The 144179-nt window shown below is 42.8% G+C and overlaps 2 protein-coding genes across 2 annotated transcripts; both read left to right on the top strand.

Moving 5' to 3' along the window:
- The first annotated feature begins 60746 nt into the window (after positions 1-60746).
- fam20cb (FAM20C golgi associated secretory pathway kinase b) lies at positions 60747-130638 on the top strand. The gene is made up of 11 exons (XM_061707832.1): positions 60747-62153; positions 63120-63295; positions 69844-69922; positions 123233-123325; positions 127448-127563; positions 128054-128234; positions 128576-128685; positions 129240-129321; positions 129475-129534; positions 129909-130059; positions 130218-130638. The coding sequence occupies exons 1-11, from the start codon at positions 61624-61626 to the stop codon at positions 130332-130334; spliced, it is 1695 nt and encodes a 564-aa protein (XP_061563816.1). The 5' UTR covers positions 60747-61623; the 3' UTR covers positions 130335-130638.
- A 7665-nt stretch (positions 130639-138303) lies between these two features.
- foxl3 (forkhead box L3) lies at positions 138304-141426 on the top strand. The gene is made up of 3 exons (XM_061708207.1): positions 138304-138522; positions 139237-139405; positions 140226-141426. The coding sequence occupies exons 1-3, from the start codon at positions 138416-138418 to the stop codon at positions 140697-140699; spliced, it is 750 nt and encodes a 249-aa protein (XP_061564191.1). The 5' UTR covers positions 138304-138415; the 3' UTR covers positions 140700-141426.
- Positions 141427-144179: the final 2753 nt, after the last annotated feature.

Raw genomic sequence — 144179 nt, 5'->3', positions numbered from 1 at the left:
ACAAATATTTTAGTGCATTGCACCTGGACAAGTTCATATCTCCACCTTTCGATGTTGTAGACAGGATAGCAGTTCACCTTAAACTGATCCTCTAATTTTGACTATGTACTTATTTTGTTTAATAGAAAAAGTAAAAAAAGGGCAGAGAAATTCAGAAGAGACTGAGTTTGTTTCCATATTTTTTAAGGAATTCTCAAATGTAAGGTTTAGTTATTTAGAGAGCTAAAACCTGTTTTTTTTTTTTTTATGCAGGAACGGAGGTAAGCCCCACAGGACCCCCTCCTTGACCCGAAGCCAAGAGATATTGCTGATGTTTGATCAGAAAATGGGTTCTTATGCCAGAGGGACAGAATTCACAGGTTTTCTGCCCAGTAAAAGGATTGGAATTGAGGTGGGCAAAAGCCATCTTTTAATTTATCTTTAGGTAGTTTTTTTTTTCTATCCCTTTTCTTTGACCACCCTAATGTTTGATATAAATTATCAGACATTGGAAGCTTGTTTTCCTAAATAGATGATTGATAAATGCAAGGGCCCGTTCATCGCTGCTTGCAGATTTAATTTTACCTTCTTTTCTCATCATTTTATTTCATTTTATTTGTTATTTACTGTCTAATTATGTCTTGCCGCTTTTAATGTCGATGTAAAGCACTTTGAACTACCTTGTGTTGAATTGTGCTATATAAATAAACTTGCCTTGCCTTGCCTTGCCTTTTAAATCTTGCTCCAGCCAATCTTTGGTAAAAGCATGAAACCTGTGTCTGACTCTAGCCCTACCCCAACTCTACCACTACCACCATCACCACCGCATGATGACCGAAATCCGTCCGATGGATGCACTCTGCACCGGCTACGCATGAAACCCTTCATTTAGTGGGTTTTCACGTTTTAATTACAGGAGCCATTGTCGCTTGCACTTGGGGTTGAGCAGTCGGAAGACTCCACCATTGAAGTCACTCTTCTTGCTCACTGGCTCTCACGCTGTATCTTTCTAAGCCTGCTTTCCTCTAACCACCTGCTATTTTCAGGAGGCTGAATCACTGAGTCGCTATGAAAATTAACAGGCATTATAGCGTGCAAGCAATTCATTGATCTTTCTACTGTGTCTTTACATGCCTAGGGGAAACCTGAGTAGTATTTTAGATGTGCATGCAGCATGTAAACTGGGTTAAATAAAACATGATTTATAGTTGGGTTTTTGCATAACGTGTTAGCTACATGCTAAACAAGCGGCACTGAGCAGTTTGTTTTTTGACGGGTAGATCAAATTTTCCAACAGAGATGACAAAGATATTCGTCCATCCAGCATGGTCTAAGATACCGTATCAAGCCCAGCCACCGTCCTAGATGTCACTCATGAATGTTCCTGTATGTTTTATATCTGAATTTCCCTTTTGTTGATACAGTTATTTAATGTTTGGATCAGAAAGAAAGTTTATGAAAACGATTTATTACAGTCTTCAGAGGACATCTAGTAATGCCGCAGGAAGTGCCTCTATATATTCATATCTTAACACTTGTTGTGGGAATATTAGCATGTTCACTCGTATTGAGTCTTTGTAAAGTGTCCCAGAGCTTGTGGTCTGGTTCACAGGGCACATATATATCCATGTGTTTAATCTGAATGTGAGTAACATCGTTGACTGTATGCAGTCTACAGTCTGCCTGCAAGTATCGAGTCCAGAGGCTACTGTGTGTTGGCTGAACTTAGAAGTGATTGAAGGTATCGACTAGATCTACTCATGTCCGTTCCATTTTCCCAATCAATCCCACTTTGGATCCTGCATTGGCTTTCTAGATATTTCCACCAGCTAAGAATCAATATTGGGATTGAAAGATTGAAGTCCACTAATCCAATTGACTTTACAGAGATCTATTCAGAGGCCCGGGATTGTTTTCCTTTGCTTTCCTTAATTCAGAGGGGGTAAATGACAGATATGGACAGAAACTATTAGTGTCTTTGGGCTTGATTGTGATCACCGGCCACAGAGCATCTCTACGCTTGGTCTGCATTTGTCATTGAACTCAGACTGTTTATTATTGGAAGCAAGTTGTATCCATTTAGGTGAGTGCTGTTACAAATCTGATGGTTTACCACTGCATTTACTTCGGCCCAGCATCCATTTCTCTGAAATGAACCGTGCATTGAATCCCTGAGACATGTTGACAATCATAGACTGCTTTTCCAAAGTCGGCTTTTGAACCCTCTCTATTCATTTTTATATTCTTTTTATTTTTGTTTTATTGCAGGACATCATGTTGGCAAGAAATGACAGCACCCAACCCTGGTTGATCCAAAAATGGGTATAAGAAGCCGGGCTGGAAGCTGGCTGGAACATGTTAACCTATTCATTCTGATCAAATCTGTCCAAACATCCTTCATTTCAGACGATGCTACTAAAACAGCATTTAAGTGCTACCAGAGATAAATTGAGGACCATCAGAGCTCCGCTGGGACCTCCAGTTGCTCGGCCCGCCGTTTGTGTGCCTAGGCTGTTGGCCGAGACTGGCATGCATCAGGCACAGACACCATGGGTCTCGGCAGATGCTCCTTCTTTCTGCTCTGGCAGCACTCACGTGAGATACCGTTGTCTAGTGGACTGGCAAGAGTCATGAAATGATCTGCTGGACCAGAGGACCCAGCTGCACCTGGAGGGAAAAGCAAATGAGCTAAAGGCTAGTTGGCTCTGGCTACCAGCCTTCAAGCAGGGTGTATTAAACAATTACACAGCAAATATGAGAGACTGCTACATCTATCCTATCCATATTTGCGGCTGATTAGTTTATTGGTGCTAATCGTCCACTAATTATTAGAAGAACATACATTTAAAAAAAAATTTGGTTTCATTAGAATATTGAGAAAACTTTGAATTATGTCATTTTTTTTATATTAGACACATTTCAAGTCCTTGGTGACTTATAACACTCTCATACCAACCAATATCCTGATTTAATCCTCCGCCTTTTAGTGTTCAGGTTGTGTCTTCTCGGGATGAAATGAAATGCAGCAGGAGGCCTGTGAGAAAACCTTTTACTGGTTTAAGATCAGCCACAGGTATTAAGCTGCTCTCAGGGCCCAATAAACCTCCAGGAAAACGCCAAAGCAGGCAGGCGGGAGTGCAAACAAAGACGGATCAGATAAAGGGAAATTATTGAGATACACTGGGGCTTGTAATCTGGGCAAAACAGAAAACTGGGGCTTACTGTTTTTCTTTTTTATGCATGCGTTTAGAGGAAAATTTGTGTTTGAATATGTTGCTCTTTGATGTTGGAATAAAGGACCCAGAAATGCTGATAGTGAATTTATATTTTTTAAATGCGATTTCTCTCCCTTTCTCTTTTTTCTTATTTCTTTCTATCACAACTACATCAAACTCTACACCCCATCTGAATCTTTAATCCTGCCTCTATCCCTCCCTCATACACGTATGTCTCTCACATGCTTGAGAGCTTTTCTTTTTCTTCTTCTTTTCCTTTTTTTGGGGGAGAAAACTGGAAGGAGACCTATCCTCTGCTTTGACATTTTCAGCACATCTAATGCAATCAAGGTCATCCACCTGCTGTGGATATATCGTGTCTGATCACCACAACAGCGCTCTTGTCTTTACCTACAAGGACTGAAGGCTTCTGTTTAACGGAGGACTTTACTGAGGTCAACTCAAATAACAGAATGCAAAAAAGCTGGAAACTGAATCCAGCACAAGATTAGACAACCTTTGAGTTGACCTAGACTGGAAACAACCGCAGCTAAATTACCAGAGTTTGGCTTTAAACCCCTCTTACATTGAATTGCTGTGATTGCTTTTAATCAGTCCAAGGACACATGGCTCTTTAAAATTAGTATTTTTATATGACATATCCTGGGAGCTTTTGTTTTAAGGGGGAGAAAGCTGGACTGGAAAGTGAGTTTCTGCATTTTTCCTTCTTTTAAAGAATAATAATATTTATTCTACAAGTTGTGTGTGATAGGGTTTTAATGGGTGGAGTCTTAAGGGAAATAAGAAAATGTTTTCTGTGAAGCTAAATCAATATGTCTTTTAAATGGCAAAAACACAGACCGCTAAGGTCTTGCACATGCTGTCCATGTCTTAGCAGTCATAGAATCTGATGTATAGCATATTTTATTGGGCTCAAGGTTTGTCATATTTTACCCGTACTGATCATATCCTTTACTGCTTTTACGGCTGCAGATATCATAAAGTAAAATCCTCTAAGCTGCAGTATAAAATGGCAAAAACAATAAAATTATCAATGTGCAAAAAGCAGAGATGAAGCCAAGCATGTGTTGTGGCTCATATCTCTTGGAATGACTGTATAGGGAGGACAATGGGACATCTCTGAATGGCCTGTTCTGGTCCTAATGCATCTGCAGGGTGAGATTTCCTGGGGATGACGAATCTGTTTGCTCTCCAAGACTGAGAAATGGATAAGAGTCAGACCTAATAGCAATTTTACCTGACATTCGATAAGGAAAGGCTGAGGAGAAACAGTTGCCTTTTTTTTTCTTGCCCTCCTGTTCAATAAAGCTCCCATTGAGAGGAGGAAAACAGCAGACTCGCCTTTCCTTTTTTACCCTGAGGGGAAAGTACCTCACATTGAGGCTATCGCTGAAAGGTCAAGCTGCTCTGAATCTCACGGACACTCCATTCAGGACACACACTTCCTGTGTCACACCAGGCCCCGTGCAGCTATCATGTCTGTTTTAATAACGTTTTCACGACACAAAGGGGGAATACGAGCTCCAGTGGTGTAGAGAATGTCAGGACGACGCTCTGACCTTTTGATCACCGTGAATACAGATGGGCATCTAAAACTCTGTTGATGGCAGAAATATAACTTGTGTCTTTCACATTTACGGTGCCCTTTAGCTCTGTTATTGCTCTATGTGCATCTCCCTGAAACACATCCATTTTTATTTGAATGCATATTAAACCCTCTCAATACTAAAATATATAACACAACAGGACACGATATACATCAACTGGTGTTGAGTTATTTTTTCAATTTGTGAATTATGGTTTGTTGACCTTTTCCATCCATTCACTCTCGATATGCTCATATTCCTATTTAGGGTCACAGAGATCTCCTGTAGCCTACTTCAGCTTTCCTCGAGCGAAAGGCAGTGGTACGCCCTATACAGGTCGCCAGTCCATCACAGGGCAAACACACACAAACACACACTCATGTTCACTCGTGTGGGCAATTTACAATCACCATTTATCCTGAAATGCATGTTTTTCCATTGTGATAGGAAGTTCGAGTACTTGGAGAAAACTTATGGAAGCAGAGGAGTAAATGGCATTCAAACCTGGAGCCGGAACCTGGAACCCTCTTGCTGTGAGGCTTGTTGACCTAATGAGACCTTGACATCAACACTCAATCTGTGTTATAGTCACTGTCTTGAGGGCTCACGTCTGCAAATAAGTCTATGTATTTGGAGTTTTAACTATGCCAGGCCATGCCTCCTGAAATATAAGGAGAATTCAATTGTAGATGATTCTTATGGTCTATTGACTTCTACTGTGAACCCATCATGACACCACATTTTATTCTGCCTTCAATTTGAACCAAGGTTTATTTAAGTTTTTAATTTTATATTCAAATGTATAATATTTCTTCTAAACAGCCTCACTTAAGGCGTGGCAAAAATTAAAATTTGTCATGGAAGGGCTTAGACAAATATTGTCTTCTTCTTGACTTTCACACACACAGATGATCCTGAAGAAAGTCACAAAACGGTGTCTATTTATTCTTCATCTCAAATTTTCCATCCTTTTTCTGCTCATGCGGACATGAAAATGATTTCCATGTTGGGGTTTTTAAGGTTCAAAGAGCTGCAGTTTAAACTCTTGGCGGTGGTGGAACTACTTTCGCCATGCACTGCTTTCTGTCACATAAACTCTAAACCGCAGTATAAAATAACAAACTAGAATTTGTGACTTAAGCTGGAATATTGTCTTTGCACTTTTTTTGTATGCTTCATTTTATTTTCACTTTCGCTGTAGTTTTAGGTTTTGGTTAGGTTTAGGTGTAAAATATAAACTTTGGCTTAGACCAAAATAAGCTAAACCACATTATTTTGAAAGTTTTGCTGACACTATATCTCTTAGAGGGGTTTTCTGCTGCTACAGTATACATGGAGCCATCTAAAAAGAAGGTCGGATGGCAATGCTGGCAGCTTTCCACTTGATTTTTTTGGATTGGGGTCAAATTTGTTGCAGCATTCAATGAATCCCCACATCACTGCCTCTCTGGCCCTGTGATTGCTATAACGTGTAAGTCGTTACGTACTGCCCCTAAACAGAGAGGTAAAACAGACTCTTGAATAGATATTGCAGTGTTGGTCAATTCTTTATTGATTATGTAGTGGATATTCAATTGCATTAATGAATGAAAAGTATAATAAAGAGGGGTAGAGGGGATGTTTGAGGACTGATATTTTGAGATAATGTTATGACTAAGAACCACATTATCTCTTTAAAGCTTTATGCATTAAATCTGCTTTACCCATCAAATCCCTTTTACTGCAGTTTTTCGGTTTCACAGTGAGTCTAAAGCCAGTCTTATATCTTCTGCAGAAAAAATGTCACCGTGATTTTTCTTTTTTTGAATTAAAACAGATATTATTATGGGCATGCCAAGTAATGGCATGACCATATTGCAATCGTCCAGAATGGCCCAAAGTGCAATGCTGCTAACAAGCTAAAGTCGCAAAAGTCCCACGTCACACCAGCGGGTGTACAGCATGACCCCGCTCGGATGTGGAAAAAAAACATCCCCAAAAAATAAAACACGCCCGAAAAAATGAGGAAAAACATGAAAATGAAGGCGATATATTAGTATCTAGAAAAGGTTTCCCTTTTTTTATTATGGGCATGCCAAGTAGTGGCATGACCATATTGCAATCGTCCAGAATGGCCCAAAGGGCAATGCTGCTAGCATGCTAAAGTCGCAAAAGTCCCACTGCGCACCAGCGGGTGTACAGCATGACCCCGCACTGATGTGGAAAAAAAAAATCCCCAAAAAGTAAAACACGGCCGAAAAAATGAGGAAAAACATGAAAATGAAGGCGTAAATTAGTACCCAGAAAAGGTTTCCCTTTTCTTATTATTATTATGGGCATGCCAAGTAGTGGCATGACCATATTGCAATCGTCCAGAATGGCCCAAAGGGCAATGCTGCTAGCATGCTAAAGTCGCAAAAGTCCCACTGCGCACCAGCGGGTGTACAGCATGACCCCGCACTGATGTGGAAAAAAAAAATCCCCAAAAAGTAAAACACGGCCGAAAAAATGAAGAAAAACATGAAAATGAAGGCGTAAATTAGTACCCAGAAAAGGTTTCCCTTTTCTTATTATGGGCATGCCAAGTAGTGGCATGACCATATTGCAATCGTCCAGAATGGCCCAAAAGGCAATGTTGCTAGCGTTTCGCTAACATGCTAAAGTCACAAAGGTCCCACTGCGCACCAGCGGGTGTAAAGCATGACCCCGCTCTGTTGTGGGAAAAAAAAATCCCCAAAAAATGAAACACGGCCGAGAAAACCTGAAAAATGAAGGCGTTAAATTAGTATCTAGAAAGGTTTCCCTTTTCTTATTATTATGGGCATGCCAAGTAGTGGCATGACCATATTGCAATCGTCCAGAATGGCCCAAAAGGCAATGTTGCTAGCGTTTCGCTAACATGCTAAAGTCGCAAAGGTCCCACTGCGCACCAGCGGGTGTAAAGCATGACCCCGCTCCGTTGTGGAAAAAAAAAATCCCCAAAAAATGAAACACGGCCGAGAAAACCTGAAAAATGAAGGCGTTAAATTAGTATCTAGAAAGGTTTCCCTTTTCTTATTATTATGGGCATGCCAAGTAGTGGCATGACCATATTGCAATCGTCCAGAATGGCCCAAAGAGCATTGTTGCTAGCATTTTGCTAACAAGCTAAAGTCGCAAAAGTCCCACGTCACACCAGCGGGTGTACAGCATGACCCCGCTCTGATGTGGAAAAAAAAAATCCCCAAAAAATAAAACACGCCCGAAAAAATGAGGAAAAACATGAAAATGAAGGCGATATATTAGTATACAGAAAAGGTTTCCCTTTTCTTATTATTCTTATTCCGCACTCTTTTTTCGTCCGTTAATACGGCCCGAACCGCAACGTGCACCCATGCATGCCATACATCGTTGGATGCGTCTCCATCGTGCCTTGATGGGCATTACTTTTCTCAGTAATAGGGGTTACCGTGGCAACGCTAGTTGCCAAAAAGCAAAAAAAAAGGCGAAAATTCACACGCTTATTGCTCGGCCGAACTTTATCGTAGAGACATCGTTCAAACTTTCAAACACTCGGCCCGATTGTCACTAAAGGACCGTATAACTTCATCATGCTAGTTATTACGGTTTTTGCGATATTTAACTTTCAATTTAAAAAAAAAATCTATTTTATTTTGGACGCTTGTTGCTAGGCAACGGTTTATCGTACAGACATCATTACAACATTGACAAACCCAGGACGTGTTGTACTGACACATATTTTAGTCTCATCATGCTAGCTATTACGGTTTTTGAGATATTCCACTTTTCTCATTTTGATGATAATGGAATTTTGGACGCTTGTTGCGCGGCAACGCGGTATCGTAGAGACTTGGTTCCAACGTTAAAAGACTCAGCTTGATGTGGACTACAACATACTGAGGTCTCACTACGCTGTCGTTTACAGCTTTTGAGATATTGAAACCAAATTGTCCCATTCTATCCTATGGGGCTTGTTACCATGGCGTCAAAAACCTATGCATTTGTATGGGGGAGCATGTGAATAAACAATCTGTTAATGCTGCTCGGACCGCAATGTGAACCCATGCATGGCATATATCGTTGGATGCGTCTCCATCGTGCCTCGATGGGCATTACTTTTTTCAGTCAAAAGTGTTACCGTGGCAATGCTAAATGCCAAAAAGCAAAATAAAAGGCGAAAATTCAGACGCTTATTGCTCGGCCGGACTTTATCGTAGAGACATCGTTCAAACTTTCAAACACTCGGCTTGACTGGCACTAACGGACCCTAGAACCTCATTATGCCAATTTTTAAAGTTTTTGCGATATTGACCTTTCATTTTTTTTTTATTCCGTTTGACTTTCGACGCTTGTTGCTAGGCAACAGATTATCGTAGAGACATCATACAAATTTTCCCTGACTCGGCACGCTGTGACCGTCAACATATTAAAATTTCATGAAGCTGTGATCTAAGGAAAGTTTAATGTAAAATCCATGCCAAATGGCCCCATTCATTCGAATGTTTTTTTTTTACCATGGTGGAAAAAAAAACCTATCCGTTAACCTAGCCTGAACCAGAATGTGCACCCATGCATGGCATATATCTTTGTATGCGTCTCCATTGTGCCTTGATGGGCATTACTTTTCTCAGTCAAAAGCGTTACCGTGGGGACGCTAGACGGCAAAAAGCGCGCCCCATTAATAGCTATTGGGAGCACAGGAATGAATGCAATACAACCGTAAACACCTCAAACTGACATAAAACCACCCCGAACACAAACACTACAGCCCCAAACCAAAGCAGCGAGAGGGGACGAATGGGCAGTAGGGCATGCCCATATCAAAATTTCCTGAAATTCTAGTTATTATTATTCTTATTATTCCGCACTTTTTTTTGTCCGTTAATACGGCCCGAACCGCAACGTGCACCCATGCATGGCATACATCGTTGGATGCGTCTCCATCGTGATTCGATGGGTATTACTTTTCTCAATAATAGGGGTTACCGTGGCAACGCTAGATGCCAAAAAGCAAAAAAAAAGGCGAAAATTCCCGCGCTTATTGCTCGGCCAAACTATATCGTAGAGACATCGTTCAAACTTTGAAACACTCGGCCCGATAGTCTTTAAAGGACCATACAACTTCATCATGCTAGTTATTACGGTTTTTGCGATATTTAACTTTCAATTTAAAAAAAAAATCACTTTTATTTTGGACGCTTGTTGCTAGGCAACGGTTTATCGTACAGACATCATTACAACATTGACCAACCCGGGACGCTTTGTACTGCAACATATTTTAGTCTCGTCATGCTTGCTATTACGGTTTTTGAGATATTCCACATTGTTCATTTTGATGCTAACGGAACTTCGGATGCTTGTTGCGCGGCAACGCGGTATCGCAGAGACTTGGTTCCAACGTTAAAAGACTCAGGTTGATGTGGACTACAACATACTGAGGTCTCATTACGCTGTCGTTTACAGCTTTTGAGATATTAAAGCCAAATTGTCCCATTCTATCCTATGGGGCTTGTTACCATGGCAACAAAAACCAATGCATTTGTATGGGGGACCATGTGAATAAACAATCTGTTAATGCTGCCCGAACCGGAACGTGCACCCATGCATGGCATACATCGTTGGATGCGTCTCCATCGTGCCTCGATGGGCATTACTTTTCTCAGTCAAAAGTGTTACCGTGGCAACGCTAGATGCCATAAAGCAAAAAAAAAAGGCAAAAATTCAGACGCTTATTGCTCGGTCGAACTTTATCGTAGAGACATCGTTCAAACTTTCAAACACTCGGCCCGATTGGCACTAACGGGCCGTACAAGCTCATTATGCCAATTATTAAAATTTTTGCGATATTGACCTTTCATTTTTTTTTTAAATTTCCATTTGACTTTGGACGCTTGTTGCTAGGCGACAGATTATCGTAGAGACATCGTACAAATGTTCCCCGACTCGGCACGCTGTGGCCGTCAACATATTCAAATTTCATGAAGCTGGGATTTAAGGAAATTTTATGTCAAAATCCATGCCAAATGGCCCCATTCATTCGGATGGGATTTTTTTACCACGGTGAAACAAAAACCTATCCATTAATGTAGCCTGAACCGCAACGTGCACCCATGCATGGCATACATCGTTAGATGCGTCTCCATGTTGCCTCGATGGGCGTTACTTTTTTCAGTCAAAAGTGTCACCGTGGGGGGCGCTAGACGCCAAAAAGCGCACACCTTTAATAACTATTGGGAGCACAGGAATGAATGCAATACAACTGTAAACACCTCAAACTGACATAGAACCACCCCGAACACAACCACTACAGCCCTAAACCAAAGCAGCTGGAGGGGTCGAATGGGCCGTAGGGCATGCCCATGTCAAAATTTCGTGAAATTTTCTAGTTATTATTATTATTATTCTTATTCCGCACTTTTTTTCGTCCGTTAATGCGGCCCGAACCGCAACGTGCACCCATGCATGCCATACATCGTTGGATGCATCTCCATCTTGCCTCGATGGGCATTACTTTTCTCCGTAATAGGGGTTACCGTGGCAACGCTAGTTGCCAAAAAGCAAAAAAAAAGGCGAAAATTCCCACGCTTATTGCTCGGCCGAACTTTATCGTAGAGACATCGTTCAAACTTTCAAACACTCGGCCCGATAGTCACTAAAGGACCATAAAACTTCATCATGCTAGTTATTACGGTTTTTGCGATATTTAACTTTCAATTTAAAAAAAAAATCACTTTTATTTTGGACGCTTGTTGCTAGGCAACGGTTTATCGTACAGACATCATTACAACATTGACAAACCCGGGACGCTTTGTACTGCAACATATTTTAGTCTCGTCATGCTTGCTATTATGGTTTTTGAGATATTCTACATTGTTCATTTTGATGCTAACGGAACTTCGGATGCTTGTTGCGCGGCAACGCGGTTTCGTAGAGACTTGGTTCCAACGTTAAAAGACTCAGCTTGATGTGGACTACAACATACTGAGGTCTCATTACGCTGTCGTTTACAGCTTTTGAGATATTGAAGCCAAATTGTCCCATTCTATCCTATGGGGCTTGTTACCATGGCAACAAAAACCAATGCATTTGTATGGGGGACCATGTGAATAAACAATCTGTTAATGCTGCCCGAACCGGAACGTGCACCCATGCATGGCATACATCGTTGGATGCGTCTCCATCGTGCCTTAATGTGCATGACTTTTTTCAGTCAAAAGTGTTACCGTGGCAACGCTAGATGCCAAAAAGCAAAAAAAAAGGCGAAAATTCAGACGCTTATTGCTCGGCCGGACTTTATCGTAGAGACATCGTTCAAACTTTCAAACACTCGGCCTGATTGGCACATACGGATCCTAGAACCTCATTATGCCAATTTTTTAAGTTTTTGCGATATTGACCTTTCTTTTTTTTTTTAAATTTCCGTTTGACTTTGGACGCTTGTTGCTAGGTAACAGGTTATCGTAGAGACATCGTACAAATGTTTCCCGACTCGGCACGCTGTGGACTTCAACATACTCAAATTTCATGAAGCTGGGATTTAAGGAAATTTTATGTCAAAATCCATGCCAAATGGCCCCATTAATTCGGATGGGATTTTGTACCATGGTGAAAAAAAAAACCTATCCGTTAACGTAGCCTGAACCGGAACATGCACCCATGCACGGCGTACATCGTTAGATGCGTCTCCATCTTGCCTCGATGGGCATTACTATTCTCAGTCAAAAGCGTTACCGTGGCAACGCTAGATGCCAAAAAGCGCGCCCCATTAATAACTATTGGGAGCACAGGAATGAATGAAATACAAGCGTAAAAACACCTCAAACTGACATAGAACCCCCCCGAACACAAACACTACAGCCCCAAACCAAAGCAGCGAGAGGGGACGAATGGGCGGTAGGGCATGCCCATATCAAAATTTCCAGAAATTTTCTAGTTATTATTCTTATTATTCCGCACTTTTATTCGTCCATTAATACGGCCCGAACCGCAACGTGCACCCATGCATGGCATACATCGTTGGATGCGTCTCCATCGTGATTCGATGGGCATTACTTTTCTCAGTAATAGGGGTTACCATGGCAACGCTAGTTGCTAAAAAGCAAAAAAAAAGGCGAAAATTCCCGCGCTTATTGCTCGGCCGAACTTTATCGTAGAGACATCGTTCAAACTTTGAAACACTCGGCCCGATAGTCTTTAAAGGACCATACAACTTCATCATTCTAGTTATTACGGTTTTTGCGATATTTAACTTTCAATTTAAAAAAAAAAATCACTTTTATTTTGGACGCTTGTTTCTAGGCAACGGTTTATCGTACAGACATCATTACAACGTTGACCAACCCGGGACGCTTTGTACTGCAACATATTTTAGTCTCGTCATGCTTGCTATTACGGTTTTTGAGATATTCCACATTGTTCATTTTGATGCTAACGGAACTTCGGATGCTTGTTGCGCGGCAACGCGGTATCGCAGAGACTTGGTTCCAACGTTAAAAGACTCAGGTTGATGTGGACTACAACATACTGAGGTCTCATTACGCTGTCGTTTACAGCTTTTGAGATATTAAAGCCAAATTGTCCCATTCTATCCTATGGGGCTTGTTACCATGGCAACAAAAACCAATGCATTTGTATGGGGGACCATGTGAATAAACAATCTGTTAATGCTGCCCGAACCGGAATGTGCACCCATGCATGGCATATATCGTTGGATGCGTCTCCATCGTGCCTCGATGGGCATTACTTTTCTCAGTCAAAAGTGTTACCGTGGCAACGCTAGATGCCATAAAGAAAAAAAAAAGGCAAAAATTCAGACGCTTATTGCTCGGTCGAACTTTATCGTAGAGACATCGTTCAAACTTTCAAACACTCGGCCCGATTGGCACTAACGGGCCGTACAAGCTCATTATGCCAATTATTAAAATTTTTGCGATATTGACCTTTCATTTTTTTTTTAAATTTCCATTTGACTTTGGACGCTTGTTGCTAGGCGACAGATTATCGTAGAGACATCGTACAAATGTTCCCCGACTCGGCACGCTGTGGCCGTCAACATATTCAAATTTCATGAAGCTGGGATTTAAGGAAATTTTATGTCAAAATCCATGCCAAATGGCCCCATTCATTCGGATGGGATTTTTTTACCACGGTGAAACAAAAACCTATCCATTAATGTAGCCTGAACCGCAACGTGCACCCATGCATGGCATACATCGTTAGATGCGTCTCCATGTTGCCTCGATGGGCGTTACTTTTTTCAGTCAAAAGTGTCACCGTGGGGGGCGCTAGACGCCAAAAAGCGCACACCTTTAATAACTATTGGGAGCACAGGAATGAATGCAATACAACTGTAAACACCTCAAACTGACATAGAACCACCCCGAACACAACCACTACAGCCCTAAACCAAAGCAGCTGGAGGGGTCGAATGGGCCGTAGGGCATGCCCATGTCAAAATTTCGTGAAATTTTCTAGTTATGGGCATGCCAAGTAGTGGCATGACCATATTGCAATCGTCCAGAATGGCCCAAAGGGCAATGCTGCTAGCATGCTAAAGTCGCAAAAGTCCCACTGCGCACCAGCGGGTGTACAGCATGACCCCGCACTGATGTGGAAAAAAAAAATCCCCAAAAAGTAAAACACGGCCGAAAAAATGAGGAAAAACATGAAAATGAAGGCGTAAATTAGTACCCAGAAAAGGTTTCCCTTTTCTTATTTTTATTATTATGGGCATGCCAAGTAGTGGCATGACCATATTGCAATCGTCCAGAATGGCCCAAAGGGCAATGCTGCTAGCATGCTAAAGTCGCAAAAGTCCCACTGCGCACCAGCGGGTGTACAGCATGACCCCGCACTGATGTGGAAAAAAAAAATCCCCAAAAAGTAAAACACGGCCGAAAAAATGAAGAAAAACATGAAAATGAAGGCGTAAATTAGTACCCAGAAAAGGTTTCCCTTTTCTTATTATGGGCATGCCAAGTAGTGGCATGACCATATTGCAATCGTCCAGAATGGCCCAAAAGGCAATGTTGCTAGCGTTTCGCTAACATGCTAAAGTCGCAAAGGTCCCACTGCGCACCAGCGGGTGTAAAGCATGACCCCGCTCCGTTGTGGAAAAAAAAAATCCCCAAAAAATGAAACACGGCCGAGAAAACCTGAAAAATGAAGGCGTTAAATTAGTATCTAGAAAGGTTTCCCTTTTCTTATTATTATTATGGGCATGCCAAGTAGTGGCATGACCATATTGCAATCGTCCAGAATGGCCCAAAAGGCAATGTTGCTAGCGTTTCGCTAACATGCTAAAGTCGCAAAGGTCCCACTGCGCACCAGCGGGTGTAAAGCATGACCCCGCTCTGTTGTGGGAAAAAAAAATCCCCAAAAAATGAAACACGGCCGAGAAAACCTGAAAAATGAAGGCGTTAAATTAGTATCTAGAAAGGTTTCCCTTTTCTTATTATTATTATTATGGGCATGCCAAGTAGTGGCATGACCATATTGCAATCGTCCAGAATGGCCCAAAGGGCAATGCTGCTAGCATGCTAAAGTCGCAAAAGTCCCACTGCGCACCAGCGGGTGTACAGCATGACCCCGCACTGATGTGGAAAAAAAAAATCCCCAAAAAGTAAAACACGGCCGAAAAAATGAAGAAAAACATGAAAATGAAGGCGTAAATTAGTACCCAGAAAAGGTTTCCCTTTTCTTATTATTATTATTCTTATTATTCCGCACTTTTTTTCGTCCATTAATACGGCCCGAACCGCAACGTGCACCCATGCATGGCATACATCGTTGGATGCGTCTCCATCGTGATTCGATGGGCATTACTTTTCTCAGTAATAGGGGTTACCATGGCAACGCTAGTTGCTAAAAAGCAAAAAAAAAGGCGAAAATTCCCGCGCTTATTGCTCGGCCGAACTTTATCGTAGAGACATCGTTCAAACTTTGAAACACTCGGCCCGATAGTCTTTAAAGGACCATACAACTTCATCATTCTAGTTATTACGGTTTTTGCGATATTTAACTTTCAATTTAAAAAAAAAATCACTTTTATTTTGGACGCTTGTTTCTAGGCAACGGTTTATCGTACAGACATCATTACAACGTTGACCAACCCGGGACGCTTTGTACTGCAACATATTTTAGTCTCGTCATGCTTGCTATTACGGTTTTTGAGATATTCCACATTGTTCATTTTGATGCTAACGGAACTTCGGATGCTTGTTGCGCGGCAACGCGGTATCGCAGAGACTTGGTTCCAACGTTAAAAGACTCAGGTTGATGTGGACTACAACATACTGAGGTCTCATTACGCTGTCGTTTACAGCTTTTGAGATATTAAAGCCAAATTGTCCCATCCTATCCTATGGGGCTTGTTACCATGGCAACAAAAACCAATGCATTTGTATGGGGGACCATGTGAATAAACAATCTGTTAATGCTGCCCGAACCGGAATGTGCACCCATGCATGGCATATATCGTTGGATGCGTCTCCATCGTGCCTCGATGGGCATTACTTTTCTCAGTCAAAAGTGTTACCGTGGCAACGCTAGATGCCATAAAGCAAAAAAAAAAGGCAAAAATTCAGACGCTTATTGCTCGGTCGAACTTTATCGTAGAGACATCGTTCAAACTTTCAAACACTCGGCCCGATTGGCACTAACGGGCCGTACAAGCTCATTATGCCAATTATTAAAATTTTTGCGATATTGACCTTTCATTTTTTTTTTAAATTTCCATTTGACTTTGGACGCTTGTTGCTAGGCGACAGATTATCGTAGAGACATCGTACAAATGTTCCCCGACTCGGCACGCTGTGGCCGTCAACATATTCAAATTTCATGAAGCTGGGATTTAAGGAAATTTTATGTCAAAATCCATGCCAAATGGCCCCATTCATTCGGATGGGATTTTTTTACCACGGTGAAACAAAAACCTATCCATTAATGTAGCCTGAACCGCAACGTGCACCCATGCATGGCATACATCGTTAGATGCGTCTCCATGTTGCCTCGATGGGCGTTACTTTTTTCAGTCAAAAGTGTCACCGTGGGGGGCGCTAGACGCCAAAAAGCGCACACCTTTAATAACTATTGGGAGCACAGGAATGAATGCAATACAACTGTAAACACCTCAAACTGACATAGAACCACCCCGAACACAACCACTACAGCCCTAAACCAAAGCAGCTGGAGGGGTCGAATGGGCCGTAGGGCATGCCCATGTCAAAATTTCGTGAAATTTTCTAGTTATTATTATTATTATTCTTATTCCGCACTTTTTTTCGTCCGTTAATGCGGCCCGAACCGCAACGTGCACCCATGCATGCCATACATCGTTGGATGCGTCTCCATTTTGCCTCGATGGGCATTACTTTTCTCCGTAATAGGGGTTACCGTGGCAACGCTAGTTGCCAAAAAGCAAAAAAAAAGGCGAAAATTCCCACGCTTATTGCTCGGCCGAACTTTATCTTAGAGACATCGTTCAAACTTTCAAACACTCGGCCCGATAGTCACTAAAGGACCATAAAACTTCATCATGCTAGTTATTACGGTTTTTGCGATATTTAACTTTCAATTTAAAAAAAAAATCACTTTTATTTTGGACGCTTGTTGCTAGGCAACGGTTTATCGTACAGACATCATTACAACATTGACAAACCCGGGACGCTTTGTACTGCAACATATTTTAGTCTCGTCATGCTTGCTATTATGGTTTTTGAGATATTCCACATTGTTCATTTTGACGCTAACAGAACTTCGGATGCTTGTTGCGCGGCAACGCGGTTTCGTAGAGACTTGGTTCCAACGTTAAAAGACTCAGCTTCATGTGGACTACAACATACTGAGGTCTCATTACGCTGTCCTTTACAGCTTTTGAGATATTAAAGCCAAATTGTCCCATTCTATCCTATGGGGCTTGTTACCATGGCAACAAAAACCAATGCATTTGTATGGGGGACCATGTGAATAAACAATCTGTTAATGCTGCCCGAACTGGAACGTGCACCCATGCATGGCATACATCGTTGGATGCGTCTCCATCGTGCCTCGATGGGCATTACTTTTCTCAGTCAAAAGTGTTACCGTGGCAACGCTAGATGCCAAAAAGCAAAAAAAAAGGCAAAAATTCAGACGCTTATTGCTCGGTCGCACTTTATCGTAGAGACATCGTTCAAACTTTCAAACACTCGGCCCAATTGTCCCTAACGCTACGTACAACCTCATTATGCTAATTATTACAGTTTTTTGAGATATTGGCCTTTCATATTTTTCTTTATTTCCGTTTGACTTTGGACGCTTGTTGCTAGGCAACAGATTATCGTAGAGACATCCTACAAATGTTCCCCGACTCGGCACGCTGTGGACTTCAACATATTCAAATTTCATGAAGCTGTTATTTAAGGAAATTTTATGTCAAAATCCATGCCAAATGGCCCCATTCATTCGGATGGGTTTTTTTTACCACGGTGAAACAAAAACCTATCCGTTAACATAGCCTGAACCGCAACGTGCACCCATGCATGGCATACATCGTTAGATGCGTCTCCATGTTGCCTCGATGGGCATTACTTTTTTCAGTCAAAAGTGTCACCGTGGGGGGCGCTAGACGCCAAAAAGCGCGCCCCATTTTTAACTATTGGGAGCACAGGAATGAATGCAATACAACCGTAAACACCTCAAACTGACATAGAACCACCCCGAACACAACCACTACAGCCCCAAACCAAAGCAGCGAGAGGGGTCGAATGGGCGGTAGGGCATGCCCATATCAAAATTTCCAGAAATTTTCTAGTTTTTATTATTATTATTATGGGCATGCCAAGTAATGGCATGACCATATTGCAATCGTCCAGAATGGCCCAAAGGGCAATGTTGCTAGCATTTTGCTAACAAGCTAAAGTCGCAAAAGTCCCACGTCACACCAGCGGGTGTACAGCATGACCCCGCACTGATGTGGAAAAAAAAATGCCCAAAAAATAAAACACGCCCGAAAAAATGAGGAAAAACATGAAAATGAAGGCGATATATTGGTATACAGAAAAGTTTCCCTTTTCTTATTATTCTTATTATTCCGCACTTTTTTTCGTCCGTTAATACGGCCCGAACCGCAACGTGCACCCATGCATGGCATACATCGTTGGATGCGTCTCCATCGTGATTCGATGGGTATTACTTTTCTCAGTAATAGGGGTTACCGTGGCAACGCTAGTTGCCAAAAAGCAAAAAAAAAGGCGAAAATTCCCGCGCTTATTGCTCGGCCAAACTTTATCGTAGAGACATCGTTCAAACTTTGAAACACTCGGCCCGATAGTCTTTAAAGGACCATACAACTTCATCATGCTAGTTATTACAGTTTTTGCGATATTTAACTTTCAATTTAAAAAAAAAATCACTTTTATTTTGGACGCTTGTTGCTAGGCAACGGTTTATCGTACAGACATCATTACAACATTGACCAACCCGGGACGCTTTGTACTGCAACATATTTTAGTCTCGTCATGCTTGCTATTACGGTTTTTGAGATATTCCACATTGTTCATTTTGATGCTAACGGAACTTTGGATGCTTGTTGCGCGGCAACGCGGTATCGCAGAGACTTGGTTCCAACGTTAAAAGACTCAGCTTCATGTGGACTACAACATACTGAGGTCTCATTACGCTGTCGTTTACAGCTTTTGAGATATTAAAGCCAAATTGTCCCATTCTATCCTATGGGGCTTGTTACCATGGCAACAAAAACCAATGCATTTGTATGGGGGACCATGTGAATAAACAATCTGTTAATACTGCTCGGACCGCAATGTGCACCCATGCATGGCATACATCGTTGGATGCGTCTCCATCGTGCCTCGATGGGCATTACTTTTCTCAGTCAAAGGTGTTACCATGGCAACGCTAGATGCCAAAAAGCAAAAAAAAAGGCGAAAATTCGGACGCTTATTGCTCGGCCGAACTTTATCGTAGAGACATCGTTCAAACTTTCAAACACTCGGCCCGATTGGCACTAACGGATTCTACAACCTCATTATGCTAATTACTACAGTTTTCGCGATATTGACCTTTCATTTTTTTTTTTAATTTCTGTTTGAATTTGGACGCTTGTTGCTAGGCAACAGGTTATCGTAGAGACATCGTACAAATGTCCCCTGACTCGGCACGCTGTGGACTTCAACATACTCAAATTTCATGAAGCTGGGATTTAAGGAAATTTTATGTCAAAATCCAGGCCAAATGGCCCCATTCATTCGGATGGGGTTTTGTACCATGGTGAAAAAAAAAACCTATCCGTTAACGTAGCCTGAACCAGAACATGCACCCATGCACGGCATACATCGTTAGATGCGTCTCCATCTTGCCTCGATGGGCATTACTATTCTCAGTCAAAAGCGTTACCGTGGCAACGCTAGATGCCAAAAAGCGCGCCCCATTAATAACTATTGGGAGCACAGGAATGAATGAAATACAAGCGTAAAAACACCTCAAACTGACATAGAACCCCCCCGAACACAAACACTACAGCCCCAAACCAAAGCGGCGAGAGGGGACGAATGGGCGGCAGGGCATGCCCATATCAAAATTTCTAGAAATTTTCTAGTTATTATTCTTATTATTCCGCACTTTTTTTCGTCCATTAATACGGCCCGAACCGCAATGTGCACCCATGCATGGCATACATCGTTGGATGCGTCTCCATCGTGATTCGATGGGCATTACTTTTCTCAGTAATAGGGGTTACCATGGCAACGCTAGTTGCTAAAAAGCAAAAAAAAAGGCGAAAATTCCCGCGCTTATTGCTCGGCCGAACTTTATCGTAGAGACATCGTTCAAACTTTGAAACACTCGGCCCGATAGTCTTTAAAGGACCTTAGAACTTCATCATTCTAGTTATTACGGTTTTTGCGATATTTAACTTTCAATTTAAAAAAAAAATCACTTTTATTTTGGACGCTTGTTGCTAGGCAACGGTTTATCGTACAGACATCATTACAACATTGACCAACCCGGGACGCTTTGTACTGCAACATATTTTAGTCTCGTCATGCTTGCTATTACGGTTTTTGAGATATTCCACATTGTTCATTTTGATGCTAACGGAACTGCGGATGCTTGTTGCGCGGCAACGCGGTATCGCAGAGACTTGGTTCCAACGTTAAAAGACTCAGGTTGATGTGGACTACAACATACTGAGGTCTCATTACGCTGTCGTTTACAGCTTTTGAGATATTAAAGCCAAATTGTCCCATTCTATCCTATGGGGCTTGTTACCATGGCAACAAAAACCAATGCATTTGTATGGGGGACCATGTGAATAAACAATCTGTTAATGCTGCCCAAACCGGAATGTGCACCCATGCATGGCATATATCGTTGGATGCGTCTCCATCGTGCCTCGATGGGCATTACTTTTCTCAGTCAAAAGTGTTACCGTGGCAACGCTAGATGCCATAAAGCAAAAAAAAAGGCAAAAATTCAGACGCTTATTGCTCGGTCGAACTTTATCGTAGAGACATCGTTCAAACTTTCAAACACTCGGCCCGATTGGCACTAACGGGCCGTACAAGCTCATTATGCCAATTATTAAAATTTTTGCGATATTGACCTTTCATTTTTTTTTTAAATTTCCATTTGACTTTGGACGCTTGTTGCTAGGCGACAGATTATCGTAGAGACATCGTACAAATGTTCCCCGACTCGGCACGCTGTGGCCGTCAACATATTCAAATTTCATGAAGCTGGGATTTAAGGAAATTTTATGTCAAAATCCATGCCAAATGGCCCCATTCATTCGGATGGGATTTTTTTACCACGGTGAAACAAAAACCTATCCATTAATGTAGCCTGAACCGCAACGTGCACCCATGCATGGCATACATCGTTAGATGCGTCTCCATGTTGCCTCGATGGGCATTACTTTTTTCAGTCAAAAGTGTCACCGTGGGGGGCGCTAGACGCCAAAAAGCGCACACCTTTAATAACTATTGGGAGCACAGGAATGAATGCAATACAACTGTAAACACCTCAAACTGACATAGAACCACCCCGAACACAACCACTACAGCCCTAAACCAAAGCAGCTGGAGGGGTCGAATGGGCCGTAGGGCATGCCCATGTCAAAATTTCGTGAAATTTTCTAGTTATTATTAGTGCCACGGCTGCGCCACGTGGCACGCCTCCTCCATTGAGCTGCGCAAGCTCAATGGAGGAGGAGTGCCTCGTGCGCAGCACGAGGCACTCATACTATTGCTCAGGCTTATTTATTATATATTCTTCCGTAAAAACTTTGTCCGGCTACTCCTCCTACAGCTTTGAGAAAACGCGAAAAGTAAAAACGTAGAAACGTGCGCCTTAATCGGGAATCGATGGGTATGACTTTTATTAGCGATTGGCGTGCACGTTTTTGCGCAACGTGCACAAACGTGCGCTTTTTGCCCCATCCGGAACGCATTGCGTGAACTTTGGGGCCTCACCACTCGCACACCGTTACTCGAAAAATTATGAACCGATTTAGAAAGTTGTAGGCCCTGAATTTAACTACAGTCCTGTGGATTTTCAGAACGATGGCACGAATAGTTTTTGCACGAAGTGCAAAAACATTTCCAAATTTCCAAACTAATGGGGAGCTCATTTTCCCTATGTATTCCTATGGCGCCATTCAAAGCGGATGGGAAAATGTTGAGAAAAAAGACAAAATTCACCTTTTTTCTGAGTCACGTATCTTTCTCATACTTGCACGTAGAAACGTCATTCAAACTTCAAAACGGAGGAAAACTTCTCTTCTCTCTCCAAACCCGAAACAGTTTTTTCCTAAAATGTACACTTTTCAAGATATGAGCCCTCAAGCGAGGACTGGAAATCACTTTTTTTCAAATCTAGAGCACGGGAGTCAGTTTGCTAGAGTGTAGTTACACTGAAAAAAAAACATGATTTCTTATTTGTAACTCGAGGTCACGGCCAAACCGTAAAAGGTAGACAGATAATTTTTGGTCAGAATATAGACATAGGTGTTGTGATTTATAAAATGTGACTTTGACAGGCGTGGTGTGCACAAAATTTTAACGGGGGAGCCAACAGACACGCCAGTTCCTGTCTCTCTCTTCATTGACTCCCATGTTAAATGAAGTTTTCTTAAAAAAAATCTCATTTTTGTTTTCGAATTGCCGTTACTAACACATTTTAAGGAATATCTGTATGAAAATAACATTTAGATAATCTGGTAGGTTCTCTGTTTCTCAAAATGTTTTCGTTTTTCTGCTAAGAGCTACGGTTTGAGCGCAAAGTGGAGTGATTTCAGGTTTGTCACAACCAAAAATCCAGCTGAGTCATTCCCGCTCCCTCTGTATCAGGTTCTTGTTGCCCCTAGCAACCAGAGCTCAGCTGTTGACTGATTAGACTGACCCAGAACTGGTCACATGACTCACTCAGTACAGAATTCATAGTATAACCTGGAAAATGGAGAAATCTGAACCCTGACCTTTTAACCTTAGATGAACACACACACACACACACACACACACACACACACACACACACACACACACACACACGATAGGTGTTATTATGGGATGTCAGGTGTTTTTATAGGATGTTAGTGTTATTATGGGATGGCAGGTGTTATTATAGGATGTTAGTGTTATTATGGGATGGCAGGTGTTTTTATAGGATGTTAGTGTTATTATGGGATGGCAGGTGTTTTTATAGGATGTTAGTGTTATTATGGGATGTTAGTGTTATTATGGGATGGTAGGTGTTTATTATGGGATGGTAGTGTTATTGGTGTTAGCGGTCCCGTTAGCGGTTCTGTTAGCGGTCCTTTTAGCGATCCCGTTAGCGGTCCCGTTAGCGGTCCAGTTAGCGATCCCGTTAGCGGTCCAGTTAGCGACCCCGTTAGCGGTCCCGTTAGCAATCCTGTTAGCGGTCCCGTTAGCGGTTGTTAGCGATCCCGTTAGCGATCCCGTTAGCGGCTTGGTTAGCGATCCCGTTAGCGGCTCGGTTAGCGGTCCCGTTAGCGGTTCAGTTAGCGATTCCGTTAGCGATCCCGTTAGCGGTCCCGTTAGCGGTCCAGTTAGCGATCCCGTTAGCGGTCCAGTTAGCGACCCCGTTAGCGGTCCCGTTAGCGGTTCCGCTAGCGGTTGTTAGCGATCCCGTTAGCGGTCCCGTTAGCGGTTCAGTTAGCGATTCCGTTAGCGATCCCGTTAGCGGTCCCGTTAGCGGTCCAGTTAGCGATCCCGTTAGCGGTCCAGTTAGCGACCCCGTTAGCGGTCCAGTTAGCGACCCCGTTGGCGGTTCCGCTAGCGGTTGTTAGCGATCCCGTTAGCGGTCCCGTTAGCGGTTCCGTTAGCGGTTCTGTTAGCGGTCCTGTTAGCGGTCCTGTTAGCGGTTCCGTTAGCGGTTGTTAGCGGTCCCGTTAGCGATCCCATTAGCGGCTCGGTTAGCAATCCCGTTAGCGGCTCGGTTAGCGGTCCCGTTAGCGGTTCAGTTAGCGATTCCGTTAGCGATCCCGTTAGCGGTACCGTTAGCAGTCCAGTTAGCGATCCCGTTAGCGGTCCAGTTAGCGACCCCGTTAGCGGTCCCGTTAGCAATCCCATTAGCGGTCCCGTTAGCGGTTCCGCTAGCGGTTGTTAGCGATCCCGTTAGCGGTTCTGTTAGCGGTTCTGTTAGCGGTCCCGTTAGCGGTTCTGTTAGCGGTTGTTAGCGGTCCCGTTAGCGATCCCATTAGCGGCTCGGTTAGCGGTCCCGTTAGCGATCCCGTTAGCGATCCCGTTAGCGATCCCGTTAGCGGTCCCGTTAGCGGTCCCGTTAGCGATCCCGTTAGCGGTCCCGTTAGCGGTTCCGTTAGCGGTCCCGTTAGCGGTCCCGTTAGCGGTTCCGTTAGCGGTTGTTAGCGGCTCGGTTAGCGATCCCGTTAGCGGTCCCGTTAGCGATCCCGTTAGCGGTTCAGTTAGCGGTTCTATATTTTCTGTAATAACTTTTGAATGGTTTGACATAGAGAGTCATGGGTGGTGTCATTGGAATCTGTATCGAGTCCTTGACCTTCATGGGTGCAAATAAGCCCCGCGATCATCCGGCAGTAGTCCGTGGCACTTCAAAATTTCCCGGGAATTTTGTCTAGTTATTCTTATTATTCCGCACTTTTTTTCGTCCGTTAATACGGCCCGAACCGCAACGTGCACCCATGCATGGCATACATCGTTGGATGCGTCTCCATCGTGATTCGATGGGTATTACTTTTCTCAGTAATAGGGGTTACCGTGGCAACGCTAGTTGCTAAAAAGCAAAAAAAAAGGCGAAAATTCCCGCGCTTATTGCTCGGCCGAACTTTATCGTAGAGACATCGTTCAAACTTTGAAACACTCGGCCCGATAGTCTTTAAAGGACCATACAACTTCATCATTCTAGTTATTACGGTTTTTGCGATATTTAACTTTCAATTTAAAAAAAAAATCACTTTTATTTTGGACGCTTGTTGCTAGGCAACGGTTTATCGTACAGACATCATTACAACATTGACCAACCCGGGACGCTTTGTACTGCAACATATTTTAGTCTCGTCATGCTTGCTATTACGGTTTTTGAGATATTTTATTATTATTATTCTTATTCCGCACTTTTTTTCGTCCGTTAATGCGGCCCGAACCGCAACGTGCACCCATGCATGGCATACATCGTTGGATGCGTCTCCATCATGCCTCGATGGGCATTACTTTTCTCCGTAATAGGGGTTACCGTGGCAACGCTAGTTGCCAAAAAGCAAAAAAAAAGGCAAAAATTCCCGCGCTTATTGCTCGGCCGAACTTTATCGTAGAGACATCGTTCAAACTTTCAAACACTCGGCCCGATAGTCACTAAAGGACCATCAAACTTCATCATTCTACTTATTACGGTTTTTGCGATATTTAACTTTCAATTTAAAAAAAAAATCAATTTTATTTTGGACGCTTGTTGCTAGGCAACGGTTTATCGTACAGACATCATTACAACATTGACAAACCCGGGACGCTTTGTACTGCAACATATTTTAGTCTCGTCATGCTTGCTATTACGGTTTTTGAGATATTCCACATTGTTCATTTTGATGCTAACGGAACTTCGGATGCTTATTGCGCGGCAACGCAGTATCGCAGAGACTTTGTTCCAACGTTAAAAGACTCAGGGTGATGTGGACTACAACATACTGAGGTCTCATTACGCTCTCGTTTACAGCTTTTGAGATATTAAAGCCAAATTGTCCCATTCTATCCTATGGGGCTTGTTACCATGGCAACAAAAACCTATGCATTTGTATGGGAGAGCATGTGAATAAACAATCTGTTAATACTGCTCGGACCGCAATGTGCACCCATGCATGGCATACATCGTTGGATGCGTCTCCATCGTGCCTCGATGGGCATTACTTTTTTCAGTCAAAAGTGTTACCGTGGCAACGCTAGATGCCAAAAAGCCAAAAAAAAGGCAAAAATTCAGACGCTTATTGCTCGGCCGGACTTTATCCTAGAGACATAGTTCAAACTTTCAAACACTCGGCCCGATTGGCACTAACGGAGCCTAGAACCTCATTATGCCATTTTTTTAAGTTTTTGCGATATTGACCTTTCATTTTTTTTTAAATTTCCGTTTGACTTTGGACGCTTGTTGCTAGGCAACAGATTATCGTAGAGACATCATACAAATGTTCCCTGACTCGGCACGCTGTGACCTTCAACGTATTAAAATTTCATGAAGCTGTGATTTAAGGAAAGTTTTATGTAAAATCCATGCCAAATGGCCCCATTCATTCGGATGGGTTTGTTTAAACCATGGTGGAAAAAAAACCTATCCGTTAACTTAGCCTGAACCGGAACGTGCACCCATGCATGGAATACATCGTTGGATGCGTCTCCATCGTGCCTCGATGGGCATTACTTTTCTCAGTCAAAAGCGTTACCGTGGGGACGCTAGACGGCAAAAAGCGCGCCCCATTAATAGCTATTGGGAGCACAGGAATGAATGAAATACAACCATAAACACCTCAAACTGACATAAAACCACCCCGAACACAAACACTACAGCCCCAAACCAGAGCAGCGAGAAGGCTCGAATGGGCAGTAGGGCATGCCCATATCAAAATTTCCAGAAATTTTCTAGTTATTATTCTTATTATTCCGCACTTTTATTCGTCCATTAATACGGCCCGAACCGCAACGTGCACCCATGCATGGCATACATCGTTGGATGCGTCTCCATCGTGATTCGATGGGCATTACTTTTCTCAGTAATAGGGGTTACCATGGCAACGCTAGTTGCTAAAAAGCAAAAAAAAAGGCGAAAATTCCCGCGCTTATTGCTCGGCCGAACTTTATCGTAGAGACATCGTTCAAACTTTGAAACACTCGGCCCGATAGTCTTTAAAGGACCATACAACTTCATCATTCTAGTTATTACGGTTTTTGCGATATTTAACTTTCAATTTAAAAAAAAAATCACTTTTATTTTGGACGCTTGTTTCTAGGCAACGGTTTATCGTACAGACATCATTACAACGTTGACCAACCCGGGACGCTTTGTACTGCAACATATTTTAGTCTCGTCATGCTTGCTATTACGGTTTTTGAGATATTCCACATTGTTCATTTTGATGCTAACGGAACTTCGGATGCTTGTTGCGCGGCAACGCGGTATCGCAGAGACTTGGTTCCAACGTTAAAAGACTCAGGTTGATGTGGACTACAACATACTGAGGTCTCATTACGCTGTCGTTTACAGCTTTTGAGATATTAAAGCCAAATTGTCCCATTCTATCCTATGGGGCTTGTTACCATGGCAACAAAAACCAATGCATTTGTATGGGGGACCATGTGAATAAACAATCTGTTAATGCTGCCCGAACCGGAATGTGCACCCATGCATGGCATACATCGTTGGATGCGTCTCCATCGTGCCTCGATGGGCATTACTTTTCTCAGTCAAAGGTGTTACCATGGCAACGCTAGATGCCAAAAAGCAAAAAAAAAGGCGAAAATTCGGACGCTTATTGCTCGGCCGAACTTTATCGTAGAGACATCGTTCAAACTTTCAAACACTCGGCCCGATTGGCACTAACGGATTCTACAACCTCATTATGCTAATTACTACAGTTTTCGCGATATTGACCTTTCATTTTTTTTTTAAATTTCTGTTTGAATTTGGACGCTTGTTGCTAGGCAACAGGTTATCGTAGAGACATCGTACAAATGTCCCCTGACTCGGCACGCTGTGGACTTCAACATACTCAAATTTCATGAAGCTGGGATTTAAGGAAATTTTATGTCAAAATCCAGGCCAAATGGCCCCATTCATTCGGATGGGGTTTTGTACCATGGTGAAAAAAAAAACCTATCCGTTAACGTAGCCTGAACCGGAACATGCACCCATGCACGGCATACATCGTTAGATGCGTCTCCATCTTGCCTCGATGGGCATTACTATTCTCAGTCAAAAGCGTTACCGTGGCAACGCTAGATGCCAAAAAGCGCGCCCCATTAATAACTATTGGGAGCACAGGAATGAATGAAATACAAGCGTAAAAACACCTCAAACTGACATAGAACCCCCCCGAACACAAACACTACAGCCCCAAACCAAAGCGGCGAGAGGGGACGAATGGGCGGCAGGGCATGCCCATATCAAAATTTCTAGAAATTTTCTAGTTATTATTCTTATTATTCCGCACTTTTTTTCGTCCATTAATACGGCCCGAACCGCAATGTGCACCCATGCATGGCATACATCGTTGGATGCGTCTCCATCGTGATTCGATGGGCATTACTTTTCTCAGTAATAGGGGTTACCATGGCAACGCTAGTTGCTAAAAAGCAAAAAAAAAGGCGAAAATTCCCGCGCTTATTGCTCGGCCGAACTTTATCGTAGAGACATCGTTCAAACTTTGAAACACTCGGCCCGATAGTCTTTAAAGGACCATAGAACTTCATCATTCTAGTTATTACGGTTTTTGCGATATTTAACTTTCAATTTAAAAAAAAAATCACTTTTATTTTGGACGCTTGTTGCTAGGCAACGGTTTATCGTACAGACATCATTACAACATTGACCAACCCGGGACGCTTTGTACTGCAACATATTTTAGTCTCGTCATGCTTGCTATTACGGTTTTTGAGATATTCCACATTGTTCATTTTGATGCTAACGGAACTGCGGATGCTTGTTGCGCGGCAACGCGGTATCGCAGAGACTTGGTTCCAACGTTAAAAGACTCAGGTTGATGTGGACTACAACATACTGAGGTCTCATTACGCTGTCGTTTACAGCTTTTGAGATATTAAAGCCAAATTGTCCCATTCTATCCTATGGGGCTTGTTACCATGGCAACAAAAACCAATGCATTTGTATGGGGGACCATGTGAATAAACAATCTGTTAATGCTGCCCAAACCGGAATGTGCACCCATGCATGGCATATATCGTTGGATGCGTCTCCATCGTGCCTCGATGGGCATTACTTTTCTCAGTCAAAAGTGTTACCGTGGCAACGCTAGATGCCATAAAGCAAAAAAAAAGGCAAAAATTCAGACGCTTATTGCTCGGTCGAACTTTATCGTAGAGACATCGTTCAAACTTTCAAACACTCGGCCCGATTGGCACTAACGGGCCGTACAAGCTCATTATGCCAATTATTAAAATTTTTGCGATATTGACCTTTCATTTTTTTTTTAAATTTCCATTTGACTTTGGACGCTTGTTGCTAGGCGACAGATTATCGTAGAGACATCGTACAAATGTTCCCCGACTCGGCACGCTGTGGCCGTCAACATATTCAAATTTCATGAAGCTGGGATTTAAGGAAATTTTATGTCAAAATCCATGCCAAATGGCCCCATTCATTCGGATGGGATTTTTTTACCACGGTGAAACAAAAACCTATCCATTAATGTAGCCTGAACCGCAACGTGCACCCATGCATGGCATACATCGTTAGATGCGTCTCCATGTTGCCTCGATGGGCATTACTTTTTTCAGTCAAAAGTGTCACCGTGGGGGGCGCTAGACGCCAAAAAGCGCACACCTTTAATAACTATTGGGAGCACAGGAATGAATGCAATACAACTGTAAACACCTCAAACTGACATAGAACCACCCCGAACACAACCACTACAGCCCTAAACCAAAGCAGCTGGAGGGGTCGAATGGGCCGTAGGGCATGCCCATGTCAAAATTTCGTGAAATTTTCTAGTTATTATTATTCTTATTATTCCGCACTTTTTTTCGTCCGTTAATACGGCCCGAACCGCAACGTGCACCCATGCATGGCATACATCGTTGGATGCGTCTCCATCGTGATTCGATGGGTATTACTTTTCTCAGTAATAGGGGTTACCGTGGCAACGCTAGTTGCTAAAAAGCAAAAAAAAAGGCGAAAATTCCCGCGCTTATTGCTCGGCCGAACTTTATCGTAGAGACATCGTTCAAACTTTGAAACACTCGGCCCGATAGTCTTTAAAGGACCATACAACTTCATCATTCTAGTTATTACGGTTTTTGCGATATTTAACTTTCAATTTAAAAAAAAAATCACTTTTATTTTGGACGCTTGTTGCTAGGCAACGGTTTATCGTACAGACATCATTACAACATTGACCAACCCGGGACGCTTTGTACTGCAACATATTTTAGTCTCGTCATGCTTGCTATTACGGTTTTTGAGATATTTTATTATTATTATTCTTATTCCGCACTTTTTTTCGTCCGTTAATGCGGCCCGAACCGCAACGTGCACCCATGCATGGCATACATCGTTGGATGCGTCTCCATCATGCCTCGATGGGCATTACTTTTCTCCGTAATAGGGGTTACCGTGGCAACGCTAGTTGCCAAAAAGCAAAAAAAAAGGCAAAAATTCCCGCGCTTATTGCTCGGCCGAACTTTATCGTAGAGACATCGTTCAAACTTTCAAACACTCGGCCCGATAGTCACTAAAGGACCATCAAACTTCATCATTCTACTTATTACGGTTTTTGCGATATTTAACTTTCAATTTAAAAAAAAAATCAATTTTATTTTGGACGCTTGTTGCTAGGCAACGGTTTATCGTACAGACATCATTACAACATTGACAAACCCGGGACGCTTTGTACTGCAACATATTTTAGTCTCGTCATGCTTGCTATTACGGTTTTTGAGATATTCCACATTGTTCATTTTGATGCTAACGGAACTTCGGATGCTTATTGCGCGGCAACGCAGTATCGCAGAGACTTTGTTCCAACGTTAAAAGACTCAGGGTGATGTGGACTACAACATACTGAGGTCTCATTACGCTCTCGTTTACAGCTTTTGAGATATTAAAGCCAAATTGTCCCATTCTATCCTATGGGGCTTTTTTTTTTTAATTTCTGTTTGAATTTGGACGCTTGTTGCTAGGCAACAGGTTATCGTAGAGACATCGTACAAATGTCCCCTGACTCGGCACGCTGTGGACTTCAACATACTCAAATTTCATGAAGCTGGGATTTAAGGAAATTTTATGTCAAAATCCAGGCCAAATGGCCCCATTCATTCGGATGGGGTTTTGTACCATGGTGAAAAAAAAAACCTATCCGTTAACGTAGCCTGAACCGGAACATGCACCCATGCACGGCATACATCGTTAGATGCGTCTCCATCTTGCCTCGATGGGCATTACTATTCTCAGTCAAAAGCGTTACCGTGGCAACGCTAGATGCCAAAAAGCGCGCCCCATTAATAACTATTGGGAGCACAGGAATGAATGAAATACAAGCGTAAAAACACCTCAAACTGACATAGAACCCCCCCGAACACAAACACTACAGCCCCAAACCAAAGCGGCGAGAGGGGACGAATGGGCGGCAGGGCATGCCCATATCAAAATTTCTAGAAATTAGAAGGAGCTTGTTACCATGGCAACAAAAACCTATGCATTTGTATGGGAGAGCATGTGAATAAACAATCTGTTAATACTGCTCGGACCGCAATGTGCACCCATGCATGGCATACATCGTTGGATGCGTCTCCATCGTGCCTCGATGGGCATTACTTTTTTCAGTCAAAAGTGTTACCGTGGCAACGCTAGATGCCAAAAAGCCAAAAAAAAGGCAAAAATTCAGACGCTTATTGCTCGGCCGGACTTTATCCTAGAGACATAGTTCAAACTTTCAAACACTCGGCCCGATTGGCACTAACGGAGCCTAGAACCTCATTATGCCATTTTTTTAAGTTTTTGCGATATTGACCTTTCATTTTTTTTTAAATTTCCGTTTGACTTTGGACGCTTGTTGCTAGGCAACAGATTATCGTAGAGACATCATACAAATGTTCCCTGACTCGGCACGCTGTGACCTTCAACGTATTAAAATTTCATGAAGCTGTGATTTAAGGAAAGTTTTATGTAAAATCCATGCCAAATGGCCCCATTCATTCGGATGGGTTTGTTTAAACCATGGTGGAAAAAAAACCTATCCGTTAACTTAGCCTGAACCGGAACGTGCACCCATGCATGGAATACATCGTTGGATGCGTCTCCATCGTGCCTCGATGGGCATTACTTTTCTCAGTCAAAAGCGTTACCGTGGGGACGCTAGACGGCAAAAAGCGCGCCCCATTAATAGCTATTGGGAGCACAGGAATGAATGAAATACAACCATAAACACCTCAAACTGACATAAAACCACCCCGAACACAAACACTACAGCCCCAAACCAGAGCAGCGAGAAGGCTCGAATGGGCAGTAGGGCATGCCCATATCAAAATTTCCAGAAATTTTCTAGTTATTATTCTTATTATTCCGCACTTTTATTCGTCCATTAATACGGCCCGAACCGCAACGTGCACCCATGCATGGCATACATCGTTGGATGCGTCTCCATCGTGATTCGATGGGCATTACTTTTCTCAGTAATAGGGGTTACCATGGCAACGCTAGTTGCTAAAAAGCAAAAAAAAAGGCGAAAATTCCTGCGCTTATTGCTCGGCCGAACTTTATCGTAGAGACATCGTTCAAACTTTGAAACACTCGGCCCGATAGTCTTTAAAGGACCATACAACTTCATCATTCTAGTTATTACGGTTTTTGCGATATTTAACTTTCAATTTAAAAAAAAAATCACTTTTATTTTGGACGCTTGTTTCTAGGCAACGGTTTATCGTACAGACATCATTACAACGTTGACCAACCCGGGACGCTTTGTACTGCAACATATTTTAGTCTCGTCATGCTTGCTATTACGGTTTTTGAGATATTCCACATTGTTCATTTTGATGCTAACGGAACTTCGGATGCTTGTTGCGCGGCAACGCGGTATCGCAGAGACTTGGTTCCAACGTTAAAAGACTCAGGTTGATGTGGACTACAACATACTGAGGTCTCATTACGCTGTCGTTTACAGCTTTTGAGATATTAAAGCCAAATTGTCCCATTCTATCCTATGGGGCTTGTTACCATGGCAACAAAAACCAATGCATTTGTATGGGGGACCATGTGAATAAACAATCTGTTAATGCTGCCCAAACCGGAATGTGCACCCATGCATGGCATATATCGTTGGATGCGTCTCCATCGTGCCTCGATGGGCATTACTTTTCTCAGTAATAGGGGTTACCATGGCAACGCTAGTTGCCAAAAAGCAAAAAAAAAGGCGAAAATTCCCGCGCTTATTGCTCGGCCGAACTTTATCGTAGAGACATCGTTCAAACTTTGAAACACTCGGCCCGATAGTCTTTAAAGGACCATACAACTTCATCATTCTAGTTATTACGGTTTTTGCGATATTTAACTTTCAATTTAAAAAAAAAATCACTTTTATTTTGGACGCTTGTTTCTAGGCAACGGTTTATCGTACAGACATCATTACAACGTTGACCAACCCGGGACGCTTTGTACTGCAACATATTTTAGTCTCGTCATGCTTGCTATTACGGTTTTTGAGATATTCCACATTGTTCATTTTGATGCTAACGGAACTTCGGATGCTTGTTGCGCGGCAACGCGGTATCGCAGAGACTTGGTTCCAACGTTAAAAGACTCAGGTTGATGTGGACTACAACATACTGAGGTCTCATTACGCTGTCGTTTACAGCTTTTGAGATATTAAAGCCAAATTGTCCCATTCTATCCTATGGGGCTTGTTACCATGGCAACAAAAACCAATGCATTTGTATGGGGGACCATGTGAATAAACAATCTGTTAATGCTGCCCGAACCGGAATGTGCACCCATGCATGGCATATATCGTTGGATGCGTCTCCATCGTGCCTCGATGGGCATTACTTTTCTCAGTCAAAAGTGTTACCGTGGCAACGCTAGATGCCATAAAGCAAAAAAAAAGGCAAAAATTCAGACGCTTATTGCTCGGTCGAACTTTATCGTAGAGACATCGTTCAAACTTTCAAACACTCGGCCCGATTGGCACTAACGGGCCGTACAAGCTCATTATGCCAATTATTAAAATTTTTGCGATATTGACCTTTCATTTTTTTTTTAAATTTCCATTTGACTTTGGACGCTTGTTGCTAGGCGACAGATTATCGTAGAGACATCGTACAAATGTTCCCCGACTCGGCACGCTGTGGCCGTCAACATATTCAAATTTCATGAAGCTGGGATTTAAGGAAATTTTATGTCAAAATCCATGCCAAATGGCCCCATTCATTCGGATGGGATTTTTTTACCACGGTGAAACAAAAACCTATCCATTAATGTAGCCTGAACCGCAACGTGCACCCATGCATGGCATACATCGTTAGATGCGTCTCCATGTTGCCTCGATGGGCGTTACTTTTTTCAGTCAAAAGTGTCACCGTGGGGGGCGCTAGACGCCAAAAAGCGCACACCTTTAATAACTATTGGGAGCACAGGAATGAATGCAATACAACTGTAAACACCTCAAACTGACATAGAACCACCCCGAACACAACCACTACAGCCCTAAACCAAAGCAGCTGGAGGGGTCGAATGGGCCGTAGGGCATGCCCATGTCAAAATTTCGTGAAATTTTCTAGTTATTATTCTTATTATTCCGCACTTTTTTTCGTCCGTTAATACGGCCCGAACCGCAACGTGCACCCATGCATGGCATACATCATTGGATGCGTCTCCATCGTGATTCGATGGGTATTACTTTTCTCAGTAATAGGGGTTACCGTGGCAACGCTAGTTGCCAAAAAGCAAAAAAAAAGGCGAAAATTCCCGCGCTTATTGCTCGGCCGAACTTTATCGTAGAGACATCGTTCAAACTTTGAAACACTCGGCCCGATAGTCTTTAAAGGACCATACAACTTCATCATGCTAGTTATTACGGTTTTTGCGATATTTAACTTTCAATTTAAAAAAAAAATCACTTTTATTTTGGACGCTTGTTGCTAGGCAACGGTTTATCGTACAGACATCATTACAACATTGACCAACCCGGGACGCTTTGTACTGCAACATATTTTAGTCTCGTCATGCTAGCTATTACGGTTTTTGAGATATTTCACTCTTCTCATTTTGATGCTAACGGAACTTCGGATGCTTGTTGCGCGGCAACGCAGTATCGTAGAGACTTGGTTCCAACGTTAAAAGACTCAGCTTGATGTGGACTACACCATACTCAGGTCTCATTACGCTGTCGTTTACAGCTTTGGAGATATTAAAGCTAAATTGTCCCATTCTATCCTATGGGGCTTGTTACCATGGCAACAAAAACCTAATGCTGCTCGGACCGCAATGTGCACCCATGCATGGCATATATCGTTGGATGCGTCTCCATCGTGCCTCAATGGACATTACTTTTCTCAGTCAAAAGTGTTACCGTGGCAACGCTAGATGCCAAAAAGCAAAAAAAAAGGCGAAAATTCAGACGCTTATTGCTCGGCCGGACTTTATCGTAGAGACATCGTTCAAACTTTCAAACACTCGGCCTGATTAGCACTAACGGACCCTAGAACCTCATTATGCCAACTTTTAAAGTTTTTGCGATATTGACCTTTCTTTTTTTTTTTAATTTCCGTTTGACTTTGGATGCTTGTTGCTAGGCAACAGATTATCGTAGAGACATGATACAAATGTTGCCCGACTCGGCAAGCTGTGATCTTCAACATATTCCAATTTCATGAAGCTGTGATTTAAGGAAGCTTTAATGTAAAATCCATGCCAAATGGCCCCATTCATTCGGATGGGTTTTTTTTTACCATGGTGGAAAAAAACCCTATCCGTTAACGTAGTCTGAACCGGAACGTGCACTCATGCACGGCATACACCGTTAGATGCTTCTCCATCGTGCCTCGATGGACATTACTTTTCTCAGTCAAAAGCGTTACAGTGGGGACGCTAGACGGCAAAAAGCGCGCCCCATTAATAGCTATTGGGAGCACAGGAATGAATGCAATACAACCGTAAACACCTCAAACTGACATAGAACCGCCCCGAACACAAACACTACAGCCCTAAACCAAAGCGGCGAGAGGGGACGAATGGGCAGTAGGGCATGCCCATATCAAAATTTCCAGAAATTTTCTAGTTATTATTATTATCATCTCTGTCCATATGAACACTCAAAGCCAGATCAGTGTTGTCGAGTATTGACCCCTGCCTCCTGCAAACCCCACGTTTATGAAAAGGTTTTAGGGCATTTGCTGGTTGACAGCAATGGGAAAGAGAAAATCGGTTTTGGGGACATTCTGAGGACAAAGTGGAAAAGAAGGGGAAAGAAATTTGCAGTAAAGGAGAGCAGTGACAGGTGTACAGGAGCGTGCTGTAATGAGGACGCAATGATGAAGAGGTGGAGTTAAATAAAGAGGAAAGCATGGGTTGCAAAGTCAGCATTATGGAGTCAGGTGCATCGAGTGTTGTCGGGCGCAGAACAGCGTTGGTGGAAAAGGGAAGTTTGTTAGTGTGTGTTTTTTTCACTATCCACTTTATTCAAATATCCTGGATGGTATTGGTTCACATAATATACAACTAATGGTGTTGGCCCTGAGTCAGGCCTTTGAGCCAATATATATCTCTTTTGTTTTGACTCAATGACGACAGCCTTATTAGCATTATAAAGCACTATTCCAGCTCAGCTGTCATAACTGTTTAAATTTACTGCATTGCATTTAGAAACACAAACATGTCTATGCTCGGAGGGGGCAGGCATACTACTTAGATTTCAGCCTTTTCAAGCCTGGGTGTTTGTATATTTCTTAGGTTTCAACTTGAGGCTCTTGCAACAGACTTTCTGCTTTAGAAGCCTGTCTCCATTAAACCCATAAAATGCTCTAATATAAATATTTTCTTTAGACGGTATTTTTAAAAGTCACCAAAAAAACGCAGATAGAGCAAAAGATTGTTTAACAAAAAGGCAGGCCATTAGATGAAGATGTGTTTTGCTCAGATTATGGTTAGAGTAATTAATTAAAATGTTTAAACAAAAGTGAACACATGGGCATCCCACAAACATGGAAAGGAGTCAAACTTTTAGCCAGGGTTTGGAAAAATTAACACATTCCAGGGACCGTAGATAGTCACATTGAGTATTTGCAGAAACTTGAAGTTAAATTTGAAATTAAAATAAATTAAACTGGTGCAAATTCAACTTTTTTGATCTGGGCTGCTCAGGGACACTTTGGCTGACACCAAGTCACCCTCAAGTTCTATTTTTCTTGAAGGTTTTGCATTTTAAAATGTCATAAAACAGAGCAAAAGCAGCTGCTGGAACTAAAAAGAGGCTAGAAATGCATTAATACTTCAAAGGAGTCAAGTTATTATTTTACCTACTGAAAATCATTAATAAGAGTAGGATTTAGTAAAATTTCGTGACAAAGTTGAAGGCATCCAACCACATAAATAAACCCATGTGGGCAGTTCACAGGGTGGAGGCATGGGGCGGTCCCATACTGTATGGGGCCCTTTTTCAGCCCTTTTATATCTGCGATGAGCCCCACTCACACATTATGGCTGGTGTTAGACAAACAATAGTTCCATGAAATTGTCAAGTAAATTTGAAGCAAACGTCAAAAATGATCTACCTAATGAATGCACTTGAACGACATTTCCAATAACAATTTTGAGGCAAATAAATGAAGGTGTTAAACGTTGTTGAGGTGGTTGTGTCATACAGTGGTGGTCGCTAACCTGCAACAAATCAGTCACCTCTAACTTCAAATTATGCACAAAACTGTTGTTATAAACTGTTTATTACAGGTCTGCATAATAATGCTTGTACTTTCACCTTAAACGGCTAGATAACTCTCTTTTCTTTTAATAGAAAGATAATTTGTGTAGGGAGGGGGAAAAGAGAAACTTAGGTTGAAATACCAAACTCTGTACGATCTGCATGGTCTGTATCTACTTTTAAGAGCAAGCTAAAGACCCAGCTCTTTAAGGAGCACTTCTGGTTCTAGTTAACTTCTCTGCTCATCAGAATTAGTTAGAAGATCCAGCTCTTTGCAGTACTGAGTAAGCTGCATGCACTTATGACAAGATGATCGCATGATGGTGTCTTTTTAGACGTAGCTTTGTTGTATAAAGGGACTGTTGGGTTGGGCAAATAAAAAATATTCTAGCTCTAGCATGGCAGCACCTGTGTCCAACTGGGCTCACAGCAGTCTGACCAGCACTGATCCAGCTGAACCCTCCTATGTGATTTTGTGCTGGTGTTGTTCTCTCAGATGTAAGTCGCTTTGGATAAAAGCGTCTGCTAAATTACAATAGTAGTAGTAGTAGTAGTAGGTCATTTGCTTTGTTTGTGTAATATAAGGTTGGGAAAACGTGGAGGCACCAACGGGCATATTTTCAGTGGACCTGAAATAGTTTTAAGTGTAACAATAACCAGTTTTGAAATAGAAAACACCACCATATCCAGTTTTTGGTTCATGTAAAACCTTCTCACAATCATAAGCACCATGGAGCATCAAGGAGCTGGAGAGTGCAATTATTTTTGAAGTGTATTTTCACACTTTCTAAAAATTTACTAATAAATTCAGAACTAAGCTTGAGTGTTACCACTGTTCTCATTGTGTAGGTTCATCCAAATATTTAGAGGGACAGCATTTCTATGTCCAGATCTATGTCTATGTTTTCTATGTTTAATTTGCATCTGAAACACAGAAACTGAAGAATTAATGAGGCTGAATTTTTGACAATTACACAGATACAACTGCCAATGTAAACATGGTCCCTGGTAATAGTCATCTTACTGAGGTGGCATTTAAGCATCTTTGCTAAATGAGCAATTATTCCTAAAAATAAGCAATCAGAGTAAAAATGAGCAAACAAATTTACCACACATGACTGTTGCTTGATGGTAATGGGGAAGGTTGCTGAGGGTCACTGCTATATCTGGACCTGAGCAGTGAACCCATGCTGGGGGAGCCTGGCAGTCAAAAAAGCCACACTCCAAAATAAACACACGGCTGTACTGAAATGATTCAAACAGGAACACTAATCCATCCCAGCCAGCCTTCATTAAAGTGGTCCACCCAAGCTCTAATTATAGGATTAGAGGGCAGCCAGCGGGACACAGCAAGGGCCTCTGGTTGGATGCAGCAGCCCCAAAACACACTGATCATTGTACCAAGTGACCCAGGTATCCACCCACAAGCACGCGCACAGACACACACACACACACACGCACACACACACACACACACACACACACACACACACACACACACACACACACACACACACACACACACACACACACACACACACACACACACACACACACACACACACACACACTCTTGCCCGAACCCTAAACACTCATTTACACAGTGCTTGTTTTTGTCTCCCCCCTTCAGGAGGCAGTACACACTTCTCGGTCTGAACTCATGCAAACCGAACACGGCACACACCTGGGTAAGTATAGTGCTGACCGTGCGCCTCCCAACACACATAAAAATAACTCTTATGTGGAATGGTGAGGAGAGTCAATCTCACTGTCTGATAGTAGAGGGAGCGTAGGGTCAGGAGAACTTTTCTCAATAACATCTTATTATAACCACAGACAGTCTGGGCTTTTAAGATCTTTTAAGTGATGACCCTGGAAAGGCTGGATCACCACTTAAGGAAGGAAAGTGCATCCTTTACTCACTCCCATACTTGTTTTTTAGTTAAGTCAGCTGGAGGAGCTCCATCCCTTCTTGTTTTGCAGGCCATTTATTCATCCATCAAGGATTAAATATGTTTGTGATTACAGGCTGAGATTGATGGGGGTCTCACCTCCTGAATTAAGAACTGCGTGGCCTCTGAAGAGGAAGTTCAAACACTGATCAATATATTCTATCGTACTTGAATCATTACTATGAAAATATACTTCCTTAATTTAACTCCTCTAAACTGTTCAAATACTTGCAATAGTCTCTTACAATGTTACACCTAGTTAGGGCCCGAGCACTTGCAGTGCGAAGGCCCTATTGTATTTGCAGGAATTATTAGGGCCCGAGCACCTTCAGTGCGAAGGCCCTATTGTATTTGCAGGAATATTTATTATTAGGGCCCGAGCACCAACTTTTGAATGGTTTGACATAGAGAGTCGTGGGTGGTGTCATCAGATTCTGTATGGAGTCCTTGACCTTCATTGGCCTGGATTAGCCCCACCCCTTCTTCTGATTGGTTGTCCCTTTTTTCTGCTATAACTTTTGAATGGTTTGACATAGGAAGTCGTGGGTGGTGTCATTTCTGATATGCTTATGGGGGGTGGTGGCCGTGAGTGCGAGGGCCTGTTCATCGCTGCTTGCAGCTTTAATTTATTTTAAAGCTTGTCAGTTGCCCCAAGAGCTAATGTTAATTACCATTTTTGCCATTCTTGGTCGTTAAAATAAGTGTACACTCCTTACGGTCTAATAACAGACCTAGGGTTGTTCCTCTTTATTACTTTTGAAAAGCAGCTTAAGGAGCCTTTGTGTATACCTATGTGGAAATTTGACTTGCCTACAGCAAATGTGACTGTTGTACAGGTGTATCATAACAAGTTTAGCAAGTTGTTACATATTGTCCCACCAGCAGGTTTCATCACCTCATATGCAATTTTAAAAATTTGGTTTGACGGGCTTCCGGCTTAGCTGTACATGGGGTGAGACGTGATTAGCGGAGCTCCTGCAGAGTTAATTTTAATTCAACATTTATAGGCACTTTTTGCATCACTCCCACGGCTTTGGTTTTAACTAAATTATTTTCAACGCGGTTACTTCGACAACTTACCACGGAAATGCCTCCAAAGTCCTTCAAAGCGGGGAATAACCCTCCAGCTAACCCGCGGCCTGCTGCTCATGCCGTCTCCTCGCCCCGCGGTGATTCCCCTCCTCCGGAGAGCACCTGCGCTGCGCAGGTTCCAGCTGCGGAGTTCAGCCGGCTTAAAACCGAACTCCTCTCCGCTCTCCGCAATGATGTTGCAGCTATATTTCGGTCAGAGCTTCAGGCAGCACTTACCGATAATTTAACGTCCATTAAGTCCGAGCTGCTTTCTCTTAAAGCCGATCTTTCTGGCAGTATTTCCTCCATGAAGGCGGACGTCGCGGGTCTCGCGACCACGGTCGCTGAGATGGAGCTGTCGCTCACAAGCTGCTCAGACGACATCGTTGCTCTCCAGAAAAAAGTGGATCACTTGTCGAAAGAATATGTGAGGCTGGAGGACAGATGCGAGGATTTGGAGTCAAGGTCTCGTCGGCAGAACGTACGGATTATTGGCGTCCCGGAGGAGGATCCTGACTCTTCATCTGCAGCCGGGGTTTCCAGGCTATTGGCGGAAGCCTTCTCCCTCGACGCTGAGCCGGTGGTGGACAGAGCCCACCGCACCCTCATGCCGAGACCGAAGCCCGGGGAGCGGCCCCGCGCAATAGTGGCCAGGCTGCATTATTACACCGACTGCGCTGACATCCTGAGAAAGGCGAGAGAGCGGCAGCAGATCAAAGTCCGGGGTATGAGCATCTCCGTGTTCCCGGATCACACAGCCAAGACAGCGTGGGCGCGCGCTGCCTTTAATGACGTGCGCCGTCAGCTGCGGGAGATTGAAGGAGTCCGGTATGGATTGCTGTATCCCGCCCGGCTGCGTGTAAGCCATGATGGCCAGCAACGTGACTTCACGTCGCCAGATGAAGCCCTGGCATTCATCAGGAAAATAAAAAAAGTGACTACCAGCTAGTTTTCTGGGACGACTTATCCAGCTTGATGTCCGTGCGGGACTCTGGCCCGGGGTGAGTGACTGAGTCAATTCAGAAAATGGGACTTTATGTCGTAATTTTTTATTTTTTATTTTTTATTTATTTATTTATTTTTTTTTCTTTTCTCTTCTAACTATCAATGGGAACAACACTGTTTTAAATTGATGGCCTAATCATTTCTCTGGTATGATGCCTTGATAAGAAAATATGCACGCACCCCTGTCTTTGCTTAAATTGTGTGCATGTGTGTGCGTGTCTGTGTGGGTGTGTGAGTGCATATATGTATATATTATTGTTCTATAGGCCAAAGATCTCCCTAATTTACGTTTGTTGTTACCCTGACAAGACAGCGATCGTCAGAATGGCTTAGATTGATGGTTTCATATGCCTCATATTTTATTTTTTTTTTTTTTTAAGAGTTTAACTCTGCAGGAGCTAATTTTGTTTTTGTTTTTGTATTTAGCTTTATAGTCGAAAGCATCTCTTTTCGAGAATGGCTTCCTTTGAAGCCAGCACGGCTGTTTCCATCGTTTGGGGATGGGATCATCTAATGTGCGCTGAGTGGGTGGGCGGGGGTTATGGGATGTTGGCTTTTTGTCTCTGTAGGTATGTATATACTCCTGAGTTTTGTTTGTTTTGGTTTTCCCTTTTACCTCTTTTCCTTATATCTCCTCTGGTGGTGGGTGAGTCGGTCTTATTTTCTCTCAGAGAATGCCTATGAACGATCGTAATCTGCGCAAGCCTGATACTGGATCAAACATTACATTCACTAGCTGGAATGTGAAAGGTGTGAATAATCCAATTAAGCGATCAAAGATTTTTTCACATTTGAAACGCTTGGACACTGACATAGCTTTCCTTCAGGAAACTCATTTGCGAAATAAAGATCATTTCAGACTCAAACGAGCTTGGGTGGGTGATATTTTTCATTCAAATTTTGATTCTAGGTCTAGAGGAGTAGCAATTTTGATCAACAAAAGAGTCAATTTCTCCGTCTCCAGGACAATATCCGATAAGAATGGTAGATATCTTATTGTTGCGGGCACTCTATACTGTAACCCTGTATTGTTGGTGAATATATATGCCCCTAATTTTGATGACCCCAATTTTACGGATAGGCTGTTTGGCAACCTCCCTTTCTTAAATACGCATATTACAATACTGGGCGGTGATCTGAATTGTGTTATTAATCCTTCTTTGGACCGTTCGAATCCTCGTACTTTGACTCAATCCTCTATGTCAAAATCTATTACCGATTTTACAGTCAAGAACGGGCTTGTTGATCCGTGGAGGGTCTCACATCCTGGAGATAAGGAATTCTCTTTTTTTTCACAAGTACATCAGTCATATTCACGTATTGACTATTTTTTTGTTGATGGCTCTCTTCTCCCCAAAGTTACTTCTGTCGTATACCACCCAATTGTTATTTCGGATCACGCCCCTCTAACTTTGAATATAACATGGTCTGAGCGCCCCCGTTTTTCTTCTCCCTGGAGGTTTAATCCATTGCTTTTATCCGACGATGCATTTAATGTCTCTATATCTGCTTCAATAGATGATTTCATTGCATTAAACAAAACAGATTCTACCAGTTTTTCGCTAGTATGGGAATCACTCAAAGCATATTTGCGAGGACAGATTATTTCTTATTCAGCATACGCCAGTAAAATCCGCAGGGCTAAATTACAGGAGCTCACATCTAAAATTCAGGACACAGACAGACTAAACTCAGTTAACCCGAGTCCGAGTTTACTGAAACAACGGCTTGATTTGCAGTCAAAATTCGATCTTATAGCGACAGCTGATTCTGAACGGCTCCTATTACGCGCTCATGCCAACTATTATGAACACGGCGATAAACCAAGCAGGTTATTGGCTCACCAATTAAAAAGGCAAGCAACGTCGAGACTGATTCCCAGCATTAGAGATTCTAATGGCACACTTACCACCGATCCAATCGCCATCAACACAATTTTTAAATCATACTACTCCTCTCTCTATGAGTCAGAATCTCCACTTGACACAGCAGAAATGACCTCCTTTCTTGATAATATCACTGTCCCTACTATTAATTTGGATGTGGCTAATGGCCTCGATGCTCCTTTCAGCTTGCAAGAAATTGCCGCCGCCATTGAAGCTACGCAAAGCAACAAGGCCCCTGGTCCCGATGGGTTCGGAGCTGAGTTTTTCAAAAAATTCAAAGACAAATTAGCCCCCCTTTTACTTTCAATGTACAATGAGTCCCTTGATCATGGCTCATTGCCTCCCTCTTTAATGCAGGCGTCTATTGCCCTCCTTTTGAAGAAGGACAAGGACCCTGAATCATGCACTTCTTATAGGCCCTTGTCCTTACTGAATGTAGATGTCAAAATTTTAGCCAAAGCACTAGCAATTCGTCTTGATAAGATCCTTCCTAGCATCATATCTGAGGAGCAGAATGGTTTCATCAAGGGACGCCAGCTCTTCTATAATGTTCGTACACTTCTTAATGTGATTCTCTCTAAAGATTCTTCTCCACTCCCTGAAGTTGTTATCGCAATTGATGCTGAGAAAGCTTTTGATCATGTCGAATTTAACTATCTTTTTGCAACACTTCATAAATTCGGATTTGGACACAGGTTTATATCGTGGATTAGACTTCTTTACACTTCCCCTCAGGCCAGCATTCACACCAATGACAACTACTCCACTTATTTTACATTATCACGTGGCACGAGACAGGGCTGCCCTCTCTCCCCTTTGCTATTCGCTCTATCCATCGAACCACTTTCAATTGCTTTAAGAACTCTTCCTCTATTTCGCGGAGTCTCTAGGTCCAATGTGGAACTTAAATTGTCACTTTATGCAGACGACCTCCTTTTATATGTATCTGACCCTTTAACCAGCATCGCACCAATATTATCTCTGTTGAAGAATTATGGATCCTTCTCCGGCTATAAGGTCAATCTTCACAAGTGTGAATGCTTCCCCATAAACTCCTCTGCTTTACAACTCAAACAATCTGATATCCCCTTTAAACTCAGCCCGTCGGGTTTTAGATACTTAGGGATTAATGTGACCCGCACCCTGCCCTCTCTTTTCACCGCTAATTTTTCCTCACTGGTAACTCGAGTGAAGGCGGACTTACAGAGGTGGAACTCCCTACCACTGTCGCTGATAGGAAGAATTAACACAGTGAAAATGACTGTATTGCCTAAATTTCTTTTTTTGTTCCAATGCACTCCTTTATTTCTACCAAAATCTTTTTTTAAATCACTTGACCAAATTGTTTCCAACTTTTTATGGGCCGGTAAGACACCCAGAGTGAGGTATTCGCTTCTCCAAAAATTTAAATTTAATGGGGGTCTAGCACTACCAAACTTTATGCTTTACTATTGGTCAGCGCATATTCACAAACTAATTTATTGGCTTCAGTCTCCTGAGTTATTATGGTGCAGATTGGAGGCTCAGTCACTCTCTTCATCCTCTGTAACGGCCCTACTCTCCTCCTCTTTACCATTGAATCCCTCTAAGTTTACAAATAGCCCTGTGGTGCTTTCCTCCCTTAAGATTTGGTCACAGTTTAGGCGCCACTTTAAATTTGCTTCTCCATCCATCTATACACCTGTTACTAAGAATCATCTGTTCCCTCCATCACTAATAGACACCACTTTTATGATTTGGTACAACCGGGGCATTAAGCACTTCAGGGATCTATATAAGGATGGTATCTTTTCCACATTTTCAGATCTGAGGTCAAAGTTCAATTTGCCTGCCTCCCATTTGTTTCGCTACTTCCAGCTTCGACACTGCGCCTCTGCTCTGTTTCCATGCTTCCCTTCCCTTCCTGCTAACCAACCGTGGGATGATCTTCTAACAATGAAACTCAGTCAAAAATCTCTGATATCTAAGATATATGCACTGTGTATGACATTTGATGATCATTCTGTAGATAAAGCTCGGGAGGGTTGGGGACGAGAGTTGGGCCTTGACTTCACAGGGGAGCTGTGGGATAAAGCTATCCGTAGCATACGATCTAGCACGCCTTGCGCTAGATTTGAACTTATTCAATTTAAGGTGCTGCATAGAGCCCACCTATCAAAATCCCGATTATCGGAAATATATCCGAATGTTGCAGACCTATGCGACAGATGCCAGGGTTCTCCATGCAATTTAAGTCATATGTTTTTCTCCTGTCCTAGGTTACAGAAATTTTGGAGTGATTATTCTGTGATCATGTCTAAAGTTCTAGGTAAAAAAGTTGTTATGGCCCCTCTCTTAGCAATATTCGGACTCACTGTTGACTCCTCACATATCAGCCCCACACAGTCAGAAGTATTGGCTTTCACATCCCTTTTAGCAAGACGTCGTATCTTACTTCTATGGAAATCCCCCAAGTCCCTGTCTATTTCTATTTGGCTTAGTGATGTTATGTTTTTTCTTAAATTGGAGAAGGTGAGATACTCTTTAAAAGGCAACGCAGCTAAATTCGTTCGCAAATGGCAATCTTTCATAGACCACTTTACCGCGTTGAAGACTCTACCCACCGACTGACCCCCCCCTCCCTTAATTTTCTTTTCATCTCCTTAATTTGTTTTTTTTATGTTTTATTTATTTCCAGTTAATGGGATATCACTTATGGGCATCTACATTCACCACTGCATTTGTTTTTTGTATGCATTTTTGCTCATACATTACTTTCCTCCTTTGATCATTTGTTGCTCATCTGTTTATTTATTATTTACCGCTACAGAGACTCTGTTCCTTAGTTAGGTTTTGTGTGTTTTAAAAAAAAAAAAAAAAAAAAAGGAGACAATGTATAATGCGTGTGTTTGACTACAGATTTCCATGTTTTCATTGTATGTTGTTTCCTATAAAAAGATCAATAAAAAAAAAAAAAAAAAAAAATTTGGTTTGACATAAAGGGTCATGGGTGTTGCCAGCGGACTTAGTTTTGAGTCCTTGACTTTTATTGGTGAAAATTGCACGCGCGAGGGCCCGTTCATCGCTGCTTGCAGCTTTAATTAGGGCCCGAGCACTTACAGTGCGAAGGCCCTACTGTATCTGTAGGAATTCTTCGTATTATTATTATTTTTCTGACGAAAGGAGGGCCTTTTTGCCCCCCCTAAACGTGCCCAAAAGGTCACCAAATTTTGCATGCAAGTCAGGCCTGGCGAAAAATTTGATAATTAATGGTTTGCATTAATGGGCGTGGCAAAATGGCTCAACAGTGCCCCCTTGAAAACTTTGTGCCTCAAGCCCCACGATACGGTTTGACGTACATGCACGAAAATCGCTACACACCTGTATCAGTACACAACTTATAGAAAAGTCTCTTGGCGTCATGGCCGAAACCGAACAGGATGTCGGCCATTTTGAATTAGTCGTGTCATTTTGGCGAAATTTATGCCATTCCTTCGGCAGTTAATACGGCCCGAACCGTAACGTGCACCCAGGTGTGTTATACATCAAAATGTGCGTCTCCATCCTCCGACACCACGCATTACATTTCTCTTTCAAAAGCGTTACCATGGCGACGCTAGACGCCAAAAAGCGCGCCCACCCCTTATCTGATTGGATCAGACAGAAAAAACTTTGCGCCTCAAGCCCCATAATACGGTTTGACGTACATGAACGAAAATCGGTACACACCTGTATCATGTCGCAACTTAAAGAAAAGTCTCTTGGCGCCATGGCCGAAACTGAACAGGAAGTCGGCCATTTTGAACATTCTGAATTAATCGTCTAATTTTGGAGCAATATATGCCATTCCTTCGAGAATTAATTCAGCCCGAACCGTAACATGCCCCCAAGTGTGTTATACGTCAAAATGTGCGTCTCCATCCGGCGACTACGCACATTACTTTTCTCTTTCAAAAGTGTTACCGTGGCGACGCTAGGCGCCAAAAAGCGCGCCCCCCCTTCATCTGATTGATCCATATTTGATAGTTCCCCAAAAGGCACCAAATTTTGCATGCAAGCCAGGCCTGGCGATAAATTTGATATTTAATGGTTTGCATTAATGGGTGTGGCAAAATGGCTCAACAGCGCCCCCCGGAAAACTTTGTGCCTCAAGCCCCACAATACGGTTTGACGTACATGCACGAAAATCGGTACACACCTGTATCATGTCGCAACTTAAAGAAAAGTCTTTTGGAGCCATGGCCGAAACCGAACAGGAAGTCAGCCATTTTGAATTAATTGTGTAATTTTGGCGCAATTTATGCCATTCCTTCGACAATTAATACGGCCCGAACCGTAATGTGCACCCAGGTGTGTTATACCTCAAAATGTGCGTCTCCATCTTGCGACTACGCGCATTACTTTTCTCTTTCAAAAGTGTTACCGTGGCGACGCTAGACACGAAAAAGCGCGGGTCCCCTTCATCTGATTGGTCCATATTTGATAGTTCTCCAAAAGTCACCAAATTTTGCATGCAAGCCAGGCCTGGCGATAAATTTGATATTTGATGGTTTGCATTAATGGGCGTGGCCTAACGGCTAAACAGCGCCCCCTAGAATACTTTTCTCTGCCATAACTTTTGAATGGTTTGACATAAAGAGTCGTGGGTGGTATCATGGGACTCGGTATTGAGTCCTTGACCATAATTGGTGAAAATTAGCCCCGCCGCCTCTTCTGATTGGTTGTCCCTATATCCTGCTATAACATTTGAATGTTTTGACATAGAGAGTCGTGGGTGGTGTCATGGGACTCTGTGATGAGTCCTTGAGCTTTTTTGGCCTTAATTAGCCCTGCCCCTTCTTCTGATTGGTTGTCCCGATTTTCTGCTGTAACTTTTGAATGGTTTGACATAGAGAGTCCTGGGTGGTGTCATCAGATTCTGTATGGAGTCCTTGACCTTCATTGGCCTGGATTAGCCCCGCCCCTTCTTCTGATTGGTTGTCCCTTTTTTCTGCTATAACTTTTGAATGGTTTGACATAGGAAGTCGTGGGTGGTGTCATTTCTGATATGCTTATGGGGGGTGGTGGCCGTGAGTGCGAGGGCCTGTTCATCGCTGCTTGCAGCTTTAATTTATTTTAAAGCTTGTCAGTTGCCCCAAGAGCTAATGTTAATTACCATTTTTGCCATTCTTGGTCGTTAAAATAAGTGTACACTCCTTACGGTCTAATAACAGACCTAGGGTTGTTCCTCTTTATTACTTTTGAAAAGCAGCTTAAGGAGCCTTTGTGTATACGTATGTGGAAATTTGACTTGCCTACAGCAAATGTGACTGTTGTACAGGTGTATCATAACAAGTTTAGCAAGTTGTTACATATTGTCCCACCAGCAGGTTTCATCACCTCATATGCAATTTTAAAAATTTGGTTTGACATAAAGGGTCATGGGTGTTGCCAGCGGACTTAGTTTTGAGTCCTTGACTTTTATTGGTGATAATTGCACGCGCGAGGGCCCGTTCATCGCTGCTTGCAGTTTTAATTAGGGCCCGAGCACTTACAGTGCGAAGGCCCTACTGTATCTGTAGGAATTCTTCGTATTATTATTATTTTTCTGACGAAAGGAGGGCCTTTTTGCCCCCCTAAACGTGCCCAAAAAGTCACCAAATTTTGCATGCAAGTCAGGCCTGGCGAAAAATTTGATAATTAATGGTTTGCATTAATGGGCGTGGCAAAATGGCTCAACAGCGCCCCCTTGAAAACTTTGTGCCTCAAGCCCGACGATACGGTTTGATGTACATGCACAAAAATCGGTACACACCTGTATCATGGCGCAACTTAAAAAAAAGTTTCTTGCCGTCATGCCCGAAACCAAACAGGAAGTCGGCCATTTTGAATGAATCGTGTCATTTTGGCGAAATTTATGCCATTCCTTCGGCAGTTAATATGGCCCGACCCGAAACGTGCCCCTAAGTGTGTTATACATCAAAAGGTGCGTCTCCATCCTCCGACACCACGCATTACTTTTCTCTTTCAAAAGCGTTACCATGGCGACGCTAGACGCCAAAAAGCGCGCCCACCCTTCATCTGATTGGTTCAGACAGAAAAAACTTTGCGCCTCAAGCCCCATAATACGGTGTGACGTACATCAACGAAAATCGGTACACACCTGTATCCTGTCGCAACTTAAAGAAAAGTCTCTTGGCGCCATGGCCGAAACCAAACAGGAAGTCGGCCATTTTGAACATTCTGAATTAATCGCATAATTTTGGAGCAATATATGCCATTCCTTCGAGAATTAATTCAGCCCAAACCGTAACGTGCCCCAAGTGTGTTATACATCAAAATGTGCGTCTCCATCCGGCGACTACGCGCATTACTTTTCTCTTTCAAAAGTGTTACCGTGGCGACGCTAGACGCCAAAAAGCGCGCCCCCCCTTCATCTGATTGATCCATATTTGATAGTTCCCCAAAAAGCACCAAATTTTGCATGCAAGCCAGGCCTGGCGATAAATTTGATATTTAATGGTTTGCATTAATGGGTGTGGCAAAATGGCTCAACAGCGCCCCCCGGAAAACTTTGTGCCTCAAGCCCCACAATACGGTTTGACGTACATGCACGAAAATCGGTACACACCTGTATCATGTCACAACTTAAAGAAAAGTCTCTCGGAGCCATGGCCGAAACCGAACAGGAAGTCAGCCATTTTGAATTAATTGTGTAATTTTGGCGCAATTTATGCCATTCCTTCGACAATGAATACGGCCCGAACTGTAATGTGCACCCAGGTGTGTTATACCTCAAACTGTGCGTCTCCATCCTGCGACTACGCGCATTACTTTTCTCTTTCAAAAGTGTTACCGTGGCGACGCTAGACGCAAAAAAGCGCGCGTCCCCTTCATCTGATTGGTCCATATTTGATAGTTCCCCAAAAGCCACCAAATTTTGCACACAAGCCAGGCCTGGCGATGAATTTTATATTTCATGGTTTGCATGAATGGGCGTGGCAAAATGGCTCAACAGCGCCCCCTAGAATACTTTTCTCTGCCATAACTTTTGAATGGTTGGACATAAAGAGCCGTGGGTGGTGTCATCGGACTCGTTATTGAGTCCTTGACCTTCATTGGCCTGAATTAGCCCCGCCCCTTCTTCTGATTGGTTGGCCCTATTTTCTGCTATAACTTTTGACTGATTTGACATAGGAAGTCGTGGGTGGTGTCGTTTCTGATATGCTTATGGGGGACGGTGGCCATGAGTGCGAGGGCCCGTTCATCGCTGCTTGCAGCTTTAATTAGGGCCCGAGCACCTTCAGTGCGAAGGCCCTATTGTATTTGCAGGAATTTTTATTTTTATTAATATTCTTCTGACAAAAGGAAGGCCTTTTTGCCCCCCTAAACGTGCCCAAAAAGTCACCAAATTTTGCACCCAAGCCAGGCCTGGCGAAAAATTTGATATTTAATGGTTTGCATTAATGGGCGTGGCAAAATGGCTCAACAGCGCCCCCTTGAAAACGTTGTGCCTCAAGCCCCACAATACGGTTTGACATACATGCACGGAAATCGGTACACACCTGTATCATGGCGCAACTTAAACAAAAGTCTCTTGGGGTCATGCCCGAAACCGAACAGGATGTCGGCCATTTTGAATTAATCGTGTCATTTTGGCGAAATGTATGCCATTCCTTCGGCAGTTAATTCAGCCCGAACCGTAACGTGCCCCCAAGTGTGTTATACATCAAAATGTGCGTCTCCCTCCTCCAACACCACGCATTACTTTTCTCTTTCAAATGCGTAACCGTGGCGACGCTAGACGCCAAAAGGCGCGCCCCCCCTTCATCTGATTGGTCCATATTTGATAGTTCTCCAAAAGTCACCAAATGTTGCATGCAAGCCAGGCCTGGCAATACATTTGATATTTCATGGTTTGCATTAATGGGCGTGGCCTAATGGCTCAACAGCGCCCCCTAGAATACTATTCTCTGCCATAACTTTTGAATGGTTTGACATAAAGAGTCGTGGGTGGTGTCATGGGACTCTGTATTGAATCCTTGACCATAATTGGTGAAAATTAGCCCCGCCCCTTCTTCTGATTGGTTGTCCCGATTTTCTGCTATAACTTTTGAATGGATTGACATAGAGAGTCGTGGGTGATGTCATCAGACTCTGTATGGAGTCCTTGACCTTCATTGGCCTGAATTAGCCCCCCCCCTTCTTCTGATTGGTTGTCCCTTTTTTCTGCTATAACTTTTGAATGGTTTGACATAGGAAGTCGTGGGTGGTGTCATTTCTGATATGCTTATGGGGGGTGGTAAGGTTGTTGCACATGGGGGTGAGTGGATGGGTTTGATCAGCTTTGTTTTCACTTTACTTTACACTTTGTGTTCGCTTTATTTTACGAAAAGTGCTATAGCCTATAAATAAAGTTTAATTTGATTTGATTTGACATCAAGCTCATTCAATGCTATGGAAACCTCCATAATCTCTGACATAGTCACAAAATTCCTCCTTCCAATGTTTTTCGGCATGTTACACATAGCTTACAGTAGTTACTTGCTCTCCCAACAATCTGTGTGAAATACAAACATTTCTGCCGGGATATAACACGAGAGAGCCGAATTCTTTTCAATTGATTGGCTTGATGCTAGTGCTAACAATGCCAACATTACCACTGTCAAGTCATTGGGAAAGAAACTGTAACAGTCCACACTTGTAGCCTGTACAAGTGATCTAAATAGTCAAACTAAGAGAAGTTAATTTTTCACAAGCCTGCTAGTTGTTTGCTAGCACTGCATGCTAGCCATTGAATATACTCTCTCCAAAATCCACCACGTCAGTTGACATTTTTCAACATTTTTGAGTCAAATATCACTTAAAAGAGCACTAGCAGGTGGTTGTTGTGCAACTATGTCAGAGATTACAGCAATTCCCATAGGAATAATTGGATTCTGGATGTATCACAAGAATGCACAGAATCACTTTCGCAGAAAATTTTAACTTGTGTGGCAGATTTCGGAGAGAACATAGGCTACACACTTTGCTAGCGTCCATTCGTAGCTACCACAGCACAACTAACTAGTCAGCATTTCTTTCAGTTGTAGGCCTGTTTAGTAAAATTTCACAGACTAGAAGTGTGGACTGCTGGAAGAATAGTTTCCCTCCCATGGCAACAACCAGTTGGCACTAGCAGTGTTAGCATTAGCATTGAGCACACCCATCGAGTACAGAATTGTACTTCCTTACACTCACGACTAGATACATTACATGTTCCATATTTGATAAGCATTGTAAAATTGACCACTTGAGTCGAGTATAACATACCACTTCTTATTTTTGGTGCTTGTGAAAGTCGATTATTTGCCCCGTCCCTTTCCCAGCTATTGCAGCCTCTTGGCATTTCATGTACCAGCATGTTACTGTGGCTTATAGCTTTAATAATACTTTACTATTGTATTATTTTTGGGAATGCTATCAGGCATTTTTGATTTGAAAAAAGAAAAGAAAAAAGAAAACATGAAGAAAAACTAAAATGCATCCATCCATCTCTCAACTTGATCATGCATTTAAGCCCCAGAATGACAGGGGTCATGACTCATGCCATTGTTCAAAAATGCCAGCAGGCTTTGTGGGTGCTTCTTGTAATTCAAGCAGCATGTCTGTACATCACCTGGCAGGAGAATATTTTTCATGCAAGCGCAAAGTGAGATAAAAAAGCAGAGCGCACAGCCCAGTAGTTACAGAGACTATTGCCATTGCTGGTATAGTGGAAGCTTGGCTATAGATATAAGATTTTTATTTTCTTTACAAAATGAGAAATATGGAATATGGCCAACTGGATGAGGAGCTGTCCCCATAGCTGCGTCAACAGAAGCCGTGTCCAGGAGCAGGGGCACAAGAAGGCTTCATCTGCAAGCTCAGGGCGATGCTCCTACCTGGTTAGTTATTGCAGCTCAAAGTTGTGTGACAGGGAACATTAATCTTGTCATTCAGCAGAAATAACTTTATTAAAATTGGTCAATATGCCAGAATAGATGACCAGAAATAAATAAAGATTCTGACATGGCTCAATTTATAAAGTTTATGGCTAATAGAAAAGCTATTATGAATGAGACCATTACCAAGGTTCACCTTATCAACGATTAAGCAGCTAAGTACAGCTGGGTTATTTTTGTTACAGCCGACATGTTGATATCACAAGCTGGCACTTTTGCTCTGGAATACTTTATTGGTGACCCTTGACTACAAAAGTTGCGGTATGGAACAGAGCGTGACCCGTGAGCTGTTCTAATGGATTTGATCTATCAATGTCATCATCTACAGGCTGCAGATATTAATTTAAATAGAAAAGATGCTGATAAAAATGTTGGGACTTAATTTTAATGAAGCACTAGCCTGTTCTGCACTCAAGTCCCCTTGTGATTTTACACAACCATCATTGTATAGTTTGTACTCTGGGTTAAATGTGTAAAAGAGCTTGATGGTGACTGATAAGGTTTAGTTCAATGTGTTGCAAAAGTAGAAGTGAAACTGAAAAGTTGACCTTGACCATTCAGGATTCAGGGACTGAGAATACAGTTACTACATCTTTGTTATTTGAAATGGTCAAGCCAGGATGCCTTTCAAACATTATTCTCAGGGGGAATAAGTGGGACATATCCAACCAGGAAGAGGCTCTAGTGCAGACTCAAGATCTGCTAGAAAGCCTGTATCTGTCTGCAGACCTGGAAACAGCCTTGGAAGACCTGGACGTGGCAAAGAGACAGAAGTCTGAGGACCTTTATTCAGTTTGCCATCCTAGAGAAGCAGCAAAAAATCAATGGGTGGCTGCACAGGCAGATGGGAGGATAGCTCATCCATTCATTTTGTTGGTCATCTCAACACAATATCCATGTAATGGACTGGCATAACTTTTTTATAAATTCATAGTCCACATTATGAATGTTGAGACATTTCACTCAAAATTCATTCAAGTTTGATAGAAATACACAGCACAGATATTCACAATGAATTACGATGATCACACTGATGGCTTTAGTTCATTCTGCATCATTAGTTAGTTCAATCCTTCAGAAAATGATCATATATTTACATTATTTATAACAACATCCCCATCGTTTTGTTGAAATTCATCTTTAGTGCCATTACTGAATATTAGCATGCCAGCGGGCTGAACTGTTGGTAAACATGATAACGCCTACATCTTGCAGAGCATAGTTTCTTCTTTTACGGTGGCTCTGACACCATGAGAAGGAACAAAATGATTTGTTGAAACCAAGGCTTTTATCATTACACTTCATTTCACTCCATCAGTTTGCATTATATCCTGCTTCTGTATGGGAGTTGCTGACAGTCACAGAGACTATTAATAGCTTTAGTCTTCAATTCAACAATTCATAAAGCTGACGACAAAGGCTCCACTTTAATACCTTTCAATTCTTCATTGTGGAACTCACTGTACATTTTTGCAGATATCCCAATACTTGCGTAAAGTTATGCATTTGAACAAAAGCTGCCAAGATGGAGGCTTTCTTAAGCCCTCGGGTGGGATCATCTTAAAGAACATTGAGTTCTTTCTGAATAGTATATTTCTTCCAAATAAGACACCAATTATGGTATTCAACAGCTTCCATGCCTGTGTAAGAAAGAACAAAGTTATAATCACTCACATGAAAACACATACTGTATCTCTTATGAATCCGTAATATCCAATCAAGCAGAATGTCAAGCTTAATTTATCTTAATACAGACACCTGACAATTATGTAAACAATGGAGGCTTCTTTATTCCAAATATCATAAGGAAAGATATGACAAAGGATAATGAAAGCAGGGAAATGATACTGATAACAGTTGAGCACTGAACTCGAAAGAAAAGCGTCTTGGAAGAGAGGTGGACAGATGACGCCTCCTGCAATTGACGATTTTACACAAGTAATTATTATTACAATTTACATGTGTATGTGTTCACACATTTGGCTCCTAAACTGAGCAGCTGTGAAAGGAGGTTTGGGGGAAGGTGTAAAGAGAGGAGGAGGGCTGAGGAGATGGAGGAGCAGCAAGAAAGGCATGAGGCTTATTGGGGCCAACAGAGGGCATTGTTATCTGTAATATCCATTCAAATGTGCCGTATCTGATGCTGTGATTGCGTCGCTCCTCGAGGATGGAAATTAGTCTTGTTCCCCCACTCAGCCCTGGTCACACAGAGGGCAGATTCAGACAAATGAATTCGCACAGACAATACATGCAGAGCGCTGGTGATACAGAGCTCTGTGTGTGGGTGCCGCCCAACTTGTTCTCATCTTCGTTGTTTCATCAAACAACTTTCAGCATTTTATTTCCATGCAGCTTCAGGGTGACTTTCACATTTCATTTTCCCATCGTTCACTGAAAGCCTTTTACTCTTTTGTGTAACACCGCCATGGTCACACCTGACACAAAAAACTAAACGGTAACAATCTATTTAACAGCTGAAACCAATGTTATAACACAGCTGTCCAGCTGCAGCCTGTTCTTATAATACTGAAAACACACACAACCTTGAATGGTGCATCACCTTTAATTTGATACAGTTCTGTCTGTAACATGATGTTGGAAGTAATTTAACAAGTCTCAGTTTAAAAAAATAGCACAACTGAGTATCCCAGGCTAGTCTGAAATACTATTGATTTAATGTAATATATCATGACATCACCAAAGGACAACATCTAGCTTGCTACTCTGAGTCTAAACTGGCAAGGCAGAAAATTGAAGCTCCTAGAAGAAGGTGGAGTCAGGCTGAGTTGCTGATTCCACCCCCTAAAACTAGCTGCTATGAACGGAGATGTTAAGAAATTAACAAGGGATCTATTGTATTGTATTTTGGTGGTATTTTGACACAAACCATGTCACACTCATTTAATTTACACTTTGGAAAATTGAGTTAACTTTTTCAAAAGGTATGTCTCCTCATCTTTTATGACCTACCATAGAACAAGTGTCCACCTAAGCATATTTTTAAATTTTTGCATGCTATACTGCCATTTGATGGAGTATTTTTATTTGCTATGCCTGGCCTGAAAAGATTTGTGAGCAAAGTTTAGCAAAACAGCCTGGAGTAGCTGTCTTCACTCTAGTCTGAAGTCTGCTGGCTGGGTCCAACCACTGCCTCTCATTAGTTGCAACGGCAGAATCATCAGGATGAGCAATCTTCGCCTTGGATCATTTCAGGACCCTTCCAAGTTGACAAACTGGACCAGGAGCCAAAAATAGAGCTGAAATCAGAGCTAGCAGAGATCAGCTGGGCCTAGGACAGTAGGCTTGCCTGACCCACAGACGAGCCCCATGAGCAGCAGATCCTGTTTGCAGCTCTTGCAACACTTTTTTCCGGTGTCATTTTGGTAGCGACATCTGAACTTTTGGACAGATTTGATCTGAATGAATGTTAAGTTATACTGATTAGCATCATAGGTTTAGCATTTACTAAGCCAACCAACTGAACTGAGGTGGGCTTGTTTCAGCCAGCGTCCATGTCTGCGCGTTTACAACTTGGTCCCCTGCAGAATGATGTATAACAGACCTCAAAAGGCACGCTTCAGAAAACCTCACAGGTCTTCTGATACAGCCTAAAAGCATCGTCAGTAAGTTAAAGCATGACAATTATTTTAAAGGATAAGAGTTCAATATTTCATTTTTCTGTCATTAATAGAGGTCATGTTATGATTTCAGCAAAGAAAATCAAGTGTAATTGTGACTTGAACTATCTGAATCTCTTAGGCAGGCATTGTACAGTAACCACCCTCACTCTTCATTGTCACGGAGCAGATAGGGACTGCAATTGTGCTAGCTTGCTATCACCTGTGCTATCTCTCTGTAAAACACTGGGGCCTTTAATCTTGATTATGTACGACCTGTGCTTACATCAGCTATCTTTTAGGATGCCTTGCCACCCAGCACCTCCCACCCCCCACCACCTCGTCCTAATCTCATCTGTGCAAAGTCCAGATGCTTTTGATACTGTTGCTCAATGAGTCTCTGGTCTGTTGGAAGAAAAAAAACAAAAACCTACTTGGTCATAGAAAACGAGTGTTCTGAACAAATGGTGAAATTTGACACTGCAGATCCCAGAGCTGGACTCTTTTGTCTGTGTATTTGCTGCTCTTTTGAGTCATGCTTCTGTGGTGATAGCGTTCAATTCAGCCCTGTAATAAAGCAGGATCATTAATTTGGTGTTGCAAATTGCTACCTCAAAACAGTCCACTTGCATTACTGCAAGTGAAGCGCTAATGTGATTTGACAGCACATGAAATAGGTAAGTAAAACAATATATTGACACGTCGGCCCAGCAACCAGGCAGTGTGAGAATCAAGCAGACCTCTTGATTCCAGCTGAAAGGCTAAGCTTCAATTGCACAAGACAGGCCTTGTGAGGAACCACTGACCCATCCACTGCTGTGATCCATGTCTGATGGACATCAATACACATTCATCTCTGCTTGTTTCACCTCATGCCAGTATAGGCCACAGGCTATAGTGGTTGGCATGAAATCTGGATGGAGAACAAGCATCACTTTGTCTTCCACCAACCTGCTATCACTGATATCAAACACCAGAGGTGGAGATCCAATGGGCCATTTGCTTTGTTTTGAGTCAGCCATTGTTAAAGAGTCAGTATCTGATGTATGAAAACTCTCCAATGTGCACACATATACTGGAAAAAAGGGGGAAACATTTGCTTCTGTGGAAATACTATACAACAATCTTAGATGTTTTTCTCTCACACAAGATCAATTTTTACATCCAGTACATCACACACACAAATGTTTGCTCTATAGCACACCGATTCTTTTTTCTTAAAAGGGGTATATCATGAAAGAATAGATTTTCTGTGTGTGAGGGACAATATTTGAATGTCTGAAGTGACTTCAAAATCAAAAGTGCTGATATACTACAAACGAAACGTTTGGGCCCCTCCTCAGTCTCAGAATATGTCATTCTGTGAGTCGTTCAAATGTACAGGGTTCTGTGACATTGCAGATCAGAGCAGAATTATCTGTCTGGTTCATGTTGAATTCGCTGTAACTCAGAAGTGGCCTGAGCAAAGCTGTGTGACACACCTCCAAAGACACACACTCCACTGAAGAGGAAGATGGAGTCAAGCTGAACTGCTGACTCCATCCCCTAAAAACCAGCTGCGAAGTGAGATGTAAAGAAATTGTTAACAAGAAATCTGTTGTGCTGTATTTTTGTGGTATGTTGACCTAATCATGTCACACACATTTCATTAAACTTTGGGAAACTGAGTCAACTTGCATTACATCTCATTCAATATGTTCCTTTCATTCCACTATGCAAATCTCAAACCATCTCTTCTCTTCTGAATCTGTGTTATTACAGGGGTAACTCCCATGTCCCTCCTCTTTGCTTTTCTGTTTTCAACTACAAACGAGTCTAGGGAGGAAATCACAAACATTATCATTCACTTATACACTTTTAAAATACAAGCAGTTTAATGGCGCTGTCTGTCTCTTCTGCTTATTTACAGTCACTATAGGAAGCATAAACAGTAATAACCTGCCAGGTGGTTGTGAAAAAGAAATATTAGACTACCTAATAGACAGGGGCGATTTTAGCATCAGAGCTTTGGGGGGGCTCAGCCTCCCCAAAGTTCATGGACCACAGAACCCCTAGGGGGGTCCGGGGTCATGCCCCCCCGGAAGACAAATTTGTAGATTTTAAGTAAAAATTGATCAATCTGGTGCACTTTGAGGTCAAAATGAAGAGACTAGATCTATGAAGACCTATACACATCAATATCTTCTTTACTGTTCTGTGGTTTTACAGCGATGAAAAAACAATTGTTTCCCTATATATATGCTGCATACAGGTTAGGGTAGAATTTTGCTTGCATAAATAATACCAAAATCACTTCAGGGGAGACTCAAGTAACATTTTGCTTTGTTGGCAAAACAAAAGTAAAAGTAAATCAAATCAAATGGAACTTCCTAACTTATTGGCTGGAATAATATTCCAACAAGATAATAATGTACTTTTTGGATTCACTCAAACTCTTGTGTGTGAATCAGCTTATATAGCAATCAATCATACACATTTTCTACAAATCTGACTGGTTAGAAGTTGGTAGGCTTCAAAATAGGGAAAGAAAAAAGAAAGAAAGAAAGAAAGAAAGAAAGAAAGAAAGAAAGAAAGAAAGAAAGAAAGAAAGAAAGAAAGAAAGAAAGAAAGAAAGAAAGAAAGAAAGAAAGAAAGAAAGAAAGAAAGAAAGAAAGAAAGAAAGAAAGAACACCCTAAGAAAATAGAAGGGGGAACTCACACACAGGGCATTGAGTGTAATCAGAAACTGCTAGTAATGACCACCAGAGGGGAAAAAATAAAATAAAATAAAAAATTGTCTCTATTTTTTGGGGGGGGGCTGAGACTTCTTTTGGGGGGGGGGCTCAAGCCCCCCCAAAAAGGGCCTAGTGGCGCCCCTGCTAATAGATATTGGGGGGAGTTGTGTATTTCGCATTCATTGCAATTAAGCTTGTAAAAGTGCTATACTGAAAGTTTCTCTCTCCCTGCTGCCGCTTTAGCAGAGCTGAAGGCTGCTTAGCGGTTTTCATTTCGTGCAGACTTTGAACATTATTGACGATGCGATTGCTGGTGATTGGCAGAGGCGCTGAATGGAACCGGGCCCTCAGACTGATGAGCAGTCTAATGGGCCTGTCTAATGTATCATCGATGGATTGACTGCCAACCCGGAGGAGACATTTCAGAGGGATTCCAGCAGATGGATTTCTGGGGTTGGTAAAAAAAAAAAAAAAAAAAAAAAAAGGACCTGCTTTGCTGCTTCGTGTGAGCCAGACTGGATATTGGCCAGTAGAAAGACGCCCTCTTCTTGCGCAGCCGGGATGTGCAAAAATGATTTATTCCAAGAAGTGTACGGGCTTCACATGGTCGCAGCGTCTCCCTCGCTCTCTCTCTAGTTCTCCTCAGCCAATCTGCGCACGGTGACGCTGCGCAAAGGCAGGATCTAATCTTGGCTTCACCGTCTTATTTAACACACCCACCCAGATTCCCACATGCTACAAGGGGCTCATTCTCTTAACCAGCCGCGCACTAGAGGTCTCCCTGCCCTGCAACCTGTGCAGATCACTCCGTCGGCACGCCTTAAAGGCTGATCTGTCGGCACTCGGTGTGACGGAATAAACGCGCCTTGGATCGCCGCAGTGAATGAGAAGCGCACGCTGTCTGTCGGGGACTTTCTTTAGAAACACTGAAATGTGACGAGCCGCACTTCTCGTGTGCGTGTGCCTGTGTGTGTGTGTGTGTGTATGTTTGTGTGTGTGTTTTTCCCCGGCTACAGGATCGGCTGCACGGTGAGACCGATGCGCGCAGTCAGATCTCTGGGGAACGCACGCTCCTCCAAGGATCGCTCACACCGCGTATCGCGGCTGCTCCTCCCGGCTCCACTTTCCTGCTGCTCCAGACATTTTTCGTGCTCTACAGGAAAAGGAGAGCGCCGGCGTGAAGAGGATGAGGCTTGCGCATGTCTGCCGGTGGTCTGAACCGACTCGACCTGTTTCACCTGGAGCTGCGCGGATGATTTTGCGCCTCTGAAATCGAAACCTTCTCCAAAAAAATAAAGAAAAAACAATAACAACACTCAAGAATCACGCCGGACTCTTATGTTGAAAGTAGGCCACAAAGGTTGAACGCTGAATCCTTTACTCAAGACGGCAAGTGAAGATGGGTCCTACTTGTTTAACGTGTATTTCGTCCGATTGGCGTCCAGTCTGATCAACATCATCAGCGATGTAGTCAGCCTGTTCATCTGCGTGCTGATCATTTGCAGTAAATACTCACATCTGCTCAAAAGGGAGACCATGAAGATGATTCTCCTGCGCAAATTCCGGGTTTTGATCCTCATGGTGTTCCTGGTTGCATGCTCCATGCACATCATGATAGACTTGCTGCCCAAGCTGGAGAAGCACGGCGGCGGCGGCGGCGGCGGCGGCTGCTCCTGCTCCCACGCGCCGAGCGAGGAGCCCCGCAGCTGGGGGGGGAAGCAGGGCTGGCCCAACAAGCACACTCTGCGGATCCTGCAGGACTTCAGCAACGAGCCCAGCTCCAACGTGTCCTCCCACTCCCTGGAGAGGATCCCGCAGGGCGCAGGTGACAGGGCGCAGGCTCCGGGCCGGCTGGAGCTGCACGGCCAGCGCGCTGACAGGAAGAGGCAGTTCATCCAAGACGCCGCGGCGACCAACGCCGTGCCGGTCAAAGGGTCAAGGTTGTCTGCTCTGTTCGAGCATCCCTTGTATAAAAGGTCCCTGCCGCCTCTGACTGACGAGGATACTCTCTTCAATGTAAACACGGACATCAGATTTGACCCCAAAGCAGCAGATGAGCAGTCATGGTAAAGGTTTTTATTCTGTTGAATGCAAACCAGCCATCCAGTCCACAACTGTAAATAGTTTAGTTTAGTTTAACACAGTTGTAACACAATATAAATTTAGAAAGAAATGTGAAGGAGAAAGCCTAAAAACCCTCCAGGGGCTTGAGAAGTGGCTTTCTCCATTTACATACATCCAGAGCATTGGAAAGCAGATACAATTTATAACAAATGGGGGGTGGGGGGGAAACATTAAACAAAAATCAATAAAAATGATAAGATTGGGTACACCTGGTTAAGTTGGAAGACAGTATGGGAAGTATTTATTGTTTAAAAGAGTTGATTTTAGAGCTTTTTTTAATTGATTGGATGAGAATTGCCATAGGTATGAAGGTAATGAGTTTCCATATTTTTGATCCTCTGAAACCAATATTAAACTGAGATTGTGATGTGCGAGTCTTTGGGGGTAAATCATAGAATAATATAACATAACCTAATGGCTACCTCAGAGCTGATCAAATGACGGGTTTTACGTAAAATACCAACACTCTTAGCAATCTTTGTAGATATAAACTTAGTATGTGATTTCCAAGATAATGATTCACCAACCATAATGCCGAGGAATCGTGTGGAGAACACATTAGTTATAGGGATATTATCGATAGGCTATATATTTTAGAAGATTTGTTCAAAGAATGTGGTTTAAGACCAAAACATATGAAGTTAGTTTTTTTTTATGTTGAGTGATAATTTATTAGACCGAAACCAAACAGACAGCTTACCAAGTTCTTCATTCAGGACGTTTATAATGGTGTCGGGATCTTTATGAGGAACTAAATATAGAGGAAATAAAGGAACCCCCCCCCTAAAATAGCAAAGGAGTCTTAAATTGCATTTCATTCATGTAATCCATTCTGCTGAGCAAAACACCTGTCACTCCCCAAAACCTGTTTCTGTCTTAATTGTCTCCCTCTTCATCCTCTCATCCAGGACTGGGGAGGGCAACGTGGACGAGTTCAGCCCTACAGGAGAGCTCACGGCCGACTCCTACCCCAACTGGCTCCGCTTCCACATTGGGATTAATCGTTATGAACTTTACTCCAGACACAACCCTGTCATCGATGCTCTGCTGAAGGACCTGGTGACCCAGAGGATCACCAGCGTGGGTGAGTCATGAACACCAGATCAGGAGTGGGGTCTCGGTGCCCACCGGCAGGGGTGGCTTCACTGAACAGATGGAGCTTGAAAATGAAACTTTTCTCCCATTTAGGGTGACACAAGTCATCCTGACCTGCTTGGGTTCTATTGATACTAAGCAAAATCATGCAAACATAAGTTTATCTTTATAAAAAAGCATAAAAGCATGTTCAGAGTGATAAATAAGTATATTTTTTAAGAGCAAAATAAACCTTCAATAGCGTTCTATCTGACTGTGTAACTGATTGGCAAACCAGACTTTTGTAACTGAAATCACATTTGTTTTCCGTCACGGCATCTTTAGCAGATTGTGTCCCAGTTATATTAGCTGTAAAGTACCAGTGGAAACAGTCCAAATGACACAAATAGTAGCTTAGATGACTTCAATCAGTAGCCCGATCTGGCAGCACAGAGAGCCAATAAATCAAAGAAAGAGGTGTCTCCAAAATTGTTTCACACGATCTATTTGATAAGTGTGAGGGATGGGGCTGCGTACCAGCTGACAAGCGTTGCTCCACGTTGCTGCAGACACCGACAATGTGAACACAGCCCACACAGAAGCACACAACTATGCGTAAAGATGGAAGTGAAGCTGCAGGCCATCAAACACTTGGGTCTGATCGGCCTGCACACACTTGCTTTACAAGCCTGACTGAATAATAAAACACCTCCATCCTGACTCATGTGTTTCCCCAGAAGCGTCACAGAGGGGCTGCATCGAGCCTGAGGGAACACCTGGTCTCAATGCAAAGCAGACAGTTACCTCTGAACCAAATTGGATGCCATCTCTTTTTTATTTGCCCTGGCTTTTCATTTGATTGACAAGTGCAGTAAATCTAGGTCTTCTACAGAGAATGGTAAAGACTTTGCTGAGAATGCAAGTGCATACAGAACTGAGGTGATAATCCGCGCAGGCTCGGCCAGACACAGTATATTCAATCTATTGCTGCTTTTTTCTTCTTCTTTTTTTTCTCTGGGGGATTGTCTTTCTTTTTGGCAGTGTCCTGTTCACACATTCCAAGAGTGCTTTTCGACTCAAAGGTCGCTCATCTTCTGCTTGCTAGAAGAAAAAAAAAGGATCTCAGGTTTTTCTGCCAATGACAAAAATGTAACTGGCTTATAGCAGAGATGAGATGTTTTTTTTCCAGGAGGAGGATTAGCTGTATATAAAACTAGCTTCTCCGTTTTGTTACTATTAGAACAATATATTTCTTTCTTTTCTGTCTTACTGGTTAAGATGTTGTCTCATTTCTCAGATTTTCTTCCTCCTCAGCCTGGGTGGATAGAGGAAGCAGTTCTCAGCATCTCTCGCCAGCTAAGTACATGGTGGCTCAGTAATTACAGAGTCTTAACACAGGCCTGGGGCACAATACCAATATAAGCCAAGAGCAGATGTGGATTATCTAAAGTTAAGGATAGGAGCGCTTGAATGTATTATGGACTTCAGCGACTTCTCAGCAACCTTCCTGATTGTAGTCATGGAGTGCAGAAACAGCACATATGATAAATGTTGAGTCTTATAGAGCAGCCTCACACTTTTTTTTTGCCTGATATGAATTTTTATGGAAAAATGACAAGTTGTTTTGTTGTTTCACCCAATGAGGATTTACAGAGGATTTGTGTGGAGCGGTGTGTGTCATTCTGTGGTTTTCCTCAGCTGACGTAACGTATTACCCATTTCTTAAGCTTACAGCAAATATGCTGTTACTGCAAACAAATAAACTCAAAAATAAGATACATTTTTCAACGAATGTTAGTATGTAGAAAAGCGATATTTTCAGCTGATTTCATCTACTGCATCTGTGTTTTACACAACCTCTGGTTAGGGCTCAATAATCTGGGGTAATATATCTGTTTCAGCTTTTCTGGTGAATATTGATGTTGCCGTTCAGCTGGCAATAATCAGGCTCAAATTCAGTATTGACTCTCAGTTAGATTTCTGGCACGGCTTGGAGCATTATTGCATCAACCTGAGCGGTAAAGTCATCATTAGTGAAATGTTTGGTGTGACACAGGTATGACTCAGTTGTCCTCCTTCTCCCCAAATCAATCGCTGTGGTGATTTGAGTAAAATACAGGTGAAAGGGAACGGTACCTGCTTCATCAGGACTTCTAATGTGGTTTTTCCACCCCATATTTAGTCACTGTATTGATAGACGGCATTTCTTTAGCAAAGAAGGAAGGGTTTGTGTTCTTCTCTTGGTTTCCCTTATCAAATCCAAAATACCAGTACTAATGTCACTTGTGCCTTTTTGGATGAGCAGTGGCCATTTCTTTGAAAACTACAGTACTATGCTCCCCCTGCTTCTACATGTCGAGACTTGGGACATTTTGATTGGTTGGTGTGGCTAGTTAGCAACGAGAATGTATGTCTCCTTTGTGGAGAAAAGGAGCAGCTACGTAAAGTTTAATTACACTTGGCCTACACGGTATTAGTAAAAACATACGATATGTTATCGTGATCATGACGTGACTTACCATACATAAACCAATACTTCAGCGTATGATGTCAATATTCTTATTTACTTGAACCGCTGACATTAAAACAGGGCTTTACAGACTCTAAAAATTTAGATTAATCATTTGTGTTCCCATGAGATGATTTTATTCAAAATAAATAAACAAGGAGAGATTTGCATCCTGCAACAACAACAACCCTCTTCATGTAAATTAGCCTCTAAACTGGCATGTTGGGCTGTAAAGTTCCACCTCATCAGCCAAATATGTTATTGACATTTCAAATGTGAAGGCATGACGCCTGGAAAATAAAGTAGTGCCATTCATTTCTGTACTTTTTGTTTTTGCAAGCTTATATGGTGCAAATGCCGGTGTGAAAATTATACATTTTATTTATATCATGCTGCTCTAGATTGCAGCCTTTGCAATTTACTAACAGAATTATTTTCCAACTGTAGTTTCAATTTAAATTTGATTGCTTGTTCAGCCTTGCCACTGCACATTTGGCATCAAATATGATGTTGTGAGAAAACCTAAACTTAAAGGGGACCTATTATGGCATCTAATACATTTTTAAACATGCCTTGAATGTTTTAAAAACAAGCTTTTGATTGTTTTTGCTAAATAAATGAGAAATTCAGCCTCTGAGCCATGTCTTTATCATCCCATTCTCTAACATCATTATCTATGCGTGATTCTGAGTGGGCGGGGCTATGATAATGAGGCTCTGTGCTGATTGGCTGCCTGAATGACGCGATACACCGCTACGAAAAAATGGCGGAAACTCCGGCCGGCGGAGTTAGTTGTGGGCGTGGTTTCACGCATCGGAGGCCAACCGATGCAAATTGCATTTTCGTTACATACGAAAGGGATCAGAATCTGAACGGTTCGTAGAAGCCACATCACACTGGACGGCTCATCCGGGCGGCTGTACAGACACTGCAGAATTTGGTTGCTTTCCTCCTTCTCTGAGTTGGCAGGCTGAGGGGAGACCACTTTATATATGTTAAAGCAAGAGAAAACGTGTTTTTCATAATAGGTCCCCTTTGATATGAGGACTTTAGGGATAGATCTCGCTTGAGTTGCTGTTCAATCGTGTGTAACTTGCAAATACTGCGTGTGCACACTGCACCGTCACTTTCACTGCATTACCGCAAAGGTGATTAATGTCTGAATGACTGGATGCTGTTGCTTTGACAGATTGATGAAACAGTTAATATTATGTTACCTGTGTCTGAAATGGGACTTTTGATGCTCCCAGTTTACAGTTTAGTCAGAGGCAAACACCTTTGCAAGAACAAGTCTGAACGAACACAGCTCCTTTACTGTGTAAGAGTTAAGAAGAAACATTATTTTCGTGACTCCTTTATATAGTTTCTCTCTGCATGCATGAGTTACCAGTGATTACACTTTGACTGGCCTTTATTTAAAATATCCCCTCCTCCTCTCCTTCCAAATGGACATGCTCAACTAAGTAGAGCAGCATGTGAGGTCAGGCAGATATTGATCTTTTCGTTTCTTATTTTTCTTCTCTGTAAACAGTTCGCTTGTCCCCCTGATTCCCAGATGTAAGAAATAAATGAAAACATTGATTAAGAAGGTTGTGCTGCCATCAAAACACAAAAGACAAATCAATCAGGTGCATAAAGAAAAACAGGCACAGTGGCTACTTTGCACTTTCTGTAAAATTCATGGTTTTAGATCAGGCATCACCCCAGCACAGGTTTAGTCCCGGGAATACTTTTGGATGGCATTATAATGTTCAAAAAAAGGGGGGGAAACACATGAGGGATAGGAAAATGAATGAAAAACACAAAAAGACGGACAGAAAGAGAGAGAGAGAAAGAAAATCCCTCTGGAGAATACAGAGAGAGAGTAAACATCAGAGGGTCAGAGACCGTCAGGCGAGCGCTGACTGCCCTTCTCCCAACCCTCACTATCGCTTCCCATCTAACAAACACTGTGACATCAGATCGGAGTCTTTTCAGAGCTCAGACACACCACCACATTCACATACACACACACAAAGACTCATCACCACGCATATAAGCTTACCTAAGCAGCAGAGTTCTTTACTAGCACGGGAGAGGAGGCTGATGTTGGCTGTGCCATGAAATAACTTAATAATGATGTAAGACAGTTGAACGCAGTTTAGGCTTTCAACACATTCCCGAAAAGTTGGAACGAGTGCAACTTAGAGGCTCGTGAAGAGGTCAAAATAAAACAACGATCCTATTTGAATTATATTATTAGATTAAAAACTGATTGTGAACAGGATTTGATCCAAAAGAAAAGGCCACAAAAAGTTTTGGGCCAACAAAAACAACCAGATTATCCCCAGGTTGCCGACCAATGAGTGAGAAAATATTGAAACTGTTTAAATGGAAAGGCCAACATTTTGGAAATTAGATTATTTACAGTAAACTTTTGGATTAGAGGGTAATTAATCGTATAAGAAAAAACCTACAAAGAACTCAAGTGCCTCTACCTGGATGCAATGATTGCACGCAGAACCTCCAAGTACTTGAAACATCCATCAGCAGCGTGACTAGCCAGGGGCTGATGTGATTGCTAACTACGGCACACTTCTGAACTCACAGTACTCAGAGGATGATGATGATGATGATGATGATGATGATGATAACTTCTATTAATCAAGAACTTTATTTTTCCATGCCAGAATACATAAAAGAAGAATTCTAGGTTTGGGAAGCTGATTACAAACTCTGCAGTAGCTATTTGATTTACTTTACTGACTTCTCAAACTTTTTGATCACATGTTACCCGGCAACAGCACTGCTCAGGCAGTCAGCGCTTCCAGGTGGTGGAGCTTCGCCAAAATATAGTTCTTTATATGCATCTGTTTCTAATGTTGTTGCGTCTCATTGCACATGGTTATTTCCACTCAAGGCAAGTGTCACACCCTGTAAATAGGAATATTTGGGAGTTCTACTCCGGTCTGTGTCAGACCGGTTTATTGGACGCACAGGTAAAGAAAGGTATATACCCTTTCATTAAACTCTGGGATTGATGGCAAAGTAGGGTAACTTGTAAAATGTTGGCATATCCTTTTAAAAGCAATGTTCCTCACAGAAAGAATGGACTTGTACCGTTTTTTGGCTGGAAGACATAACTTGAATGAAAAATGCAAATGCAGAAGGATATGCAACGTATGGCTAAACCACTGGGAGTTGGCTCAAAAAGCGAGTTAGTCTCCATCAACCCTCCCCCCACCCATGACAACTGTGAGGTGGGGATTTTTTTTCTTTTTTTTTGTACCACCTCAGGTCAAATCGTGTAAAGCAACAAATGTATATTTAATTAGGGAAATAGACTTGAGATGACAAAAGAGGCAAATTGGAGAAGAAACGAATTTGAGACAAATTGATGAGGATTGATGTACAATAGCATCATAGGTTGGATTTGAAGTGGGCGTGTTCCCATTGAATTCTCAGGCCTTTTCAATCTGACCATTTGCAACATGGCATTATCGAGTGGGTGGGAAAAGAAGTTTAAAAAAATGACCATTTACCAAAACCTACACTGGTGCCATCACAGGGCTTTTTTCCAGTTCTTCTTATACAGTCTATGGTGCTAACAAGGTAAAGTCAAAGTCTCAAATGATCTGTGTATACATAACCCCAGCGAGAGAGTGTGTGTCTCTGTCGTGCACAGTTTTTAATCTGCTTGCCTCTGTTCAATGTGTGCTCACAACATATATGAAGTCCAAATATAAGTTTCTGTACAGAAGTTAGACCCTGTCTTTGGTCAGGGGCCTGATTTATGTGAGGAGGAAACCTAGCCCTGCTTAAAAAAAGCCCTCATGAAAGCACACATCCATATATTTATATATATATAGATATGTGTGCGTGTGTGCGTGCGTGCGTGCGTGCGTGCGTGCGTGCGTGCGTGCGTGCGTGCGTGCGTGCGTGCGTGCGTGTGTGTGATTGATAAGCCTTAAAGGCTATGTCCATTCTTCCCATATCTATATTCTCAAATGAATATATCTGTAACTTAAAAGCTTATTCAGTTAATTTTGATGTTTGCTTGATTCCAACAGCGATGAAGTCGGGAGGTACTCAACTGAAGCTCATCATGACCTTCCAGAACTACGGCCAGGCGCTGTTCAAACCCATGAAGTAAGTCGTTTTTCCTTTTCATCAATACATCTATTTGGTCCTTGCACTACACCATATAGGAAGTTCAGTGTTGGGTCTTTCTCTTTAAGAAAGAAACAACACCCAGTATGCAGCATTTTGCCTTGACCGTCTTCCTTTTTATTTTTTTTGGATCACACCACCAACTCTTTCTCCACACAACATCACTCTCACTTGCCTCTGAGGCCATATCAAATTGCTTTCATTTCAGCACAACCTTGATATTCGATTGAAGGCCGACATCATTCCGCCGTATCCCAGCCAAATGTTAAATAGGCATTTCGGCTCATCGAGCTTTTAGGTGACACATCACATTCTTTAGTGGCCATGTTGGAGGTCCTGTGCTCTCGAGCATCTGTGGCTCTGCTATTTTATCACTTTAATGTCACTCCATTTCAGCGATGAGACTTTCCACACAGTCCCATAGCGAAACATATAATAGCTGCACTTGTCTGCAGCACAATGTCTTGTAGTTTCAGAATAAAGGCTCCAAAATCCTTCCCCCGGTCGTTAAATATATCATATGTATGACAAGGAAATAGCTGGGACACATGTCTGAACCCTGAATACCAGAGGCGGTCATTTGTACCGGCTACAAGAGGGAACAACAATCAACATTTTTGTGACAACAAGCTGAATCCAACTCTTATAAACATCATTCTGCTGACAAACGTTGAAAGGCTAAATATTTGGATCAAGCACCCGGCAGCCTCTTTCATTTGTCACTGCTTGAGACTGCCACTGTACTGTTTCCATTCATCCTTCAATTATCTATATCCGCATCTTGTTGTTCAGGGTCACTGGGCTCTGCTGGAGACTCTCCCAGCTGTCTCCCAGTGAAAGGCAGGGACGGATACGGCACAGGTCGCACGTCCATCACAATGATTATAGTTTGCAGGAAAAAAATTGATCTGTTGAGAGTTTTAAGAAAATCATAAATTGCAATCAGCCAAGACAATTGCAGTCAGCGATTGCTGTTGTTGTTGTCATTTGTTAATTTAATTTTTCTTTTCTTTTTTGTTAAGAACAGCAGTTTTGGTGGATGCCTTTGATCCCGGGTCCCAGTTACAGGATAAGGAGGTTGAGCTAGAGGATGTTACAGATACAGATAACTCTGAAACCCAGAACATGGGATTTAATAACTTATCATATTGTGCCAACAGCATGTCAAAATGTTCATTTATTCACTGAAATATCTCAACATATACTAAATGAATTGGAACATTTATAGTTCCCAGAGGAGCGATCCTGATGATTGGATCGGATCGTGACTTTCCCTCCAGTCGCGTATCGAGTGTTATATACTGGATGGCTTATGATGAAGTCGGAAAAGGCCTTCATGTTCCCTTGAAGATGAGTTGTAATCACTTGGGTGCCTTAACTAAATCAAAATGTTAATTTAGCCATCCTTGTTCATAGTAATAACAGCCTAACCTAATATCATTTCAATAATTTTTATGTTTTCATATATCAGCTTGCTAATTTTTAAACATACTAGAAAGCAGATGAGGTATTATTTCAAGAAGTCAATTTAAAACTAGTGGGTATGTTTGTTGTCACTATATTTGTTTTGATAATTATCTGTAACGGTGGACATTACTGCAGGGAGCTTTAGGATTCAGCTGCAAAGGCCACATTCCTCTCCTCGTCCTTCCTAACTATTCCAGATGTGAATCAACAGACTGAAGTGTAACTTATTGTTATTTCCTTTTTACCGTAAAATGACCCCAGCACCCTGCATTACACCTTGCTTTGAGGATACAAGTCTGCCCAGAGGTCAAAGTGCCCCAATGCTTTGTACTGGGAAGAGTTTAATTAATTGACATATCCTTTATCTGTTCAGCATTATTTAGATTATACCTCAGAGATGTGCTCTTTGCTCCTAATCCCACCTTTATTGGTTGGATTGGCTTTAAATATCTCCTGTCTTTTGTTGCTTTGATTGTAATTTGATTGCGGGTTAATGGTTCTTTACACAGGCTGTTGTCTGGCCCCTGCGTGTCAGCATGGAGAGTGGGGTTAAGCCTCTGGATGATAGGTAGGAGGGAGGGCGGAGGAGCTATTCAGAGACTATGTAATTACTGCTTCGATCATACCGCACTAAGTCAGACCAGACGCAACTAGCCTGAAATCATCCTGACAGGCCGGGAGGAGCTGAGCTGAAAACGAGGTGAGGCGAAGGAAGTGAGAGGTGGAGAGTGTAACAGAAGAGTCTGGACAGGTGAGGAGGAAGGATTGGGGAAGCCAGGCGGTAAAGAAGAGAGACGGGGCGAGCAGACGTGGGCAGGGAGCGTTGTAAATGCACACGCTAGAGTCAGAATCCACAGATTATCTCGGTGCACTGCCTCAGATGCTGAAGCAAGGCGGTTATGCGAAATGACATTTTCCGAGAAAATCACGGGCACCGGTGTTGGATATAAATCTGCTGTTTGACAGTTGGAGTTGTCAGGATTATCAAACATCACAGAGCGGTTGTGATGTTCCATAATCCTGAAAAATGAAAAAAAAAGATTGAATGCACTTGACTTTTATAGAACCGGGCAACCCACGCCGACGCAAGTGTGCATGTGATCATTTGGACTACAGGGAAGGTCTTGACAGATTTGCACAGTCGATCTGATAAGCAAATGTTTCATGCATGCAAACATTCACACAAACACACGCAACGCGCAGCAACATTTCCTTGTTCTCAAATCTGCTCATGAGTTTCCGCATGGTTCGTCAAAGAGACACAGGTGGAAATATCAAAGACTTGGCCATGCTCTTCTGCTCTTCTGCTTAACTCTAATGCAAATGTGCACCAGGCAATGAGGCCACAAAGGTAGGCGGGCCATGTCCCGGCAACAATTGACCCTCCAACCATCCGCATATGTGGAAACCTGCTTTCTTTATCCGTTTGGTTATTGGCTCCTCTGAGTCTCTCTCAGTCTTTGTATTCTCCCTCTTGAGTCCTTGAGCTATTTTTCTTTTCCTTTTCTCCTCAGAGGGGAAGAAAACGATCAGATCAGAGTTTGTTTTTGTGTGTTGGATAAGCAAAATCCACCATAGTAGGATTTCACTGTAAACATGACAGAACATGCACTCTATTGAGACACCACAAAGCAGCCCACGGTGTTTGTCCACTATGACGTAACACCGCTGAATCATATCACTTTAGACCGTTCTTCCAGACATGTAATAAACCCAGACTTATCTAGGATAGACTCACCCGGGGCTCGTATTGCAGTATTCGTTAAGACTAGAGGCCTTGTCGGATTGGACAGGCTTTATGGGATCATAAAGCTGAGGCCTGGTCCTGTGTTGCTTAATTTCACAGATGAAAACATAATTTCACATGATGACTAAGCTCAATTATTCTCCGTCATCTTCTGCATCCTGTTGTGCCCGTGGTCAGGGTTGAAATTGCCCCCAATTATTGCATTACCATAATTTCTACCTTTAGCAAACATTTCTTTCTGTGAATGTTTATTTACTGAGGACACGTGAATTATTGCCATTTTTTTCCCCTCACAAATATGTATTTGAACATAATATTTGTCACATCAGCCTTAGGAGAAAAAAGCTTATGCAATAACTCAAATACCAAAAGTGGATTACTTTAGTACAGGATCATGATTTGCTCCGTTTACCCATAAAACCAGAGGCTGGAAATGGCATCAAATTTGAGTTCACTTAAATCCAGGTAAAAACTAAAAATTAATTGGACAGAAACTGGCATGAGATGTTCTTGGATAGAAGCTGGGTGGTTTGTGTTTGCAACTGATTTTGCAGGATGCATACACACCGATGTGTCGGTAAATGACAGTTAATGTAGTTTTGATCAAACTCTGAGTTTAATTCTTTAAAGGGCAAAATAACCATATTTTGTAACTTCAGAAGATCTACTTGAAAAAAACCCAAACAAACCAGAAGTTACAAAGGAAAAAATGTCTTTTAATGTTCTCCAATAACCCTGTAGAGTTTAAATAAGTATTTTACTGACTGCCCTTTAAAGGGTTTGAGACTCCTCCAACTTCAGATTTCCTGCAAGTCTCACCAGTCTGACGTGGGTGGCATTTCCAGTTGAAAGGGCCCAAAGGGAACATCATTGACGTGGATCGCACCATAATTTCTTTTTATTTGGAGGCAATAATGTAAAAAAACAGATGACTAAGTCATGTTTTGTTTCATGTGAGAGTTGGACTCTGTCAGGGCTGACCTTTGTCTGGGATTCTCATAACTTTTAACAGTTTTTTTTAACAGTGAAGGCCCAGTTAAAGGCACAGGGGGAGGAGGGGGAATGTGTGGTCCTGCTGCCATCACTGAGGCCCCGTTTACACGGAGCAAAAACGGAGGCGTTTTCATGCGTTTTGGCCGTTAGTTTACACGAAAACAGAGCTCAAAGTCACCAAAAACGATCATTTCTGAAAACTCCGGCCAAAGTGGAGATTTCTCTGTTTTCACGTTTGCGTCTAAACAGAGGAAAACGGAGATTTTGGCTTCAGAACGTCACATTATGCAACAGAAACGTCACCAGCGTCATGTGTGCGACCTGTGTTTACAATTAGTTTGGCCACCGTTAATATTTTCTTGCATTTTACTTGTTTTATATTCTAAAGTCACACTTAAAAGTAACTCCACTTCTCTGTCACTCCAAACGAAAGACTCTCGTTCCGTCTTGGAAGTAAAGCCTGAATTATGGTCCCGCGTTAAATCAACGCAGAGCCTACGGCGTAGGGTACGCAGCGATGCGTGCCGTACGGTGTGCGTCGCCGCGTACCCTACGCCGTAGGCTCTGCGTTGGTGTAACGCGGAACCATAAATCAGACCCCGTCCACACGTAGCCGGGTATCTGCTAAACCGAAGATATTTTCCTACGTTTGGACCTGTCATCCACATGAAACGCTGGATACAAATTATTTTATAAACGGAGGGGGGGAAATATTCGGTTTTAAAAATACCCGGCTACGTGTGGACGGGGTCTCAGCCTTAACTGGAAGTTACACGTGTCATTTATTGATGTTTTTTCCAGGATTCCGATTGACTAGCATGACGTTAACAGCGTATTTATGCGGATCCGTGTAAACGAAGAGATTTTGAAAACTATCTCGTGTAAACGATGGAATTTTTCAAAACATAGAGGGGGAAATATCCGTTTTTGTAAATACCCGGCTACGTGTAAACGTGGCCTGAGACACAACATTCAGCTCTCGCTGGAGCAGTTCGCACCCGAGTGTAAAGTGGTGGGGATGTGATACGGCACCTCCAAACTGAGACTATGGAAAAGGGTGGGATAACCACTCTGGGTTGGGGTTCAGGTGCTGAAGTAGGACATTCACAGACAGATCGGACTCTTATTTTACTGGTTGATCTTTGTTCCGACCCTCTCCTCTCTGCTGCTACTGACCAAAGGAACGAGTCTCCAGGTACAAGCAGCTGAATTAAGCTTCCTCTGCAGGGTGGCCGGACTTTCCCTCAGAGGCAGGACCCGGAGCAGAGTCGCTGCTCTCGTCCACATGGAAAACAGACGGTTGAGGTGGTTCTGGCATCTGTTAAGGGTACTTCCTGGATACCTCCTCGGGTTGGGGTTTCAGGCATGTCCAACTGGTAGGAGGCCCGGGGGCACCGCGTGCCTGCAGGCTTGTGATCGCCTCAGTATTCACCCATAAGGACTTGAAGAGGTGGCGGAGTAGAGGAAGGGTTGGGCCTCCCAGCTCTGGCTGCTGTCCGTGTAACTCAGATACTGTAAGCAGCAGATAACAGATGGATGTATAATCTGTATATTTGCTGCTAAAAGCATTTCTTTACACTTTAACCCACATGTGAGGCTATTTCCACAAAGAAATAGTGAAAAAAACTTCAACAGCCTTGATGAATTAATGACAGGATTTCATACTAATACAAAGGCTGTAGTTTCTGTTTTACCACCAGCTCTATCTAGAAACATTTTCATCAAAAATGAACATTTTTAATTGTTAATCCACCTTTTTCTAACCGTGGCACATTATTTTTTCCTTTTACTTCTTGTACAACATGTTTAGCCAGAGTTTGTGTGACCCCCGGCAGTGACAGGGGCCCCCGTAAAGTAAAGCAAACATTTTACTCAAAGGGAAACTTGTCTTGCTACAGTCTTGCGGCATTACATAAAACACAGAAACATCATAAAATAAAAATGGGGACACGTTAGTCTTTGAATAACATAGAGACTTGCCTAAAAGAAACACATAAAGAGATGTTTAACTACTCTTAAAGACTTAAAAGAAACCCCATAAAGTCAAGGAGATGTGTAACGATAAAGCAAGCTCTAAAGACTGCAGAAGACGTGTATTACTGCGTCCTCTATGTTAAAACTGAGCTTTAGCATAAGAGTTCAGCAATTTAATGGAAAAAGTGGCAGCTTGGAGTGGTTTGTTATGCACTTCAAGCAATTTCATATTCAGAGAAGGGCCGAGTCTGAGAGTCTGCAGTGATTTGTTTGTACCAAAACAGTCTGCTTGTTTAGACTCCATTTGGTTTCAGACTGTCATCACTTGGTCACTTAACCATACTGTAACTCCACATCAAATGATGCTGTCTGGGACTGCCTGGTAAAAAAACAAAAAAAAAAAATCAAAAATCATCCAATAGTAACTCACTCACGCAACTTAAGTCGTCCCTGAATGTAAAACCTCTGCACACATTACCAGTGTGTCTTCTCCGGTAGTGAAGGTTGTCTACTTGCACACGTAAGTGCTTGTACGAGGACAACTGAGTGGTGATCAGGGTTTGGATGTCCAGTGGCTCATGGTTAATCACCTGCAGGGATTTAAAGACGGCCTTTTTATCATATCTGTACTGAGACGGTTGATGTCACACCATTAGATGTAGGTTTCCTGCCCAGTGAGTAAGTAAGTAAGTAAGTAAGTAAGTAAGTAAGTAAGTAAGTAAGTAAGTAAGTAAGTAAGTAAGTAAGTAAGTAAGTAAGTAAGTAAGTAAGTAAGCTTTATTTGTACAGCGCCCTTCACAGAGCATGATCACAGAGCGCTTCACAGTTACCACAAAAACAAAACACAGCATGAGGCTCCTTTTAAGAAATGAGACTCATTAGCGCCACCCTTCACCACGATGGCCGTCGGGGGTAATGCAGCCAACAGCGAAGCCGGCACGGGAGAACGGGGAGAACGTGCACGCAGCGTCATGTGACGTCACATCCGCAGGACAGCGCGGGAAATTCCGGTCACAATTGCAGCACATTTTGCAGCACACAGCCTGTTCAAGGCAACGGAGAGATACACTAGAGGGCTCATTCTTTTGGGTTTGGAACGCTTCATCTGACATTATTACTAGAAAACTTAAAACGTATATGAATTATTTTCATAAATCCTGCCTCCATCCTGCCTCATGCTCCTTTAAGTTTAAAAGGCCAAGACAACACATTGACAATCATAACAGCCCCAAGACAATTAGGCAAAAGCCTGCACAAATAAATAGGTCTTAAGTTGCCTTTTGAAGGAGTCAACAGACTCCATCGAACGCAGGGAGAGCGGAAGATCGTTCCAAAGCCTGGGAGCAACGGCCTGGAAGGATCGGTGTCCTCTGGTCCGGAAGCGAGTATGAGGAACCATCAGCAGATTCTGATCCACAGACCTCAGAGCCCGAGCTGGGGTGTAGGGCTGGATCAGATCGCTGATGTAAGGTGGAGCCTGACCATGCAACGCTCTGAAAGTTAAAACCAGAATTTTAAAATTGATCCTAGAGGAAACTGGCAGCCAATGAAGAGCTTTAAGAATATGGTTTATGTGTGTCCTCCTATTAGAGCGGGTCAGAATTCTTGCTGCAGGCGAGACAGCTCCTTCTTGTTTAGACATGAAAACAAACTATTACAATAGTCCAAACGCGAAGACACAAATGCATGAAACGAATGCATTGAGAAAGGCCCAAATCACAGTATCAGACATCGCCAATTACATCTGCTCTGGTCAGACGGTGAAAATGTGTACAGGCTGGAGCTGAGCTGGCAGCCCACAGTGGAAGAAAAATAAATACATGAATGAAAATTACCCTGAAAGCAGTGCAGTCCCTTTGGGAGGAGCCCGTCAGCAGCACCACACTTTGTACCTTCAAGAGCTTAAGCTTCAAATTCAAATAAAACTATACATGTCACTGTTATATTGCAAAAGATAACGTGACACGTAACTCAAGTCGGAGTTGACGTGACTCCATTTATTTCAAACCCAATAACATGAATGAATGAAAAACCCACTGACTGCCTTAAACCGGAACGGGCAGTGTCGTAAAACCGAAACAGTTCTTAAAGTGACAGAACCTGTTTAGTGTGTGTCTGTGAACCACCAGACATAACATTTCCCCCCCCTTCACACAACCTAGGTGTGATACTCAGTCTCAAAGTCCCCCAGGTGTCTAGGCCTGGTGCGAGCCCGAGCTGGGCGCCCCTCGGGTGCAGCAGCAATGTCCGGTGGCCGCTCTTCGACTGCGGCCTGTGCTTGGACAGCTGGGGCGGCTGCCACATCAAGCCGTGTAGCCGGTGGGGCTGTAACGGCCGGTACACCCAGTCCGGACCCAAGTGGGACCTGCACCTTACGCAGGCGGTTAGCATGCCAGCGAGTGCCATCGGCTAACCTGAATGAAGCTGGGCCAAGCCGTTTGGTAACTTGGACGGGGTCTGACCAGAACGACTGGAGCTTGTCGCCACGATGAGGTCGTCGGATCCTGACCCAATCCGAGACAGCGATGGCAGGTGGTCTAACCCGTCGGGTCCTGTCGAAGCGGTCCTTCATCTGGCGTTGACGGGTAGTGACTGCGGCTTGAACCGGGTGAACTGGAACCTCAGCCAGTGTGGGGCGGAGCCTATCCAGTGGCAGCTGGAGCTCCCGTCCCAGCATGAGGGAGGCTGGGGAAACTCCTGTGGTGGCGTGTCGAGTGGCCCGATAGTGCAGCAGCGTCTGTAGGAGACTGGTGGTGAGTGTGCACCCTTGTGCCAAATGAGCCCTGATCCCGTTTTTCAACGTTTGATTTAAACGTTCCACCCCCCCGTTCGCCGCCGGGTTGTAGAACGCCGTGCGGATGTGGCGAATCCCTTTCCCCGCCAGGTATGAGGACAGTTCATGGGAGACCATTTGAGGTCCATTGTCAGTCGTGATCCTCCTGGGCAAACCCCAACGCGCGAACAGAGACTCCAGAATGTCGATGAGCACCTTGGCCGTGACGGAGCCCGCGGGTGCCACCTCCGGCCACTTGGAGTGGAGGTCGTAAACCACGACGAGGAACCTCTGGTGATGTGGCACCCCATGCAGCTCACCACAGATGTCAAGCTGCAGGTGCTCCCAGGGCTGTGATGGCCAGTCCAACGGCTGCATGGGCGGGGGCGGGGCCGGGGCCCTGGTCTTGCCGCTAAGAAGGCAAGCAGTGCAGTCCCTGACCAGGGCCTCTATTTCCCTGTCGATGCCTGGCCACCACACGACATCACGGCACCTCTGTTTGAGCCTGACTATGCCCAGGTGACCCTCGTGCGCCATTGCAAGGACACGCGCCCGGAGGTCACCAGGGACCACAGTGCAGAGCCCACGGGCGACACAGGTGTCGTTCCAGCATGACAACTCCTCCCTGACCCTGTGATAGGGAAGCAGCTCGTCGGGTACCCTCCCAGGCCAGCCTTCCCTGACGTAGGTCGAGAGTGTGGACAGGATGGGGTCGTCCGCGGAGGCGTCCCGAAGCTCCTGCAGCGACACTGTCTCGTGGAGGGGTGAGTGGAGGAGCTGGATGAGGTCCTGTTCGGCCTGGTCCCGTTCGGGGGCCAAAGGTTGGGCTGTGGGCGGGCTAGGGATTGCACGTGACAGCAGGTCAGCCACCACGTTGTCGCGGCCTGGTGTGAACTGCAGGCGAAAGTTGTACTGCTGCAGTCGGTCAGCCCAACGATGGAGGCGGAGCGGTTTGTGGCCAGTGCCTGACGTTGCCAGGAGGGTAGTGAGGGCCTGGTGGTCAGTCCTCAGTGTGAATGTACGCCCGTAAAGGTACATATGCCAGCGCTCACAAGCCCAGAGGCACGCTAAGGCCTCCCGCTCCCCCACCGAGTACCTCTGTTCCGTGGGACTGAGAGCCCGCGAGGCGAAGGCAATCGGTCTCTCGACGCCCCCCTGCAGCTGGGACATCACAGCGCCGATGGCGAGGGCGGAGGCGTCGCACGTGACGAAGGTGGGGCTGACCAGGTCGAAGTGGGCCAGGACCGGTGCAGAGGTGAGCTGGGACTTCAGTAGGCGCACGGCGTCGGAACATGCCGGTGTCCAGACCCAGGGCTCGTCCTGCTTCAGCAGTTTACGCAGTGGCGCAGTCGTGGCAGAGTACTGTGGCAGGAAACGGAGGTAATACGCCGTCATGCCCAGGAAAGAGGCTACCTGAGCGGCTGAGGTCGGCTCCGGGACACGGTGGATGGCCTCTGTGTTGGAGTGGAGTGGGTACGTGCCACCCGCTGAGAGGCGGAACCCGACAAAGTCAATGGCTGGGGCGGTGAAGACACACTTCTCGCCATTGAGTGTGAGGTGATGTTTGGCCACTGCACTGAACACCCTGTGCAGGCGCTCATCGTGTTCCTCGACCGTGGCCCCGTGAACCACAATGTCATCCAGGTAGACGGCCACCCCCGGTATACCTGCGAAAACGGAGGCCATAATCTTCTGGAAGCAGCTGGGGGCGGAGCTTAGCCCAAACGCCATGCGTTTGTAGCGGAACACCCCTCTGTGGGTGATGAAAGCGGTGAGGTTGCGGCTCTCAGGGTGTAATGGCACCTGGAGGTAACCCTGGCGGAGGTCCAGTTTAGAAAAAACGATGGACCCGTGGAACTGGGCGGTGAGCTCCTCTGTGGTTGGCAGGGGGTATTTGTCGGGGATGATGGCCTTGTTCACCGCTCGAAGGTCCACGCAGAGTCGCAGCCCCCCAGACTTCTTCCTGGCCACCACCAAGTTGGAGATCCAGGGTGACGCGTTCACCTGCTCGATGATGTCGTCATCCAGCATACCTTGAAGCTGAGCAGAGATGTCATCACGGAGGGCCAGGGGAGAACGACGGAGGGGCTGTATGACAGGCGTCACAGTCGGGTCCAACAGGGGCTGGTGGGCGAAACCCACGAGGCAACCCACCCCGCTGAACAGCGCAGGCCACTGTTGCTGCCAGGGGATGACAACGGCGTTAATCTCCGAGCCGGTGGTGTCCAGCAGGGTGAAACCGAGGCTGGTGAAGAGGTCGAGGCCCAGGAGGTTGGCCCCGTGGCGTGCAACATTAAACCTAAAGACTGGCAGTGTCTTATCCCCGTATTTTACGGGCAGCTGGAGGGAACCCACGATGTCAATTTGGGAGTTGGCGTAACCACGCAGGGTGGTGGTGGCCGGTCCAAGTGGCTCGCAGGGGAAAAACTGTGTGACAGTCGCCAGGTTCAGGAGAGACACTGTGGCCCCTGTGTCCAGGAGGAGGGGCAGAGTGACATCTCCAACCATTAACGAGCACGTTTTGAACGGTGCTCGTGCTGAGCTCACGTTGTGGATGACTGTGGTGTTAGTGGGTGGCTGAGAGGCTCGAGCTGGGGCAGACCTGCAGACTTTGTGGAAGTGGTTTAATTTCCCGCAGTTGGAGCAGGTTTTACCACGGGCAGGGCAGTTCTGGGCTCTTGAGTTGTGTGCAGAAGAGCCACAGTTACCACACTGCTGATGGTACTGATCGCGGGGCCGAGCGGCCAGCAGGATGTTCTCCTCCCCGCTGTCAGTGCTCACATGAAGGAGGGGCGTGTGTGAGGTGAGCGCGCCCGCTGCCTGTGTCTGTGAGGGCGGGGGAGTAGAGAAGCTGGCCGCGCACTCCAGCGCAGATTCAACCTGAACCGCGAGGTTTATTGCTGCTGATAAAGTCAGATCATCATTTTCCCGCTGTCAGTGCTCACATGAAGGAGGGGCGTGTGTGAGGTGAGCGCGCCCGCTGCCTGTGTCTGTGAGGGCGGGGGAGTAGAGAAGCTGGCCGCGCACTCCAGCGCAGATTCAACCTGAACCGCGAGGTTTATTGCTGCTGATAAAGTCAGATCATCATTTTCCAGCAGCAGTCTTTCTCTGATTTTGTTGCAGCTTGTGTGCAAAATCAGTTGGTCTCTGACCATTTCGTCCCGCAGTCTTCCAAACTTGCAGGAATCAGCCAAACCCCGCAAGTCCGCCACGTACTGAGCCACTGTTTCTCCCGGCCTTTGATGTCGCCGCCGGAACAGGACCCGGCGCAGCAGAGCGCTCTGTGGAGCCGCAAAATGTCCTTTCAGTAACTCCACGGCCAGGGAGTATGACGGTGCGTCGCCGAGTGTTCCGAACACCCGCTGTCCCTCAGTTCCCAAACAGTGCAGCAGCAGTGCACGTTTCCTCCCGACGGACACGTCCGTCAAGCCGGCAGCCAGGATGTACGTCTCGAACGCGGAGATCCAGCGGTGCCACGGGACCGGTGGTTCGCCCGGGAGGGCCAGGAACGGAGCGGGTGGTGGTAGGGAACAAGCTTCAGCCATCTCTCGTCGCCAATGTTATATTGCAAAAGATAACGTGACACGTAACTCAAGTCGGAGTTGACGTGACTCCATTTATTTCAAACCCAATAACATGAATGAATGAAAAACCCACTGACTGCCTTAAACCGGAACGGGCAGTGTCGTAAAACCGAAACAGTTCTTAAAGTGACAGAACCTGTTTAGTGTGTGTCTGTGAACCACCAGACATAACAGTCACATATGTTTTTGCCATCAGAAGTCTCCACGTACCTTTCATTTCCCGTGAAAAATATATGCAGGTAATACGATAAAGACCACAGGGGACGTTTGTTTCAAACACCTGTGCCTGCAGAAACAGCCCTGTGCTGTACGGTGTGTTTGGGCCCCAGCTGTAATGCAGTACATTATAGTACGTTGACCCTTGGATGTATCAGATGAGTAAAAACAGTATTCTTCTTCCTATCATCATGCTTTTGTGCTATTTGAATGTCAGAGGCATGATTGTAATATTTGCAGTGACATTAGTCCTAGAGTACGCCAAGCCTATTAGATGATGAGCACAAATGATGAAGAAAGGGAGGTGTGGGAAGGACTGATGACTGATATAATGATGGTCTTCCGTTCCTTCTTGCTCCAGCTTAATTTTGCTGCTTGTCAATCAGTCAGCTGTTAGCCCAGCGGCGTGCAATTCAATTTGAGCTGATATCTAGAACAGATACCAGCTCTTTCCGCTGCCCCTCCTCACCGCACGAGCCGTGTCTGCGCTGAGTCGGGCGCTTGAGTAATTTTTGATTGACACGTTGAGGAGGAAACAGACAGTCACCTCTTTGGAGCCACAACATATCGACAGTGACACAAACAACAGCCTGGAGGAAATCTCTGCACTAAATGTGAAAAATGAAAGAGAAATTGGCAGCGCATGTAGGGTGAAAGGAAAAGATTGAAAGAGTGTCGTTTGAAGATGGTGAGGGCATGTCTGAAATAAAAATCCTGATTATCCTTACTTAAAGCTGCCCAGATTTGTCATCCAGCCATGCAAAAGACTGAACACTTACAAATGGATAAAAGAAATGGAGCAGTTCAGCGATTGTTCTTGTTTGTATCCGGACTGTAAAACAAATGTAACGCGTGTCTTGAATGAGCTCAGTTGCTGCCCCCACTATATATGCATATATATATATATTTAGTTGGTCTGGCATGTGTGTATGGCAGTATGTGATTCTTATCTTTTTTTACTGTGCAACACGGGCCTCCCGTGCCAATGCCATGACTTTGTTTTGGGAAACAAAGAGATGAACCACCTCAGGACATGTTATTCAGGGCACAGATTCATGTGTGCAGCTCTGTTTGGAAATAGAGGAAGTTTGTCGTGGCACAGCCACAACTCTGGAGCCGGCGGGTGGAAAGTAGCGTGGCAACCCTTGAAATGCTTGCCAGCTTCTCTGGAAATGGTGCCAAAGAGACATTGGTGTTTGCAGTAAATCTTGACTATAAGCATTTCAACACTGAAAGAAAAAAATGTACTGAATAAATACAGTACATAATTGGATAAATATCTGCTCAAGTATGCACATCCATCCATCCATCTCTCTCTCTCTCTCTCTCTCTCTCTCTCTCTCTCTCTCTCTCTCTCTCTCTCTCTCTCTCTCTCTCTCTCTCTCTCTCTCTCTCTCTCTCTCTCTCTCTCTCTCTCTCTCTCTCTCTCTCTATATATATATATATATATATATATATATATATATATATATATATATATATATAATAATCTGAAATCAGTGGAAAACAATTGGCATGAGTTCATTATAGCAATGTCCTTGTTATCAAATATATTTTTCTATATGATCAGAAAGCAAGTCTACAGAAACTACGAATATAATGCACATGACTGTTGAGGGAAACTCGCAATTTCTCCTAAATGCACCCACTGACTTTGTTGGACTGTACCTTGAGTTCTGTTTGGTCGCTGAATAATTAATCTGAAATTATAGCCACTGTGAGAAGTGTGATTTAGCAGCACTTAAGGCTTTTCGCCGCTCTCAGCCTAATGTTTCCCCCCCTGTTATAATTGTTTCACCAGGGTATTTCTGTGCGCTCTGCACATTTTGCTGAAGTAGAGATTAAGATTGTTGGAGGAGCAGAAAATGAGAGCGCAAGTGCTCGATTTAAGAAGTACTCGTGCCAGCAGATTAAGTAAAACGCAGTGACCATATGTGTTGTTGGTGGATTTTGCACTAGCTGAACATATTTCCTGTACTGCGCCAAAGTGAAACATGTGATCATCTAGAGCCCACAGGCTTAGTTATCTGACCCCCTTACTGATTTCCCTGCAGGGACCCTGACAAGTGCTGCTTCAGGGTCACACAGAGGAATATGTTGTCATAAGTTAAGAGGAAGAGGAAAACTGATGATACCTGAAACTGTATACCCAGTTGGTACATCTATGCACATCTGATAAATTAAGAAGACTATGGTGTAAATGTAACTATGGTCTCAGACGAAGCTGGTGTATTTCATTTAAAAATGTGCTGCCCTTTTAAATTAACTTGAATACTGGTAGAAGCACAAATGAAATGATAAATATTGGATGAAGCAGTACTGCAGCGCTGCACACTGTTGCTGCAAATCATCACTTAGAACCCAGAAAATAGGCTGTAGACAATTTTCTTAAGTGATATTTTTCTTTTAATGCACAAATGTTATGCTTTCAAGTGTGTAGCAGTTTAAGGTGGTTCATAAGAATTGCAAGATGAACCCAATTGATTCATGCAACCTGCAAGTTTTACGTGTCTGATTGAGAAGTTTAATGACGAGGAAAGATATACTTTTTTTCCAGTTTATATAAACGCTTTATGTGGTTCTTTAGGGCCACAGCTGCCGGCGGGGGGTCGGGTGGCATAATCAAAGGGATCCCAACAGGGGTTCAGTCCAATTTATTTAACACATACACATATTCCCCAAAAACCTCTCCATATGCAAATTCATTCAAAACATATTTTCAAGATTCGTTGATAATTCATTTGTCCATTTCTATTATATGTGTGTATTGTGTATCATGTATGTTCATTTAGTTGTGTGTCTGATTTGGTGTTTTTGAGGCAACAAACAAAAGTCTAGGACAACCGATACCCTAGGACCAGCCCTGGTTTGACAGTATATTAACCAAGTACAGACGGCTGTAAAATACCCTGAAGAAGAACCCTGGAGAGTGAAGCTGACCCATTCCGATATTTATCTCTAAATATGTGGCAGACGCTGTCACAGGTAATGATCTAGTGGACAATAAGCAGGTTGGATTTGTGGTGTGCTGCACAAAAGGGAGTCATGCTATGACCACTCAGTAACGAAAGCTTATGCAACTAATCTACAGTCTAGTGGTGTTGAGCGAAGCGGCTCATGGCCTTCTGCAATAATCTGTTAATGTACTGCTGGCATTCTGCCACCTACAGTAATCACCCATCGTGATTTATGTCCACTGTAGATATTAGTAAGCCGGCTATGTTTGCATCTGTTAGATAATCTAAAATAGAGTGGCACTTTTAATTATTATGGATGATTAGCATAGCTGTTAAGTTGTTTGTTTTTTTTAAATATTTTTATCCCGATATTTTCCCAATTATATCACCCAGTGCTCCTACCTAAGTGACAGTCCTGGGCATTGCCGTCCTCTACCAGCTGTTAAGTTTGACGTGTCTGTTTGACGTGTTCATTCCCTCTTTTTCTTAAAAAGGAAGCTGCACATCAGCATCCATTTTTCACGCGACTGCATCACGCTGCCACTGGAGCTAAAATCACACTGTGAAGGTCTAAGCATGCACGCTCATGTGTGACTGTAACCGCATTCATGCCAGACCCATTACTTTGGACATGCCCCTCAATGTCACAGTAGTCATGCTAAAGCTGCCTTGGAGACGAGGAGTAGGAGGACGGGGAGGAAGTGGACATATTTGCTTTTACTACGCAGTTCCTATAGTTTCGTTACTTGAGATCACTCTTTTGTTTTCTCTTCCATCATTAGTACCTTAGGTCTTGGTTGACTATGCTATGATGTCCAGAATGAGCTAGTTTAATTGCTGTAAATGTATCACTTTGTACCATAAAGTGATACGCAGTTGACAAAAGTTATTTTGTGATTTTTGCCACTAGTAGAGATAGTAGGAACGGAAGATAGAAATATTGGGACAAAACTTCTTAAAATTAATCAAATATTCCTTCAAGTGACATTAAAACTGATCTTTTATTATGAAAAAACAAATTGGTGCAGTTTTCAACTGTTTTTCAAAAGGGTATTAGCTAGTTTACAAAAATACAATTTACTGGCTTGCTAGGTAGTGTATGAGAAATTTGTGTGTTTGTAACTCAAAATTAAAAACCAAAGATCAACTACATCCACCTTAAGTCTAATATATGCTTCTCTGTCGAATCGAAGGTGTTGGGACGCAGAACCTCTCTGTCAATGCAAACCCCCCTCCGGAGACCACTGTGCTGCCCAACATGTTGCGTTGACCGCAAAAAAACTTGATCTTTTTTCAATTTCCTTCCGCTACTTCTTCCTCATCGTTTACAGGTCAGGTGGAATGATAGTTTGCTGCGACGTTTGTAAAACCAACTGATGCCCAACATTTTTTTGTTCAAACTTGCGAGAAATATACTTTATTTCGGCCGTTGTTGTGTCTGAGATAACTACAGGAAGTAAACTAAAGGAAACTCGACAGTGTTGTGGAAAATAACTTACATTGTCCCCTAGCAGTTGGTGGTGTAATTACAGCAGGACGCAAACAATAAGGCAGATGTATAAACACCTGTGAAGGTGTTGGGGCTGTGCGTATCCTACGTGCGTCTCTGCTACGCAGAAGCATAAATTAGGCTTTATACCAGATATTCTTGCCTGGTCCAGCTTTGGGACCTACCATCACTCCTTAACGACAAGCCTCGACCCAAATTGTGGGGAAAAATATCAAGTTCTCAAATTTATTCAATGAAAAAGGTGGTGCAGTTTAAACACAGATGCTACAGAATTAACAGTGCCTTCATGCCCAAATGCAAAATGAACGGAAAAGTAGTTCCAAAAAGACTAAAGAATATGTAGCTTTACCTTTAACTGAAGTAAATCCCCGCAGCCCACTAAAAGCATGTGTGTGACCCACTTTTGGGGTTCCAACCCACCCGTTGAAAATCACTGCTTTATACTGACTTAACTGGATGTAGTAGTTGTTCAGACAGACTGTCTTCAATCGTTCTGGTTTCATGAGCTGCAGGTCTGGTTTATACTGAAATAGGTTTGTTTTTTCCTCAACTACCGTATATGCAACTCTATATAAGTTCAAGTTACAAATTTCCATTTTTTTACCATAAATTTTGATGAATCCCCAGAAATTCCTTTGGAAAGTTTCCAACTTTGAAAATCCCTGTTATTTGGCAACCTTTCATGCGTGTCTAGCACATGTGCACCTCCATGATACAGTTGTGGTGAATAACACGCGGCTCTTGTTCAGGAACAGGAATGTCTTGACGATATAATCAGTCATCTCCCCCCTTCAGGTAAATGTTATCTTCTCTAATGTTGCGCTGAAGGAACGATAACACAGAGTTGCAGCCAGCAGAAATGACAGGCCAGCATCCAATCTACATATCAAAGCCTCGTCCAAATTCCTCTCCCATCTGTGTGCATGCAATTCTGTGTGTGTGTGTGTGTGTGTGTGTGTGTGTGTGTGTGTGTGTGTGTGTGTGTGTGTGTGTGTGTGTGTGTGTGTGTGTGTTTATGCACTTGACAGAGCTGCCCATGCTCACACACCCCTGAGCATTTTAATATGCTGCCATTTCTTCGCAGTCTCAGGGGCAGGTTATTCACAGTCTGTCACAATCACAGTTCACTCCTGACAAACTCATTGTTTCTTAGAAAATTATATGAAGAGCCTTAATTAATCACCTATAAACATTTCATGAAACCAGATCAAGCACTACCTTTCAGAGGGAATACGGGCTTTGAAGCCATCTGTCATCTTGTCATTTCGCTTTGAAGATGCTGCCACTTAAAGGTGGGCTCTACTTTGTCTCTGTCTGGACACCGTACACCTCAGCAGCTGACGTGACAATAGCCGCAGACATCGATTCATCCGGATTGAGCCTGGCGCTCCACATTGGCATCCCCGCGGAGGACCAGATCCCAAAAAGCTGAGGCACAGAGGATCTTTCATGACTGGAAATGAGCTTTCAATATCTTCCCAGAGTGACTAAACAAAGAGGGAGGATGACAGTGTTGTGTGTGTTCAAAACGCCAGCACTTCTATGATCACAAAGAAGATAAAAATGAACTTCAAAGCTCGAATGCGTCTACATGTGGGCCCACACCATGATCTCACTGTTTTTTACCAGTCAATGGAAACTGCATTACATTTTTTTTATTTGTTTTACGTTCGCAGAATACCAGATCCGAGTAAACCAGGAGCTGTAAACAGAAGTCATACTGACTCACAGCAAACCCATTTACTGGACAGAGTTTTGGAAAACTGTCATATTGCGAAGTTAGTACTTTTGGCTGCTGCATAAGACAAAATAAATCTAACTTCAACTCCTTTAACTTGAGCCAAGAATCATTTACTCTCTGAGCTGTATACACCATTTTAGAAGGAATTACTGAGTCCGACCATCAGCCCCCACTGCAGTTTGTTTTACTTGGCTGCCAGTTATAATATGTCAACATTCGTCTCTGTATGCTATTCAAAGCTTGAAATTCTGCATTGATTTCAGCTGTCGAGCAGGATACTTTTTTGACTTAGCAAGAAACAGCTCCATCCTCCTTATGAAGCTTTTTCACCTGTCTTGATTCGGTCATTTGAGCCTGAATAAATCTGTGCATCCTGCCAGAGTGGGAGGTTACCATCATAAAAGTGTTTAATACAGTGATTATCCATCAAATTATATCGTGCCATTACAAATTATTGATGGAAAATAAGACTAAAAGATATTTTTGAATGCTTAGGTGTTGGAAAGTAGGAGGTGTAGCAGAGAGAGTGAATGTGGTTGAAATTTCACGAGAAATGCATTGAGGTGTTGTATTTGTTGCCTGGCAACAACATCATACCGCATTGATACTTCTTCACAGACACTCCTTTAAAGTAAAATGTCTGGGATTACACCATCTGTTTATAAAAAGCACTGCAGATCCTTCTCTTTTTGTGGTACCGCTCCGTCTGTGGTCGCTCTCTGTCCGTGTTCTCCAAAACTCAGTCCAACATGCGACGTTGGAGTCCAGAATATGTTCCTGCAGCAGGAAGCTGCTCCCACATGTCAACAACTTATGCTGAAGAAGTCAAAACTAACATGAGTGATTCAGACCATCGCTGAAAAAAATGTAGTTTTTGAACGTGAGATAATTCCCACCTTCTCTGTTTTACTGCCACGGAGCCGGTGAGACCGTTTTTTCACAGAAGTGAGAAAAACTCTTGAATAGTGATTTGGAGCCCTGCTCTGGTTTTCAGGAACGCTCGGAGTTTCCTCTGTGATCTTACTACTTTTTCTTCTTTGCCTTTCCTTTCACCATTAAAGCCCCCTGTCTCTTCACGTTGTCCCGACGGCAGAAACTGATACTTTTATAAGTTGTCGTTAGCGTGAGGAAAAACACCTCTGGGGGATCATTAGACTGTAATGAAGCAAGAGGTAAAATACCATGTTCACCCGTCGCTTTTCAGCACTCCTGATTGTCAGGTTTAATTATAGCACTGCAAGGTATTTGGCTGTCTTTCTTTCTATCATTTTCTTTTTCTTTTTTTTGTACTTCTTTTATCTAATTTCTTCAGCCCGCCGAGGCCGGTTTTAGGGGGGGGCAGGGGTGGGCTGCGCCCACCCAAACGTGCGTCCTGCCCACCCAATCAAAGTTATGGGGATCCTTTATTTTTTTGTAATTTTATTTTTTTATATATATATAAAAAAATATCACAAAATATCTGTACCGTTTCTGATTGGGTTGGCACTGCGCATCATTTTTAGACACAACAATGAACGCATACCGCAAAAGTTGTGTCTCGGCGGAGGGACCCGACGTCCCAGCAAAATTAGCACAACAGAGAAGCTCAGAACAGTACACACTGAAGGCTGATTTATGATTCCGCGTTACACCAATGCAGAGCGGGCGCGTCGCCGCGTGCCCCGAGACGCCTCTCTCCATCCCGGCGAGGGGCGGAGAGCGCCGGTGCGGGTGGCGGTGCTGCGGTCCGTGCAGGCTCTGGAGCCACCAGCGTGCCGCGGGACCTTTTAAATCGACGCAGAGCCTACGCCGTTGGCTACGATTGATTGATGAAAAAAATAAAATATAAAATAAATGCCGCCTCAACAGGCCACAAGCCAGTGTCCTGTTTGTGCCGGTGTTCTGCCATTTTTTGTAGCTCTACCTTCGTAGAGCTACAATTTTACTGTGTTTTACTCCCTAGCCCACTTCCTTTCCCCCCAAGTGGTCCTTGCCTCTTGCCAGGTCGTCATTGTAAATAAGAATGTGTTATTAATGACATGCCTGGTTAAATAAAGGCGAATGACTGAATCAAATAAAGCGATAGAATTGTTTTTTTCTCTCTTTATCGTATAATGTTCACAAAATGTAATACAATTCATGTCATGGGTAGTGTATTTTGAAGGATCAAATGCTCAACATCCCATATTATCCATTTTGCATCGTACAAGAAATGATTGGCGTGGCAATTAAACTTTGAAAATCGACTGTGTGCATGCGCAGAACCACAAAATAGCATTTCTCGGCAGGTAGCAAGGATTGGCAGAACACCGGTCCCAAGCCCGGGTAAATGCAGAGGGTAGTGTCAGGAAGGGCAATTGGGTTAGCATACTGTGGAGAAGATAGATGAACTGATATGATGATAGCATAGTTTTCTATACATTTCGGGGGTTTGACCCCCCAAAATTTTTTGCAGCACGCCCACCCTGCATTTCAGTCTGCCCACCTTAGTGGGCCTCGCTAAATCCGGCCCTGCAGCCCGCCACCTCTCTGTTTCAGCAGACGGACGCTCACTGTAATCAGGCTTTCTCCGCTCTTCTGCAAAGTCGCCCTCTGAGGGAGGTGCTCGGGATCGCAGCGCTACGAGTATGTGTTTTGACACGTAATTAGCGAACAGCAAAGAGGCCACCAAGGTCAAAGTGGGAAAGAGGTTGTGTGAACCACATCTGTCCGCGCCCTGCCTATGTTACAGATGCAGATTAAACATCTGGTCCACCGCGGCCGCGTGCACGAGCCTGATTAAAGTAGAAACTTGTGCCTCCACTGTTCAGTGATTACGGATCCACCCTCACACCCCCCGTCGATCCGAACCAGTATTTGAAGGAAGCGAAGGAGTCAAAACAAGACGGGTAACCATCATCTGATGGAGAGATTTAACAAGGAAGAAAAAAAAAACACCAAACATCCAAGTCTGAACATGAGCTGCTCACACATGAAGCAGGACGAAGACGGGTTTATATGCACTCTGCCGTGCAATTCAATGACTCAGACAGTGGGTGAGCGTAATTCAGACGTTGTGACAGCATGTAATTTCTTTCAGTTTGAATGTGTTGATGAAGCAGCACAAAAACATCTCCAGACTGGTTTGCTCATCATATGCTGCTGCACTCCAGATAGACTAACGCTCTGTGCAGGAGTTTGTATTCTTGCCTGCTAAAAAAAGAAGAAGTAAAAAGAAGATAAAAATCTACTGTTTCTTTTGTGCTATTTTTGGTCGATGGAGCCTTATCATCTTAATTGCTGCTAATGTGATAAATGAGAACAAAACACCCAAAAAAAGAAGAAGAAAAAAAAAGGGAGATCTTATCTTGTGGCTAATATGCGAGCATATCTTTGTCCACATTTAGAAGCCTTGAAAAGTCATTAACTTTAACTTTGGAATAACCTTTCCTTCACCTGTAGCCTGGTATTTTCAGAACAAAATGCACAGCTTGTCTAGATGAAGAGTTAATTTCTGTTTTTCAAGAGTATTTATAAAGTAGTGGATTATAAGATGCAGCTGTACTCTGAGTGGGTCATATCTCCTCATCTTTTACGTGTTTCCTGGTGAAAATGTGTTTGTAGCGAATGAAAGGACCTTTTGGAATATTCAACCAGAGAAGATAAAACGCAAACTCTTAAGACTGGAGCTCTACACGGGCTGGACCGCCCAATGAAACGTCGATATCCACTCACCTTTTAGCTTTATATTTGGAAGAAATAACTGGCTTTTTAGCTGTTAAATGGTGCAACTGTGATTTCACAGCTTGTTATTGCCTGTGTTGATGCTCTGCTGGCTGTGTAGAGTAGGTTTTTAAACCAAAGTCTAACATTGCTGCACATTATGAAGCTCTACATTAATCAGTGAACTCTTTCCCATTATTATTGGTTATCTTAACAAATTTAAATGTTGAATAGATAGAATCCTACATTAAAATAAAACCATCATCGGCGTAGACTATAGAAAAGTTTGCTTCAGCTACAAGCTAAAGAAAAATAACACTAAGTTTATTTGAATGTTGGAAATGTTTTGTCCCTTTACCATCTCCCCCGTCCTGCAGATTATTAACGTCAGTGGGGTGTGGATAAGGAAAGGATAAAGAAAAAACCCATATGGTTGGGCTCACCAAAGGATTATGGTTTGTTGTTGGTTGCAAGAGAAAAAAAAAAAGCGAGAGGGAGGAAAAGTGACTTCAGCATTGTTAGACCCTGTGAGGAGAAAGCAGCTTGGCAAAATGGCACGGATTAGCGTGCTGCGAGAGTGCGTGCCTCCCTACCAACTGTGATGCTGTGTGCTCAGTCAACTCAGCTGTGGGGAGGAGGCGTGGGGGTGCGTCAGCAGGGAGGGTGGGAGGGCATTTATCGTGTTTGCACAGCGCTTGCTCAAATATGAGCTTTGGAGTCTCAGTTCCTGTCCAAGCACGAGCCGAACTTCTGAGGGGACGGGGCCCGACTCATCATTCAGAGTAACGAGCCGTTAAAATTGTAGCCCGGAGTCGGATGCTGGGCAGCGCTTTCACCTTTAATCCCACACGTCCTCTCCCAGTTCACTGTCCTCAGACAACTCAAGCAGGCAAACTGCTTAAAACACACAGCGTTCCTGACTCAAAACACTCCCTTTTGCTTAAATAGATTAGCCCCACTCGTGATTTATCAGTCAAAAAAGAGGCTTCCATATCTGCTTCACACAAGGAAGTGCCTGTGTAACGACGTACATCAGGAAACATAAGAGTTTGCTTAAGCTCTTACTCAGTGCTCACTGCTTTATTCATCTGTGCGGTTATGCAAAAGTCTCGGTTGAGTTCAACACACCTTTAAAAAAGAGTGTAGCCTATGTTAAATATGCAAATATACACAGATCCTCTTTTTTGGTTTGAATTTTTAATTCCCTGTATTAAATGTGAATGCATCTGTCATGCTCTGCATATCATTAGTTACCGTTGCTCTCATCGTTTCAGGGCAGCTTCTTTTTTCTTTCTCAAAGGAGAACAGAAATTGGCCTGTTGCATGTAGATTTACTGCTTGCTTTTCTTTTTGGAAACTCTGTAGCAGCACAGATGGAGCTCAGCGGCAGTTTGTATCTCTATATTGCCAGTTGGCTGCTGCACTTCTCTCCCTCTTAACTCTCTAAGTCTTTACTGATACTGGTATGTATTTGATCACATGCCTTCTGATGTTTTTCTGTTTGCAATTTGGGGAAAAAACTTTGTCCTCTAAAGAATTTGTTCACTCCTCTGGCCCATATGCACAATTTCTCCTCCATTCTGCATTCCTCCAGAGGATCCAGTGGAAGACACAGAGGACAAAACCCATAGCCCTCCGTCTGTTCGAGATGTTTTCAGAGACTTTTCAAAACTTTTAGGAAGGAGGGTCAGTTTGAGTTGCGGCCTGATCGCCTCGCTGTGGGGGATCTATGTTGCTGATCTAACTGCAAAAAACATCAGAATGTGTGGTTTTGAGTGAAATATCTTGAAGTTTTAAATCACCTTCAGGTTGAACTGTAATAACTTTGGCGATCCTGTCAGGTTTCAGAACAGCCTGTATTTTAAGAAGGACTGCTACACTAAAACCGCTCTCACATTACAAGACTTTGCACCTGATTCTCAGTTCCTGAGGTGGAGGTAGGGCTGTTCGATTTTGTCCAAAAATAAAATCTCGATTTTTTTCTCTCAAAATCCGATTTTCGATTACGATTACGATTATTTTGTGAATTGACAAAAGGCAAAGAAATGATTTCAAATATGCTGTTTTTTTATTGAACATTTGCCCCATTGGGCTTTAAGTGCAAACTTTGCTCTTATTAAACCAAAAATGAATGAATAAAGTGCAAAACTCTGTAAAATAAGTTGAAAAAAAGTTTTAAAAAATATAATAAAATATAAAGTTTTATCTCTGAAAAAAAAATCAGCAAATCAGCACTTGCAAACATACAGTAAGTTATATTTCCAATTAAATAAAACAAGACATTTTCTAATTAAACTAAACTGGGTCTTTGCATGCTAAATAATAATGCAACCCATGAAGGAGGTAGAGGTGTGTAATGTCAGTCATTACATTTGCTGTTCACATTTGCAAGTTTTTTGCAAAGAACACGAGCCGGTCTACCGCATCTGGCTTGAGGGATGCCCGGTGGCATGTTACAACGCCCCCTCCTACACTAAAGAGCCTCTCTGATGGGGCACCTGTCGCAGGTATTGAGAGGTATTTCCATCAATCATTAATATGGTATCAATCATTAATATGTGTGCAGACAAGGTATAAAAAAAAAAAAAAAAAAAAAAGTTAAAAATCGATTTTACGATTTTCACGTTTTAACATCGTTCTAATTACATAATCGCGATTACGATTTAAAATCGATTAATCGAACAGCCCTAGGTCAATTGGAAAGTGGCCGGCAGCTGCCAGTCAGCACTCAATTGTCAATATTTCAGTTTTCAGTAAAATTGGACCAAAATACAGGAACCAGAGAAGAAAGAGCAGGAAACAAGAGTCCATTTAATTATAAACTGAAATTCCAAAAGCAATATCTGTCATAACTATCACAGTGTTAAAACAAATGTACATGTCTTTTAAAAGCAGTGAAGTGTAAGTTTGTGTTAACAGCAGTTGGATATTTTCTTCCCTCCATCTGAACTGTGTCAAAAACAAACGAGTTCTTGGATGACTGCGTCGCAGTCATGTCGTGTAGCCTGTCTCAAACAGAGCGAGAATACCGCAACAACCTCAAATTCAACTTCAAAATACTTTATTAATCCCCGAAGGAAAATTAATTATTGCAGTATTTTTCATGATTTAAGTCTCTTCAGAGAGCCATTGTAGAGAGTTATAGCTGTGGGCAGGAAGCATCTCCTGGAGCATCGGCGTTGCAGCGGATCTGAGGAAGCGTCTGAATGAAGACACTTTGTTGCTGAGTCACTGTGTTGGGAAGACGATGCTCAGGGTTGTCCTGGATCTTCTTCATTTTATAAAGTATCCTCCTTTGCACAATCGGCTCCAGAGGCTCCAGAACAGAGCCAGCCTTCTTTATCTGTTTGTACAGTTTCTTCTAGTCACTGGCTCTGATGTTGATCCTCCAACAGATGACTGCAGATGTGGTTGCACTTAAGATGTTCAACATCTTTCTGCAAATGCTGAAGGACCAGCTTCCTTAAGAAGTAAAGTCTGCTCTGTCCTTTATTATAAACAGCATCAGTGTTGCATATTCAGCTCAGTCCAGGTGAACACCGAGGTATTTATACTCCTACACCACCTCCAATTCTTCTTACATTATGGAAAAAGTATTGGACTTAATCCTGGCTCTCCAAAAATCCACAATTTTTTGTCTTGTTCACATTCAAGTAGGGGTGGGCAAAAATATCGATATTGCAATATATCGCGATACTTTTCCAGCCGATTCAATATCGATATTAAAAATTTGAATATCGATTTATTTATTTATTTATTTATTTTTTTATTTTATTTTTTTTTTTAATCCCCGATTTTTTCCCATTATATCACCCAGTGCTCCTACCTAAGTGTCCTGGGCATTGCCACTCTCTACCAACCCTGGGAGGGCCCTGCACTGAGCTCAGGTTTTATTTCACGTTTTATTTCATTTTATAATTTATTTTTTTTATAACACAAATGCATGTCCTTAAAAAATGAAAAATAATGGACAGAGGTTTATTTATTTATGGATTTATATCTATACTGACTGATCACTGTGCCTGTCCTTGGTTTTAGTACCCATCTTTCTTGTGTTTATTATCATTTGCCACATAATTAAAGCAACCTCATACTAAATTTAATGTTAATTTCATATGATGTAAATAATATGAAAAACATATACAAATATGTTGTAACTTTAGCTTGTATAGTTATAATAAAACATAGTTTTGACTCAGTTTGTCCCATGAATTGTCACTATAATCTGATGAACGTGCAACTCGGATTTTAAGATCCATCACTATCATCTGATGTACATATATACAACTTGGATTTTAAGGTGTGTAATGCATTTTTTAATTTTTCGGTGAACTATGTAGAATATAATAATCGGGATATCGCAATGTGTATCGTATCGTGGCTCAAGTATCGTGATGCGTATCGTATCGTGAGGTTCTTCCCAATACCCACCCCTACATTCAAGACAAGATGATTGTTCCCACACCATGCCATACAAGACCGCTAGTCTTATAGTCTGAACAGCACAGCCGTCTGCAAAATGCTGAGCGTCGAGATATTGCGTGGGATTACAGTAAAGAGGTTGCTGATTTAAAACTCACTTAAATCTGTTGTTTAATATCTTTTTTTAGTTTTATGACTGACTGTCTCCCACAGACACACTCTGAGATCTAATCAGCGCCTTTTAGGTTATTCTCTTTTGTCATTCTCACTCTTCATCACTTTTTGCAATTTTATATTCACATTCACCTCTCTTGCCTCTTTTGTTATCCTCCCTGGGCTATTTCCTGTTTTTCTCAGTCCCTTTTTCTCTCAACGTCACTTCTCCTAACCATCACTCTGTTTTCCTCCAGCCACACCCATCAATCTCTGGTCTTGGGAGAATTGAAAGCGAGAGGAGAGTCCTGCTCTCCCTCCCAGCAAAAACACCTTCGTCCTATCATTTTCTCTCAATATGATATGATTGATTCCGATGGGAGAAAGAGGCATACATGTGCACCGTGCTTTTGTTCTCCTCCTCTCCTTCCTTGCCTCGGGTCGCTCTTGTAGCCCCCCACAGTTGTGGAAAATCTGAATTTGTCATTTATTGTTCCTTCTCTTGCAAAAGCGTGCTTTTTCTTTGCTCATAAAGCCTCCCAGAACGCCTCATAAATGCTTAACAGGGCCGGTTTTGTATCTTTCTTTCCAGCAGTTTGTATCCTATCAGTTTCTTCCCGTGTATAAGAGTTATGATGGTTATACAATAAAAAAATAAATAAATAAATCTTTCCTCTGAGCCTAACATTGTAAGATGCACTCTTTCTCTTTTGTTTAGTGGTCTTATGTAACAGAACAAGTGGTCCTTGATGTTAGTGGGATCTTAACAAAGATCTTTACTTGTATATTTAATAGTTTATGCTCCCAGAGAACATCCTTATTCCATCTGATTTGTATTTTTAGGTGCTGCATACTGCTTTCTCTCTGCTTATCAACAGCCACTAAGTACCCCACCCACCAATTTACAGACAGCCCTGAGACTCCAGGACACCACAGGCCGTGGCTGCAGTCACTCAGACCTAGATCCATGTCCTCCTTCTCTACCATTCACTTTGTTTTTTAAAAACTCATCCCTAAAGCTGCAGATTCCCCCTCTGATGATTTCTTTTTTTAATATGATCTCTTTCTTTGACCATACCTCTCAGCCAGCCCACATTAGGGATGGGCGGTATGGACTAAAAAATGTATCACGATAATTTCTGGAATTTATCACGATAACGATAAAAATGATGATTAAAAAAATACCAATTTAACTCCATCTTTGTAACTATAAATCTATCACCACATTCAGTCTTTGGAGCCCCCAAAACACAGCTCTAAAAGAATACTAAATGCTACTAAACGTCATCAATGGGAATTTTTCTTTCTTTCTTTCTTTCTTTCTTTCTTTCTTTCTTTCTTTCTTTCTTTCTTTCTTTCTTTCTTTCTTTCTTTCTTTCTTTCTTTCTTTCTTTCTTTCTTTCTTTCTTTCTTTCTTTCTTTCAGGCTAATTTCTTCCTTCCTTCCTTCCTTCCTTCCTTCCTTCCTTCCTTCCTTCCTTCCTTCCTTCCTTCCTTCCTTCCTTCCTTCCTTCCTTCCTTCCTTCCTCCCTCCCTTCCTTCCTTCCTTCCTTCCTTCCTTCCTTCCTTCCTTCCTTCCTTCCTTCCTTCCTTCTTTTTTCCCTTCCTTCCTTCTTTCCTCCTGCTCTCTCCTTCCTTCTTCCCTTCCTCTTTTCTCCCTTCCTTCCTTCCTTCCTTCCTTCCTTCCTTCCTTCCTTCCTTCCTTCCTTCCTTCCTTCCTTCCTTCCTTCCTTCCTTCCTTCCTTCCTTCCTTCCTTCCTTCCTTCCTTCCTTCCTTCTTTTTTCCCTTCCTTCCTTCTTTCCTCCTGCTCTCTCCTTCCTTCTTCCCTTCCTCCTTCCTTCCTTCCTTCCTTCCTTCCTTCCTTCCTTCCTTCCTTCCTTCCTTCCTTCCTTCCTTCCTTCCTTCCTTCCTTCCTTCCTAACGCTGAACCATAAATCATTTTTACACAAAAACGTCATCAAGGGGAATTTATCATTTTTACCGCGAGATGACAAATTCTTATCGTGAGGAATTTTTTTGACGGTATATCGTGAACAGTAAAATATTGCCCATTCCTAGCCCACATCCTAGCTTTCTCTCTTGTTAGTGTGTTGTCTTCTCTTTTTCAAAGAGCTCTCAGACTGTGAATCTGCTGCTGCTCCTCACAGTTTCCTTTCCAGAAAGAGCAGATTCTCTTAAATGCTCCATTCTTCAATTTTCGCGCATCTCACTGTGGCTTTGCCAATTTGCTTTGCAATAAATCAGGCACGTTAGCCGCTGACCACGTTGCCAGATCGTACCTTTAATTTGAACACAATCCCTATCTTTCTGTTTTTTCCTGTAACATATCATTCAAAACTGGAGGAACAGCCAAGTGCACAAGTTTGATCCTGTTAAGAGTGGCATGCCGCCACCCTCTCAGCCAGGCAGCAAACAGTATAATTAGACTAATTGTCTCAGCAATAAATTTCAATCCAGACATGAAAGAATTTGAAGCTGGTTGCATTACTAATTACTCACCCAGTCTGCAGCCCGTGCTCAGAGCGGCAGGACAAAGACCTAAGTTTAATGCCGGGGAGTGGCGCAGTGGTGGATGGTGGGTAATTTGAAGCTAGAATTGATTAAAGAAACTCACAAGTTGAGACTCAGTTAAATTAAATTGCGCACAGCAGGCAAGAAGATAAAAAAAGAAAGAAAAGCCCCTGTAGTGAACCGCAGGAGTCGGAAATAGAAAGAGACGGCGGGATGGAGAGCTTCGGAGTCAGGCAGGGCGAATAGTTTGTCTTCACACGTCTAATTTAGTGCCTGTCTCTGCTGCCTGTCAGTCATCTAAAATGAGGCGCTACAGGTGAGTGAGTGAGGGAAAACCCCCGTCACACCCTATTTATGATAAATATAGTCGCAGGTTTGTGATTATTCTCTCTATAAAATGTAGAAATATGTATGAAAGAACACTGTGGTTGTATTTTCCACAAAAAAACTAAACAAAGAAAAACATGTAAGTCCATAATTATGCAGGTGGTGTTACTTCAAACATAATGGTATGCATCTATTCCCTTGCAAAGAGTTATATAAGAAAAATCAAAGCTTTTCTCATGTGTGCACGCCGAATCCTGAGATCCAGGAAACTGTTAGCACAGCACAAAGACTAAATTAACACACAGGGACTCATTTGGCCTGGCTAGAAGGGAAAAAATAACAATAATGATGATGGTGTCAATAAACCTCTTATAGTCGGCTGTGTTATTGAACCGCTACGGGTTTTCTGCAAATTGTAACTAGTGGTCAACTAAAAACTGGACCTTGACAGGGAGGTGGCGGGGGCATGTTAACTGCACAAACATGGAGGGAAATTGTTCATTATTCCAAGGGGATCACATCCATTGGCGAAAGAGCTGGAAAAAAGAAATGCTCGATCCATGCAGGGAAAAGCGCAGCCGGGGCTTCAAAGGCAGAGAGGTCTGCAATTTAATGCTAATCTGGGAATCCATCAGCTGTGGTTTAATGTGCCTCTGTGGATACGGACAATATTTCTGGACTCTGCCTATGGCTCCTGAATGATAAATACTTGATATGATTTTGGTGCTTTGGGCCACCGGGAAGAGGCCACGAGGCAGACCGAGGCCACGCTGGACAGATAATACCTCTCTGCTGGTCTGAGATCATATTGGTGCTGTCTCTCTGTGTAAATCAGATTGAATAAACTTTATTTTTCATGAAATAAGTAAAATTATTGCCACTTTTCTACAGATTCTGTACGTAAATAATCAACTGTTGATAGTCTTTCTTTTTTAAAATACATAACAGAGAAAAATTACAATTAGTTTGGCAAGTTTATTTATTTATCTGAATATCCTTATATTTAATCATGCATTTATACAAAAATTGTATGAACAGTGTGTTAGCTTCTGTTTGCCAGGATGGGAACCAGTCAGCTGTGGTCTCCATACGCACTCTTAACAAGTCACTCCTCTTACTACCACTAGAATCTGAGATCTTTTTTTCTTTCTTTTTAAGTACAAAGCCACAGGAAATGAGGAAAATCCATTAGCTGGATGGTTTTAGCCACCCCGCCACCCTCCCCGGCCCTCCTCCTCCTCTCCAGTCCAGTGGAAGCGCAGTCTTGCCCTGGGGGCCAACACGACGACGGAAGGGGAAATGGACAAACATTAATGGCCGCTTTGATTACTCTCATGTCACTAATGTGGTCGACATGAAAGACAAGGAGAGGAGAAGAATCAGACTTCAGCTCCAATCAGAGCAATCTGATGGCATGTATATGCCGCCAGGTCATACTTGCGGTGTTATTTGGAGAAGATGTAGAGAGGGGGCATAAAGACAGCACGAGATCCTCTCACACCCCCCTCACACACTCCACCTTGTACTTGTCTAGATAATGACTGAACAGGCTTGTGATTAGGGAGGTTTCATTATCGCTGCTCTCCTCCCTCAGCTCGTGGGATGTGGATGGTTGCTGCTGTTTGCTAAAATCATGTCTGTGTTTGGTTGTAATGCTGTTTGAGCTGCAGAGATACCTACCACTCCTGTGCCAGCTCGCCGCACAAACATTGTGTAATATTGTTTGAATAGTCTGAGTAAATAGCGCTTGAGCTGGAGAGTGTGTGCGTGTGTCTTGAACGAGTTTCTCCGTTTCACATACAATATGCAGGGTAGCCATGTACTGACGACGTCGTCACATCAATGAATTCAACATTTGACTCATTTGACTCTTATATTCAATTGTTGCGTCACAGGGTCTTTTATTCCAATAGTTTTTCTTTCGATTCACAAAAAGTCACATTCATCATCTCTGCAAATGCTGATGCGATATCCTTTTGGGACCAACTCATGCCTGGGCCTGGGATTGTTCCCTGAGGAACTCCTCCTGAACAGCGATGATGATGCGGTTCTCTTTATTCTCCTTAGCGAGGCCTCGTTAATGAGCTCAGCCTTCGCAGTGGCTCTAAGGCCACGTTTACACGTAGCCGGGTTTTTACAAAAACTGATATTTTCGCCTCTACGTTTTCAAAAATATCCTCGTTTACACGGACCCGCATGAAAACGCTGTTAACGTCATGCCAGACAATCAGAATCCTGGAAAAAACATCAACAAATGACACGTGTAACTTCCAGTTAAGGCTGATTTATGGTTTCGCGTTACACCAACGCAGAGCCTACGGCGTAGGGTACGCGGCGACGCACACCGTACGGCACGCATCGCCGCATACCCTACGCCGTAGGCTCAGCGTCGATTTAACGCGGGACCATAATTCAGGCTTTACTTACAAGACGGAACGAGAGTCTTTTATATAGAATATAAAACAGGTAAAATACAAGAAAATATTGACGGTGGCCAAACTAATTGTAAACACAGGTCGCACACATGACGCTGGTGAGTTTCTGGTGCATAATGTGACGTTCTGAAGCCTAAATCTCCGTTTTCCTCCGTTTAGACGCAAACATGAAAACGGAGTTTTTGAAAATCTCCACTTTGGCCGGAGCTTTCAGAAATTATCGTTTTTGGGGGCTTTGAGCTCCGTTTTCGTGTAAACGAACGGCCAAAACGCATGAAAACGCCTCTGTTTTTGCTCCGTGTAAACGGGGCCTAAGTTTCCAGTTTGACCCCCATGCTTCTCCCCAAGGTGTGTCATCGAAAACCTAATCACGTGTGTAAAAGTGTAGACATTTACAGCTGTCTGTAGCTATTAGCCTACAGCCTGATTTGTTCAATGCATTAAATACAAAAAAGAAGCGCAAATTGCTAACACTTAGCAATTTGATGGAAAGTTGGTGGATACGGGAATGGCTTGGGAAGGCGAATCAAACAACTGGCCGCACTCGTTCAGTCACGTGTGTGTGGGCAAACACACGTTCAGCCTTGCACACTTGTTTAGCTCCAGACAAAGCTTCAAATATTCACTGTCATCTCCAGAACCCATTAAGGGTTAAGTGGAGATAAGTTTGCCTTCCTGTATTTTGAAATCAAAATGGTCCAATTTGCCTTTTCTCACCAAATGTTTGACGAACCCTGAAGGAAACACATGACAGTTAAATGAAAAATCAAGAGCAAATCACAAAGCTTGAGTCACAAATTCTCCTTTTATATGACAAATCAAATGCACGTTTCGTTCTTTTACACCTATAACAATTTCTTATTTCAAACTTATGGCGATTTATTCAGCAAGTAGAGGCTAAAAACACATTCTTTAAGCGCTACAACTAAATGCATTTTAAATGACTGCATGAGCTTTATTACAAAGTTAATAACATGAGACAGGACCCAAAAGCATTATGAACTATTAAACCACACTTCGCAACACTGCTGATCTGTTTCGCTTCACTGTGAGACTCTCCGCTGCGTTCCCATGCTGATCGGCCACATCCAGCTTTTTCCGGATCGTCAGACTCCTTCCCGGGGATTCACACATTTTTCATTTGCATCACGGCACACTTTTTAGGATGAAGTTGTTTGTGTATGTGTGCATGTGTAAGACAGCAGGTAATCCGTATGTCTGAGTGCAACTTGAATTTCTACTTTTCCACCAGCTCGCCAGGCATCAAACTTGACTGGAAATGGCATTGCCTGCAGTTCTCCCTTCCTTCCTCTCTGTTGTCTGCTGCCCAATTAGAGCTGCGGATGTGACTCCTCTGGGTGCTTTAACTCTGTGCCTGAGAGTTCCTCCAGTGTCAGCCGTGGCCTTGTTGACTGCAGCCTGCACAATAGCAACAACAGATGTCCACGAGAGCGTCGCCGCCTTTTTGGAAACGAATCTGCTCTCAACAGAAACATCACTGCCATTCTCTTCTCCATTCATTCCCTCCTCGTAATTCTATTAGTGCGACCCATTCAGGAACAGCCCGATAAGTCTGCAGCACAATGAAAGGCATGATAGAGAGATTCTTCAGGGGGTTGGATGGCACTGGCCTGTGTGATGTTTCACAGAGTGGCGTCGCCCCTCGCAGCAGCAGCTGGTAGCGTGAGCGCGGCCTATCAGCTCCGAGGGGCGCTTGATGAGCTTAGGAAAGGCCTGCGCCGTCGCCGGAGCTTTCGTGTGTCACTAAAATATGCCAGCACACGCACAACTAAACAAACCCAGAAACTTGTTGTTCAAGCGAATGTAAAATCAAAACAATATATTTATGCACATTTACACTCTGTGACATTTGTAATCATTGTCTCTGCTACAGTCGAGAACATTATGCATTTGCACAGTTTTTTCCTCTGCTCGCGTTTGTGGCTGTGACCGGGTTAGTCTATCAAAGTATCATTAATATTGGCTTTGCTCGTCTGCAGTGTGTGTTTGCGCCTCTAAGCCGTGTCAAACAGGAAAGCTATAATCTCAAATGAGAGTAGAGATATCCTCGGCATTAATGTTTCTGAGTTCAGGAGAGCCACCTCACGACACCGGCGTGTGTTTGTGTTCGCAGCCAGGGACGGTCGACGGCAGGACACGGCAACAGGTGGTGTTAGATGAGAGGATCGATGGAAAGAAAAGACAAGAGGGCGGCGCTGTACTTGGGTTAAAGTAAAACAAATCTAGAGTAAAGCCTCATCATTTAACACAGTCGTGTCTTTTGTCCCAGGTGCAGATGAATAAGAATAGGATTTTCTTTCATCTGCCTCATCCCCTCGTTTTCCCTCTCTCACCCCTGCGTTGGGTCCATCAGGATGATAACACCAGGCCATCCTGGTAATGCCGTCTTACAAATCCAACGCACGCTGTGAAAGCAAAAAAGGCAGATGCAGGGTTTGAGGGAGGAAATGATGAGAAAGAGGGCACGCATGAATAATAAAAAGCGCGGGAGCACGCGGCATCCCATCAGGCACAGCGACACCCCGGCTTCCTCCGGTGCTGTTTTGGCTGCACAGAGGGAGTTAGAGTGGGAGAAGAAAGGCCTGAGAAGTGAACGGCTGGATCCCCGGCACGTGTCCTGAGTCCCAATCAGACCCAGAGGAACGGAGGGAAGCTGATAATTAGAAGTAATTGTTCAGGGGAGAAAAAAAACGGAAGGTTTGTGGTTCATCTCAGTGGTTATTAACAGCTTTGTATTATATCTTTTCTGGTTCCAGCATTGCATAGAGAGAAAAACAAATCCCAAGTCGTGGTCAAAAGTACAGTCTTTTGGCATTTCTAAAGACCAATTTCAAATCAAATGTTTAAGCAAAATGTAAACATCAATGAAAAAGTAGCTTTCGGTTATTTTAAGAAAAGAGACAAATGTACCCTGGACTCAATTATTGCAGCCCTAATATAATCTTTGACGACTGTTGCCTCTTACACTTTTTTAAAAGCTTTTTACAGCTCTGCTATGCAGTCAAAATCGTTTAAAGTTGCACAACTTCTCTTTGTTTTTTCTTTCAATTTCAGATTGAATTTCTCTTTCTGGCGCGATTTTCTTCAGAGCTCGGTGCTGCCAACTCAAAACAGCTGATATTTTCCTTTTTTTATCATTTTTACGGGACAAGATATCAGCCTCCGCTCTAGAGACACTGGTATGAGTGTCTCTTGTTGTAGCTGTTGTTTTTATGTATTTATGTTCTCTTAGTGTTTTTATGTGTTTTGGTGCTGAAACACACGAGACCTTCTTTTCTGGACTCAATCAGTCCAACAGGAGAAGGAGGATATTGGATATCAAATCATGATGAAACCTCTTCCATGTTTTACTGTGCTCTTCTTCCGCATGCATCGTCGGGGTGCTCTTGTGGCCTCTCTGTCTGTGCCTGATTAACCCAGAAAGACGAATAGCTGCAAACCTTTTTTTTGCAAAAGTTTCTCTTTTAGAGCCACCGCTCTGGATTATTTCACGTCAGTCTGAAGTTTCATGGTGTTTCATTGTTAATTGCTTTTCATTTCTTCTCATCACCAAGTTCTACAAGCGTCTTCCCAGTTTTCAGTTTCAACATTTCATTAACTGCCTTGTGCCAATGGAAGTTATTATTATGAGTTATATTTATTTATTTTTTGACGACATCACTTCTGTTTGCTCCGATATGCCAATTTTAACTTCATCGCTATCAAAAAGAAACTGTAGAGGGTAACAAAAAAGCCCCCATTTATGCAACAAAACCATCATTAACCAGTTTATTCAGTTGACATGAACGCATGGGGGCATCTTTTCATGTTGTTTAAGGAGCCAATTGCAATCCGCCGTAATGGTGGCACGTTAAATGCTAATTGTGTGCAGTGTTTCACTCTACATTTGCATTTTCTTTTACATTGTATGAAAGCATGCTGTTTTTTTTTTTTTTAGCAATTGCTGAAATTTTACTAAAATACACTTGCTACACAAAATTTGATCATTTATATGCATTTGAGATGTTATTCTAAAGGTTAGCCTATAGGCAATCAGCTGATTAGCCTATGAAAGCAGGAGCCAGACACACCTGAGTGGCATACAGTGGACAGAGGTGGTTCATTGTGTAGTTACATCAGGGTTGAGTCCAGGTTTGTTGCAGTACTCTGAAGAGAAAAGCTCAGTTTGAGTGGGCATAAAGATGCTGGAGGACTTTGATGCAAAGAAGGCCGCTTACACGCAGTCAGAGCAGCTTGTAGAAACACTTTAAACTCAAGACGACTCTCCTCCTTTTGGGATTACGTCCTCTTGAGTCTGCTCAGTTATTCATGACTGTTTTTTTTTTTGTTTGTTTGCTTTTTTATTTAGTTGCAAGTAGCAGCCCTCCTCTGTATGAATATTGTGCTGTCCTCCATAACTACCCTTCAACCCCAACGGCGCCAACCTGTATCTCATTATAGACGACAGTAGCGCTGGGTTTTTCTCTCCCTACCTGAGCTCTGCACAGTTACATGGATGAGCTGTTCAATTCCAATTACGCTGCAGTGATTGCATCGCTGTCACAAAAGCCTGCAAAGGCTGCTCAATGACACACTCACACCCACAGGAGAGCACCACCGGCTGGCCATTGTTGACGCAAGGATAATTCAGAGAGGCTGCATCAATCTTGTCATCAGGAATCAAAACGCTTGTTAGTCTCTGTGTGTGTATGTGTGTGTGTGCATGTTTTTGTGTGTGCACTGGCTGACTCTTGCCTCTGTGTGTGTGTCTGTGTGTGTGTGTGGCCGTTGCTTTGTGTACGTATGTGTGATTCACCTTTCAGTCCAAGCAGGGTTTTACTGGATCAGGGTGGGGGGAGTCGATAGATCAATGCTGAGTGGAAGGCACACACTCAGCAAAGCCAGAATAGCTCTTGAAAGGCCAGGGCAATCAGTCTCAGCCAAGCCTGTCCCCTAATCATCCAGTAGAGATTTTTTATCGTGAATAGAGGTGATTTTCTTTTCGTTCTTCTTTTTTAACAAACGCCACTTGGGCTCTTCTATTGAATTCGAATATGTGGTCATTACACATGCGGATAATTGAAAGAGTTTCACAATCAGTCCTAAACTGCTATTGTGTTTTGTAGTTGTTTAGCAGTTGCTACTTAAAACGTATAAAACAAATGAATATTTTAGCAGCTGGTAAGGCTTTAAGTTAATCCAACAATGCTCAGTGGCAGAGAGAAGCAGATGCAATCTCACCGCTTGAAATTGAGCTTCTCTGCTTCTTTTCCATTGAGGTTTGACTCAATTAATTAAATAGTTTCTGCCTCAGAGAAAAGCCTGTTTTTAACCAAAGATCTGCATTGCAGAAATGTCTTTATGTGCCTCGATTGCAGTAAAAACAATTTATCTATAATTATTATTTTAGTAGCTGTACGTTCTCTGCGGTTTGGAGCGTTTAAGTGATTTTGATTGTTGGTTAATTTTGCAGACTGTTCATGAAGTTAAACTACTTCTGTCTCAGTTCAGCTGCAGCCTTGTAGATTTTCAAGCCAAACTTGCTGTGTATTTTTTCAAACGGTCTTATGTTTGGTCTTACCAGACATAAATGCTTTCAGTTGTGCTAATCCACTTGTTAGTGCTAATGAAGAGGAAAGAAAACAAGATACATGTGCCATTTGCTATTAGCGTACTGTGTATTTTACACGAAAGCCTCACAATGATGACTTCTCTCAGACTGCCCAGCTGTCGTGGGGGGGAGGGACGGGGTACACCTTGGACAGGTCCACAGTCCATCGCAGCGCTGCGCAGAGACAAAAAAACATGCTCACTCACACTCTTTCAATCGATTTAGAAACCACAGCCCGTGACGTGGTACGGAAATGTAGGGCTCAGTAGGATTTAGTAAAGTTTCACATGACGTGGGCATAAAAGGCCCCTTGGAGAGGTCATATGTAGATCTGGGATGGGTGTGAAACAAAAATAGTGAAGAAAAGTGCAATGTAGGATGTTTCTGCAGCACACGAACAATCCCACTCCCTACAGTTGAAAATATTAATTTGAGAAATGCAAATGATCAGTTCCGTGTGGCTAAAAATCCAGCTCTCACACTACGTTCAGATGTGAGAGAACAACTGAGCTGGTAGTAATTCATAACTAATTATTAACAGGAGCATACCTGAACCAACGTGACCCACCAAGGACTGAATGGATGGAAATTTTTCACGAGCTTGGCAACAGCTCCGTGACACCAATGTTTCTCAGAAAATGGGTAATAGTCAGTGTTTGACTTCTGCAAAAGATACCACTGTGAACTGACTCCCGCAGTCTGGCAGGATATTTTCAAAACATGAATTAGAACAGTTTTAAATAGCTAACTGGGTAATGACTCGGTAACTGTGGACTTAATTTAGTAAATATGGCCTGTGATACAGTGCTTTAACCTGAGGAGAGCGGTTGGGCTGGCAGCCTGTTTACATCATTAATAATGGATGATTACAATGAATTTACGATACATAAATGCTGATGGACATGTCATTTTTCATAGAGCTTAACAGTACTTTGGTAAAAAAACATTTAGAACTGGTTGTTACCAGTTTAGCGCCGGTTTTAATAGGAGTCTTCACTCACTCATCTAGCATTTTCTTGATCATTTTAAATCTTTTCTTAAAACCTTGTTTTTCTGAGAGCCTTTTGTGTCCTCTGATGAATATATTACAGGGGTATTATAATATAGACAATACTTTCTCTGAGAGTAATTCAGCGCGAGAATTTCTTTGTTTCATATGTTTTTGGTTCAGTCTCCTTACTTAGTGACATTGTTTAGTAAAGCGCGACGGAGTATTAGGGCCAAACAAAAAAACAAAAAAAGGAAATTACGAGAATAAAGTCATAATGTAATGAGAATAAAGTCGTAAAATTACGAGAATAAAGTCATAATATTACGAGAATAAAGTCGTAAAATTACGAGAATAAAGTCATAATATTACGAGAATAAAGTCGTAAAATTACGAGAATAAAGTCGTAATATATTATAAATATATAAATATAACTTCACAAGATGCTCAATATTCCTCATTTTAACACAGGGAGAAGAAGCTCTTCCTGTTAGAGTTCTCATGAATTATATTCTCATAATATTACGACTTTATTCTCGCAACATTACGACTTTATTCTCGTAATGTTACGACTTTATTCTCGTAATTTTACGACTTTATTCTTATAATTTTACGACTTTATTCTCGCAACATTACGACTTTATTCTCGTAATGTTACGACTTTATTCTCATAATATTACAACTTTATTCTCGCAACATTACGACTTTATTCTCGTAATTTTACGACTTTATTCTCGTAATATTACGACTTTATTCTCATAATATTACGACTTTATTCTATTACGACTTTATTCTCGCAACATTACGACTTTATTCTCGTAATTTTACGACTTTATTCTCATTATATTATGACTTTATTCTCGTAATTTCCAATTTTTTTTGTCTTAGTTTGGCCCTAATACTCCGTCGTAGTAAAGTGCTATAGGGATATAGTAATTATTATTTTCCATTGATAACCCTCCCTGGAACCCGCTCAAAATCATACATTTGATTAAACTTATATTACTAGTATGTTTTATTTTACCATAAGGATATTGATAACTGCAGTATAAAACACTATGCATTCACCTGTTTCTGTAGTTTACATCTGTTTCCTTTTCTCTTAGTTCTGTGTTGAATAATGCAATCGAACTCCTAAAAGTTGTGTTTTTATTCGCAGATGTTGCTGTTGCCAGATAGCTGCTGTTGTCAGAAGTCAGTAGTGTTTGCTCTTAAGGGGCTGTTCTGTTGGCAGTTCTAGTCACTAAATACAATCTCAGCTGCTCTCATGAAAAGACATGTGGACACGGCTTTGGCCAGGGTGAACCTCTGTCTTTCACCCAAAGAGCGCTGGGACAGACTCCAGCAGAGCCTCAGTAGGAAGAACAGATGACAGATAGGTGGCTGGATTGCAGCCTGATAATCCATCCCATTTGAGTTTTCCTCTTTGATACAAAGAATTAGTTGTACCTATGAATTTGTCTCAGATTTCCAGCTGAAGACGCAGAAGAAACTGCCTTTGGACATCATTGGACAGCCTCTCAGACAAAGTGTGGGACGTAAGTGGAGCGACAGCCAGAAAAGTGAACTGTTGCCGTTGCAGACACCTGTTGATCCCAGGCGTTATGAGCGGTTCTGCAGCCATCCAGCTTTTGATTAATGGCTCTGCGAATGGGGAGGGGTACCAGAGACATTTCACGAGAGAGAGCAAAAGTGCAGTGAGTGACGACAAATACCAAACACATACTGGCAGCTTTGCGGGGAGACTGTTAGTGTCAGATTTGATCAGACGTTTATGAAGTCGATACACTTCCTGTCCCAGCTGATGCTCTCCGTTTTACTGTCTTTGCTGGCAGTTTCCTCGTATTGGATGCTGTTCTTTCACATACGGTGCTCGTTGTTTGAGCAGCCAGCATATGTCAACACGTGTATTCCTCAAAACCTCGTAACAAGCCCCAAGCGGACAGAAACCTGCAAACACTCACAAATCTACGAGTTGCTGTAACGGGAAACAGAATACTTAAGATTCACGTAAAAGTCAGGAATATGGCTTATAGACTTGTGTGAATCTACTTTAGATAAGTGCAAGGACCAGCACCTCTTGACCCGCATAAGAAAAGCATGGTAATGTTTTCTTCCCCTGGTTTTGTGGGTTTTCCCGGATACTCCAGTTTCCTCCCGCGGTCGAAAAACATGAGTCAGTGTGACTGTGCATGGTTGTTGATCTGTGTGTGGCCCTGCACTGGACAGGAGACCTGTCTCGGACGCTCCCCTGCCTCTCACCCAATGACAGAACCGCAGACCCCCATGACCCCATGTGGGAAGAAGCAAGTACACATGGATAGTAGGGATGGGCGGTATGGACTAAAAAATGTATCACGATAATTTCTGGCATTTATCCCGATAACGATAAAAATGACGATAAAAAAAATACCAATTCAACTCCATCTTTGTAATTCTATCTCGCTCTCAGATCCGCCATGTTTGTTACACAAAAACATCATCAACGGGAATTTATCTTTCTTTCTTTCTTTCTTTCTTTCTTTCTTTCTTTCTTTCTTTCTTTCTTTCTTTCTTTCTTTCTTTCTTTCTTTCTTTCTTTCTTTCTTTCTTTCTTTCTTTCTTTCTTTCTTTCTTTCTTTCTTTCTTTCTTTCTTTCTTTCTTTCAGGCTCATCTCCTTCCTTCCTTCCTTCCTTCCTCCTGCTCTCTCCTTCCTTCTTCCCTACCTCTTTTCTCCCTTCCTTCTCCCCTTTCCTTCCTTCCTTCCTTCTTTCTTTCTTTTTTCCCTTCCTTCCTTCTTTCCTCCTGCTCTCTCCTTCCTTTTTCCCTTCCTCTTTTCTCCCTCCCTTCCTTCCTTCCTTCCTTCCTTCCTTCCTTCCTTCCTTCCTTCCTTCCTTCCTTCCTTCCTTCCTTCCTTCCTTCCTTCCTTCCTTCCTTCCTTCCTTCCTTCCTTCCTTCCTTCCTTCCTTCCTTCCTTCCTTCCTTCCGTGGATTTAACACAGAACCATAAATCATCTTTACACAAAAACATCATCAATGGGAATTTATCGTTTTTACCGTGAGATGACAAATTCTTATTGTGAGGAATTTTTTTGACGGTTTATCGTGAACGGTAAAATATCACCCATTCCTAATGGATAGGCTGCATTACAGTATTACTGAAGAGCACTTATCAGGTATACGGTGGTTATTTGATCAAAACGCAGCCCTGCATGCACCTTTCCTGTTAGGCTCCGAATCACGTTGTTTGAACATTGAACGAACGGTGCAGATTGAGGATCATCTTTTAATGCCCGTATTGAGAAATTCATCATCTCTCCTTCCCACTTATGCACACGTGTGTGTAATCCGACTCTGTTTCAGAAATGGAGATTAGAAAACATTTGAGCCATCTTCTTTTCATCTATCTTCGCCTGTGGGAATTCGCTGGTGCACGTGTGAAAATACCTCCACATTTTCCGTCTTATTTTTGTTCATGGAGAACAGGATCTATCTGTTTTGTCTGCATATCTTTCCGTCTTTCCATCTATGAGTCCGCCTCTTTTTCAAAGGCATTGCGCCCTCGAGATCGACGGAATGGCATTAGGTATTCTGCAAAACATAATTGCATTTCCAAGCTCCTCTTATTTAATCAACGGAAACTTAATTAAACTCGGAGCTCCTCCTGATTTCCTGTTGGCTTTGATGCATTTGAAGCGAAATAAAAAACGGCCCGATGTTTCCCAGGAATATTACGGCGCTGCAGGGATGCCTCCTGTAGTGTCTCCCCGGCTGTTTTCTCTCTCAACAGCTCCAGCGGTCGGTGAACGCTTGTGCCACATACAGTAGCTATCTTCTCTGAGCAGTATATCCAATACCTGCCAGAAAGAGCTTGTCGAATAGAGGCAATGAGTTTCCTTTTTTTTTTTTTTTTTTCCCAACAAACACAGAATCACAGCGACGGCCGGAAGATAAGAAGAGAAGCTGTATCAGGATGTGTTTTGTTGGAAGGAGGCATCCTGCTCAGATAAGGACACAGGGCTTGCTGTCAGAGGCAGAGGTATATCTGTCTCAGATTATGTTGAGGTGATGGCTTCATCTTCATGGTCGCTGTATCTGTCCAGGGCATTTACAGGGCAGCCCTACAACAGCTAACGCAGCAGGAGGCGGAGAGATGGTGAGGGCGGGGATATCAGCCTGTCTCTGTCCATGTCCGCATGCTTGTAGCCATTCATGGAGGCCTCTCTCCAGAGGATTCATGCAAAAATAAGTCATTAAACAAGTGCTCCATTGTCTTCTGTGATCATCTAACTGCTTCTCAGTTCTAGTATAGTTGCAGCGGAGCATCTCCCTCCTCCTCTTCCTCCTTCCACCTCTCACAGCTAACACGTTTCACGGTGTCTTGTCATGCGCAAAAACCTCTTAATAGCTGTGTTTTGCTCAGTGATTTTCATTTAGGACTATTCTTTACAAAAAGCACAGGCTTCTTTGAAGCGGCTCCACATAGGAGGAAAAAAAAAAAGCTGCCTTTTGTGCTCCGAAGGCGTTGGCTATTAATTCGGGATGGCTGTATTTACACGGAGCTGCAGCCCTTAGGACACAGAAGCCAAACATGAAACGGGGATGTAGTTTCTTTTGAAAGAAAAAAAAAAAAATTCTGCATAATTCATGATAGGAACATTATCTTTATTTTTGCACACTGCGATGTACGCAGGTCATGGTTACAACCATGGATGTGGCTGTTGACTGGTTGCAAAAGGAAGTTCCATGTGATATAAATACAGCGCTGTTTTCCGTGGAGAATAGCTCATTTCCAGATAGAAATTACAGGCTGCATCTTATTTTCTTTTTTGCATTTAGTGTAAGTGTATTACCGGAGCTGCCAACTCTATACTTTCATCGTGGCTAGTTTGCATGTATCTTTTTCTGCACTGGCGTATACAGTATATTCATACTTGTGGCCCTGCCGCTCTCATATATGAGTGTGTGTGTGTGTGTGTGTGTGAGGACGTTTGCATTAATGTATCAAAGAAAGAGAGAGAAGTAAAAGAAGCTTCACTTGAGAGAAACATCAGCCTCGGTGTGTGTCAGGCTCAGGATCTGATGGCATGAGGGGGATGACGAGGACTGCAGAGGCTGGAGAGCGATGACAAGCCATCACACTTTGAAACTGCAACACACAACAACCCCCCCCCCCCACACACACACACACACACACACACACACACACACACACACACACACACACACACACACACACACACACACACACACACACACACACACACACACACACACACACACACACACACACACACACACACACACACACACCTGGGTCATGGTGTGAAGGTTATTTAGAGCGCCTTTGGGTGTTTGTGGTGTGCCAGTTAAAAATCCTTGGGTGAAATTTTTACTACCTGACTCATTACGCCTGCACACACTGTGCTCTGACTTTATTGGGTTTTGGAGGCAGATGTTGATGTTCTCGGGCTGAAATCAGTTTGTGGCTTTAATGTTTTTAAAGTATCCTAAGGAGGCTTTAGAGTTTTATTATGATCAATGTGGTGAATTAAAAAAAAAATGTATTCATTATCCATTAAACCCCATTTAGATCTTATATTCAAAAGCTTTCTAGGAAATCTAATCTCAAGTGGCCGACACTGATTCAGAGCTGATCGCTCAGGATTCATTTGAAAGTGTCGTGGGACACTTGTGTCAACCTTTTCTTCGTAGTCTGAACACGAAGCTTTCCTGGAATGGGTTCAGGAACCAGCTAGGAAACTAACAGGCGATGCCTCGTTTGATTGTGCTTCTAAATGATCAAAGCTCTACTGGATGTCATTTAAGCTATTTTTCAAGTTTCTGGCAGATCTTTGTTTGCATTCTATACACCCTAATTTGTCTTATGCATAACGTTTGTTAAATGCAACGGACTGTCTCTCTGTCCTTGACCCTGAATAGGAAGAATTGGATGGATGGATGAATGAATGGATAATCTTTGCTGAAGGTAGTAAAAGAAAGTTGTTGATGATTTTCTTGGTCTTGTTATATTGTTTTCTTCTTCTCTCTCTGCATTTTACTTCTAGCCATTTCCAGCTGCTGTCTTTGATGGTTAAAAACAGCAATGCCTGTATCGTTTGCAAGCGAAATTGACATGCTGTCTACTGGCACAGAGAGCAGGGAGGTCAGATCCAATCACTCAAGATGTATCTGGGTGTACATTTTGAAGCTAGGTGTGATCACGGATGCCACTTGTGATCAGATTTTTAAGAAGGCATGTATGTGCACTGGTTTCTGAATGAGGCCTATGATAAGAGGGACTTTATATTGTAATAATAAGTAAAAACAGATCGAACATGGCAGGTATTGATATGGTTCTGTTATGCTTTCTTTCTCTCACTCTTTCGCTCTGTCTTAATATCCTTTCATCACGTAAGCAAAATGTCACCTCCGTGCACCACCTACACAGCACTTACTCACACAGAATAACCTGTCACAGCCTCCCATTTGACGCCAAATCCTCATCGCAGACACAAGATTACAGCACAGGCTTATAGCGGCAGAGGCCAGTAAACCGTAACACATATTGCCAGATGCAAACGCGCAGGTATGCCTGTCTCACGTGCCGACATGTGAAAGGCTTTTTTCCTCAATTCATCAAATGTCACGGCTTGAAAGGTCAGCTTTCGTGCGTGTTGTGCTTGAGATAAAACCGGGACGCCGCCTCCTCTCATCTCCAGTCCCCCTGTGGTTGTGGTGGCTTTTTGGTTTTTTTATTGACCCATAAATGGGGTTTGCTGTCTTAGCCTCTGATGCATCTAAAGCCTACCTGCCGCCCTGCAGCTCAACACCTCCCTCGTGAGGTTTAGACAAGCTGATCTCTCTTCTTTGTATGTAATGAGTACAGTGTGCTTCTGCGTTTGCAGAGTGGCGTACATGCGAGTGCGTGGGACTTGTGTGTGCTTACTTTGCCGTGCCCGTGGGTTTGATGGATGATGTGTGACAAGTGTGTGGAGTCAGCCCTTTGGTGGGAACCCTTTGGGGCTGGAGGATGCCCTTGTCCTAGCATATCTTTTTCTTCCTCCGGTTTGCAGATCTGCTGTGCTTTGACCTACGGCCGTAGCTAAAGGCTTATTGTGATCGATTGGCCGTTTGACTTTGAAACTAAATAAAACATCTTCTATGTTCTGTGGCACGCAAAGAAATATTATTTTCTTTTTTTCTCACCCTTGGATGTGAAATTAAATGAAACAACATTTTGAAGATATTTTGTTCCTGTAATTCAGCCCGGCTTCAGATGAAAGGGAATTCTGCCGCGTGAGCAGGGGTTGCTCAAAAGTGAGCAGCTGGACCATGAAAGAAAAAGAAATATGACAAATAGAGCATGGATAATGAGTTGTGGATGGAATTCACAGTGTAAGGCTGTGTGCTTTTTTTTGACTGTCACAACTTTTGAAACCTTCTCCATAATGAAAGACCTTACACCAATGCTGAAGTGGAAAATGTGGGTTGCGAGAACGCAGCGCACCTCATGAAGCAATTTGAGGGGAAGACACATTTTGTGTGCGTTTTAGTTTTCCAAGACTTTTGTCAAAGCTAATCCAAGTAGCAATACCACTTCTGACCACATGGCGACACAATACAAGAACGTCTATGCCCTGTGTGGTCAGAAGTGGTATTTAATTTAATTTAATTAAATGTATTTTATTTAATAGGGACAATGCAGGGTTACATGTGATCACATTCACTCATTACAAACAAGCCAATGTGACTGATGTTCTGCATACAGAGATTATAGCTATTGCTAGTTTCCATCTCCTGTCCCTAGTTAGGCTTTTAGTAAAAGAAAACGAAAGAAAGAAGAAAAAGAATACAAAAATACATTCAATTTTCAACATGCAAAGCTATATCCTATTTACAATTCTCAGCTTGCAAGAGAGCACCCTATTAGCGGTTACAGGTGATTAAAAATGCGTACATTTCTGATTTTGCTTCAACCAGTCTTTGACATTTTTAGTAAAAACCTTAAAATCTTGAGTTGTTTTTATCTCAGTTGGCAGTGTGTTCCACATTTGAGAGCCCTTTATAGAGAACGCTGACTGCCCAAAGGAGGTATTACGGCGTTCAACCTTACAGTTACCACTTGTTGTTCCACTGGTGATGGTTACTACCTAGTGTGACTTTAACACAGCACAAAAGAGTGCTAAAGTTGTTTTGTGCTACTTTAAATTACATTACAACTATTTTTTTTAAAAGACATAAGGTTAAGTTTATATTTTTCTGTAACTTCTATGTGCATTTCTCATGGTGATATTTTGGAAAGCATGGAAAGGTGTGTCAACGGTTCTCAAATTAAATTTTTTTTACTTGTCAAAGGGAGTGTTGCAGGAATAAAAAAAAAAAAAAAAGTACTGAAATAGTTTTCTCTGTGGCTCTAAGCCTTCATTACGAACTGGGTCATAGAGTTTGAAAGCCATGGGTGTTTACCACGCCGAGGACATCAGAGACAACATGCTATTGAGTTACAGTGTGGTAAATGTAGGTTACGTTCGGCGAGGACCACTCAGACGTCTGCTATGAATAGAGGTTCATTTGTGTTAATTTTACACAGGAGGAAGACTAATGTTTGGGTTTCTTTGTGCTCAACTGTTGCTTTGCTTCTCTGTGCGCGTTTCAGCTGCAGCTGGTCATCTTAAGGCTTAAACTGAACACAACTGCCAAAGCTGTCTTTCTCGCTGGTGTTGGACAGCTCATCTGGTGTGAAGGTAGATTTTTCCAGATGTGGCACTCCAGTTCACCTCAGTGTTTTCACACAGCTGTATGTTTGCTGATAGACCCTCGGCAGTCGCCTGGGGGCCCCTCAGAGCCCCGGGCGAAGCCAAGAAACTGTCTGGCCACCCAGTGTAAATGCGTTTACAGGATCACACTGGGCGCGCTCGCCTCACCTGCTCCTGGTGATAAAGGAGCCGACGCTGGTGCAGACAGGCGGCTAAGGGGCTGCTGCACAATCCCACCTCTGCCCCGCTGAGGAGGAGGAGAAATGTAGGATTCGACTGGCAGATTTGTGCAATATATCTGCTTTTCATTCAGCTCAAATCCGCTGTGGATTTGTAAATATTTTAAAGGTTAAGCTCAACCCGGCAATCCAAAGTGAAAGGGACGAGTATCTCCCCATGCGCTTCTCCGTTGCTTCTCTCAGCTTAGCATCACAATCTGTATTCAAACATTTATAGACTTTATCATGCGGTCATGCATTTATGTATGCTCTCTTGCCCTCATGACGGCATGACCTGAGAAGTTTGCACTCGGAGTTTTCAGAACACAGGTGCGCCTGTGAGGGGATTGAAGCTTAATATTACATAATGCACAGCAGCTGCATATGTGTTAGTTCAAAAACAAAAAAACACACTGTGGTTTGTCCTCCACGCTGGCCCGGTTAATGTGCCCGTTTAACCTCAGAGCCTTTTTGTCACAGTTTATTCCTTCTCCTTCCCACGTTTCTTACCCTCTGCACTCCTTTTCATTTCCTCTCCCAGTCACTTTTTGGGGGGTGCAGTTAATGCCATGCTCTAAATAACTTTATTGACATTTGAATTGGCTGCGGATGGCGGTAATTATCCATCCTTCCTGCTTCCTGGCTGACACTCGCAGAGAGGTTAGACACATCTCGAGTGAGGTCGACGGGCAGCAAAATTTGCATCCAGTGCAAACACAAGCTGCTGCTCTCAACCTGTTTCCTCATATTATCCTTCATGTCCAGAAAGGAAAGCAGCGACGGCGAGCATGTGCGCCCACCACTCCCCACTGACGGCGTATTGAGACGCACAAATGAGTTTACTGTGGTGTATTCCACTTATACGGGGAGAGAAATGTGGCAGGACTATGTGAAGTATGCTTTGGGGCTTCTTTAAGCCACAGCGACCATGAATTATCGCACTACAGTGTTTGCTTATTCTTATCCTCCGAGAAATCTCCATGACGACGCTACTGTACGGTCAGCCAGGTCGTGAAATACCGACAAGTAAAAACACCACAAACATTTTGTCGGTTGCATTTTTTTTCTTCTATGAGCACAAATTATTCCTGCTTTACTGTATAAGGTCAGAGCAAACTGCGCCGGGTATCAGCTCTCCTCTTCTTTTTTTTTTCACTAGGGGGGTATTACGTCTCAGGCATGTCATGTTGGTGTTATGGTGCTTAAATATCTATAAAAGGTCAGCGTATCAGAGAAAAACAGTCTCATATCTGTCCCTGTAAGGCGCATTTTGATGAGATAGGAGTGGCTGTTATTTCTCTTGCGTGGCGATAGTGGAGACGCTGGCATCATGATGCACACGTGTTTGTGATTTAATACTGACGCACAGGCGACCTCACTCATTGGATAAGACGCCGCCAAACACTCTTATCTCAAAAAAATTTAATAAATAACTCCTCAATACAGGCTTGCTGTGGGCGACCATTAGTTATGAAGCTACAACCAGCAGATCATAAGCTTTACTTTACTGTTTACTTATGATTAACAGATTGATGAAAAACTTACATTAAAAGAAGTTTCATTATTCATGTTCTTGAATCATGTCAGCTTAGGTTATATCATATAATATCATTAATTACACATTTGTCTCCAAGGTTTTTACACTCTGCAGTGCCAGATACTCTGATCTGTTTAAAGTCAAACTACAGAGCAAACAGGCTTTTAACAATGAACAATGCACCTTTTTTTTCTATAGTAACTGGACTTGAGTGCTTTGAGCACATTTTAAAGGACTTTCTGGGTTTAATTCTCTGAGAAAAGTTTGATGAATTTTCATAAATAAGCCCTTGAATGGAGATTTCTCTTTGTGAGCTTTTGGGAAACAAATCGACAGAAAGTAACAAAGTGCCTCTGCTTAAAGGTGGGGTAAGCGATTTCTGGACGACATTGCATATGTTGATATTTGAAACAAAACATCATCAAAACACAGGGTCTTCCTTCCCTCTCCCTTCAGTGCGCCCCGAGGAAACATGCCCCGTCATTAACTATGCCAGGCCTCTGTCAGTGATTAGCAGGAGCCATGTTCAGTCTTTGGAGGCTCCTCCCACTCTGTTTGTTTCTTCTTTTTTTAAGTTGCAAAAACTTCCTGGGTAAGAAAAGCATCTAGAATCGCTTACCCTGACTTTAAGTACAGAATGATGCTTAAAAAAATAAACTATACTTATACTTGGTCCCAGTCCACTGTACTTCAGACAAAATACTTTAAGCTTATTTTATTACTTTACATATGCGCAATATTATTTTACTTTATTGTATGTAGCTGATCAAACACTGCTTTGTTAAAGAGCAAGTCTTCAAGTCTTCAGCTATGTGATGGGATCTTATCAAGTTAAGGATTTATTCTTTGACTTTCTCTTACCGACTGTGTAGTAATTACCAGTAGTTTTTGTTCATTTTTCTTTTATATACTTATTAAAACATCACCCATAAGCTCCAGCTTAACATATGGAGGTTCAACTACAACGATTACAGTCACTGTGTCGTTTTCAGTACTTTTACTGCAGAATACCTCTCCCAGCACTTGGCACGTGACTGAGCCGATCAGGACTGACCAGACTGACCGGTGCTGCGCAGACATTGCTGAAGTCATTGTTTTTCTGCGTTATCTCTCTCATTCGAATGTCCTGGCTAGACTGCCGCCTGAGGGACCGGAGAACGATCTGAGCGGCATGACCGGTCCGACTGCTTGCCAGTGAATTTTCCAGGAGTGTCTTAACAAGGGAAGCATTACTGGGACAAAACTTCTCATCAAAATATGAGATTACTGTAATGGAAATCCATTAGATTGTTACTCTCAATTCCTGCTAGTTTATCTGAGCGATGTGGAGCAACTGAAAATGTAACGACACTCAATTTGAATCCACATTTGTATGTTTGTGCTGTTTTTCTCTCATTTAATGAAGCGTTTCTTGATTTGCTTTAATGATTGTTAGTAGGGAGATGTTTCATGTCTGGACACCAGCCAGGCTAGTTGTTTATCCCACTCTCCTTTCCCTGTTTATGGTAAGCAGCTGGAATCAAGTTCAGTTTTTCTCCCCCTTTCCCTATCCTCTTTCATTACTTGTAAGAGTTTATCCCCTGCTATATGCAAAATATCCTTCATTGTTTTTTTTTTCAAGCAAAATTAATTTCCTGCCATTCTGCACAACAGCTCCCACTGATAAAATAGTTGCAGCTGCATCGCGTACAGATGGTACTGTCCCGTCTCTGCAGCTTCGGTATAAACAGAAGCTGTGCTCTGCTTTTAAAGTCAGAAACATCTCTCCTCTTCTGCCGAGCGAGAGCCGTATCCCCTAAAGCAGAGCTATCCAGAGGAAGAGAGCAATGCAATCACCAGCCAGCTCTTGGCCTTTAATGGCTGAGCCTTGGTGAGCGATGAAGATACGAGGAAAGTGGGGAAAATAAGATTGAGAAATGAAAGAGGGAAGACTAGGTTAGCCTGACGCGCCGCTCGTGTCGAATTGTGATCCTGGTCGAAGCAGTTAATGCCATTAAACAGAGCAGGCGCAGGCTTTTCTGACCAATGTTTTCCGTAGGACTGGGGGAAGAAAAAAAAACTGATTAAAAAAAGAAAGAAAACAAAGGAATCGGAAGGAAATTGAGGACTTGTGTGCATGCGTGCGTGTGTATTGGCTGAGTTAATGACTGGTGCATATGTCAGCCACGCAGCTGTGGACTTACAATCAGAGACCCAGATGAGGAGGGGAGTGATGGATGGAACGGAGGGAAAAAAGAGGGAGATGCAGACAGATACAAAGTGTTAAGTCCTACATGCACACACATACACACACACACGCGCACAAAATCAAATCAAATCTAGGAAAACAGTCCCTCCTAAGTGAGGAGGATTGGTGAAACGGGGAGGCGAGAAAGAGGATTTTAAGCAAAATAAACAGAGAAAGGCATCCAGAGGGAACGCGGAGAGCGAGAGAGGGACACTTTGCCAAGATAGTTTCCATTCTTCTCATCCTCCCTCAGCCAGCTGAAGTACAAATGGAAGAGGCTGCAATCCGAATCATTACACTCAGCTGCCTTCCTGAAAAGTATTTACTGTCAGGAGAGAAAAAAGAAAAGCAGCATGTAGAAAGGAGAGATGTGACTGCTCTGTGAAAGGCAGGCTGATGATGGACTGCACTGGCTCTTTCCTCACACTTATTAGCATGTTGTCTATACCTTCATTTCTCCTTTCACCTCCACTTCTTTTGACTTTTTCCCTTTATCCCAGCCTTCCCTGTCCGTCCTACTCCGTCCTGCCCCTCGTTCCATCAGCTCGGGGATTTAAGCCTTTAAGAGCCTCTTTTCCCTCCAATAAGAGCTTTAAAGCAGAATGTGTGTGGAAAGCAGTTTTTCTTTTTCTTTTTTTTTTTTTTTTGGGCGAAGGATCAGAGCCGGACAGAAATAGGTACTGGGCCCGAGAAGAGGAGCAGATGCTCCAGGAGGAAGTCTTTGACCTTGGTTCGTCCACCTCTTTTTGCTGGCCAACAAAACCTCCACAGTAGCTCTGACAAGGGTCTTTTTGTGAGGCGAGAGCGCCAGCTTATCGTGTTTTGGATAAAAATTCACAAACACTGTTTTCAGAATTTGGTACACGGGTTTAAAAGAAAAACTAAAACGGCAAAATTTCTCTTTTTAACTGACTGGACTGCTGTGGAGCGAGGCCTGGTGCTGAACCTGTGTATAAACCTCACATTTCACAAACCCACCCTGGGTGTTTTCTTTTGCGAATTCAATAATCTGATGTGCGAGTCATGTTTGAGAACTTCTAATGGTTAATACGAAGTTTGTTAAAACCTAAAGCATATATATGCGTTTTAATCTTCAAACAAAGCCCTCTTGGCAGTCTACTATGTTTTAATGTTCCCTCAAGTAAAGGAGAAAAGAGAAAAAAAGTGAATAAGAATTCATTAAAAAAAAAAAAAAAAAAAAAAAAAGTTCTGCCAAAGAGGACTAAGATCACCAAAAATGGAATGTGAAAAGTAGGAAAGAAAAGATAAGACAGTGATGGGTGCAGTTTGGTGAGTGTGATGTGTGTGTGAGTACATGTACAGTACAATGTGTAGTGTTTGAAAAGAGAGAGACAAAAGACAGACAGGTATTTAAAGGCTGGAGAGGATTCTTGGGAACTTGGATGAGACTGTCAGCTTAACTCTTGCCGGTGGCTGAGCACCCATCTAAGTTACCCCTTTTCTCTGTGCCCCTGCAGGCAGACCCGGGAGCAGGAGACCCCGCCGGACTTCTTCTATTTCTCCGACTTTGAAAGGCACAACGCCGAGGTCGCAGCCTTTCATCTGGACAAGTAGGTTCAAACAATCCCGTCACAATTTTTAAGAAGCTTCTCTCTCTTTTCCAGGACACAGACGCAAAAATGCACGCGCAGGTTTTAATTGACGTTTAAAAAAAAGCATTATAACACGTTTTCAACCACAGGCATCCTCTTGCACAAACATTGAAGATTGTCGGTTTTAGACGTGTAATTTTGCTAATTAAACTACAGTTGAGGGGAGAGGAAAGGGGCCTTGTTACGTGGAAGAAATGCCAAGGACAACTGAATTTCACGGAGCTCACGGATCTTTCAGGTGCAGCTGATGTTGAGAGCACAAATATTAAACACGTTAATAGAAACACTTAAAACACGAGATGAATAAAATCTGGCATTTTTAAATGTGATCTCCCCTCTTGAAAGTTTTTCTTTCTTCCTTTTTTTTTTTAAACATCCTTGAGGGCCAACGTCCTGCAGGTTTTTATTCCTCCCTGATTGCTAATTTGCCTGTTCCCGTGTCAGCTCATTAACCACCTTGGAGGAGCACAGATTGTAAAGGGAACAAAGCGAGTTACTGCTGTCTTGCAAGAGCGCTTTAATGTGTCTGCGTGGATATCGCTCATATCTTTAAGTTTTGCTTGTTTATGCGCGATTCATCCTATATAATTACACGTGTGGCTTTATCTGGACACATTTAGTGGAATATCAGAGGATGAAGAGGGGAGCCCCCTTCCTGTGCCACAAAACTCACCTTCTTGTTGTGTTTTTGCGAGTGGTGTGAGTTATGTGAGTATTAATGCTGCCGTGCAGCAGAGAGTGGAGATTGTAAGCTCCATGAGGCCATGAGTCACAGAGAATGAGGGCCGCCCTCCTGCAGCTTGCATCTGACTGAACAATGACTGCATCCTCCCTGCTTAGCTAACCACAACGCTCTCTGACTTCCCCTGCCTTTATAAGGCTAACACTTTGTGGCCTGCTGGATACACTTTAATGAGAAGAGGAGTCCTCACAGGGCTTTTTGATGGACGAGAGAGGGCAGTGAGTTTGGAGCCGGACTATTGCGTCGGCTATCAAAGTCAAGCTGATGTCACCGTGGCCGGAGAGCAGGAACCCTGCGATGTGGATGGAGGGAGTTTCTCTGTACTGGCACTAGATGATACCGACATCAGACACACACACACACACATGTACAATGGAGGCTTTCCCTTCAGGCACAATGACACAGTTCATCAGCATTTGCATTTGGAGTTGCGTTCTTCACTAGTCTGCTACACATCTGGCACTTCTCTGCACACACACACAGACACAGACACACATCCCAGTGCATGTGTGGTTCAAGAGGAAGAGGAGGAAACCAAAGGCATGCAAGGCCCTGTGCCCATACTAAATATAATCCAGGCAGGGTTTGCCAAAAGCAGCGTTTTATTTTTTTTTTCCTTTATTTGTCTGTTCTAAATTAGAGCCTGTCCAGAGAGCTGCTGCTGCAGCTGCTGGTGCTGCTGGTGCCGGTGCTGGTGCAGAGGCTGAGGCTGCACTGGCTCCCAGGGGGCCCGCTCACACTGCACACGCGTGCACACGCACACACACGCACACACACACACACACCCTCCTATGCAGGCTCTGCTGGTTTAAGCATCATTAATTATGTGATTGAATTTAACTGGGAGGGGCGCTTGATGTTGCTGCATTAGGCAGCCTGCAGATATGAAGACACACAGAATCCAAAATGACCTCGAATATGAAACCATATACCTTCAAATTCATGAGATTCTGTCACGTCTCGTACATTTTTCAGATGGGAATATGTGAAAGTCCCACTGCTTGTCGTTGCATGTCTCTGGGAGGGTTGTTAAAAATCCAGTCCAGTGTATAACACAAGTGTAAACCATGTACATGAAGATAAAGAAAGCTGGACTCAGTCCTAGTTGCTTCACCTCGGCACCCCCAGCGGGCCAAACGCTGCTGCGTCGTCCCTCCGCCTGTCTGATGGTGAGGAGATACACACCTGCCTTACTCCACCTGCCAACAAACACGGTCTTCCTTCCTGCATCACTCTGCCCGCAGGCATCGGCCATTAGGTTTTGTCAGGAGTATCAATTTTTCAAGAGCCCCTGCTGATGTTGTAGCTGGGCGGTATTTAGGGCAGAGCCTAATAATCCAGGCATAAAATAGGATGGCATTTTTCGTCAAGAGACAGTTATATTTCATTTTCTTTCTCTTTCCATCTTTCATCGGTGCAATGACACTGGTGCTAGTTTCCAGTCAAATGATGGAGAGAACAATCCCAGTGGCTTCACAAAATTAAATGTCAGAGGTTCCCAGAACTTACTTTGAGCCTTTTTGCCTTTTGACGTGTTAAACAGAAAGTAGACATAAAGCTGTGTTAGAGTAAAGAAAAAAAAAATTGTTTTTGATGTAGAATCACAGCCACGTCCAAACCTCAGGAAGGTTGACCACCATGCGGTGGAACCGTTAGGTCGTCGCTGGCGCTGCACTGCCCCCTCCTGGTGCTTATGCTCAATTACATGTGACCTTAGTGTGACGGCGGTTAACCGATTCTCTTAAACGTGGGATTCAGGGTAAGGCAAGGCAAGGCAAATTTATTTATATAGCACAATTCAACACAAGGTAATTCAAAGTGCTTTACATTGACATTAAAAGCGGCAAGGCATAATTAGACAGTAAATAATTAGACATAATTGACAGTAAATAACAAATATGATTGAATAAGATGATACGAAAAGAAGTAAAATAATAAAAAGCACAAGCTGTTAAAAGTAAGGGCAGTAGAATACAGCAGGTAAGTTTAATTTAGGGGTACGCTTCAGTAAACAGTAATGTTTTTAGGCCTGATTTAAAGGATCTACAGTTGGAGCAGACCTCAGGTCTACAGGAAGTTTGTTCCACCGGTGAGGAGCAGAATAACTGAACGCTGCCTCACCTTGCTTGGTTCTGGTTCTTGGAACCACAACAAACCAGATCCAGATGAACCTCAGGGGTCTGGGAGCTTCATAGGAACTAACAGATCAAGCATGTATTTTGTTCCAAGACCATTCAGGTCTTTGTAGACCAGCAGTAAGATTTTAAACTCTATCCTTTGACTCACTGGAAGCCAGTGTAGTGATTTCATGACCGGTGTAATATGGTCCAGTTTCCTGGTGTTTGTAAGGACTCTGACAGCAGCGTTCTGGATCAGCTGCAGCTGCCTGATAGATTTCTTGTTAAGGCCTGTAAAGATGCCATTGCAATAATCCAACCTACTGAAAATGAATGCATGAATAAGTTTTTCCATGTCTTGTTTAGACAGAATCCCCTTAATTCTAGCAATGTTTTTCAGGTGGTAATATGCAGATTTAGTGATAAACTTTAGATGGCTGTTGAAGTTCAGGTCTGAGTCAATAATTACACCAAGATTTCTGGCTTGATTCGTAGCTGTCAATGAAATGGAGCCAAGGTGACCGCTGATCTTTTCCCCTTCATTTTTAGGGCCAACAATGATCACCTCTGTCTTTTCTGCATTTAGCTGGAGAAAATTCTGGCACATCCACTCATTGATTTGGTGAATACAGTTACTCAATGAGATCAGGGGACTGTAGTCATGTGGTGACACTGAAATATAGAGCTGTGTGTCATCAGCATAAGTATGGTAGGAAATGTTATGATGTTCCATAATATGAGCTAGGGGTAGCATATAGATGTTGAATAGAAGCGGTCCGAGAATAGACCCGAGAATAGGGTAAAAGGTTCAAGCCCCAATAGATGTGCATCCCTTGCTCTTCTTTTTTTAATACCCACCATTAATGAATAAAGATACACACTGCAGACAGCAATAACAAATAAATCTGTGACTGGTTGAAAATATTAATCCTGAGAATTTGAACACTTGGAGAAGGAACAGTCATAAGCGGAAGAAACTTTAAGTTTCAAATTGCTTATTGCAGCATGTACAAAAAAGCAATTCTACTTGTCTGAGACAGTGGTCTGAGACAGTGGTCAGTATTCAGCAGGCCAAACTGCAGAGACTTAACTTTCGTGGAGCACACACAGCCATCACGCTCCGCTCACACCGTACGAGGGGCTGTGACTCATAATCTGAACGCCTCGTCTGTGTCCCGAAGGCTGAGCCTGACCCCTCGGTGTTCCTCTCTGTCCAATCAGGATCCTGGACTTCCGCCGCGTCCCTCCTGTCGCTGGCAGGCTGGTCAACATGACAAAGGAGATCAGAGACGTCACACGAGACAAAAAGCTCTGGAGGACCTTCTTTATTTCACCAGGTACAAATCAGACTGCTTTCCTGGAAATAAATGCTCACAAATAAATATTAATCCTGCTCTTTAGTCCTTGTCAGTTGTTGTAAAGTTGAAAAGTCTCAACACAGAGAAGTGAAAGGCCAGCACAACCGTTTTGTTTCTCATAATGTAGAGCAAAGCTCGTGACCTGAATCACTGGGTTATTCATTTGCATGGAATTAGCTCTTCCAGGGGACTTTACTTTGTGCCGACGCACGTCAATTAATTAGCAATGGAACTTTACCTTCCATCGTGCACACATGGAAAACTCTCCCAGGATTAAAATTACTGGCAATCTCAGCAATTAATACAGTTCAATGAACATCCCCAGGTAATTTTAATCGTGTGCAGCGAGGGCTTTGAATGTGGAGTGAATGACAAAAGGGTACCAAAGAAAAAAAAGAAGAAGAGGTGTGACCACAAAGTGGAGAAATGTAACGTATCTATGAGGAAGTGCTCTCCTGTCGTTTCCCAGCCAACAACGTGTGCTTCTACGGAGAGTGTTCGTACTACTGTTCGACTGAGCACGCTCTGTGCGGGAAACCAGACCAGATAGAAGGATCCCTGGCCGCCTTCCTCCCGGACCTGGCCCTCGCCAAACGCAAGACCTGGAGGAACCCGTGGAGACGCTCCTACCACAAGCGCAAGAAGGCAGAGTAAGAGACGGGTCCGGCACTCAAACAGAGACGCTTTCACTGACTCTCAATAGAAACATTCACGGCGACGGGTGTTTATTACACTCGCCATCAGTGATTAGTGGCTGTGATTCATCAGAGATGAGAAAGAAATCTATGATTTACAAGATCACTTTTGTGCATTGGATAAAACTCAGTGGGGGCCTCTTTTCAGACAATAAACAAATAAATCAGTTATGAATAATAAACTCACAGCTTAGTTCCCAAACAGAAGATATGTTAAAAACAGGAAACATGTATTGCAAAGATTTTTTGTGGAAGTAGATGCATAAAATCAAACTAAAAGTGTTGGAATTTTTCAGATGGGAGGTGGACCCAGACTACTGTGAGGAGGTTAAACAGACGCCTCCATATGACAGTGGCACACGGCTGCTGGACATCATGGACATGACCATCTTTGACTTCCTCATGGGTGAGTTTAGCATGTCGGACATGTTTTATCCCAAACATGTTCTGATGTGTCGCAAATGTATGCTAGCTTACACCATCTATAGGCGCGTTTCCACTAGCAGGAGTTCTGGGTAAAGACACAGAACTGGGCCAACCCCCTAATCAGTCCCTTCAGCCGTCCACCATTGACTGAACAGATACCACAGTTGACCACAAGGTGGCAGTAGTTCACAGTTTTTTGCTGTTTGCAAATGACCAGCAGCAAGAAAGGAGACAAAAAAGAAGAATGCAGCTAAAGAAGAAACACATAAACAAGGGATGCTACTTGCATTTTCATTTGCCCGTTTTATTAAAGCAACAAAAAAAAAATGATGATAGCGACTGAGATTAAAAAGACGTACACACCCCCACGCATGGAGACACGCATGAATGGTCCGGCCCCCAAATCTACCTGGAACTCCCACTAATAGAAACATGCTTTATGTGTCACATGTGCATGAGTGATTGAACATAATGTTTGAATTAAAGAAATAAGGCATTTTACTCACACAATATGTTGGCTGGACTCCCTCACAGGGAACATGGATCGCCACCATTATGAGACTTTTGAAAAGTTTGGAAATGAGACATTCATCATCCATCTGGACAACGGCAGAGGGTAAGCAGAGAGAGCAGCGTGCTGGGTGACGTTCATAACTGTGCTGATTTCATAATTTGTTCCTGAAGATGTTGCTCAAGTGCAGCTAAAATCACTCAGATAATCTGTGATAAGTAAAATGATCAACACCATCATGCATCTCTTTCACCCTAGCTTTGGAAAGCACTCCCATGATGAGATGTCCATTCTCGTACCACTGAGCCAGTGCTGCAGGTGAGTCCTTCTTTCTGATGGGTTTATGTGGGTTTATAAAAATCAGATGACTACTGTATATTGATCTTTAAAGCCACTCTGTGGAGCAATACCACCTCTGACCACATGGGGGCTCTATATCACAGGAAAGGCACAACAAAGTGCACTTCTAGTGGAACAAAGTGGTATTACAAGACATGCCTCACTGATTAGAAGAGAACTGTCAGTGTCGCTTCACAACAGAGAACATCTGTATGCCCCCATGTGGACAGTACTGGTATTGCTACAAAGACTGTCTCTATGGAGGAAGTACACGCTAAAGTTGAATTATGGAAATAACTTGTTGCAGCTGCACAAGGCTCCACCTCTTTTCCTCATCTGCTCTATTCCCGCAGATTGAGGAAGTCAACCCACCTACGCCTGCAGCTGCTGGCAAAGGAAGAATACAAGCTGTCCACACTCATGGCAGAATCCATGATGAGGGACCGGCTCACTCCCATCCTCATCCAGCCACACCTGGACGCCATGGATCGGCGACTACGCCAGGTCTGTGCTTTATTCTTCCATTTCTTTCCTTTTTTTTGGGGGGAGGGGGTCTTTATTCTTGCCAAAAAAAAAAACAAAGTAAGATGCGTGCCCCCTTTCTGCAAAGCTGCTCCCACTAGAGAGGAACACACTGTTCATACTGCTGTTTTTGTCTGCAGGTGCTGAACGTTCTTTCTGAATGCATTGAAAAGGAGGGATATAGCTACGTGGTGGAAGACGACTTCCAGGGAAACCAAGAGATAGACCACGCCCACACTGGTCCGCGACAGAGGTAGCTGCTCGGGGCAGGTGGCTGGACTGGACCGACTCCCTGGAAACAGGATGCTGGACTGAGCTGATGCAGTCTCTTTTTTCTTCTTCCTGAAACTGAACTAGCGTCCTGTGACATAGGCGAGCTCCGCCTGTGCTGCGTTTCTCTGAAAACCCTGGGAAGATTATTTAAACTGTGCCGAAGTGAAAGGCCTGCTGATTAGGACTAGACGCCGACAAGCCGTGTAAAGGTACAGGTGACTTCTGGATGGATCTGGGACTGATCCACCATATATCATCGAAGCTCCTTATGATACACAAACCTGACTGCAATGTAGGATAGCATTACAACGGATGACCCGAGCACCCGTCGACCCACCGCAGCGACCAAACCAATGAGGTCTTGCAAAAGACAGTTTCTCTTTATGTTGTTAAGGACCCTTTTCTTTGAATTCAGTGAATTCAGAGGGCCTTGTAAAGAGTCTGCTCACTCTTCCCAGCTGACTTGTGTGTTTTGTCTTCAAGTATTTTGGAAGAACATTCACGGTGGAAGAGATGGAGGAGGTGACGTGAAATGATCTTTTACTGACTCTCTGCAAAGTGTATTGTTGAAAAGTGTCTTTTTAAAACTTTATTTCCGCTGAGCCCTTTCAGCATCATATACTTTGTTTTCGAGATGGAGATATTTGATTGGAGTGCAGGTTTACTCCTGGATAATTTCTGCCCAAAACTGTTACATGTCCTTGAGAGAGTATTTATTAAAATTCATATTTATTGTTTAAAATCAAGTGCAAATCAATACCACAGGACGTCTTCTGTTAAAGCGAATCAACGTCACAATGGTGTAGTTCCTCTTTCGTCCAGAAGAGGGCAGACTGAGCATGTGCAAAAGTGTCAGTCAACCTGTTAAAAAAAATGGTTTTATAGCTGCCATGTATCTCCATTTGTGTTTACAGCAGTTAATCTTTTTCCAGCCACTGTTTTTATTTCTTTCAATGCAACAGAGATGAGATAAGACTTTATGGTACAAGAAGCCAAATGTGACACTATCACTTTCCAATTATTGTTTCTTTGTAATATATTTGATGTCCAGATGTTGCTGTTGTGGAGAGATGATTCGTCAGGATGTAAATTTCATTCATCACCAACAGCTCATAGCTAAAACGTTGGTGTATATGATTCAGTCACTGGCTGAAAGCTAATATATACAGTAGGAAAATCTAGTGCCTGTGCAATGATAGAAATACTTGAATGTCTGGTTTCATAGCAGAGCGGGTACGAGCTGTAGCTACGATGCTGAGGTCTTCATGTGCGTATGTGCTGACTCCATCCGTCTCATGATGGTTTTATTATACAGTCTTCAGTTCCCATGGTTTTGTCTGTGTCAGGGCAGTGCTGCGTGTCAGGATGTATGGATGGATCCATCGAGAACTTTACATCATGTTCCTCAAGTGAAAATGCTTCTTTTTTTCCCCCTTTTGCCTCACTGTTTCTGTGGATTTTTTATTTTTGTTTAAATTTCTTTGCATCATGGTAAAAGTGCAATAAAATGAAGCATAATATGATGGTTTACAAATGCTCCTCATTAACATCCACAGACTGCCGTGGGTGGAGAAAGCAGGAGCTTTACTTGTTCTCTTACTGTCGAGTCCCGGCTGCCTTTCATCAGTCTTTTTTCTACCCTTTTTCCTGTCTCACCAACCTCAAATAAAGGCCATGCATGCTCAAAAGCACCTTCAAATAAGAAAGTTGCTTTATGGAGATGATCAGGCTCTCTGGATGAGTATGGGAAGTTTAAAGTACTTTAATATAAAAAAAGAAAGGAGCAATAATTGAGGTAAAGGAGTGGACTAATGACTTTTTCATTGTCAACAAAGACACCCTAGGGACAACCTAAACCGCTTTCATAGAATCCGAGCCTACAGGAGGAAGCTGAAAGGAAGGTGGGATTTTAAGAGTGGCAGTGAACATGGGATGAGAGAAACAATAGAAGGCATGTCAGAAACAGTACCCTTGCTCCTTAAAGGTAAAGCAGCTTGAAAAGCTTTCTTACTTGTTAAAGTATTAATTTCCTTTGAATTTAATTCATTTGAAGGCATATTTGCTGACTTTTACAAAATCTTTCCATCTATCATCCCAATTATTTGAGAAAAAAAAACCCATATCTCTCACTAATTATGCTTATCACTTCATAGCACTATATTCAACATCAGCAACAATGAAACTATCAGAGGTGATGAAGAAAGAAAGTATCATGATAGGCTCAGACCAAATGTTCTTCCACAAATTTCAAGAGAAAGGATGCAGATTCACAGCGGACCCCGAGGGATTTCTTCCCTTTGCAGTACTCCACTTGTACGTCTAGATCTATTACATTCAGCTGGAAGTCTTTGTGTAAATTTCGTTTTCAAAAAGAAAAAAAAAACAAAGAAAAGAAAATTGACTGTCCATTATGGTTGTCAATTAAGTGGATGAGTCTTTCTTTAAAGTAATTATATATTGAATTGAAGTACTGACTTTATTTCTGTTGGTTAACCTGAATATGACCACCACTCATCATTGTTGAGATGCAGCTAATGAACTTGCATTCAAACTGTCTTTCACAAAGCCACAAGTGAGATGCTTCTTTAGTTTCATAACATCCAATATAATATAGACACATACACAGAAACCTCCAAATAGCAGAGCAAAGAAAAAGAGGTTAAAATTAGGTTAAAACGTTACACGTTAAACACGTTGATTGGCTCATTTTACAAGACAATGTGGGGAAAATAAACTAAATAAAACCACAGATTTTTTCATAGTGTAATTAATCTTATAGCAAATGAGGGATTATGTGACTTAAAACCCTCTCTGCTCTAACAGCACTCAGATTAGTCACATTTCTTCGAAACCAAAGGGAGGGATTTCTGAAAGATGTCACATTTGTTAGTATTTCAAAGAGAAAAAAAAAGTAATCAACGAATGTTGAGCTGGCTGTTCCCTCCAGCACTCCTGGAGGAAAGCCCATCTCCAACTCTCCGAAGCCTCGTCTCCCTTCTCCACGAGCACAAACCTTCCCCTGTTGGTGGTTGGCTGCTGCAATGTTTATGGTTTTGTGGGCAGGCTGCCCCAACTCTGTTTGTTTCCAGTTTACGGAGCCAGGGCCGTGTCTGAAGACAGTTCTTTCTTTTTTCTTGTTCATGGATGGGCAGCTATAGGTTGGTGCATCACTTACCCTACCTTTAACTAGCTCCAGTATGGACAACAATAAGCAACAATAATCCCCGGTGCATTCTGAGGAAGCCATGCTTCTAACAGTTGCACGAAAGATCCTGGAATAAATTCTATATTCATTTTTTTCATGGTCATTCAACACAATTATTGAGTCTAGAAAGTTTGCGGTCAGATAATCATATCAATTTACTGTAATGTACAGGACTGTTTCAGAAAATTAGAATATTGTGATTTTCTGTAATGCAATTACAAAAACAAAAAAGTCATACATTCTGGATTCATTACAAATCAACTGAAATATTGCAAGCCTTTTATTATTTTAATATTGCTGATCATGGCTTACAGCTTAAGAAAACTCAAATGTCCTATCTCAAAAAATTAGAATATTCTGGGAATATTAATCTTAACCTGTAAACCATAATCAGCAATATTAAAATAATAAAAGGCTGGCAATATTTCAGTTGATTTGTAATGAATCCAGAATGTATGACATTTTTGTTTTTTTAATTGCATTACAGAAAATAAAAACTTTATCACAATATTCTAATTTTCTGAGACAGTCCTGTATAGTAAAAATTTCCCTGAATCACTGCCTGTTTATCTGTTGAAGGCAATGAGGAACTAGATCAACCAGGAGTTGTTATCTCTCACGTCACACGCAACAAACACAAACTCTGTTGACTAGATGGAGTTTTTATATCAAGAAATGCATGTGTGCAAGGCGTGGCAAGGTAATCGGGAATTTTGCAACACAGGAAGAGTGAAATATGAGCAAACGTCCAGAACCGGGAAATAATCCTGACTCACCTGAAGTTGGGCCGGTAGGAGCACTAAACCGCGCCAGACATCGAACAGCTCAGAATAAAAACGAATTACTAACTTTGCTCCACATGATATTCAACAATTTTTAACTGTGATCCACAATTATCACCGTTAACAGTTGGGAAAACAAATTTAAGAACCTCAAGAGAGGAAAAATTTTAAAAACACACCCACTAACACCTAAAATAGCAGCTCGCTGACCAGCAAGCATGCGTGTGTCGGAGACTGCATCTCTGACCTCCTTCTGGTGCAGTTACTGTTCAAGTCTTTGAGTTCAAAGTTTGGTTTTGTATTTGTTTTTGTATTTACGCCACATTTTGAACGAGCAGCGAATCATCTGTGAGTAAATATCCATCAAAGGTTTACTTGTCTGAGATGTGCTGCTACTCATGCAAACACGGGCCTCCTCTGAATACCTTATCTGACGAACTGTACATAACCCGGCGCAAATCGACAGTGAATGGTGGCGGCGAGAGCGGCTGCACAGTACACTGCAGCAGAAAATGGCCCTCAGCCTCAGATCTGTGCATAAGCATGTTTACAGTCCTCGGTGCTTAGTCGTGTTTTGATAACCTTTCCTCGCAGAACAGCCTCCGGAAAAGCCTATTGGCTGGTTTACATAAATGCATTCACGCACAAACACACATGGGGAGGCAGACGGAGCGATTGATGGATGGATGAGACAACCATCAGAGGGACGGAGAGCGACCAGAGGAGAACTAAGGGCTGTAATCACGGCGGCCGGCCGCAGACGGGACTGCAGAGGAAGCCTCGTCATGGGAGTGAGCTATGAAGTGCTTATCTGATCCCAGTTCATACCGTCCTGATATCGTGGCTCTAGCTGCTTCCCTCGGTCGGTCCTGTTTGAGGCTTTGCAGGAATCACCTGAATGAGCTGAACCCATTCATGCAAAACCTCCACGAGGGAGCCTTCGCTTGAGCAGCTCATGGAGAATTTGTAACACTGAGAGTTATCAGGGGAAAGGCAATACTTTTTAAAAGATTTTCTTTGCAAAATATATTTTTTTGAAAGGCAGGGAGAAACCCTCTGAGCAGATGCCCCCTCTGAGGGGACATTCTCAGCAGGACTGCAGCCAGGATTTCAGAGAAGCACCTGTACATCTCACAGTTCCAAGTTATCAAACATCAGGCTCCTTGCACAGCTTTGGTAAATCACTGTGAGTCTTAACCTTCGTCTGGTGTTAGGGTCGCCACCGACCCGTTCTTAGGTTTTAAATTCATAAAACTACCACAAAAATGCGTTTATTGCATCAAGGCTTTTTGACTTTGTCAGGAACCTTTATTTCAACAAAATAATATCCAACATTTTTTTTTCACTAAATTATAAAATGCTCTGGTTGAAATTGTTACCTTTTACTTTTTTTCCATTTCCTTGAAGTAAATGGGTCGAAATTTACCCATAACACCATAGATGTTACTATAGTTAATAATATTAAAATGAAAAAATAAATGAAACAATTTTATCTAAGATATGTGTTCTAATACCTCTCCGTAATAGCCAGGTAACACAACAACCTTTTATTTATTCATATGATTCTCTTGAGGCTCATTTTACCAGTTTTTAATATTGAAATTAAGGGCTATACTGACAAAAAAGGCCCAGAGTCCCACACCAAAAATATTAAAACCAATATTTTCATGGATAAGGAAGCCTAACAATGTAACCAAGAGATGAGAAACAAATTGGATGATGGATAATTGCTTTTAGTTTATTTTAGAGATAATTTAAAACACGGGTCAAAACCGACCCGTTAACATCGGAAATGGTAACAGAAAGCTAACACCAGACAAAGGTTAAATCTTAAAACCCCATCATTGTAGAGGTTGAGAGTCAAATTTTGTTTCTGATGGTTTCATTGGCTGCACGTCCCTCCATGGAAGCTAATGGACAACAGGGACATGGAGATGACTTTGGGAAAATGGTTGTGTCCAGCTGCACGTTCTGCACCAGGGCTCCCAAACGGCCTAATCTGATCAAAACAAGCTTTAAGTGGAGATTTTCACAACAACAATACAATACTGTTCACAACGCCTTCGAAGCTGCTCCTCAATATCCAAATAAACGCAGGGATTCTTTAATCAATTCAAATGAAACGTGTCATTTAAAGAAGCCCCTGCAGAAACGTATATCTCTCGGTCGCATCTTCAGCCCAGCGGAAGTAATAACTCCTGTATTAATACACAGCGGGGCCTGGAGGGGCCTGAAGGGGCCTGAAGGGGACTCCAGTGGCGGCGGGGCCACACACGGAGGACCGGGCAGACCCCGGGCTGTTTTCCCGGCCTCTGCGCCCTCACGGGAGACTTCCAATTGCCCCGTTAAGAGCCCTTGAAAATACACATCCCCTTATTTTATAGACACGGAAGCAATTTGCAGCCATTATAGAGTATTATAGATAGCATCTACAAAACTTCCCGTTGTTGACTAAACGTCTGCCAAAGTGGACACACACACACACACACACACACACACACACACACACACACACACACACACACACACACACACACACACACACACACACACACACACACACACACACACACCAAAGAGTTAACAGAGAGAAAAAAGAAAACAAATATGCAAAGGATTTTGTTTGTTGATTTGAAGTTAGCTGTTTTAAGTACAGTAAGAGAGATTAGGCTATAAAAAGAAGCAAAATAAAACATGAAGGCAGCCTGTGAGCCCAGCGGACCACCCAGAATCCTTCTGGACGGAGGCGGTGCACCCGCTCTGGATACTGATGAACAGCGTTAGTGGCACAGTTAATAGACCCAGAGGGCTCTTTTCGGTTCTAAACGTCTATTTACCAGTAATCAGGGGACTATTTAACATTTCATGATCTACTATGGCTCTTTCGAAAGCTTTCAGAGTTGATTTGAGACTCAAACCCAGCATTTGGATGGAGTTAAACCAACAAAAGCTTACAGGCAGTACTATATTTAGTGTTAACAGAATGCACAACCATGTGGTCATTTGTCTTCTAATTGATAAGAAGTTGACCTTGTATTTTTGGGTCATGTGGCTGCTTGATCTGACGGGTTGTGTCTCTTTCCTCCTGTGATTTCAGAAGGTTTTTGTGCCACGCCTGACAAGTCAGAAGCTCAAAGGTCCACACCCAAAACGAAAAAACTCAGAAGACTCTGCTCCTGGACCGCCTGAAACGCCTCATTCGTAGTTCAGCCTTTTTTCTTCTTTTAGCATCCTACGTCCTCATGAAACACATTAGCTTGGCAGTCCTTCAACAGAAAATGAAATGCTTCCCTGAACACTGGCACCAATTAAAAATATCTGACGATTAAAAGACTCAGGATGTCTACTTTTATAGCATGAGTCCCTCACTTGTTTGCTTTTTGTTGAATTCAACATGAAAGTGTTTGAATAGGTGATCCAGAGGGAGCCAGGAGGAAGTCTTTGAGTGAAGCCACTTACGAGGTTATTTGGGAGTAAAGAGTGCAATAAAAAGTGCCGTTGTGGGTAGTGGTGGGCACGGGTTTCAACTCAAAGAAACAAACACCTACTTCCAAACACAAGGTTGGCGGTTTTTGCAGCTAAAAATACAATCATATAACAAGAACAAAGGATTCTGCCTGTCGGGACCAATAACTGCAGCTCGCAGCTTTGAGGTGGAGGAGCTAAGTTCATAGCTGGCACTACGTGAAGAAATGGATGCTTTTAATGGTCTAATCTGAATAAAATCCCCGCCACTTATGTTTCTGCAAAAAAAAAAAAAAAAAAAGGTAGAAGAAAGCAGGTGGACACACCATCAAGATTTGAACTATGTCATTTTGCAAAGTGCAAGTGCAAAACACTTGTGTGCTGTAGCAGGAGTTGGTGTAGGAGTGTGGAGTTCAGCAGGCGTTCCTGGAGAGCGGCTGGGACGGGGAGAGGGTGGGGGGCTGCTGGAGGCAGCCGTCATTAGCACAGGGCAGGGAGAGAGCATCAGCTGGCGGAGCAGAGCAGCAGGACGGGGTGTTGCAGCAGCCGGGCTTTGGCCACCACTCTCCCAGGAGCAAACAATTCGGCCGGCTCACACTTCTCAAAGTGAAGCATGTTTGATAACGCTCACTATCCTTTCAACTGTTTCAACTACGACGGGGACGGATACCCTTCTTCCAGCACTGATGAGGAGAAAAAAATGTGCAGACCCGCTTACAGGTATGCAGGACCTTTTCCCTATTTCATATATTTATTATTGACTTGTTTATTTTATTATTTCTCTTTTCTTTCTGACAGGAACATCACATTATTTTACTGCTGTCGAGACAAATCTGGTGATAAACTCAGCTTAGTTTAACTTAGTTTAAGTTTAACTCTAACTGTCTCTCGTTACAATACGGACTAATCTAAATAAATAAAGTATTTCATCAGGATTTTAAATTTCTTTTTGGGGGGGCTAAAATAAAAATAATTATATTTGGATTCCATGAGTCAAATTAAAAAGAAAAATGTTATTATCATTCAAAAAGAATAAAAAAATAATAAATAAGTAAATAAAAAAATTAATAAATAAAAAAGTATATTTTTTCCATTCATTTTTTTAAAAGATGTGTCATCAGGCTTGTTTTAGTATAATAAAACTTTTTTCAATTAAACAACGTTAAATTAATGAATAAGAAAATTAAACAAAATAAACAAATAAACAAATATTCTGTTATTGCCATGTTTTTATGCCAATTATTTTTCAAATGGTTTAATAAGAAATTAAAACCAGTTATTTTACTTTTGATTCAATTAAAATTAAATAAATAAATTGAATTAGGTCCGTCGGACTCTAAATATGAGGAAAAAAGGTTGTTATCGTGAAGCCCAAAGTGTTTTCTCATCTTTCCCCGGTGCGTTACCTGATCAAACTGCTTCTCTGTGCGTCAGCTACATCGCTCTGATCGCCATGGCCATCCAGCAGAGCCCCGAGCAGCGGGTCACTCTGTCCGGCATCTACGAGTTCATCATGAGGAGGTTCCCGTACTACCGGTCCAACCAGAGAGCCTGGCAGAACTCCATCAGACACAACCTGTCTCTCAACAGCTGCTTCATCAAGGTAAGAGCACGCCAACCTGCAGGAACGGAGAAGAGGAAATGTGAATGCAGGCGTGGTGTTTAAGTGGCCTTCAGCTTTTTTACTAAATCTACAAATCTGCCCCCTTTTTTTTTTATATAATGTTTCTTATTTTGTTTAATTTTATTATCATTACCCCTGTCCTGAACCCCTGCCTTTCGCCTGTAATGAGCTGGGATTGGCTCCAGCTGACCCCCGTGACCCTGCAGCATACGGCAGCAATAGAAAATGAATGGATGGATGGATGGATGGATGGATGGATGGATGGATGGATGGATGGATGGATGGATGGATGGATGGATGGATGGATGGATGGATGGATGGATCATCATCATCATCATCTTCCTCCTTCCCTTTATTTTCTAAAGACTTGAGCATCAGAAGCATTAAAATAAATGTTTTTTTTGTGCTTTTCATTCATGATCATATTAACGTAAAAACCCCAATCCTGTAACTTTTGCACAGACTCATATCCGGCACTTTACAAACCTCATTGTACATTTCTGTCTATACTTTTTATCTATCCTAAGTTCCTAAGTCACTTTTGTACAGACTCACCCGGCACTTTAAAACCTAATTTTGTACATTTCCGGTCTACATTTTATTTTACTGTTTATACTTTTTATTGTTTATACATTTCATTTTATTTTATCTCTTATATATTTGTTTTTATAATTGTATTGTGTTGCACCAATCCCCATAACAAATTCCTCGTGTGAAAACTTGGCAATAAACCCTTTTCTGATTTCTGATTTCTGATTTCTGATTTCTGATATTGAACATTTTTCTCATCCCATCCCAGGTTCCTCGGACTGAGGGCAACGAGAAAGGAAAAGGAAACTACTGGACTTTCGCCACCGGCTGTGAATCCATGCTCGACCTGTTTGAAAACGGCAACTTCCGCCGTCGCAGGCGTCGGAGGAACATGAAACTCGGCATCCGGGATTCAGGAGAGAGCCCTTTCCACCCCGTGGAGAGCCACGGCAGTCAGCCCGTGCCCTCCAGTCAGCGCCCAGAACCCGACTCCACCCTCTGCTCCCTGAACCCGGAGAGGCCGAGGCCCGGTCCGCCACAGAACCACGTCATCCATAACCCCACCCCGCAGGGAAAACCGGAGTCGCAGATCAAGTTCAGCATTGACTACATTCTCTCCACCCCGGACCCCCCCACGTCTGGGTTCAGGTCCTCTCACGGGCCCGTCCACATCGTGCCCACCGGGCCCTCGGTTCATGTTCTGGAGCCTCAACATCTAAACTTGCATTTTTGGACTCTTTGATAAAGACAAGCAGAGACTGAACCCGTTCTGTCAGGGTCCAAAACTGGGACTATAAGGACATCCAAAGACAAAAAAACCTCCATTAGAGGAATTTTATTTAATTTGAAAACGTTAAACAGGGAGAGGAACAGAAGCGTCCGAGGATTTATTAAAAACTCCAGATGTTGTTATGCCATATGTGCAGTGTCTAGTGCTGACATAGATTAGATTCATACTATCCACAACTTTGATGTTCACTTCAAATTAGTTAAAAAAGGCAGAAAATTCAGACAAAGTTAAGGAACTGTTGCTGCTTGAAACTACAGAAGGTGAAATTGTTTCTGCATAAAAAAGAAAATGACTCTAAATTTTACAGCTTTGGTTTGACTTCTATACTTTTCTTTTAACGTTCACATTATGGTGGATTTTAAACCTGATGTGCTCAAAGATCCTAAGCAGCAAAGCATAAAATGAAACGTGTGAACACTCATGCAAAGTCAGTAAAAAGACTGAATATCTCTGAATCTATGTGTTTAATTGCTGAACCCCCCATTTCAAATTATTCATGGCAAAGTCTGCTTTATTTTCAATAATGAACAATTACACAACTTGATGTCTTCCAGCATTAAACTGCAAACAGTGACCCATGCATCCAAGAGGAAAACAAATTATAAAGTATATTTCTGACTGGAAATTAGGTCTTTTTGTTTGTGACTTCATTAGAAAACTGTCCTTGTGTGTTGTCTATAGTGAAACCAATCATTTTAATGTTATGAAGCAAAATCTTACCAGCTACGACAAAAGCCTGCTGTGAACTTGTCACAATCCATTTTCCCCCCTCTTTCAACCCAATTTCCCACCTACATTTGTGCTAATTTATTTTTCATTGACCTTTTGAATTCCTGATTGACTGACACTTAAATTCTAATCCGCTCTTTCCTTATTACGACGTAAAATATTAACTCACTTAAAGGAGGTGTGAGGAAACAAGAGGTGTGGCGAACATTTCCCGCCTGGTACACGGACGGGAGATCAATCACGGCGTGTTCCCGCGCTGTTCAAGGGGACATTTTTCAATTTAACCTTTATATTATGTCCCGACTACATCAGAGGAGGGTTTCAACACGCTTAACATGAGTGGCATTTAATACCGCATAACACTTGCAAGGTGAGGCCTGGAAGTGACCCTATTTAAATACCGGGGCCCCTTCCGCGGCGTCCCCTCCCCCGACCCCGCCGGAGCATCCACAAACCCCGGTTATAATTACACACACCTTATGCCTCCTTTGCAAATGCCCCCCCTCCCCCTCCCTATACCGTCGATGTGCGGGTTTTTAACATTCTCATACGAGCTGCCCCCCAGCGTCTGCGGCGGCACAAACGTTTATGGATCAGCAAGTTTCCATTAACAAAGTTGTTGGTGTTGAGGAGCGGGGGGGCCGCCGCCGCTCCCAATGATGCTGCGGATATATTTGGATAAATTAACTTTACATAAAGTGCTCGGAGGCTGGAGGAGTCTTTGGAGGCGACTACGGAGAAAGCAGGGCACCACTGAGGCCCGAAAAGTCAGTGCACATAATACATCACACAGAAGAATAGCTGCTGGCAGTGTGTCTCAGTGAATGGCTGCTGTTTTAAATCCGCTTATCTTATTCCTTTGCTACTTAATTCTTTAGACATTTTGAGTCAGTTGTTTATAATTACTTCAGGAGTATTTAATAAAAAAAAAAAAAAATGGAAACATGGACTATTATTTTGTTTGAGACCTCATTATGTTTGTGCCGCCTTGTGAAATTAGCAGCTGAGGGCCAAAAACAAGGAAGAGTGGCAGGCGCAGGAAAGCAAGACACTACTCATGAGCAAGTAAATTATAAACACAAATAGGTAATTTAGTCCCGAGTGTTTGTTTTGCGGTTGGAATTAAACTGAGGCTGTGATGAGAATTAAGGGTATGAAGATAAATATTAGCCGACTGTTTCTATTTTCTCTCTAATTTGAACGTGTCTGTTAAATCCAAATTTTCCACATTTAACAGTTTCCTTAAGTTGTTATAGACGGAGAAAAAAAATGTCTGAAAGTGTGAATTAACTATGACCACACTTGAAAGATTTGCAGCCTAATGAAGATCTGTGAAATAGCCTGGGGTGTTTTACATGCACACATCTCTGCCCTTTCACTGTTTTATGCTGTATTATGTCCACAGCTGCTGGAGGTGCAGCCAGTGCACACTTGAAGGCTGGAATATGCTATTATTTTTAAATGGCTTCAAGTGGGTGGGTGTCAGTAATAAGAAAAATCAACACAGCATGTCAGTCAGTGGCTGTCGGGAGAAGTGTTTGTATTTCAGTGCATTTCAGCGGTTAGAAGGGTGTCACTGGAAGGGTTTTCCATTTTTGGGGGAAACAGAAACGTTGGGATTTAGTAAGGGTAAGGTGTTGGCATCCAACTGAAAATGCAACTGAGGCCTGACGGGATTGGGTGACCCCTCGAGAACTAGTTTGGGCAGGTATCTCCAGCAAGGAGCTTCTCTCTCAGCCGGTATTCACCTGTTGGTTCTGATTATATGTATTACATACGATAGTAATATCACGGCAGAGGTGCGATCATGGAGGCTCAGTGTAGAGTTTGCATGTTCTCCCGGTGCTGGTGTGGGTTTTTCTCCAGATATTCCACGGTCCCAACTGCTTCTGAACTGCCCAGTGAGGTTAAGTGGGGATGGGTGGCTATATTTGGTCCTCCAGCAGGCCCCCCATGACCCCAATAGGAATGAATGGAAATCTGATTGAGAGGACTTTCGATCAAAAGGAACCTTACATAGTTTTCATGTGGTAAAGATGTCGGATTTAGTGATGTGAGTTTTTATTAGAAGCAAAATTATGCAAATGCACAAAAACATTAAAATAATAGGCCTTATTCATGAAATCTTTGCAAATCGGTGAGAGGTTAGATGCAAGAAAGCACATTTTTTTACGCTGATAAACCATTCGGTCTACAGCAACTGGAAGGGGGGCATCCCAAAATAAACTCTACTGCTGGCAACCACATTGGCTCGAGAGACCTCTTTATCAGGAATCAGACTTGATGGAGAGCATGGTGTTCCCCCACAGGATCCAGGATCATTGTGCAATATGGCAGCCAGGGGTGTTTTTATATATATTTTTTTGGATTTTTTATATTTTTTATTTCTGACTTTTTAGTCTTTTTACCCCTCCCCTGCATGTGTGTGCTAAGTGTACTGCTGCCAACAAAAATAAGTTTCCCCACTGAGGGAGAAAATAAAGGATATCTTATCTTAAACAGTCTGAAAGGTAATCTGATTCACTCATATGTGAAATGCTCTTTAATTACGATACACTTTTATGTTTCTAATTCATTCTCATATTTAAAATATGTTTTAATAGTATTTGCATATTGTCAAAAATAACAAGACCATGTAAAGCATTGATAAGTCTTTTAATAGAAAACAATATTTACGTACAGTATGTACAGTCCGCATGCATA

Source organism: Cololabis saira, chromosome 19 (assembly GCF_033807715.1).
Source record: "Cololabis saira isolate AMF1-May2022 chromosome 19, fColSai1.1, whole genome shotgun sequence".
NCBI classification, from domain to species: domain Eukaryota; kingdom Metazoa; phylum Chordata; class Actinopteri; order Beloniformes; family Belonidae; genus Cololabis; species Cololabis saira.
This window is presented reverse-complemented; position numbering and strand designations above follow the sequence as displayed.

What these genes read in the sequence shown, in the direction of transcription:
- fam20cb (XM_061707832.1), top strand. Translation starts at nt 61,624, where the DNA reads ATGAAGATGATTCTCCTGCGCAAATTCCGGGTTTTGATCCTCATGGTG. An exon ending in GCAGCAGATGAGCAGTCATG is followed by an intron (nt 62,154 to 63,119) that starts GTAAAGGTTTTT and finishes CCTCTCATCCAG; the next exon opens with GACTGGGGAGGGCAACGTGG. An exon ending in TGGATCGGCGACTACGCCAG is followed by an intron (nt 130,060 to 130,217) that starts GTCTGTGCTTTA and finishes TTTTGTCTGCAG; the next exon opens with GTGCTGAACGTTCTTTCTGA.
- foxl3 (XM_061708207.1), top strand. Translation starts at nt 138,416, where the DNA reads ATGTTTGATAACGCTCACTATCCTTTCAACTGTTTCAACTACGACGGG. An exon ending in ATGTGCAGACCCGCTTACAG is followed by an intron (nt 138,523 to 139,236) that starts GTATGCAGGACC and finishes TCTGTGCGTCAG; the next exon opens with CTACATCGCTCTGATCGCCA. An exon ending in TCAACAGCTGCTTCATCAAG is followed by an intron (nt 139,406 to 140,225) that starts GTAAGAGCACGC and finishes ATCCCATCCCAG; the next exon opens with GTTCCTCGGACTGAGGGCAA.